At 25.6% G+C, this 127,437-nt stretch overlaps 6 protein-coding genes and 3 long non-coding RNA genes across 18 annotated transcripts; 4 read left to right on the top strand and 5 right to left on the bottom strand.

Annotated features, from left to right (window-relative positions):
• Nucleotides 1-18,054: 18,054 nt before the first annotated feature.
• Nucleotides 18,055-23,587, bottom strand: LOC126895230 (uncharacterized). Of its 2 annotated transcripts, XM_050666857.1 has the most exons (4): nucleotides 23,512-23,587; nucleotides 21,725-21,759; nucleotides 21,596-21,650; nucleotides 18,055-20,367 (listed from the first exon to the last, which is right to left on the bottom strand). In XM_050666857.1, exons 2-4 carry the CDS (start codon nucleotides 21,728-21,730, stop codon nucleotides 18,227-18,229), a joined length of 2,202 nt encoding a protein of 733 aa, XP_050522814.1. In that variant the 5' UTR covers nucleotides 21,731-21,759; nucleotides 23,512-23,587; the 3' UTR covers nucleotides 18,055-18,226. The 2 variants fall into 2 exon arrangements, with proteins under 2 accessions (XP_050522814.1, XP_050522813.1); XM_050666856.1 differs by lacking the exon at nucleotides 23,512-23,587 and having other exon boundaries at nucleotides 21,725-21,770.
• Nucleotides 23,588-32,771: 9,184 nt separating this feature from the next.
• On the bottom strand, nucleotides 32,772-35,302 carry LOC126895233 (sentrin-specific protease 1-like). 2 transcript variants are annotated; one of them, XM_050666865.1, is made up of 6 exons: nucleotides 35,131-35,302; nucleotides 34,813-34,916; nucleotides 34,424-34,573; nucleotides 34,163-34,295; nucleotides 33,963-34,067; nucleotides 32,772-33,690 (listed from the first exon to the last, which is right to left on the bottom strand). In XM_050666865.1, the coding sequence occupies exons 1-6, from the start codon at nucleotides 35,300-35,302 to the stop codon at nucleotides 33,104-33,106; spliced, it is 1,251 nt and encodes a 416-aa protein (XP_050522822.1). In that variant the 3' UTR covers nucleotides 32,772-33,103. The 2 variants fall into 2 exon arrangements, with proteins under 2 accessions (XP_050522822.1, XP_050522823.1); XM_050666866.1 differs by lacking the exon at nucleotides 34,813-34,916 and having other exon boundaries at nucleotides 35,131-35,275.
• Nucleotides 35,303-39,678: 4,376 nt separating this feature from the next.
• On the bottom strand, nucleotides 39,679-42,291 carry LOC126895234 (transmembrane protein 70 homolog, mitochondrial). Its single transcript, XM_050666867.1, has 3 exons — nucleotides 42,086-42,291; nucleotides 41,673-42,023; nucleotides 39,679-40,065 (listed from the first exon to the last, which is right to left on the bottom strand). The coding sequence occupies exons 1-3, from the start codon at nucleotides 42,191-42,193 to the stop codon at nucleotides 39,739-39,741; spliced, it is 786 nt and encodes a 261-aa protein (XP_050522824.1). The 5' UTR covers nucleotides 42,194-42,291; the 3' UTR covers nucleotides 39,679-39,738.
• A 6,525-nt stretch (nucleotides 42,292-48,816) lies between these two features.
• On the top strand, nucleotides 48,817-78,490 carry LOC126895227 (serine-rich adhesin for platelets). Of its 3 annotated transcripts, XM_050666851.1 has the most exons (18): nucleotides 48,817-49,007; nucleotides 67,248-67,305; nucleotides 67,999-68,202; nucleotides 68,260-68,519; nucleotides 68,601-68,725; nucleotides 68,794-68,923; nucleotides 69,000-69,185; nucleotides 69,239-69,367; nucleotides 69,507-69,634; nucleotides 69,698-69,858; nucleotides 71,196-71,579; nucleotides 72,425-72,539; nucleotides 72,615-72,731; nucleotides 72,801-73,130; nucleotides 73,220-74,801; nucleotides 75,201-75,372; nucleotides 75,598-75,888; nucleotides 77,426-78,489. In XM_050666851.1, exons 2-18 carry the CDS (start codon nucleotides 67,248-67,250, stop codon nucleotides 78,172-78,174), a joined length of 5,121 nt encoding a protein of 1,706 aa, XP_050522808.1. In that variant the 5' UTR covers nucleotides 48,817-49,007; the 3' UTR covers nucleotides 78,175-78,489. The 3 variants fall into 3 exon arrangements, with proteins under 3 accessions (XP_050522808.1, XP_050522807.1, XP_050522809.1); XM_050666850.1 differs by having other exon boundaries at nucleotides 69,507-69,858; nucleotides 77,426-78,490; XM_050666852.1 differs by having other exon boundaries at nucleotides 48,821-49,007; nucleotides 69,507-69,858; nucleotides 73,220-73,343; nucleotides 77,426-78,486.
• A 147-nt stretch (nucleotides 78,491-78,637) lies between these two features.
• On the bottom strand, nucleotides 78,638-83,660 carry LOC126895235 (uncharacterized). Its single transcript, XM_050666868.1, has 7 exons — nucleotides 83,618-83,660; nucleotides 83,448-83,502; nucleotides 82,780-82,921; nucleotides 82,077-82,276; nucleotides 81,467-81,578; nucleotides 80,493-80,707; nucleotides 78,638-79,032 (listed from the first exon to the last, which is right to left on the bottom strand). The coding sequence occupies exons 2-7, from the start codon at nucleotides 83,481-83,483 to the stop codon at nucleotides 78,973-78,975; spliced, it is 765 nt and encodes a 254-aa protein (XP_050522825.1). The 5' UTR covers nucleotides 83,484-83,502; nucleotides 83,618-83,660; the 3' UTR covers nucleotides 78,638-78,972.
• A 3,373-nt stretch (nucleotides 83,661-87,033) lies between these two features.
• Nucleotides 87,034-90,095, bottom strand: LOC126895236 (uncharacterized). Its single transcript, XR_007701610.1, has 3 exons — nucleotides 89,373-90,095; nucleotides 88,295-88,379; nucleotides 87,034-88,228 (listed from the first exon to the last, which is right to left on the bottom strand). It is a non-coding gene; the product is annotated as an uncharacterized LOC126895236 (long non-coding RNA).
• A 237-nt stretch (nucleotides 90,096-90,332) lies between these two features.
• LOC126895232 (protein halfway) lies at nucleotides 90,333-95,584 on the top strand. 5 transcript variants are annotated; one of them, XM_050666859.1, is made up of 10 exons: nucleotides 90,592-90,754; nucleotides 90,897-90,937; nucleotides 91,425-91,646; nucleotides 91,704-92,036; nucleotides 92,113-92,291; nucleotides 92,353-92,523; nucleotides 92,940-93,098; nucleotides 93,254-93,364; nucleotides 93,597-93,668; nucleotides 94,744-95,584. In XM_050666859.1, the coding sequence occupies exons 3-10, from the start codon at nucleotides 91,427-91,429 to the stop codon at nucleotides 94,948-94,950; spliced, it is 1,452 nt and encodes a 483-aa protein (XP_050522816.1). In that variant the 5' UTR covers nucleotides 90,592-90,754; nucleotides 90,897-90,937; nucleotides 91,425-91,426; the 3' UTR covers nucleotides 94,951-95,584. The 5 variants fall into 5 exon arrangements, with proteins under 5 accessions (XP_050522817.1, XP_050522821.1, XP_050522816.1 ...); XM_050666860.1 differs by lacking the exons at nucleotides 90,592-90,754; nucleotides 90,897-90,937 and adding an exon at nucleotides 90,333-90,514; XM_050666864.1 differs by lacking the exon at nucleotides 94,744-95,584 and adding an exon at nucleotides 94,257-94,472 and having other exon boundaries at nucleotides 90,588-90,937.
• Nucleotides 95,585-117,131: 21,547 nt separating this feature from the next.
• Nucleotides 117,132-127,286, top strand: LOC126895730 (uncharacterized). Of its 2 annotated transcripts, none has more exons than XR_007701705.1 (4): nucleotides 117,132-117,191; nucleotides 126,447-126,538; nucleotides 126,797-126,814; nucleotides 127,074-127,286. It is a non-coding gene; the product is annotated as an uncharacterized LOC126895730 (long non-coding RNA). The 2 variants fall into 2 exon arrangements; XR_007701706.1 differs by lacking the exon at nucleotides 117,132-117,191 and adding an exon at nucleotides 125,796-125,935.
• LOC126895733 (uncharacterized) lies at nucleotides 117,263-118,484 on the top strand. The gene is made up of 4 exons (XR_007701709.1): nucleotides 117,263-117,425; nucleotides 117,631-117,722; nucleotides 117,995-118,012; nucleotides 118,272-118,484. It is a non-coding gene; the product is annotated as an uncharacterized LOC126895733 (long non-coding RNA).
• Nucleotides 127,287-127,437: the final 151 nt, after the last annotated feature.

The following is a 127,437-nucleotide window of genomic DNA, read 5'->3' as shown; positions in this document are numbered from 1 at the left end:
TTTTTTTTTTTTTTTTTGTGTCTGTTACCACTTTTTCTCAGATCACACCGAACCGATTTCTGCAATGATACGTCAAAAGATCACAAATCATATCTAGTCTAAGACATTACTCTCAAAAATTTTAAAAAAATCCCTCGTTCCCCATAACTAGGAAATTCCAAAAAAATTACAATTTTAAAAATCGGTAATTTTTGACATTTTTAAAAAAATTTTTCTTAAAACTGCCATAACTTTTTAGGTATTTAGCATTTTCTATACTTTTTTTTTTTTTAATTGAACCTTTCACTTCTACAAGGGGGTTTAAAATTTTTACATGCTTTTAGTAACTAGGACATTTCCATTTTAATTTTTGAAAGAGTTTCTGAAATATTGATATTTTTATATATTTCTTAAATTAATGCTTATTTAATATGCTTTAATTTGAAAAAAAAATTGACTTCTACACTTATCTTCACGGTGAATTTATACAAATTTATTAATTTTTTTACTATATTTGTGTGTAATACTAATGATCTATTACGATAAAAATTTAAAAAAATATTGAGCTTTTATGATAAATTTACTGTAAATATTAATTTCCTAACTGCATATTAATCTTAACAATACAATTTATGTTATTCTCAAAATTTTTTCTATTTAATGTTGTCAACTTAAAACTTGCAAGTAGAACTAAAAGTTATGGTAACAAATTCAACTTTAATTTATTATAAACTTTCACAAATTTTGCACTAATTATTTTAAACATGTTAAAAATTAATAATTTAAAAATAAATTTGGTGTTTGTTTTAATTATTATTTTATATGTTACTAATAATAATATCAAAAATTAGAAGTGTTAGAAAAAGTCAATGATGAAAATTCCTTGTAGTCTATTTATTCATAAGTAGTAAGAATGTTTTTTTTTTGTAAAGTAAATATTATAATTTTTATCATTAAAACTGTTATAAAATTATAAAATTTTTTTCTTTTTAGGTCGGGAAAATAAAACAATCGCAATATTGAAATGATTATTTTAAACTTTATTACAATAGGATAATTAGAAATAATTATTTTAATATTTGAAATATTAACTGGTTTGAATAAATAATAAAAGACGAAATAAACTCGTGAAATTAAAAAAATATCACATAATTTGTGGGTTTTTTCGGTTTTTCTTGTTATTTAATCGTTTAAACTAAAAATAAACTATATCACAGGACTCCCAGTAAAATTTCAACACAAATTGATGGGTCACACTAATGTGAAATTTTTTTCCAACTTTGAACCCAAAATTCAGGGGAGGGCGCAAGTTACAAAAAATCGAGTGACCACTCAATTTGTATGAGAATTTTGCGGGAAATATCGTGGTATGATTTATTTTTAATTTTAGAGAAATTCGAGGGGGTTATTCCAAAATTCCTCCAATTTTGGAAAAAAAAAAACGAGATCCTATTTTACACTCCACCAGGATACTCGCCAATATATTACTATGGTTCGAAAGATTTACACCCTGTATAGAACTTACCTTTTTTCATTGATATTCTCTTACCGCATAACCCACCAGAACCTTCTCTCCACTTCATCCACCTGCAATTAAACCAGTGTTCTACATTCTTGTCAATACCACCGTTTTTTTGCATAAATGATTCTGAATACTTAAAACTTTCCATCTCCCTTATCATGTCCACGCTTATTTTCATTGATCTCCTCATTTCACTTACTTCGAGTTCTTCTCGTGTGCCTTTTTCTCATTAATGCCCACTTTAAAACCTCTCTTAGTACTTTATTAGATACTTTCTCCAAATCTATAAATACCATACAAAGCGTTTTCTTCTTTTCTTTATACTTTTCTATTTGTTGTCTTACACAAAAAACTGGTTCCATCATTGACTTTCCAGGCAAAAAACTAAACTGGTTTTTTGTTACTTAAGTGTCTCTTTTATTCTTTTGCTTATTACCTTAGATAAGAGGATAAGAATACTTCCTATTCTTATCATCTTTCAACAGGAAAATTGTTTTTAAATATACTAATTGTTGATTCAATATAATCTTTTTATAATTAACAATGAAGTTTGTTTTATTTAATTTAATAATTATAACATACAAAGCACAAATAAACTAAAAAAATTGCACATAAAAAAAAAAAATTAAAATAATGTGTCTTGAATTGCTTAATCGTACAAAAAAAAAAAATTAGATAATAATGATAACAAATAAATGATACAAGTATACAGTTTCAGTAACTTAAAATAATCATATCTCAACACTCCTCCTTGATTATTTTATTACAAATATTTACAAAAGGTTTAGCAGTCAAAGGTTTGGTCAAAATGTCTGCTAATTGATCACAGCTTCTGACATGTTTCACTTCAATGGTTTGACCAATATGTTGTTGAATAAATTTTCTCTTTATTTGAATATGCTTTTTACCCTTAGTTGATTTTCCTTCATGAACATTCTGTAGCATATGTATCGATGACTTGTTGTCAACAAACAATGTAGTAGACTCCTCTGGATTTACAAAACCTAGTTCATTTCCTATTTTACGAATCCAACAAATGTCATCAATAGACTCGATATTCAGCCTCAGATGTTGACTTGGTTACAAGGCTTTGTTTTTGTGTAAACCAGACAATTGGACCTCCTCTTAAAATGAGTACACCATTGGTTGAAATATGTGTGACAGGTTTACCAGCATAATCAGCATCACTATAAGCAAAAATTTTATCATCACGATTAAAGAAAATTCCATACATAATTGTACCCTTTAGATATTGAAATACACGTTTGACTATTTTCCAATGACTTTGCATAGGTTTGTTGCAATAATGACTCAAATAATTTACAGCAAAACTTATGTCTGGACGAGATATTGTAGATAAGTACAGCAGACTTCCAACGGCTTCACGATAGGGTATGAATTCTGTAAGAGGTTTATCTTTCACAAAATGTTCTTCTTCAGTTTTCATTCCAGGTTCCATAGGAGTAGATACAGGATTAACAGACTCAAAATTGAATCGTTCCAATATCTTCTTAATGTAATTTGGTTGATTTACAAAAATACCATCTTCAATCTCTTAAATTTGCATACTTAAATATGATAGTTTATTTTTGTGTCCATTTTCAAATGTCACTTCAAATCTATTATTCAATTTATTTAAAATATTTGACATTTCATTAAGGTCTTTACCAGCTATTAGACCATCATCAACAAATAACGCAATTATTATACTTCTGTCATTGTTGTAATAAACACATGGATCATCATCAGTATCATTAAACTCAAATGTCTTCAAAAATTTTGTAATTTTCTCATTCCAATTTTTGGGAACTTGTTTCAGGCCATATAAACTTTTGTTCAATTTACAGACACGGTTTGTGTTATCATGAAAACCTTCAGGTTGATACATAAATAAATCTTCTTTTAAGTCACCATGTAAAAAAGCTGTTTTCACATCAAATGTCAATAATTTCATATAATTAGATGCAGCTAGACTTAAAATTAGTCTAATTGATACATAACGAGCTACTGGACTGAAAGTATCAGTATAATTAATACCTTTCTTCTGCTCAAAGTCTGGCTTTGTATCGACCGTCCTGTTTTTGACGTAATACCCAACGACAAGTAAATGGTTTGATGTTACCCGATAGTTCGACTAAATTCCAAGTATTCATTTTGACAAGTGACTTGAATTCTTCTGTCATTGCATTTCTCCATTTTTCATCTTTTAAAGCTTCAGACACAGAAATATCTTTTACCTCACCAATCATAGCCACATCCAACTTTTGTGTTGAACTAAATCCACATTCATAGTCATTTAGTTTTTCCTGATTCTTCAAGGTTCTACGACAACGTAGATTTGAATGATTCAAAATTTTATTATTTTCTTCTGATAACTTTTCTTCACATGAACTCCCTTTATTTTGATTTTCTTCACATTGACTCTCATCATTTGAACTTAATGAATCTGGTACTGCTCCAGAATTAACAATTTGACTTTCATCAAATGTAATTTCCATATTTACTTGATTTTTGTCTGTATTTTCATCCAAAATTACATTGTCTGAACTTGTAATAACCCTTTTTTCTGACAGATAAATTCTATAACAAGGAGTGTCCAAGTCATATCCAACAAGTATTCCTTTTTCTTACCAGTTTTAACTCGTTTATGATCATGAATTAAAACATAACAGTCACATCCAAAAGGTCTCAATTTTGTGATGTCTATTTTCCTTCCAAATCAAAGTTCAGCAAGACTTTTACCTTTCAGAGAACTGGTTCCTGTTTGATTTAAAGTAAATACTGCATAACTTACTACTTCAGGCCATAAATTTTCATTTAACTCTTTTTAGTGTATAACTGACCTGGCTAATTCCACAATAGTGCGCATTTCTCTTTCAACTCTACCATTTTGTTAAGGGGTATAGACATTTGACTTTGAGTGAAAAACTCCAAGTTCATTTGATAAACTTCTTTATATCAGCATTTTTGATTTCTGTTCCATGATCGGATTTTAGACATTTCACTTTCTTGTCAAATTGATTTTCTACCATTTTCATGAAAATTTCAAGTTTTCCCACAGCTCCATCTTTTGTTTTCAAAAATAGACAGTACGATAATATGAGAAATCATCTTTAAATAATAAAAAATATTTAGCTCCTCCTAACGACATGATATCCATTTCACATGAATCAACATGAATCATATCCAAGACATTTTCAGACATTTTTGGATTTATGGGATGAGAAACATGATGTTGCTTACCATAAACACATCCATCACATACATAATTATTCCAATCATCAACATATTTAATACTGTGTTTATTCAAAATATCTCTTACATATTTAATATTTTGATGAGCTAGTCTTTCATGCCAAGTTTTTATAGAAATAGCTGACAAACATTTCTCTTTGTTTACCTGACGAAACATCATCTAAATGAACATCACCCACTTCAATACTTTCAAGTTCTATAGCATCACCTATTACAACGGTTGTTGACTTTTCAAATAATTTAAAATTTGCAAACCAATCCTTTCTAGCAGTCATGTGTTGAGTTACTCCACAGTCTTGATACCATGAACTATTACCATCAAAGTGATTATTTAATTCATTTACATTAGTAGTCGATAAACAAATAGAAATAAGTACTCGATAATTTTGGTTTCTAACTTCATTTCTATCAGACTTACTTTTATAATCATTATTCTGGCAGTCTTTAGCAAAATGACCCTTTTGTTTGCAGTTATTGCACCCATAATTTTTCTTACAATAGTCTATATATTTATCACATGGTTTATTTTGACAATATTTTTTTATATGTCCTTTTTTCCACACTTAAAACATTCAAATGACTTTTGTATTTTTGAATATTTCTTATCATGCTTTGCTATCAAAGCATTTTTGACAGTCGATCTATTCAGTTTGTTTTCTTCAGTCAGTCTATCATCCTCCAGTCACAAACGTTCAAACATTATTTGCAGACATTTTTCAGTACCACTTACATTATCCCAAGCAGTACGAAAATGATGCAGTTTAGGTGGTAATATTCCCAAAATTCTTGTCATAATCCAACTTTCTTTAATTTCTTCACCTTCAACAGCCAATTCTTCAGCATATTGTTGCAGTTTCATACAATTTTCAATTGCTGATTGATTTTCATCATATCTAAAACTGAAAAATTTTCTCTGTAATACCTCAATAGTGAGATCTGANATCATATCTAAAACTGAAAAATTTTCTCTGTAATACCTCAATAGTGAGATCTGATTTTTTACCATATAACATTTCCAATTTATTAAACATTTGATTTGATGTAGTACAATTTGTTATTTTAGTGGCAATATTGCTGCTGACATTCAAACCTATAATAGTTTGTGCTTCAAGGTCTTGCTTGATCCATTTAGCGACTCCAGTAGATGAATTAGAACCTTCTGGCTTTACTTTGATTCCAGATACTACTGAGAATAAGTCTTTTGATTTTAATGTTAAAATTAATTTAAATCTCTACGACACATAATTCACACTTCCCTGTGAATTTTCAGACAATATTTCTAATTGAGATCTGACAATATCCATGATTACTTTTAATTTGACAATTCAAGCACTTTAATTTAACCTTAAAAAAAATTAATTCTGACCACAAAACTTCACTATATTGATTATTCTGACAACGAGACTAGGCCCATAACCTGTTGATTCAATATAATCTTTTTATAATCAACAATGAAGTTTGTTTTATTTAATTTAATAATTATAACATACAAAGCACAAATTACCTAAAAAAATTGCACATAAAAAAAAAAAATTAAAATAATGATAACAAACAAATGATACAAGTATCCAGTTTCAGTAACTTAAAATAATCATATCTCAACACTAATTAATTATCATACTTATTTGGATTGAATGAGTATATTAGGTTTACTTCATTTTATTTCAGACGAATATTTCACTGTTATAATATTTACAAAACTTAATAAGGTTATGCCCTGAATAAAGTCATATAATATAGTGTTTGTTACACTTTTTCAAATAAATAACACTGAAGTAATGCAACGTTTTTTAAAAGAATAATTACGTTTTTCCGAAATTTTTATAAAAATTATAATTACAAATTATCTAAAATTATTAAAATAAAGTAACATGACATCATATCAGCATTAATATTTAAACAGTATCCTAAAAATCTTCTATTTCTAATGGAATCATTTCTTGTCATATAAGTATTTATATTATATTGGCTGAATTAAATGTTATTTCTTTCTTCCTAAAAAGTATTTTAAATAAACAAGTAATTTTTTTGCCATTATGGTTGGTTGTAAACAATACTCATGCATGCATTAATGATTAAATAGTGAATATGTTTAATAAGTTGTTTAGTTAAATAAAATATAAAACTGCTTAATTAAAGTTAATTTATATAATTCTTTTACTTTCGTGCATTATAACATTATTTGTGCAACATTTAAAAGAGGACCACTACCCTTTATAGCTTGTTAAGTTAAGGAAATAGAAGGAAATAAAATTGATTTTTAGCTTCGATGCGAAGCTGAGAAGGTATTAATTTTACTATGATGTGTTTTTTTTTTTATTTTTTTTTTTGTGTCTGTGAACGCTCAATCTCAGCTCTCGCTGGACCGATTTTGATGAACAATATGTCAAAAGATCACAAATCGTATCTAGTCGAAGACATTACCCTCAAAAATTGAAAAAAATTCCCTCGTTCCCCGTAAACGGGGGAAATCCCCCAAAAAATTACAAATTTAAAAATCGCTAATTTTCGATATTTTTTCAATTTTTTTTACTTAAAATTGCCATAACTTTTTTAAAAATGACCGAATCAATATAATTTTTTTTTTTATAGATACCTTAGATAATTACCTATCATTTTATATATTTTTGTGAACATTTGACCCTTTAACAGCCCAAAGGATGGGGTTTCAAAATGGTAACTTTTTTACAAAAAATTAACTTTTTCAACTTAACTTTTGAAAATGTTCCGGAAAGACTGACAATTTTATATATACCTTAAATTAAAGCTAATGTAATATACTTTAATTTGAAAAAAAAAAATTTGACCTCTGGACTTGTCTTCATGGTGAAAATGACTACCGTATGCAAAAATATGCTATTTTTGTGAAAAAATTCTTGATATTATATTTTACATTTTTTAACATTATGTTGCTATAACTTTTTAAAAAATGCATGAATCAACTTTATTCTTTAATGATAAATACTTTATATATACTTCTTTCATTCGACATACTTTTTTTTAAAATCGGACCATTTCCCTTTATACAGGGGGGGTGCAAACCTTTTAAAATGCGTATAGAAAGTAGAACTTTTTCAACTTAACTTTTGAAAATGTTCCGGAAAGACTGACACTTTTATATATATCTTAAATTAAAGCTTATGTAATATACTTTAATTTGAAAAAAAAAAATTTGACCTCTGGACTTGTCTTCGTGGTGAAAACGGACATCAAAGTTAAAGAAAAACGTACGATTTCCGTGAAAAAAATCTCGATTTTATATGTTATATTATTTAATTTATATTTTATATAACTTTTGGAAAAATGTATGGATCAATATTATTATTTTTTTATAATAAATATTTATATACCCCTTTCATCTGGCACGCTTTTTTTGTAAATCGGATCATACCCCTTTAACAAGGGGGGTCAAAACTTTAAACATGCGTATTGTTACTACGATATTTTCAATTTAATTTTTGAAAGTATTCCGGAAATACTGACACTTTTAAATATATCTTAAATTAAAGCTTATGTAATATACTTTAATGTGAAAAAAAAAAATTTGACCTCTGGATTTGTCTTCATGGTAAAAATGACTACCGTATGCAAAAATATGCTATTTTTGTGTTAAAATTCTGGGTTTTGTATTTTATTTTATTTTAAAATACCTGACAAGGGGAGTACAGATTTTCATAAATATTATATAAATTAAAATTGATATAGTATAGATAGTTAAACTTATTTAAATATGTTTGTTTCTTTTAAGTCGAGAAAAATAACTTTGAAATTTGAACTAGCTTAAATAGCCAATTTTTCAACCGCCGGAAGCAACGTACGGTTGCCGAGTTGGTAAAATTTATGTTTTACACGCTTGGGGTACGAGGTTCCAACCCGCATATGGCAATGAATTTTTTGCATTTTTTCTTAATTCTTTTTAAGTTAGTATAAATTTTAACTCGTTTGATTTTTATCACATTTAGATTCAATAACTTCAATAAAGATCAAGGATCCCATCACTTTAGTCGCCCCTTGCAAGAAGAAATTTCTTATTCGTATTAAAATTATTTTACTATATTTTAAGTTTTCGCTTCGATGCAAAGCCGAGAAGATATTTTTTTGTGACTATCATTTATTTTCTCTGCTCTAACTTGACCTACTTTTTTCAACAATACGTCAAATTACTACAATTCGTATCTAGTTGAAGATATTACTCTCAAAAATTGAAAAAAAAATTCTAATTTATCAATTAAACAGTTAGTTATTACATCGTCTCCATAAAGACAATTAAAATCATTAATTTCTAATGTTTTCAAAATATTTATTAACGAATGAAGTTTGATATGATAGGTTTCAACTACAAAATTAAATCATTTTACTTTGTAATTTAATAATTTTATTACTCTGTTTGTGTGTGCTACTATTAGACTATAATATTCAAATTTTTTTCTAACGTGTTGCTATATAAATCATTTCTAAAAAAAATGATTGTTTTTTCTCCTGAATTAACAATTGATTTTTACAAATATAATCAAATTTTATAATAAACTCAATTGAGTAAATCTTTTTAACAACTTTGTTTTGATTGGTACATTTAGTTAAAGTAAATCATTAAAATTAATTAAGTTCTCAATATTTCAATTATAGAATCTTTTCAACAAACAACAAAAGTTCCTAGGAAATTATTACTATTACTTCTATTTAAGTTATCTATTACCATAAAAATGCAAAAAAATATTGAGCTTTTCTGATAAATTTACAATAAATAGTAATTATAAAACTTTCTGACTGCATATTGATCTTAACGATACAATTTTTTTAATTGTCATAAAATTTTCTATTTAATTATGTCAATGTCAAACTTACCAATTGAGCTAAAAGTTATGGTAAAATAAATTTTTTTTTTTTATTATAAACATTTACAACAATCAACTTTAAACGATTAACAAAATTGGTTAAATATGTCATTTTCCTTATTTTTAACTTATTAATAATCAAATTAATATTAAATATTATATCAAATCAGTATTAATTTAAAACAATTTTTTTTGTTCTTAATTATTTTTTTTTATATGTAAAAACTATTTTTTAATAATATTAAAACTTAGAAGTTATAGAAAAAGTCTAATTGCACATTTTAAAACATCGCGAAAAGTTGATTTAGAATAGTATATTTTTGTTTCTGATGGAAGTTCCTTGTAGTCCAGTGTATAAAACTTATAACTTTGTTAATTGTTATAACTTTATCAAAAATGACCAAATCAGTATATTTTTTTTTATTTAGATGCATGTCTTTATCTATCATTTGGTTTTTTTTATAAATCTAACCCTTTACCTGCCCACAAGAGGGATTCAAAATATTAACTTTTTTTTTTTTAGTTAAAGTAAATCATTAAAATTAATTCAGTTCTGGATATTTCAATAGTAGAATCTTTTTAAATATCAAAAATTACTTAGAAATGATTACTATGATTTCTATTTAAGTGTTCTATTACGATAAAAATGCAAAAAATAATGAGTTTTTCTGATAAATTTACAATAAATAATAATTATAAAACTTTCTGACTGCATATTAATCTTAAAAATAACATTGTTTTAATTCTCATAAAATTTTCTATTTAATGATTCATTCTAGTCAACGAAGGAGTAATTTTGCAGAATAGCAGAAAAAATTCCCAACAAACTTTTTTTTTTTTTGTTTTAATTAGGCAATTGGTGGATTATTCCAAAAGCAACATCAACTCTTATTTCTTTAATTATATCATGATTAGTAGTTCTTTGATTTTAAAATATAATATTTGAATATATACTAATTATAATTATTAAATTTAGTATGAAATTGATATTTAATATTGTAATTTAAACGGAGAAATTATAAAAATAATAAAGAAGTTATATTTTGCTTTACTTTTACGTGTATAAAAATTTAAAGGGCTTGATACAATAATTTTCAATAAAAACTGTTTGTTACTATAAAAAAATGCACTGGACTACAAGGAACTTTCATCAGAAGCAAAAATATACTTTTCTAAATCAACTTTTCGCGTTGTTTTCAAATCTGCAAGTAGACTATTTCTATCACTTCTAATTTTTTATATTATTACTAATTATATATATAAAATAATAATTAAAAGAAAAAAAAATTTGTTTTCAAATTATTACTGATTTGATTTTTAATATGTTAAAAATAATCAGTCCAAATTTTCAATTTTAACCTATTTTTTTGGTTCTTTAAAGTTGATGAAAAATTTTTGATAAAGATTTATGAAAGTTTATAGTAAAATAAATTGAATATATTACCATAACTTTTAGCTCAATTACAAGTTTAAAATTGACATCTAGGCCAGTCAACAAAGGAAAAATTGCGGAAAAAATTTTGTTTTTTTAAAAGTTGAATTAAAATATGTATAATGACATACTAATAGTCCTCAAGATTGGAATTGAGCTTTTTTTTTAAATCCTCGCAAAAGTTCAAAAATATGAGCTTTCTTAATTTTCTCAAAAAAAAATATTTAACTTACAAAAAAAAGTTTCGCACAAAAGTTGTTTAAAAGACAATTATAAATAAAAATATAATCTTATATTTTTTCATTTAAACAAATATTTTTCGAGTTACATTACATTTAATATGAGTAATAAAATTTATATTCCATTTTTTTCATTTTACGGTTACTTTTTATCATGTTATACTTACATTAGACACAATGTTATAAATGCATATGTGTGTATGTGTGAGTTTATTTATTTATTGTATCATTAAAGTGTAGTGTATATTGAGATACAACCGATAGAGTAGGTAATTGATTTGACGCTATATTATTTAAACCCAACTAAACGCTAAATTGTACATTCCGAAATAACAATCATATTATGTCAATTGCCACCGGAATATCTGGTAATATTTTTCTTTTTCTTTGCCTTAATCCCAACTACTTGGGGTCGGGCACCCTTATCCTAAGATTCCACTTGACACGATCTCCCACATCTTCTACGCTCACATCAGCTGTCCTCAAATCGCATTCAATAGCATCCCTCCATCTCTTTTTTGGTCTTCCTCTATCTCTTCTTCCTTCAACATTCATTTCTATAACTGTTCTTACAGCTTTCGATTCTTCTTTCCTCATACCATGACTAAACAATCTAAGTCTATTTTCTGTCATCTTATCCACGATTGACGCAACACCTATACTTCCTCTTATATGCTCGTTCCTTATCCTATCTTCTCTAGTCACTCCACTCATCCAACTAAGCATTCTCATCTCTGCTACACTTATTCTCTGCTCTACTTTCTTATCAACCGCCCAACACTATTAACCATACATCATAGCTGGCCTCACAATTTCATACTAAATTTAAAAACTATAATTAGTATTTATTCATATATTATATTTTAAAATCAAAGAACTACTAATCAGGATATAATTAAAGAAATAAGAGTTCATGTTGCTTTTAAAATATTTCACCAATTTCTCTAAAGGAAACACTATCTACAGATTTGCATCGAAGCGTTTCTTATGATAGTGATTTTAATCACTGTCAGATATCATCTATACTTGTCCCATCTATGCCTCGTCCACACTGTGCCTCGACCCCACTGTGCTACCGTTTTTTTTTTCATACATATAAATAAATGTAATACTTATAAATTTCATTATTTATATATAATATAAAATAATAAATTATATTTAATCATTTTTTTTTATTAATTATTTATTCTTGACAATTTATTTATTTCTTTATTAAGATAAGGTAATGTACATATATGCCGTATTCCGAACGTGTTCGCCAGTTCTTATTCGAATTGTCATCATTGGACCGTTGTTCTAAGATCAGATAGCCCGAAACGCAAAATCCAGTTTGTGACAAGCGAAGTAGCGACTATATGAGCAAAGATATTGTACACGGGCCACGCTTCCGGTCAGCGAGTGAAACGGTCTATGCATGTTATGATGTATTTGTTTCTTTTCAAAGGTGACAGGATGTTTAAGTTAATGTGGCCTAAACGCCGATCTGGTAACGCGCAAGGCACTATCGGTGAAATAGTCTGATTACCTATTTTACTGTGTTGGCACCGCATGCACGTCTTTACTCATTTAACTATTTCAGCGTTCATACCTAGCCGAAAATAGCGAGCGCTGACAAACGTTGCAATGCTTTACGTCCACCATTAGCTAAACCGTGGAGCGCTTCGTAGACGGATTGGCGATATTTAGAAGGCACATACGTACGAGGCCTAACTGTCTTGACATCAACATAAATTTTTCCATCCGAAGTGTCATGGGTCTGGACTTGATGAGGAAAGAACGTTGGTTCGGTACTTTTTAACTAGTGGACGACGTCGTGCATGAATTTTTTGGGCACCAGTGACTCGTGAATGACGCTTGAGAAACTAGATAGTAAACCAGTACATTTTTGAGATTGAGTTACAGTGAACAACGGCATGGTAAAATCGCTGACTTTGATTGCTTGAATTGACTTTTTGACGGTCGAGTTAATAATTCTACAGCGTTTGACATCGATCAATAGAGCGCAAAAAGTCGGCTCCTATGATTGGCCGTGCAACGTCCGCTATTTCAAGTGTCCAAAAGAAACGTTGTTGCTAACCAAAGTCAAGTTGTAGCGTTTTGAGGCCATAAGTTTTGATCCGCGTGCCATTTGCTGCAGTGAGAACAATATCCGAGACGGTTCTTGCGTTATGATCCAATGGTAACAAGGAGGTCTTGGCTCTTGAATCGACAAGGAAANATCCAATGGTAACAAGGAGGTCTTGGCTCTTGAATCGACAAGGAAACGCTTTCCAGTATGGGAGTCCGTTTTGAAAGTTCTATATGATGGGAAGGTGACGGAAATAACGGTTTCCGCCGCCGCCGTCAGTTATTTGAACCAAATGTACATGGTAGACAGCATTTGTATGTCAGATTGCCGTAAATGTTATGGCAATAACACCAACTATCATTTCGTGGACGCGACTGTGAACGAGAACGAGACAACAATGAATGACGGCGATTATTGTTGGTGGACGACGTGGATTGTAAAGAGAGGCTGTCAGCATATACGGCAGCTAATGCCAAAATCGAGTTTTCGATGACTCGTAGGCGTTTAGATTCGCCGGATGTAGCACCACTTATGGAAACAGAAGCAATGCCATGAGCCGCACTTGCGTCCATTTACTCGGTTGGTTTTGACGACAAGAGTGTCCAAACTTCCATCCTGGCCTGCGATGACGGTGACAATCGAATATGGTAACTTCTGTAACCAAAATTCTTTCAAAGCTGCATCTCCTATTGATTTGGATAGCACGCTACGCATGTCACGTAACAACTACGACGGGTGGCGATCACCTGTCCCGTCGGATTGAACGATGGAGTGGAAACATGTTGCTTGCAGAACGGCGTTAAAAATAAATAAATAGGATAACATAATAAAAATAAAAATCTCAAGATTCGCATTGAATTTAAATGTATTTCTTTCAATTTTTGAAAATCTACCGGATGTCTCATGTATTGAAACATATATTATACGATTAAAAAATAATAACTTCTGGCAACTTAACTTTTGTGAGTCATTGCCTTTTAAGTTGAAAATGTTTTGATAAATTATTTGTTATAATATATTTTTTAAAAGTTTGTATCTAATTCGCATTGAATTATGACTGTAATTATTATCATTGTCCGATATCAATCTATACTAATCAAATTAAAATGATTTGTATCTGTTTCGGTGGATCCCGACTACACTTACCTTTTAGTATTTCAATTCTTTAAAAATATCTTTATTTAATTTGTAAACAAAAAATGTAGTATTGTTACTATATTTTGAACCTTATTAAAAAAAAAAGTAGTCAGTATAGTAACATTTTTTTTTTAATTAACAGAACGTAGTAATTATTTTCTGAGGAAGACGGTGGTAGCTTGCTCGCAGCCTTTCTTGTATACACGAATCTTTTTTATATTAAACAAACAATGTGTATCAATACTAACACCCGGCGCTGATGCCCAGCATTTCAAATCAACGTCAGCCAACAGCAGTAATGCCAACCAAAAACAGTGCTTTTAAGGACCACTTGATAAGCTAGATAAAAAAGCGTTGGAAAATTTTCAGTAGCAAAGAGCATAAACGATTAATAATAACAGAATTTAGATACCACAGGAAAATGTTAATACCGCACCCAACATCAGACGCTGCTTTCACACAAAATGATGTATGCAACGCAATAAAGAAAACCAAAATAAACAAAGCTGCGGGCTTCGATGGGATACATTCTGAATTTTTTTAATTCGCATGTCCGAGAACTCATACCTGGTTAACTATGCTTTCATAATTATATTATAGATACTCCAAAACTACCAAAGAATTTTAGAAGAGCGAAAAAGATTGTGTTATAAAAACCTGGGAAAGACAGTTACGAAGCCGCAGTTACCGTCGTATATCATTACTAAGCGTTACATATAATATATTAGAAAGAATGATATTAGAATGTATAGAACTATATATCGAAGACGTGATCCCAGTAGAGCAGGCTGTACTTAGGGAATACTGAAGATGTGAGGAGCCAGTGCTAGCATTCACAACCCTAATAGAATCTGGATTCCAAAGGAAATTTAAAACTAGTGAAGCTTTCATCGATTCATATCAGCAGCGTACGACACAGTATGGATCTTCACAGAAACGGTCTTTTGAATAAGTTCACTAAGGTCATCCCATGCAAGAAGCTATTTACACTCCTAAGTAAGATGCTCACGAACCGCCGCATCCAAGTATTTCTGGGTAAAGAATTCAATTGGCGCACAGTACTTAATGGTCTTCCCCAGGGATCGGTACTTGCCCCGACTCTTTTTAACTTATATATTCATGATCTGCCCGATACGAAAAGCTTTAAGTTCCAATACGCGGACGTTTTTTTATTAAAATAAAACATTGAGTCAACCTGCCGTCAACCAGACCGTTCATTTTTTTTTGTTCTCCGTTTTTTTTTGTAAAATAAAACATTGAGATGTCGATGATGATGTGAGGCACAACTATGACCGGTGATAGGCCGTCACTCCTCAAGAAATCAACAACAAGTAAAACATGAAATCCCCTTTTTCTACCCCCTTATTAATGTTATGTATATAGCGCTTCTTTTTTTTCTTTTTTATTCTTTTCTTATGAATATATCTATATTTGAAATAATATAGATATAAATATTAAAAATGTTATTATATTTCTCTTTTTATTAATATTTTTTTTTATTTTAAATCAAAACCTAGTAGCTCCGTCAACAAGTATTATCTCGCTTGGCTCGGTAACTAGGTTACTGTCCAGTATTCCCCCTGGGCAGTGGATTAATAGTAGGCCCTCTGGTTTGGCTGAAACATTATAAACACTATGGACAACAGCACTGGTGATAGAATATAGTGCAGCCAAATACGGTGCCCAAGTGTGGTGCAACAGTGCACATGTAAAGTAAGTCGATACACAATTTCATAGGGCGATGAGAGCGATTAGCGTCAGGGTGAAGTCCACTTAGTTACAGAGGTTACCAGTATTAACCAATATAGTTCTATCAGACCTACAAAGAAAGCTTAAAATGGAGGGATTCACTGCTAGCAGAAGATTAGAAGATGTACCAGCACTTAGACTAAAATCAAGGAAGCAGCCTTGAAAAACAGCCTAATGAGATCAGGATTTAAAACTAAAAAGTGCTGGCGCAATGAAGGACTAACTCTACTATACCATTCAAAAACAAAAACTTGGTGTCTGATCGCAATCAAGGTGTTTTACGTATGGAACTAGCTAGATACGAGTAGTCTGTAAAAAATCTTATTCAAACAGGCCATGGCCGTTGCATTGATATGATGTTTAAATGGCGACTCCGAGTTAACCCAGCATGCGGCAACAACAGACAAATAATAAATCGCATTAAACCGGAATGTCAATTGAAGAAATTCAACCAGGGTATCGAAGGAATCCACGCAATAACACCGGAAGCAGTAAAATGGATAAGGAAACTGGACATGCACCTGTAAACTATTCACACTACATCACATCATATTATATTATACAGTGGATTCCGCCTAATGTGGGCACCGGTTAATATGAGCATCCGCTAAATATGGGCATAATGGTCTGTTCCAATTCCAATGTATACCAACATGGGTAAAAAAAATCGCATAATATGGGCATTTGGTTCGGTTTATGTGGGCAATTTTTATTTTATTATAGAGTTAGAATATACATATATATATATATATATATATATATATATATATATGTTAAAACGACTAATTTAATCCGGTTTCGTCATATCTATGACATTATGTTCATCGAAAGTAATAACCTTAGATATGGGTATTATAAAAAACCTCAAGGTGAAGTATAAAATAAAGCTGGTTAATTTTATTCTTGAAAAGATCGAGGAAAAACTTTTTGATGAACTGCTAATCAAATAAATGGTAAAATAAACATATTGCAAGCCATACAGTTTGTATCCGAGAGTTGTCGAGAAGTCAGCTGCACAACCATTATGAATTATTTCGCTCATTGTGGGTTTTCTAATTTTGTTGGTCAACAACATGAGTTGACTGAATTGAATGAACAATTTTTACTTATTCAAAACCACAGCGAGTTTGAAATCATTGATGAAAATGCTCCTTGTTTTGATAATAATGAAGACATTTGTGATTCATTAGTACAAAATGTTCTTAAAAAAAGAAAGTTTGAAGAAAAAGAAGAAGACGACGACGACGAAGAAGAAGAATACGATACTGAACCACCAGTTACAACTAGAGAGGCTAAAAAATGCATTGTTTTGTTGCAGAAGTTCTTTATTCAAGAGGGTAACGAGGGTACCTTACACACCCAAAAAGTAATTTTATTTAGTAAGATGTATGTATGTATTAAGTTTTTAAAAATAATGTACTTTATATTTAATTTAATTAATATACGTGGTAATTTAACATTTTTTTCAATTGTATGATTAACGTGTATAAAATAAATTTTTTTTGATATCATTAAAATTTTTTTAACTAATTCCGTTTTTATGGGCAACCGCTTAATGTCGGCAAACAATTCTGGTCCCAACGTGCCCATATTAAGCGGAATCCACTGTATTTACATTTAAATATGTTATACATCCTCATAACCTATTAAATTTCATTTTAATTTTATATAATTTTTTCATTATAAATATTCTACAATGTCGATTTGTAAAGCGATACGAATAACAATAATAATAATTCTTATCTTTCAAGTAGGTGAAGAGAGAGTAGGATTTATGTAACATGATAACAATGTGAGCAGAAAAAAAAAATTAAAAATGACATAAAGGAAATTTTCTATATTTTCAAATAAAGTGTATTCTAAGGAGGTAAAATATTTTAATATACTATACTATATAAGAACAATATAATCTTATTTAGGTATAGAAGCTTGTGACAATTTATTTAAATTATAATAAAAATAGTCAACTTAGATGAGTAGATATAAAAAAAAAGATATTACAACAGAAAACTAATCAAGACAGCCATTTTCAGAAGCATATAAGATTATATCAGAATGACCATTTTGAATAGCTTTATAAATGGTGCCTCTACTCCATGGACAATGATTTTCATGGGCATATTTTAAACAACGAAATTGACCATTTGCAGCAGCAATTCTTGTAGTGCCCTCGTCCCATTGACACTTATTTTTGTGAACATATTTTAGGCAGTTTAAGTGACCATTTGCAGCAGCTCCACTCTTTGTTCCTATATCCCATTTACAACCATTTTCATGTGCATATATCAAACAATTAATATGTCCACTAGCAGCAGCTTCCCTTGTTGTTCCTTCGTCCCACTTACAACCATTTTCATAAACATACTCTAGGCAGTCTAAATGTCCATTTGCTGCGGCCCCTCTCGTCGTACCTTCAACCCAACTACATCCATGTTTATGTGCATATTTTAGGCAATCTATATTACCATGCATAGCTGCTGCAGCTATTGTATCTCCATCCCAAGGACATCCATTATCATGAACATATTTTAAAAAGCCAATACCATTTCCTGCAGCAACCACAGTTATGCCTTGTTCCCACTCACACCCATTTTCATGACCATATTTTAAGCAATTTATTTCACCATATTCAATAGAAATACGCATAATGTCTTTACTCCAAACACAATCATTTTCATAGGCATACTTTAAGCAATTTAAATTACCACTAGAAGCTGCTGCTTTTGTTGTTCTTTCATCCCACGGACATCCTTTTTCATGTGCATATTTTAAAATTTCTAAATACCCTTTATATGCAGCTTTTGTTGTTGTTCTTTCATCCCATTTACAACCATTTTCATGAGCATATTTTAAGCAATTTAAATTTCCACTAGAAGCAGCTGCTTCAGTTGTACTTTCATCCCACGGACATCCTTTTTCATGTGCATATTTTAAAATTTCTAAATACCCTTTATATGCAGCTTTTGTTGTAGTACTTTCATCCCAATTACAACCATTTTCATGAGCATATTTTAAGCAATTTAAATTTCCACTAGAAGCAGCTGCTTCAGTTGTACTTTCATCCCACGGACATCCTTTTTCATGTGCATATTTTAAAATTTCTAAATTCCCTTTATATGCAGCTTTTTTTGTAGTTCTTTCATCCCAAGGACAGCCATTTTCATGAGTATATTTTAAGCAGTTTAAATTACCACTAGAAGCAGCTGCTTTTGTTGTTCTTTCATTCCACGGACATCCGTTATCATGTGCATATTTTAAAATTTTTAAATTCCCTTTATATGCAGCTTTTGTTGTTGTACTTTCATCCCAAGGACAGCCATTTTCAAAAGAATATTTTAAGCAATTTAAATTACCACCATAAGCAGCCGCTTCTGTTGTTCTTTCATCCCATGGACATCCATTTTCATATGCATATTTTAAAATTTCTATTTTACCGTTTTGTGCAGCTACTATTGTTGTTGTTTCATCCCATTTACACTTATTTTTATGAGCATATATTAAGCAGTTTAAATGACCACCAGAAGCAGCTGCTTCTGTTGTTCTTTCATCCCACGGACATCCATTTTCATATGCATATTTTAAAATTTCTATTTTACCATTTTGTGCAGCTGCTATTGTTGTTGTTTCATCCCATTTACACTTATTTTTATGAGCATATTTTAAGCAATTTAAATGACCATTAAAAGCAGCTGCTACAGTTGTTTTTTCATTCCAAGGACAGCCATTTTCATGTACATATTTTAAAATTTCTAAATTACCACTAAAAGCCGATGTCTCTGGAATGTTTTCATCCCACGGGCATTCATTTTCATGTGCATATTTTAAGCATTCTAAATGACCATTAGATGCAGCTGCCTCTGTTGTACTTTGATCCCATGGACATTCATTTTCATGAGCATATTTTAAGCAATCTAAATAACCATTAATAGCAGCTGCTTCTGTTGTGGTTTCATCCCATGGACAGTCATTTTCATGTGCATATTTTAAACATTCTAAGAACCCATTAGCAGCAGCTTGTCTTGTTGTATCTTTGTTCAATACGTATCCATTTTCATGACATAATATTAAATATTTCAAATTAGCATCATCAACATGTTTTCTTTTCTTACAGTATTCAAGTCGTATTTCATCGTCATCCGAATGTTCAATTGCTAAATGTGCATATGTTTTTAATTAGTTTATATGCTATTGAAAATAGCATATTACAAAATATTGTATTTATATATAATGTTATTTAAAAAATATTGGTAAATTTTATAATATAAGGTAAAATTGAATGAGTTTTGTATTTAAAAATTAATAAATTACGCATTAAATTTTAATAACAATAAAAAATTTTTGTATTTTTTTGACGTTTTTTAGATCTGTATGACATATTATAATACATTAATCATATATATTTTAATATGAATAATTATAATTATTTTTGAATACTATTTAAATAAGATTGTTTCAAATTTTAATTCAAATAAAAATATAGTTAAATTAAATTGAGGGCGTTCATTATCTTTATTAATTATTTGCTCATATAAATTAGTTTTTTAGATAAATGATGGTAAATAATTAGCAATCTTTTATACATTTTATAAATAATTATAAAATAATTCAATTTATTATTATTTAAATAATTTTTTACTTTCATTATTTGATATTTAAACTTTATAAACCTTTTTTTAAATACATAATTAAGCTTAGTGAAAATATGCTAATGTCAATTTTTCATTTTTTTTTAAGGATTTTTAAGAATAATTGTTAGATTAACTTTTGATAATATGGACAAAACAAAGTCTTAACATTAAAACACGCTGTTTAGAATTAATTTTAAATTATTTATTTTAGATGACAACAATGCAAATTTATTGGTATATATTTTTTTAAATGATATTATTAAACAAAAATTAGAATAAATTAAATGCCTTTTTTTTTTAATAAAATAAAACAAATAATGTGTCCTATTATAAAACACATCGTTATTATATAGTAAAAAATAAATAAAGTTCTTGAAAAGTGTATTCAAAAAAATATTCTTTACAGTTTTCCTATTATTTTTTTACAAGCGACTTGCATTTAAAAAAAGTTTATTTTTTCGTTTTAATATTTTTGTCTTCTTTTAAGGTTAAGAGAGGGGGGTTAATCTTCTTTTTAACCACTCATAAGTACATGTATATACTTTTTGGGTAAGATTAATTTAAAGTGTACCTAAGCATATATTATATTGTTTGAAACAATTGCCTGTTTCCTTACATTTTAAACATTCTGTGTAAAACATACAAGTATTTTACTTTTAAAGATATTACGTAAATCTTTCGAAAAACAAACATGATATAATATGGATAGTTATAAACTTAAGAGGCATGAATAATATAAAATAGAATTTACCTTCAATAAATATCAAACAACAAATTATTAACAAAAAATATGTCAATTGCCAATTCTAGAATAAAATAAATAATGATTTAAGATTTCAATCGAGCATTTCATGTATTTCACTTCAAGTGTATTACTTACCACCATCTTTACTTTAAATGTTGAAATCTGAATAACTAATGACATTCTTTTTATTACATGCGTGTATTTATATATAAAAAATCCACGAAAAAATTTAAAATTTTTTTCATTTTTAAATTTAAAAAGAATATTTTAAGTAAATAAAAAATTATAATAAAAAACCTGTGCGTGTTACGAGTATGCTCTAATGAAGTGAAACTTCTTTCAGAGTACTGATAGAATATTAGGTTTGTGTTGAAATAAAATAAAATAATACACCTTAACATAAAAAAAAAATGTGTCTTTAAAAAATAAGGGATTATTTAAAAAGTAATTAATAGCTGATACATCAAGAATTGATGTATATAACTAAAAAAATCAAATTTCATTTTTCCAATATTGTATTTATTTTGCAAGTAACCTAGCGGATTATAAATTTTATTTAATTATTATTTATTATTAAAAATTTGCTTATTTCATAATTAACAAAAATAAATAACAAATAAATTATTAATATAAATAATAAATAGTATCTAAAATATATTTTTAATAATTATTATAATATAAAGTGCAAATCATATTCATAAATTGTATTTATTTATTTTAATATTTATATAATTTATGAATACTTATTTATTTTAATTAATATAATTATAAAAATAAATAGATTTAATTAAATCTTAATATAAAACATATTTAAAAGCACAGAACAGTGGGTTTGCGGCACATTGGGGACGTGGCATAGTTGGATCCAGTATAGATTTAATCAAACAGTGATTAAAATCACTATCATAAGAAACGCTTTGATGAAAATCTATAGATAGTGTTAAATTATGAGAAATTGGTGGATAATTACAAAAGCAACATCAACTTCTATTTCCTTAATTAAATCCAGATTAGTAATTCTTAGATTCAAAAATATAATTTTTATAATTGTTTTCATATTATTATTGATTTTGATTTTTAATATGTTAAAAGTAATCATTTTTAAAATACTTTTTTTGTGAAAGTTTATAATAAAAAAAAATGAATTTATTGCCATAACTTTTAGCTCAACTTGCAAGTTTTAAATTGACATTATTAAATAGTAAAAAATGGTATTGTTAAGATTAATATGAAGTATGTAAATTTTATAATTACTATTTACGGTAAATTTATCAGAGAAGTTCGATTTTTTTTGCATTTTTATCGAAATAGATCATTTAAATAAAAATCATAGTATTCATTTATTATTAACTTTTGTTGTTTAAAAATATTTTACAATTGAAATATACAGAACTGAATTAATTTTAATGATTTACTTTAACTAAAAAAACCAATTAAAAAAAAATTGTTAAAAAGATCTTTTTTGAATTGAGTGTATTATAAAATTTGATTATAATTGTAAAACTTCATTGTTAATTCAGGAAAAACTAACAATCATTATTTTTAGAAATGATTTATACAGCAACATGTTACCAAAAAAATTGGAATATTATAATCTAGTAGTAGTATACAAATAGAGTAAAAATTATTAAATTACAAAGTAAAATTATTTAATTTTGTAGATGAAAATTTTATCATATCAAATTAATTCGGCAATAAATACTTTAAAAATATTAGAAATTAATGATTTTAATAGTTTGTAAAAGTTAGTTAAGCTACTTTTTATTTAATTAAGGGATTTGTTTTCATTTTTTGAGGGTAATATCTTCAACTAAATACGCATAGTAATCATTTAACGTATCGTTAAAAAAAATAGGTCAAATGAGTGTTGGGAAAATAAATCGCAGCCACAAAAAAAAATCACATAGTAAAATAATATTTACCTGAATAAGAAATTTCTTCTCACAAGGAGAGACTACAGCGATGGGATCCTTAATATTTATTGAAGTTATTGAATCTAATTGAGATAAAAATCAAATGATTTGAACATTTTTTTCTAACTCAAAAAAAATGCAAAATATTAATTGCCACAGGCGGATTCAAACCTCGCACCCTGACCGTGAAAGACAAGTGTTATCGATTCAGTATTTCCGTAACATTTTCAAAAGTTAAATTGAAAAAGTGCTACTTTTTATACGTAAGTTACAGTTTTGAATGCCCCCTGTATAAAGTAAAATTGTCAAATTTAAATAAAAAGTGTGTTAAATAAAAGAAGTATATATATTGAAAAAAAATTTGTGTTAATACAAAATTAATACATTATTCTAAAAGTTATAGGAGTTTAAACTTGAAAATATAAAATCAAAAATTTTAACACAAAAATAGCATATTTATAACTACGGCAGCTATTTTCACATAGAAGATAAGTCGTGGGGACAATTTTTTTTTCAATTTCATACTACATAACATAAGCTTTAATTTAAGATCTTTAATTTAATTTAATTTAATAAAAGTGTCAGTATTTCTGAAACTCTTTCAAAGTTAAGTTGAAAAAGTTAATTTTTTATGAAGTTGTCATTTTGATTCCACTCCTGTGAGTTAAGTGTTAAATATTCAAAAAAATAAAAAGTAAATATTTAAGGTTTCAATAAAAAAAAAATTATTTTGATTTGCTCATTTTTAAAAAAATTATGATAGTTTAAAAAAAAATTAAAAGAATTACTGATTTTTAAAATTGTAATTTTTTTGGAGATTTCCCCTAACGGGGAAATATTAATATTAACGGGGAACGAGGAAAATTTTTTCAACTATTATAGGTAATGTCTTCAACTAGATACGATTTGTGATCTTATGACGTATCATTAAAATAAAATGGTCCAGTGAAAGCTGAGAAAAAATGGCAACAGACACAAAAAAAAATTTTTTTAAAAATAAACACATTATAAAATTAAAGCTGAAAAGGTTTTCAGCTTTGCAACGAAGCTAAAAAATAATGTTGACATCTTTTTATTTACTTTATTAGGAATAATATTAAAAAGTAATTATTAGCTGATAAATCAAGAATTATATGTAACTAAGAGAAATCAAATTTCATTTTTTCAATATTGTATTTATTTTACAAGTAATCGAGTGGTGAACCGATATCGATAATTTTTTTTTTATTTACATTATTATTTAAATTTATTTTATTCATTTTTTATTAAATAATATTAATCTTACAAAGTAGAGGTGATAGAAAAAATTGCAGATTTGAAATCAGCGTGAAATTGAACTAGAAAAGTATATTTTTGACTCTGATGAAAATATCTTGTAGACCAATGTATTCTTTATTAACAAAAAATTATTTTCTGAAAAGTCTATTTATTTATATTAATATAAATTGCAAACAATCGTGTAACATAAACGTTTATTGAACACTTGTGCTCATCAAATGTTTATTAAACTTATACGTTCAAAGGAGGATAAAATTTTAACCGTATACCTAATTGAACAATAGAATCCGTTTAACGAATGTTTATGTTCGCAAAATAATAAAATTTTGACCATATACTTAATAAAACAATAGAATCCGTCTGTGGCAACCAAACGTGACCGACCGTGATCCCCAAACATTTTTTTTTCGACCCTCTGAAAAAATGTTTCACTTCAAAAATAAAACTATTCCAATGAAATAAGATATCGGGTGGCACTACTGGATGTTTTTTCTTCAAACAAGAAGAACGTTTTACCTTTATTCATGTCAATTTAAATAAATTTTTTATAATAATTGCTTATTATATTACAGATGTACAGATTATTATTAAAAATAAAAATTATGGTAAATGGTTTTACATAATTGAATAAATTGATTGTTGTATAATGTGTGCTAAAGGTGTAATTACAGTCAATATCAAGGGGCAAAATCGTATATTATCATTATAAATTTATCTTAAAAAATTTTAATTTAATAAACTTTTAATCTTGTATAACGTACTAATAGCGTCATAACGTAATGAATACTTCATTTCCAATGGATTTCAAAATATTCAAACAAAAAACTTTTAAGTTACTTCAAAAACCATCAAGAATACTGACATTATTTCAAGAAAATAATATGTATAGATTAAATAATTTTTTTCGTTTATGTGAATCACGTATTTTAATCATATTTCTGAAATTTATGAAGTCAATTCTTATTTTTGTAATTTAAAATATACATTTTGAGATTATAAATTCCACAAAAAAAGTTTTTTTTCTTACACATTATTAATTAAACTATTAAAGCTGCATTGTTTTGTTAGAATGGTCTCGCTTACAATATGACTTTAAAAAAAGTAATTTTTGTAGAGACTCTAAGTTANTAAACTATTAAAGCTGCATTGTTTTGTTAGAATGGTCTCGCTTACAATATGACTTTAAAAAAAGTAATTTTTGTAGAGACTCATGATAACTCATGTATATAACTCATGAACTATTAATAAACATAAGATTCGTCCTCATAGCTAATAAATTCATTGTCCAATTTGTACGCTTACTTTGGATATATTAGTCAAGGCCATTACAATGATAACTGTACCTAATGAACAAAGGCTGCCCTTTCTTTTGACATTATCTCCTTAGGAGATCCTATTTTTCGTGTAAAGTATTTTTTAAAATACTCAAACTTTCCCTAATTTGCCTAATGCCTATAAAAATTATGTTATTGAACTCTTGTTTCACTATTTTTCTATATAGTTAAAACAATACTTTTATTACTCACAGTGCATTATGCCACATTTATCTGCTGTAATTTATAATACTATATTTTAATTTTTTTCTATTGTCATATTTATTAATTGTGTATTGCTTAGTAATAAATTATTGTTGAATAAAAATAATTATTTTTATTGATGTATCGACAATATGATTGTTTAAAAACACCTACCATAATAATAGAACAAAAAAAATATGCTTGAACATATAATCTTTACAAATAATTTCTAACAAAACACATTAAAAAAACATATTATTTGACACATAATACTATTTATATTTCTTTTTAAAGTTATGTTATTTAATTTAATTAGTATAATTTTATGTTGAAATTATTTTGTTTATACCACTTATGCGAGTTTCTAAATTCTTGAAGAAATAAACATGTACACACACATGGAGAAAAATATATATATATTTTTTGTTCAAATTTGATGAGATGAAACGATTTATCAGTTAAAATATATAATGACTATTGTCATAATTTTATCTTCTAACCTTGAAGTATAATTGACTGACTTAACTATTTTTAAACATGTCTTATCAAACAATTGCATACAAATTTATTTTATTGCAAAACAGACATAGATTAAATTTCGTAACTCAAATTTGTTTCTTAAAAACATACGGTAGACCATCAGTTTATTTTTTATGTGCTTTGATGTTCTGCGCATGTTTCATAATTTTCCAAAAACAAATAGGTAATTTATATAATAAAATGATAACTTTAAATAATATTTTAAATTGAAATGCATTTTGATGAACATAAAATAAAGTAATATAAAACGTTATTTATAAAGATTTGATTATAGTATACATAATACATATGTTATCAATTTATAATGAGTTTTAAAATAAATAGTATTTATAATTTTGAAATAAATTTAATTTTTTTTTATTAAAGCTTTTAATACGTGTTGTTATTATAGATTAATAATTAACGAGAAATGTTTCAACCAGTGATGGCTCATGGGTGCTGGTGGTGGGGGTGCGACTTTAAATATAATACTACTAGTTCTAGATATAAAAAATTGTCAAATTAAATATAATAAAATAAAACACATATTATTATTTTAAAGGGCGCGGTAGAAAATAGAAATTAAAATAATAATAATAGCGATTATACTATTATATTTACTTGAAACTTTCAAGTAAAATATTTACACTTAAATTAAAATTTAATTTACTTAATATACAGAGTGATCTACTTATCATGAACCACTTAATAAATTTAAAAATAAGAATTATATCAATAATTTTTTTTTCTTATAGTTCAATGTTTCCTTCCACTTTGAAATTATAAAATTTTTTTTGAGTTCATCTCTTTTGTCTTTTAAAGATGTCAACTTTAATTTTTTAAATGGCAACATAATTAACTAGTTTATTTAATAGATAATGATTTAATTAAGAAAATTACTGGTTGATAACAACTTTTTGAGAAGTATTTCGAAAGTTAATGATATTTTTATTTCTAGACCAGAGGAAGAGTGTCCGAGAAATGACTAGTAATTAAAGTAACAAAACCCACGTTTAATTCTAGCCATTACTATAAGATATTAAAAACTTCGAAATACTTGTACAAACATTGTCATTGATCAGTAGTTTGCTTTATTATATTATAAATATACATTATATATTAAATAAAGTAGTTAATTATGTATGTTGCCAATTGAATAAAAAATTAAGTAGACACCTTAATGATATATATAGGTAGAACACAAAAAAATGATTGATAAATTGAGAAAAAATTCTTAATACTATTATTATTACTTTTTATTTATTTAAGCCGTTCGTGATAAATGAATCATCCATATAGTTTTTTGGAAGAGCCTAACATTTTCTCTTATGGGTATAGCCAGTGGGTTTCGACCCTCACACTCCCATGTGTATATTTCTAGGTCAATTTTTATAACCGTTGTTAATTAGGTCTGAGACCATTTCATTTTTATTAATTAAATAGATATATATTTACAACCATCGACAATTTGGTTTACACCGATTGGAGGATTGGTATATCCTGGGGGAATTTTGTGGTTTCTTGTAGCCTGCTGCACGGGAACACAGTGTTTGTTTTGTCATTGTAATAGTGGACGTTTAATCACCCATCCATTTATCAACGGCGGTAGGCATGACGTAATATTAGAGTTTATCAACAACTAATATAACCACCAAGCAACACCTTACTACATATGTATGGACTAGAGCTCTGCATGGTCCGAATTTTCAAGGACAGGACCGTACCATAGAGAAAAACTAAAAAAAAAACCGGACTGAACTATTATATGAAATTTAAATTGGACCAGACCGGATAGAAATTTTAAATGGACCAAACCGAACCGGACTATAAAATAAAAAAACTCTGTCCAGACTAAATTAAACCAGATACGACAAAAATGTTATTTACAAAAATTTCTTCCATACACTACTTTTCCTATCGTGAGGAAACAAAGTATAATCACCAGAATCACTCAATAATATTCTTTTAACAGTATTTTTAGAAACGGTAAATGCTGGATTTTTTTCTAAATTTATTGTTGATTGAGTTGTATTCTCTAAGTTAGAAGGAATAATAGAATTATTTGAAAAGTCATCATCAATAGAGCTCACCGAAGTTGAGTTCAAGAACTCGCGAATTTGTTGAGAATTATTCATGATTCTAAAAAAAAAGAAGACTAAAATGTTTTTTTTTAACTATAATTATTTTTATTTTGTGTGTAATTGAGTTAATGATTTATGATTAATGAATCACTCTGTATAGGCTATAAAGAAATTTTAATAACTCAAAAATATCCTTGAGTAAACTAATAATTTCAAATTCGTGTTGTACAGAATTTAAAATATTTAGTTTATACATACAGAATGATTTCTTAACTATGCCTCACGAAATAGTTTTGAAATTATTATTGTTAATAATTTTTTTTTTTAACATTAACGATTCATTGTTGAGCAATTTAAACGAAAATTTAATTTTGTGCTATCATTTCGAATGTCAAATGGCAACCCCAATTTTTTTCATACCATCAAATTTATTTAATAGAAAAAAATATCGTCTTACATATAGAGTAATTAAATCATGACTGATTGTTAATTATTACGATATATTTAAATAAGCTTTCACTTAAAATATTAAGTAAAAGCCATTAGTTTATTTAGCCTAAGTGAAATTTTTGGTTCAACAAGTTATTATTAGCATATTATTTTACATTGATAAATATTTTACGAGTGACGTTTAATTTTATAACAAAAAATTAACACCTATCAATATAAAGCTGTACAAAACAAAATAATTTTCTATCTCTCCTAAAAAGCATATGTGCTTATTTTTATTGTACTATTTTTTAAATAATTAAAAATTTATTTTATAAGAAAAAATACTTACAGGCAGATTGAAAATAACTGACGTCTTTCGTTGATGATAAAGAAATAAAGCCAGATGATTATATTGGTTGATATTTCCCAATTTTATTTTATCCAACATAATGTACAAAGACTCATAAATGTAATATTGTTATTAATACAAGGGTAATTCTTTAAAAACATGCCTTTAAGTCTTAACTGAATTAAAATAATATTGTATGTTAGATGGACAGTAATAGCCTTTCTATGTCTAGACATAATTATAGTCAATAAAAACGATCAGTTTATTCCAAAGTGTACAGAAAAACTATGAAATAATAGAATACACTTAACGTTTGATAGCGTAAGAAAGCAATACATTATGCACTATGATTTTAAATCATATTTCAGGTTCCTGGAAATTCTATTGGCACGTGGGTCATTATTTGAAAGAAATCAGCTTATTTGTGACATTTATTGTATTAATTTTTAGTGAGTGTTATTATCGTTCACTATAATAAAAACAATTTAAGCCTATTACGATAAAAATTATGATTTTTTTTTATTATATCATGCGAGAGTTTCTACTAAAAACAATAATACAAATATATTTATAATACTATACTGCTATTAAAAGTGGACTATATCTCAATTTGAAGACGGACCGAGACCGGGCCTTGAATTCTTTTAAAGACCAGGTCTGGACCGATGAACTTTTTAAGGGACCGTAAAAAAAGGACCGATAATTTTTAACTACAGACCAACTAGGACCGGACCAATTTATTATTTGAAGTATAAGACCGAACCGTGGTCTAGTCTGGTTCAGTCCGGACCGGTTCAAACCGAACCATGCAGAGCTCTAGTATGGACACAGTATGGACGTGGTATAGTTGGAACAAATATAGACGATATCTGTCAGTGAATCAAATCACTACCCTAAGAAACACTTTGACGCAAATCTGTAGGTAATGTTTGATTTTAAGAAATTGGTAGATGATTAAATCAAAATCAACTCATATTTCCATAATTATAACCTAATTAGTGATTCTTTGATTTAAAAGTATAATATATGAATAAATTCTAATTATAGTAATTAAATTTAGTAAGAAATTGATATTCAATAATTTAATATTGTAATTTATACAGAATAATAAAAAAATATTACCAAAAAATTTGGAATATTATAGAATGTTAGTAATACACACAAATAAAGTTAAAAATTAATATATTACAAAGTAAAATTATTTAATTTTGTAGTTGAAACCTATTATCATATCAAACTTAATTCGCCAATAAAAAAACATTAGAAATGAATGATTTTAATTGTGTATATTGAAAATATGGGCTAGGTTAATTTTTAATTGATGAAGTAGAAATTTTTTCAATTTTTGAGAGTAGTATATATAACTAGATAAAAGTTGTGATCATTTAATGTATCGTTAAAAAAGTTATTGATATTCATTTATTATTGAATCTAGATGAGATAAAAATCAAATTAAAATTTTTTTCATTAAAAAATCATATTTTCATTTGTGTTAACATTTTAACACAAATTATAATAAATGCTTCTACTATATTAACTTAAAAATAATACAAAATTCCAATTAATTAATGATAATTATAACAATATTTTCAACTTTAAGTAACAGAAATATAACTTTTTTAAATGTATAACATAACAAAACATTTAGTTTAGTAACATAATATCACAATATCTAAATAATAAAAATATAATTTTTAAACATACGGATGAATCAACATACTAGATTCTTATTATAATATCACAGAATATTAAATATTATAAATTTTATAATTGTTCATAATATGGTTTATAAAAGTTTGGTATGAAAATTTTCTTAACTAAGTATAGTAAGTCTTCTTTTTTCTTTTCTGAGATCTCTGGTTTTGCAGAAAATTCTTTTTTTAACTCAACAGCTAGTTTTTTTTCTTCTGATCACACCTCTGTGACTATTTGATTCATCCCATATATAGCAATCAGCAATATTTTTCTGCATGTCATAAATAGTGAAATTAAGAACATTTAACTTTGACTTGTAATAAAATGTAGAAACATCTTTTGGCAGTGGCATCACAGCTTGTAAATCATAAACAGCTAAAATTAAATTTGACTTTTCTTTATCAACAAGTTTCTCAATTCTTGACAAATCTTTTTCTACCAAGTGTTCTTCAAATTTATTTTTAAACTCATTTTTGTCTTCACCTATTGAAGTGTAATAAGCTACTCATGTATCACACAAGTGTTTCTTTGGTTGAAAAAATGAAATATTAAATTCTTGAGTGAAAATACAATAAAACATCGTAACACATAGTTGCCAAATGGAACATTTTTTTCCTTACAATCAGCCACATAATCCCTGTGAATATCAGTAATAGACCAACTCCCATCAATAAAATGTTTTGAAGTATCTGCTCTTGCATAGTGACATTCAATTTTTGGTAAGAAATATGTTTCATGTTACCGTCCCTTATGTTATTATCTATATAATCTATATAATAAATCTAACATGTTTTCCCCTTCTATCTCCTTTTAATAGAATATTAGCTATTTTATTTTGTTTTTCTAAAACAGTACGAATAGGTCGATCAATGATAATAAATATGATAACTTAAGAAAAGAAAAATAATTTATAGAAATAAGGCAGTGGCGTATTTTAGGGGGGTGTCCTCTATGTCTGGACACCCCCCGACTTAAAAAAATGCCTAATATATTGGTATTAACTTTTTTTATAATATATTATATTTATTTACTATAAAATAAATGGTATTTTAAACAGATAACAAAATTGAAGATAATTTGATAGGATTCGACGACACGTATTTATCTACATTTTATCAGAGATTTCTAGAAATTATTTGGATTTCATTGGGTCATTTAGATAACAAAAATACCCGTAGCAAAATTATAGTAACAACGGAAATATTCTGAATTGTAGTTCATTTTATAGTTTATCAGTTTAGAGAATTATAAACAAATAAGTTTAGTTACCCCTATTCAATATACCGCATTCATAAAAAATACAGAAAAGAATTTTTTATAATTAAAATAGTATTTAAAAAATAAACAAAAGTTATGAAATTCTTTATGAATCGTCATTTAGTAAAATTAAAATTAAGTTGTTAAGATAGTAGATACGCTTGTTAATTTAAAAATTTATAATTGGCTGACTTTTTAACTTAATTGTATCCATAACTGTATATTATAATATTTGTATATTCACATAACAAGAACATTAAATTATTTCAGTTAAGATAAATTTATATTAAATTTGAATTTCTTAAATGAAATGTTACAAAGAAAAATAAGATTAAAATAAAATAACAAAACAACAATTAAACATAGAAAAAGTAAAAAAATGTTTGGTGGTATACAAATAAAAATTTCAATTTATAGTGAATATTAAGAAAATTGATATAAAATACAAAAATAAAATTTCATTCATAAAAATATTAATTGAATAGCTCGCCAGCAATAATTTCATTTTTGTGTCTTAATCTTATAAAAGGCATAAAATTTGCATTTATTGGTGTTGTATCTCCTCGAGACATTTTTTCTGCCAGCTCAACAGTAAATGGCCCACAATCATGTCCATTGGTTTGGCGAGATGTCTCGCCTATTTGTAATGTCCATGTAGAAGCTTTTCCTTTTTTGTCCATCTCCCATTCAATTAAGAAATTTTTTAATACCATTGGATAGGGACCCTCATACGACTTAAGACTATCATATGATGTCACAGTCTTTTCAGGTATATTAACCACTGTCAATATCCAATGACTCTCATATACATTCATGGGCACAAAAAGTAATTTTATTGTGTGAATATCTTTTTTTATCCATCTTCTTACAGCTGGATAACCTCCTCGAAGATACGCTACAATAAAATCAGTGACAACTGCATAAACTTCACCTTCTGACCGTTTTACTATCATTTTAATGTACTCATTAATTGTGTCTGAAGTATACCATGATGTGGGCGATTTAAATGAAGGTGCATTATACTGATCAAGAGATTTTGTGTTCTGATCTTGCATTACTTCTGCAAGTGTAACCATATTTAAACATTTTTCATAAAATTAATAAAAGACTTTGTTGAACAGTTTACTATTATTTAGGTTTATTTAAGGTTTTGGAATATGAAATTAAACACGTATAATTACTTTTGTTTAAAACGTCCATGGACCCCCTTAATTACACGCCTCTGCAGAAGTTATATTAATTTAACTCGTATTATTATAATTAATTATGTTTAATAAATAATCTTTTTTTATTTAATTTTACATAAAATAAATAGATTAAATAACTAATTACCTTTTTCTTTCTCTGGTACTTTTATTACTTCAATAGTGGACAGAGCAAGTAAATTTACGTCATTCGGCGTATTTAAGGTCAAAGGATTAGAACTAACTTTTGGCTCTAAAATAATTTATGTTTAAAAATATTACATATTTGTTTCAAAAATCAAAACTTCATATTTTTTAAAAATGAATTATATTTTAAAAGTTGTATACTTTTTATGACTTTTTCATCTTCTTCGGATGAATTTCTTTTTAAATTTGGTCGAGCAGTAGTATTAGAAGATATCTCAAAAAGTTGTTTTTTTATTTCGGATTTTTTGCGTTCCAAATTTTTCTTATGAAAACTCTTAACGGATCATAAAAATATATTTAATTATATGATAAATTTATTTAAGAAATCTGCTTTAAGTCCAAAAAATGGTTTAGGGTATACCCTAAAATCTTTTTATTGAAATAAAGCATAATAAAATATACCTTTTCTAACAAATCAGCTGATATTAATAGCGGATTGTCTTTTGAAATTGCTATATTTTTTTTTTCTGTTGAATTTAAAATTTCATTTTTATATTTTTCAGATTTTTCATTCTGAAAAAGTGTTCCGAATTCTCTTTGCTGCATCATATTCTAGGTAACCAAAGAGATATTTAAATAAACAAATAAACTATACTTAATATTATATTATTATCTTCGATAAAAATTGAATTTCCCATAAAAATCTAATAGAAAAAATAGCAGAATAATATTAAACATTATGTTACCGCATTTATATTAAGGGGGTTGATAGTTTATTTTATATTTTTGAATCAGACAAACCCCAATAACATAGCTAAATCGAATAAATATATTAATATAATTATAGTTACCAATTTTTCTGGAATAATTTTATCATTTTTATTCGTTTTTCGATACGTGCGTTTTTTTGGAATAATGGAATTTTTTATAGGATAAATATTTTTATTAATAATTGCTGCAAATTGAATATAATTTTAATAATTATTAATTAAATAATCAATTTCGAAAAAGGTTTTTAATATTAAAATAGTTAAATTAAAGTAAAGCGACTGAATTATTGTTATATATGAATAAGAGAACTTATTATTAATTTTTCTTATATTTTATATTAAAAAACTTTTTCTCTATTCGAAATAGTTAGTTTAATTATTAATCTTAATAGTGTTTACAGATAATTCTTCCATCTTTAGTTGACTTTTTTGATATTTGTCCTTTATTTGTATTATTTAAAACACAATTGGAATGCATGAAACGACGATTCCATATTTCTTCAACTCTGCGTATGACCTTATGTAAGTTTGATTCATTTGTTTGACCAAAAATATTTTTTTCACTTGCCATATCAATAACTAATTAAATAAATCTTAATAATTACACAAGACGATAGTTTATTTTTCACGGGAAAAAACGAAGTGAACTGAAATGTCGATAAAATCAACATTTACATCTAATTGTCAAGGAAACTTAATTGTAAAAATTCATTAAAAAAATGTATAAGCCAATTATAAATAAATTTAGTATAAACAATACTTATTTATTTTAATTGTATTATTGGTCAAAGAATACAATATTTTAAGAATTTATTACAGAGAATTATCAAAATATATATTTTAAAGATATTTTGAAGAAAAACCTTTTGTATTTGTTTGTTTATTTATTACATTAGTTTACAAATGATAGAGATTTTTTTATGATAGTTCAAGTGGAATAAATTTGATATCGGTTAACAGAATATTTATGCATATAAATAGAAAAATATTAAGATACATAGCCCAAGGAGATGACCGTTTAAAATCATTTTTGGAAGCTGAAGAAACAATAAAATATACAAGTGAAACACTTCAAAATGAAATAATTGAATCCTGTAATGAAATTATTTTAAATTAAATCGTAACAAACATAAATGCCCAAAGATGTTTCAAAATACTTACNAAACATAAATGCCCAAAGATGTTTCAAAATACTTGCTGATGAAACGGCCGACATTGGTGGAAGCGAACAAGTAACTTTGTGTGTTCGATATTTAGATGTTGAAAATATGATTATCAAGGAAGAATTCTTCAGTTTGTGCCTACAACAGATACTACTGGAAAAGGTTTATATACTATTATTCAAAATTTACATTCATTTGGTGTAGAAACAAAATACGTTAGAGGACAGTGTTACGATGGATGTGCTTCTATGTCTGGTCAATTTAACGGAGCTCAATCTCTTATTCACCAAAGTTATCCGCTTGCGACGTTTGTTCATTGTGCTGTTCATGTTTTAAACCTTGCTATTTCTTATTCATCTTCTATACAAGATACACGAAATTGATTAGGAACAACATTAAAGTTAGAGATTTTTTCATATACCCAAAGCGAAAAGATGTGTTGAAAAGTCAAATCGAAGAAAGTCAAAAATGTATAACTAAAAAATCATTAAAACAATTATGTGCGACTAAATGAGTTGAACGTTTTTATGCTGTCAATGATTTTCTTGAGCTTTTTGTGTACCTAATTGAATCGTTATTTATAATTTCGAAGTGGAATGACACTGAAACATCATCAAAAGCAAGTAATTTACGAACATCAATACTGAAAGGAGATTTTATTATTTGTTTACTTATTATAAATAAAGTATTTAGTTATGAGTTACTTTGTTTAAAACAACTTCAAAGAAATTAGCAGGTACACAGCATTGTTATTATCAATGGTAGTAAGGCACGTTGTTGTGAGTTTATAAATACACTAACTGACAATACTGAAAGTATATCTATGATAGTCATAATTGATAATAAACAATCCGTAACTGCGACATTGATATCATATAAACCATTTAGCTACCTGTATTTGTAATCATATCATCATGTGTATTATACATGTATATTAACTCAAAAATTTGAAACTTTAAATGTTTATATCTAATAAACTAATAAAGTTATATTAAAAATTCAAATGCCATTTACTATTTAATTAAAAATCCAAACATTTTATTATATTCAAAATATGTGTTCCCATTTAAAAGACAAAAAGACAAAGTTGACACCCTTACAAGGCATAAGGGATGAACATAAAAAGTTTTAAATAGTTAATAATTTAAGAATAATGTGTAACTAAAGAAAACCAAAAATAATATTTAAATTATATTTATTCTACAAGTAAATGAGTGGGTTATGATAAAAAAATCACCCTGTATAAGACGAAATGGAATGAATTGTAGAGGAGAGAGGATCTCAGGAGCACCGAAGGTAATCTCTTTTCGCGTGGTACGTTTATGACATTTTTTTTGTTTTCATTTTGTGTATTGTTTTATTGTGTTTTTAGTGTATATTTATTTTGTATGTTTTGCATTGTTTAATTATATCTATAATAAATACATTTGAGTTATTATTAAACTTTTATTACTTTAATTTAAGACACTAGGGTTGTTTCTTTTAAGATACAACAGTACCAAAATTTCAAATTTCAAATTATTTGTCAATTTCTAAAATAGTAAAAATATATAGAAAAATATCCTTTCAAGGTGCTTTATTTTAGCACCGGGACACATTGGGTCACCACAATTCTGCCTTGATAAATTTTTTACATGGAAAAACAAATTTGTTTTTCCATAATAATGTACAAAGTACATTAACTTTAATTTAAGATATATATAAAAGTGTCAGTATTTCCGGAACACTTTCAAAAGTTAAGTTGAAAAAAATAAATTTTTTGTAAAAAATTTGTCATTTAAAATCCCATCTGAGAGCGAGTAAAGAGTCAGATTTATAAAAAAAAATACACCAAATGATAGGTAAAAACATCAAGCATCTATAAAAAAATATTACATTGATTTGTTCATTTTTAAGAAAGTTATGGCAGTTTTAATTTAAAAAATGTCAAAAATTAGTTATTTTTGAATTTGTAATTTTTTTTTGAGATTTCCCCTATTTATGGGGAACGAGGGAAATTTTCCTATTTTCGAGTTTAATGTCTTCGACTAGATTCGATTTGTGATATTTTGACGTATTGTTGAAAGAAATCGGTTAGGTTAGAGTTGAGAAAAANGTCACCACAATTCTGCCTTGATAAATTTTTTACATGGAAAAACAAATTTGTTTTTCCATAATAATGTACAAAGTACATTAACTTTAATTTAAGATATATATAAAAGTGTCAGTATTTCCGGAACACTTTCAAAAGTTAAGTTGAAAAAAATAAATTTTTTGTAAAAAATTTGTCATTTAAAATCCCATCTGAGAGCGAGTAAAGAGTCAGATTTATAAAAAAAAATACACCAAATGATAGGTAAAAACATCAAGCATCTATAAAAAAATATTACATTGATTTGTTCATTTTTAAGAAAGTTATGGCAGTTTTAATTTAAAAAATGTCAAAAATTAGTTATTTTTGAATTTGTAATTTTTTTTTGAGATTTCCCCTATTTATGGGGAACGAGGGAAATTTTTCCTATTTTCGAGTTTAATGTCTTCGACTAGATTCGATTTGTGATATTTTGACGTATTGTTGAAAGAAATCGATTAGGTTAGAGTTGAGAAAGANTGTTGAAAGAAATCGGTTAGGTTAGAGTTGAGAAAAAGTGGTAACAGACATAAAAAAAAAAAATAAAAAAACATATAGTAAAATTAATACCTTCTCTGCTTCGGATCGAAGCCAAAAATATTTAAATAATCAATAAACATACTTTGTTAGTTAAACAAAATTTAAGAAAGTTAAAAAAATTTAGTGGTAATATGAAATTATTGGAGAGGCTAAGCCCTTTTATTATCTCTAATGTAATACAACATATTTATCTAAATTTTCCCTTAGACTGTATGCATTAAAAACTTCCAACGCATGTATATGAATTTGGATATTTTTTAAAAGTGCATCTAAAAAAATAGTTTACTAAATTTACTAAGTATTCAAGTAGATATCATATTGTGCCAACTGTAATTAATATAATTATTTTTCCATTGTATTCTGATAAGTCCTAGGGGTGAAAAATAGAAGTGAATTTGTTACCTCAGATAATGTTATGTCAGTACAGTAGTTGAATAACATTACTTTTAACAATGATAAATGATATAGTTACAAAATAAAAAATGTATTTTTAGTAATACATTATGATTTTTTTTTTTTTGCACACTTGACCATTGTGATATTGTAATAAAGTAATTTCAGTTACCTACTTATTTTTTTATAATACGTACAGACAATTTTGTATTTTATAATAATAGAAACACATAAGAAAATATTCATTCTATAAAATAATGAACAATCAATATATAATTTAATATATTTTATACGAAGAATAACTTTAAGCACAGATAATTTCCGAAAATTTATTTTGGAAAATAATATTGTACAGTTGAAAATTCTTATTATTATTGTTATTTATTGTATTTATTAATGATTAAAATAAATAGACAAACAAAAGCAACACAATTTAATTTAAACAATTTTTAATAAAATACTGTATGCTTATTTGATTTTAGAGGATATTAAAAGATTTTAATAACGAGTATACAAATTGAGACTTTTGCATAAATAATATAAATTAACAAATGTTTAATGATTATTGTCTCAATATTTATTTGCAGGAATAAAATTTTTCATTGTTCATTTAAAGTTCATTTGTTCTAAACAGTTAACCAAAATTATCTGTTTTCTTAATTTTTTTAAAACAACATTTTTTTAAACAAAACTTATTTATAAAGAATTATATATTAAAATATTTTTTAATAATAAAACAAGTTTTACATTAACATATTATATTTACAAATCTAAATCATAAAGAATGAAAACTATTATTCATTATACAATTGGTTTATTAGCAACTTTAACAACTGGTTTTTTAATTTTCTTTTCTATTCCTAAAATTTTAGCAGCTTTGTCATCAATGATATCTTTTTCTTGTGGTTTTTTATAACTTTTATTTGCAGCCTTAATTACAGGTTTGTTTACTACATTTGTAAACTCTGTGTCCAACTGATAAGGCTTATCATAACCAAGTATACGTTGATAATGCATCATGTCAGTAAATGCTTGAGGGTCAATGAATAATGGAATATTTCTAATGTAAAATGTTATGGTGAGTTTTTGACTCATTGGTAGTCTTACTTCATGAGTTTTAAATAAAACCTAAAGAAAATAATAATTTCAATAATTAAACAAAACAATTTTTTTAAATATGGATTCTATGTACATTTTATTTAAAAAAAGTTATTATTATAAGAAAATTAAAACTTATAGTTCATTAAAAGTAAAAAATTTCAAAATGAGATGGTAAAAAATTTTGAAATATTACTTTCTTTTATCATTCAAAAAGTATACATATATACCATTTTACAGGATTTTAAATACAGATGATAAAATAACATATGAATGATTCATGAAAAGCCTAAAATATTAATTGGTTTTATTTCTCTTTCATTAACATATGATACAATACCTACTTCTTCTTCTTTTTCCTCGCCTTAATCCCAACTCCTTGGAGTCTTATCCTAAACTTTCACTTGACAAAATCTCCCACATCCTCTACGCTCACATCAGTTGTCCTCATATCACATTCAATAATATCTCTTCATCTCTTTTTTGGTCTTTCTCTACCTCTTCTTCCTTCATCATTCATTTCTATAACTGTTCTTACAGATTCCAATTCTTCTCTTCTTATAAAATGACCAAACTAAATCTATTTTCTCTCATCTTATCCAAGATTGACGCTACACCTATAGTCCCTCTTATATACTCATTTCTTATCCTATTTTCTCTAGATACTCCACTCATCCATCTAAGTATTCTCATCTCTGTTACACTCATTTACTGCTTACTTTCTTATCAACCGCCCAATATTCTGAACCATACATCATATCTCACTACAGACTTGTAGAATTTACGTTTCAGCCCCATTGGAATTCTTTTATCGCATAAGATATCAGACGCTTCTCTCCACTTCCACCATCTACATTTTAACCTGTGTTTTACATCCTAGTCAATACCACCGCTCTTTTGCACAACTGATCCTAGATACTTAAAACTTTCCACCTCTCCAATCACGTCCTCGCCAATTATCATAGGTCTCCTTATTTTATCTACCTCGTGTTTTTCTTTATCAAACTCATACTCTATATGTTCTATATGTACTCCTACTTATTCTTAAACCCTTTTCTTCAAGAGCTGATCTCCACACCTCTAGCCTTACAAATTAAATTTGACAATTTATTCATTTTTTATTATTATTCTGTTTATATTTAACACCTTTTTTTAATAATTATGCTTCCATTAATGAGAATAAGAAAATCTTAGGAAAGCCTAGCACAATGGAATCAAACCATAATACCTATTAGTTGAAGCACAATACATTCCTAAATGAGATAAAAAGGGCGCCTAAATAATTTTGTAGTTAAACTATTACCATTATTATTGTACTAGTAAAGATTGTGATGTCATCACTATACACATTTTAAATTTCCAAAAAAATACTTATACAAAATCTAAAAATTTTTCTTCTTAATTGTTCATAATGTATAAATACATATAAATGTTTATAAATATATAAACCATTTCTATTAATTATATTTACATTAAAAAAATATTGTGGAGAATATTATACATTAATAAAGAGGAATTATCTGAAAATAGTACAAGTGAATCCTTTAATTATTTATAGAGTTCACTACAATATTTTACAGTAAATAAATAATATAGTAAAGAATATATGCATATAATAAGATAATCTTAATACTCGCCTTTTTAGGTTTCAAAAAAAATGATATTGTAGTGGCCAAATATTGATCATTTTTGTTATTGTAGTCAACACGTGTAACATATTTACGTGTAACTAAATGGATAAGTATTGGTGTTACAAATGTGAAGAATCCAGCAATTGTACATACGCCAATTGTTGCTGCTAAACTACTACCTACTTCAGCAGCCTTTTGTAGTAATAATGGTTGAACGAATAATCCTGCTCCACTTGTCATAAATGATACAATTTTGAGTTGACGAATTCTAGATTCTAGCATTCCTGAATAAACTTGTTCCCAATCATCAGTCTTACTCATAACACTAATATTTGTATGTTCTGACTTATTAGATTGCTAATTTTAAGGATTTACAATTAATACTAGAACTTAACAGGTTTTTGTTAACAGATACTTACATAAGATCTTTTATTAAGAATAGCAACTATACTATGTTTGGTTTGAAATATATATGAGCCACTTCTAACTAAAGAAAAGGAGCAAGAGCGTAATGCATTAGAATACATATTAGCTTAATAATAAATATTACTAATAACACATTAAAAAATTTAAATGAAAATGTAACCAAGTATGCCGGTAAAATTACTAGCTCTTAAAATATTGTAAATATTGATGATAAATGGTATGATAAGAAGTAAAGGAAAAACAGTGTGTGCAAATAAAAGGTATTAAATAATTTATAAGCCAAAATATGTTGTATGTTTTTTTAAATTAATGTGAAATAAAATATTTTTTTGTAAATTTTATAAACTTTTTGTTTCATCAAATAGAAATTATTTTATAAAGTTTGTATTATGACAAAACACACATAATTTTAATAAAATTTGAATTAATAATTTTTTTTTGTTATGGAAGTACAACAGCTCACGTGTATAAAGACAGTACTAGTTCCTTAAATTTATGTACATCATATGTATAAAACTATTATTTTTGATTATATATTTGTTTTAAAAATTAAAAATTACTAATAATTAAATTTATAAAATATACTATGTAATGAAATAATATATTTTATTAAATATTATTTTTATTTTTAATTTGATACTTGGAAAGAAACTAATTTTAATTAAAATAAAAAATCATTAATGATACATATAAGTATGATATTAATTTTAAGAGAATATATTAAAAAAAAAATACTTTTAAAAATCAAATTACTATCAATTATCAAAATTAAATTAATTTTAAGTGTTTTCTTTTGCTTCCAAACTTATATTACAGACTTTAATTATATTATTATTTTTATTTATGGTCGTATGCGAAAAAATAACCCTTCAACCTTGAAAAATTATTTACTAGTAGATTGATCAACTATAATCTTCCAAATCTGAATAACCCAATATCTAATTAAGTAAATAAGTAAATTTATCACTAGATAAATATAAAATTATAAAATTGAATTGGTCATTATTGATTTAATAAACTTGTAAAAAATCAGAGAGACCATAATATAACATATTATGTTGTCTAATATTTTTGCGATTTCAGGATTGTCTGTAATATGTGGAATTTATAGTCAACATTTTACTGTACTAAAAATGAAACGTATAGATATACTAGTTAATGTATTATGATAGATATAAAACTTTTAACTCTATTTAAGTTTATGATGGATTNATTATGATAGATATAAAACTTTTAACTCTATTTAAGTTTATGATGGATTTTTTTTTTTTAATACTCTTCTTAAAAAATGATTTTTTGTAGAAAAAAGTTTTTGCATTTTTCATTACAGAAATAACTAACAACTAGCTACCTACAAAGGTAATAAATTTAATTCGCTATAGATATAACTAATACAATGTCTTTACGAGAAGAATCTCATCGTAATAAAAAGTCATGTTAAAAAAATTAAAGGCCATTATAAATAATTTATGAAATTCGTTTCAAATAACATGACTCAAATAACAAATAACAATAATTTTTACTCAAAAGATATAAGTATTAAAATAGTAAAGTATTTATCTCAATGTAAATATAAGTGAATTTTAATAATTTAATATAGAGCAATAATTACGCAATAATTTGACCATAAGGTGTTATTCATCTCTTTTTCTAATATGTATTATGATTGAGAAAGTTTATATCGCTAATTACTGACCACACCTATAATTTTTTTGATTTTATTTTTATAAACTACATTGCAATCAAAGTTTTAACTATTTAAAAAAAAAATAGTCTACGTCGATGCTGTTCCCAAGAATACCAATTTTCGCCGAGTTCCATATCCGTCGACTACTGTGATATGAGAAAAGTTTAACCAAATAGTTGATGAAGTAACAAGATCAACTGTATGTGAACTGATCTTTTAATGGGGAACAATTGTTCCATATAATGTAGATGTGTTGTTGGAACATTTATTAACCTAGTTTCTTGAGATTTCTTATTATTATTGTTGTTATACATTTTTTGACAGTGTATTGATGAATCGACGGCGCGGCATAGTAGTCAGAACGCCGTCTATGGTGAAACTATGTGGTAGGTCACTTAATGAATTACACGCAACAGCAAAATACTTCTATTATATATGTATAAAATATGTGTGACTAACAAATAATAAAAAACTGATTCCCAAAGCATACTAACAATACATTATAGTAAACTGTCTAAAACGGACTAGTCAATTGGTGAAGTGTGAAATGGGACCTTTAATAAAACATGCTGTAACCCTTTCATAGTTGACAATATCTAAACCAACAGCATATAGTGGATGAAACATGATATATTTTAAAATATATATATTTTTATTAAAAAAAAAAAAAATATTATAATATTACTACGTATACTATATCTTATAATACAAGTAATATAAAATATTTTTTTAATTTTTATATTTAGTTTTATAAATTGAAATAGTAAATTTTAACTTCAAGTTAAAATAAATAAATTAATGTTAAAAAAATATAAATTATTATTTTAATTTGAATCTAATCTAAAAGGTAAACTTCATTTTATAAGTAAAATTAAAACTATATTAATAATATTTTTAATATAGTTTTAATTTTACTTAATTAATTAGCCACAAGTGATCAATTTTTATTATATTCATTTTATAATTGCATTTGCAGTTTTAATATGGATTTAATCAAATGCATGTTAAAAATATATTTGATTTGAAAAATTTTAATTCATTTATTATAACACAACAAATGTAGATTTTATAAAAAATACAATTTATGATAAGTAATAATTTCAAAGAATACTATTGAAAATGAAAAGAACTTTGTCATCAGTGCTAAAATTAACATTTATATGAATAATCTAAACTATAGAATTTCATTATTTGTATTTGTAAGATAATAAATAACTATGTACTATTTTGTTTAAGATTGTGTCTTGGAGAAATATACAAAAAAAAATTTTGTTTACATATTTTCAGTGGTTATTGTAATGTATCTAAGCGTGGAAGGCACATAATAAAATAACTGGGTTAATTTAGTTTTAGGAATTTTTCAACAAAACTTTTCAGTCAATGGAACAATTTCCATAAAAATCAATGTCTATTTTTAAATAATATTAAAAAATTATTCGAATATATTATATTCGTATATTAACTAAATCTAAATGTATTGAAATTATTTTTATATCGCGTGGTCTTAAAAACGGAAATAGCTAATAATTATTAGAAATGAATTAATAAAAAGTGATGATTTGGAAAAATTGAACTGTAATTAATAGAAATAATTACAATAATAACAACATAATACTGTTTAAAATATCACTATAATTTATAAATAATATTTCACAATAATTTAGTATTGATCAACAATATTTTAGGAACTGATGATGATTTTAAGTAAAAAACCTTAAAAATAACATAACTTTAACTTAAGTTGAATAATTGTTCTAGCTTGTATGATTTGTTCAGTTTTTATGATAAAGTATTGTATAACTTACGACTAGGTAGTACATTTTATAATTTATAATATTGGTTGAACGGCTGACACCAAGTAGTTTATATAAGTAGGGATTAAAGTGAGGAAAAAAACCCAGCACAATGGGGCCACGGCATAGTGTGGATATGGCATAGTTGGGTCAGTATAATAATATCTGACAGTGATTAAAATCACTATCATAAAAAAAGCCACGATGCAAATCTGTAGATAGTGTTTAATTTTAAAAAAATTGGTGGATTATCCAAAAGATACAAGATCTCTTATTTCCTTATTTATATCCTGATTAAGATAAAGTATTTCGAATGAAAAAGGAATATAAATATTATTCTTTCAAAAATGACCAAATCAAATTTTATTCTAAAAGTTATAGCAGTTTAAACATGAAAATATAAAATCGAAAATTAAAAATTTTAACACAAAAATACCATGTTTTTAACTACGGCTGCTATTTTCACAAAGAAGATAAGTCGTCGGGACAATTTTTTTAATTTTATAGTACATTACATTAACTTTAATTTAAGATATATATAAAAGTGTCAAACTTTCTGGAACACTTTCAAAAGTTAAGTTGAAAAAGGTAATTTTTTGTGAAAAAGTTGTCATTTTAAATCCCTCCCTGTGGACAGGTAAAGAGTCTGATTTATAAAAAAATTGAAAAAAATGTCGAAAATTAGCCATTATTACATTTGTAATTTTTTTGTAAATTTCCCCCATTTACGGAGAACGAGGGAAATTTTTTATCTCGTTTTGACATTATTAGTTCTTGACAAAGTTATTTTAAAAATTATTGATACGGGAATTTTTTTACATTAGGCTTCATATTCTGAAGATTATTGAACTGAATTTTATTAAATGTTGAACATTTTTTTTTGGACATAATAATTGAGTAACGCCATAGTAAAACTTTTTTACAGTAAATATTAATTGTAAATTCTGGATTGATCTGGAAAAATAAATTTTAAATAATAATAAAATACAAATTGCAAACATGCTGACTGCAAAAAAAAATATATATAGTTAATTTATTATAAGTTTTTGATTTTGTTCAATATCTAAAGTAAGGTTTATAATTAACGATGGTTTATTCGGCTTATTTTTTATAACTAGTAAATATAAATATATATATATATATATATATATATAGTGTTATACAAAAAGTATCATTAAGCAGATATTGACACTGTTCAATTTGAATACAGTTTCGGTTTTAGAATTTTGTTTTTGGATTGTAGGCGATTTTGGTTAGAAAAACTGAAAAAATCTTTTTTAACCGGTTATCAGAAAACTGGTATCAGTTCCTGAATTTTAAGTTTCTTTCTCTACAAAAAACTTTTTAGTTTTCACATTTAAAAATACAATTTATTTCAAATATATGAATCTTTAAAAACAGGTTTGCATATACATTATAATTTTAATGATTTTTCAGCGTTTAAGATCTATAAAAAAATAAAATAAATAATAAAATATCATATCAAAATTTATTGGTTTATTAGCCCTAAGTATTTGATATGCGTATTACGTGTACGTGCAAAAGCTTATCTTATCGCTTTGAAAGAACGTTTGTAGGTTTTCGTACGCATTCGGCGGTCAGTCAATGATTGGATTTGAGTAGATTATCATGAATTTCTTTTCTCTAGCAGCGAATGCTACAGGAAGAATAATGCAGTAAGTTTATTACAAACTCGTGGCATTTTGTATAATTCGAGATTATGTAAATATAAACATGAAACGGTTTTGAAAAAACAAGTGGTAGTGAATTAACGGAAAAGGTCCAAATAATTTTTAAACTACTATGTCAACATTAATTATTTCATAGTCAGAATTTGAGTCACATATAAAAAGTAGAATTATCTTTTATTTGTGATTCGAGATATGAGTCAACTGTGTTTGTAACGAGTAAAAAGGGTTAATGTGTGATAATTACAGGCTCCTACAAATAAGGACATAATTTTATTGTTTTACTCAAACAATTAAATCTAAAAATTGCACATTGAATGGTAGTTATGTAACACAACAATAATTCACTTGTATTCACTTGTATATATATATATATATTCTATAAAATAATTTTTCTAAGAATTAGAAATGTGTCATTAAAATAATTTTTTAACTTTAAAAATCTCCATGTTTGCATATTGTACTCATTGTAGTATGTGATAGTATGATTATAACCTTAAGCTTTTAATTAATAATTGAAAAAAGAGTTATTGCATTATTAACATTTTAAATGTCGAACCACTCAAGCAACTGTTATTTTGAAAACTTTCTCATAATGCGACCAAATGGAACAATTTCCAGAATTAATTTGATGCATCGTTTAAGAGCATAGACTAGCTATACAACATATAGATTGTTTAAGAAATGTAATTTTATTAGTTTGAGAGTAGCGTCACTCAAGTAGAACCCCTTCATTGTCGTCTTAATATATATTTAATTGTATCTAAATAACTATTTAATTTTTGAAAATTAAACAAAAAATATTGATATTTAATTTTTTAATCTGAAAGAAAAAAGAAAAGTCCATCGACAGACTTACTTAATCATTCTTATTAGTAATAATATGCTTTAAAACGTGTGTCTAATTTTTTATATCAGTATAAGTAAATATCTAGATATAGTTCAATAAGATTTTATTTAAATGTCAACTAGATAAAATGCCATGAAGATTTTTGAAGACATTTATTAAAAATGTATTCATTAGAGTTTTACTTAGCAAGCATACATTTTATATGATGTGATTTAAATAAATTAATATTACATTACAACATTTTTAATTAAATTACAGAATTATTTGTTGAGGTTACTACCAAGACCTCAACAAAAATTTTAAACAAATTAACATTACATCTAATTAAATTCGTTTCAAAATAACTTATTATTTTCTTATTAATTTACATTAATTAACTCATCATATGATAAATGAAAATGAAATCTGAAGTCAAGTAAATCACCTATGTAACATAATTTTATCATAACTTGATCCCCTTGAAAATTCTCTCGGAAATGCAATAAAATAAATGGAAATAATAGAATCTAAGATCAACGAATTTAAATAAGATAAATGAATAATAAATATTATTAAATTAATTGTTGACAAAAATGAGATAAACGTGGAATAAATTATTTCCAGAATGAGACTAATCTGTTTACATTTAGTGGGGTTTACATTAGTTCTCATGGTCTAACCTGATGCCCGTTACCACATGCGAACACCGTCGACTCGCGTCAGTTCGTCGTTTCATTTTTACCTGTGCGGTCGATAGAATATGGTAACATTATTACATTTATAAATTTCAACTCGATCGTCAATTATGAATTTTGTTAATTATATGGTTTTTGAAAATACGAAATCGGAAATCGTTTGTGTATGATTGAGATAATTCTCTAGTTAAGCCTTATTCGTGGATTGTCGAACTATTTCAACGTGAGTATCATATATCTAATTATTAAATTACTATACTATAGTTAAATGGTGTATAAAAGTTATATGAAAATCTAGTACTCTTTTTATTTTTTACTATTGAAGATGTATGTTATTGAATAAAATAAGAATTATATTTCATATTTAAGGTTTCATAAATTTTTTTATTTATTTAAGTGATTTGTAAAGTAATTTACAGCGATGAAAGTTATTTACCTTTTTTTAAATGTAAGGGTGAAATATTTTCATTGAAAGTATTTATATAAAACAAAATAATTTGTTCTACTAATGAATAAACTTATTGCATATGTTTTTATAAATCAATAAATTTATTGATTTGGTATTTAAAATATATGTCAAATAATAATTATTGCTACAAGCAGTATTAAATTTATCGTAAAAGAAGATGGAGCAGAACCTTAAAATTTTTAGATTTTATGGGGTTTAAATTTATTTAATTGTTATGTTTTCATCTATGTATTTCTCTAAAGAAAGGTCTCAATTTATAGTTTGTATCCTAGCGTTTTAAAAAATAGATCCAAAATTGATGGTGATTTGCATTATGTACCAAATTTGTTGGTTTTATGTGTTACTATATTGTACACATGTGATGTACATTATGATTGTTGATTAAAATCGAATATTGTATTGAGTGTTATAATTACATACATATCTGATCTAAAAACTAATGTTTGAATCTCGATTAAAAAAACATCGTGTTTCTATTAAATTTGAGTGCTGTAATATTTCCCGAGCATAACATGCTGCAGAGGGAAAAGAAGGTTTTTGGGGCTAGGCCAGTGATGGAAAACGGGTAAAAATTAATATTATGAAACATGTTTAGATTTAGCATTTATAAATATTTTGATATCATATTTTATATTATATTTTTTATCCTCGCTTTTATACCAACTCTTGGGGTCGGACAAATTTCAATATAATGAATCATATTATAGTAAAATTATTATTTATAATTTAATGATTAATAATACTTTTCATGATATCGTTTTATAATAATGTGGTACATGATGTTTAAATTATTTCCATTTAATATTCTAATTAAAAAATTGTTTGATTAAAAACAGTTTTAATCATTATAGTACATAATACCTAATTAAATTATTATTTTAATGTCGAAATTGCAGTATTTATATTAATAGTGTAATGCATGCAAGTCATTAATTTGTTAAGAAGTTTATTTAACGCTTTAAATTAATTTGAATTATTTAGTTTTACTTAATGTTCAATGTTATTTTACTTTAGATTTTATGTTAGTAATTAATTTTCAATTTATTTATTTTATCTTTCCATTTCATTCTTCCACTACGATTTTAAAAACTATGTTATTTTTTAAGGAAATACCGGAGGGCATTTAAAAATTGTTACATGGCGTATAAAAGTTACAAGCAAATCTAGTACGCTCTTTAATTTTTACTTTTTGAAGATTCTTTATTGATTTAAATGATCAATCTGGCCGTATCATTATGATTTTGTGAACATGTAAACATTGATGTGTGTTGAGAGTGAAAGGTTTATTCAGCAATAAAGTGTCGGCTATAAAAATATTAAATAATGTAATTTTTTATTTATATAGATTGAGTTCTACTAGTTGTAGGTTTTAATACAACGGCTTTGTGACAAACTGCATGACTGTTTCTTTAATGAATTACTATTCTAATGTAATTTATTTATGATATCACTATTGATCATCTAACGTTGATAAAATTTCCGTCATGCTATTAAAACGATACCAAGTTTTTTTATGTATTTATTTTTGATAGTCGTAATGAATTTTTTCTAAGACTCAAATATATGTTACGTAAATTTTAAATAAACAAAGTAATATCACCAGTATCCATTAGGATGATCATACCAAAATGTATAGTTAATGGTCTCTTACTGTCATATTAAAGTAGATAAATTATTCGTTTTATAATAATGTATTTTTTATTTCATTTATCAATATTTAAATCGATCAATAATCTTATTAGAATATGACTGAACTAGAAAGTAATAATAATTGTAATATTATAGCAGCTGTATATAGACAAATATCTTTACATTACAATGGAAATAAATTAATGTCATCTAATCCGTCTGCAGTTCGACCGCACGTATCCGGTTATTAATCCAGCAAAATTAGTTCTGGAAAATAGATTGTGTAACTTTTCGCGGTATTGTAACAATATTAGAGGATTAGATTAACTAAATTCATTGAATATTGTAATTCAAAGCAATTTTAAAAATTAATTTGATCAACGAATCTGAATAATTCGAAAAGACATCATATTACATAACTAAATAGTTTTGTGAATTAAAAGTCAATATTAATATGAAAATAACACTTATGAAATTATAGGATCTATTTTAATACATAATTTCTTTTGTGTTATAAACAGGGTAGGTTAACTTATTTATGCTCTATTTATTGTACTTCTTAGAATTACAGTTTATTGTATATCTTATAAATATAATAAGTGTTCATTTAATGAAATTTTCTATTTTTAATCTATAACTTTGTCCTTCAACCTTTACTTTATTTACAAATTGTGACATAGACCTAAAGAAATTATCCGTCTATAAATATAAATTAGATCATAGTGAAACGTAATAAAGAACTCACGAAGTTTTTAAATTGATAAATGCGCTACATTAAACTATTGCTCAATTTCAATAAATAAATAAATATATTGGGTGCACAACGATTAAATTATTATCAAACAAACTTGAACATCTGTCAAATTGAAAAAAACTTTTATGCGGCGCTATTAAAGTAAACAACTTTTACTTCAGTTATCATACGAATGTTCAAGTTCTTTTAAGTTTTATTTATATATGTTTTATTAAAATACTATAGTAATTTTTAATTTCAATACTTTTGCATACCCTAGGAATTTTTATTAAAACAATATTTTTGAAATTCAAGTCCATAAATTATTTTGTCACAATAAACATGATTTTTGATGTCAAAATTTCTAATTACATTAGTCAAAAATTACACAATAACAAAAACATCATATATATTAATTTGTTTAACTCATTAGTTGTCGTGTCTTGGCTCATGTTAAGAAGACCCTGAGACGATGTTTATAATCTCGATGAGCATAATATAACGCATCTCATGTAGTAAATTACAACTAACACTTATAGTCATTGAAAAGCTCGTGTAACACTGTCAACTTCATGAATACCTACATTATGACAACAGACTTAAATTAATCCAAAAAATTAACATTTATAAAGAGAAACCAAGTGTGACATAATAGAGATGCTTATTACAATAATTGGCCTTGACTTTTTTGATTAACATACAATGCTTTTAAATAACAATATGATCCTTAATTGTATTAATATCTTTTTATTTATTTTTGTATTATTCAAATTACTCTTTGGCTTATACTTAACAGCATGCATTTATTCAAAACTTAATAAATATTTACTTATGCTTTAACAGAATTTTGAATTTATTTAACACAACATGAAATTGTATATCTCGCACGTATTGAAATATGCTATTTGATTTATAAATACTTAAACTATAGTTATAAATAGCTTTTACTTTTTGACATCTAAGCTGATAAGTGTAGAATTGTTTTATAGTATAGATATAATAAAAATTATTTTAAATGTCATTACAATAGTAAACTGGTTCAACATTAATGCAAATAATATTATTAAAAAATATAAATTAGTAAGAAAAAAAAAATCGATTCATTTTGTACATGAAATTTTTTTGAGTTAAGTGAAGAATTTAAGTAGTATCAATTTGAATAATTCTAAAACAATGTTTAGCAATGAGTTACAGAAGTTATGTTGTTTTTTTGTCTTAATAGTATACCATAATTATTTATTATATCACATGAGTCGTAACTTTAGACGGAACCAATGGATTTTAAAAACCATTTATAAACAGCATGAACCGAAGTCAAACAATTTTAGGTTTGTATACTTTAGTGAAATTAAATGTAGTATAACATTAATAGAAGAAGAGTGCACTAATTCTCTAGTAAAATAACGTTGAGAGTTTAATGACACGAAATGGGCTTGGATGCTGATTGTGTATCTATGTTTATATAGGTACGTGATTTTCAAAAGTCACGAACAATACTTCGCTCGATTTTTATGTGGGAAGCTGTCTGATTCGTTAATTTTTTTGGTTATTATTTTTATTATAATCTTTATTATACTGTTATTTTGTTATGATTTTGTTTCAAGTCTCTAACTAAATAATGATAAATAATAATTTGACTGAAAGAGTCACACAGGCTAATTTCGTTTGTTATTTTGAAGGTCTGATTGACTGTTGTTCAATTTGCGAAATAGCAAACGTACGTCTAACAATACTAAAGATTTATTGGCTAGTCATGATTGAAAAACATTAATTTCATTATTTGAATGTATATCGAATTAATTAACAACTGATTTCAATTAAGATAACTAAATTTAGCAAAAAAACCCAAGTGAAATGAACAATTGATTTCAAACGAATGTCAATAAAGCCTGTTATATTAATTGTGAACGTTTTCAGTATAATTTGGGTAAAATTTCTCTTCATAGAAGCTGAATACTGAAGACTTGCCACTAGTAATATTGTTTATTTTTAACGTTTAACTAGAATTTCGATAATGAAACTATGTTGATTAAACTAACATATATTTAAAGAGTTCATAATGAAAACTATTATGAAATATTTATATTCAATACTTAACTCGCATTCTATTGAAAACAAGCTATTATTTTTGAATAAAAAAGAAAAATATTTTAATAAAACTATCGTTGAAAAAATAATAATAAACATATTGCTGCAATTAACACGCATAAAGGAAACCTCTAGGATTTTTAATAAAATGAGTATGTTATTGAAATAATTTATTCATAGTTAAAAATGCTATGTGAACATTTATGTTTAAACGTTTCCTAAAAAACCATTAAGCGACGGAAATGGGAAGTGAAAATGTATTAAAAATCGTGTTGGTATTGTAATCTATTGAGATGTCTTGTTGACGATGAATCCGTTTTGATGAATAGTCACAATTTCTCTGATAATGATAATCGAGTGATAAGCAATTTTACACGACACTCCCTTCAAAAAAAAAAATATATAATAATAATAATAATAATAATAATTGTAAAAATCTTCAAATACATATCCATCAGTTAAGATACATATCTCTTATATTTCGAAAGCATGAGATGGACTGAACACAATTTACATGAGAAAGTGCAAAAATTATATTTTTAAGTTGATTTCATAAATCAGTTAGATACATATATTGCCTCAATTTCTTTTAAGTTCGAATCATTTATAAAATAAATTTATTAAAAACAAAAATAATAACAATAATAGGGACATATAATACAACAATGTCTTATGGTTATAGGTGATGTAACAATGTACAAACGAGGTAATTAGTATGCATGGTTATGTATTTGGATTTTCGATAATTCATAATAATATCACGACTGACTGTCGCGTCGTGATTATAATTAAACAATATTTCTATTGCTATTATTTTACTTTGTGCGTGTCTATTGTGGATGTTTGTTGTTCATCGAACCTTGATCCGAATTTATTTTATTTGTTCTTAGACCATTGTCAATGTCCTCAAATAACTTAAAAAATAATATTTTTCAGTGAAAATATATGGTTAAAATATATGGTTAAAATATATATTTTAATATATATATATATGTCATACTCTATCAAAATAGTGACTATCAATAAAGATGTTTAGTTTTTTAATAACCGGTAAATCATCACAAAAAATTTCTGAAGAATGTGCTAAACAAACAATTATAATTATTGCAATGGAATCGATTAAAACCACTTTCAACCATTCGTTCCTTCGCACGTCCAATATGTGTTACGTTATCCTGTCACAAATATTGTAGAAGCAAAATCAATTCATTCAAATTTTCATAGAATCATATGAGATAGTCAGTAACTACATCTATTTATTAATGTAGTACTTTCTCTTATGCAATATCTTTGTACGGACTCGATGATGACTTCAAGAAGGTATTAATTTAAAATTTAGTTAAGACATACATCATGCAATTGATTTATTTCAATTTTATCTTAACCAAATTGTTTTAATAATTTATATTTTCTTTCAATAAATATATTTCTTAAATAAATTATTACATCGTAAATTTTTGTTATTTTAATTAATTACTCTTATGCATCCATACGAATTAGGTATACCGTTGAAAGATACATAAATTTAATGTATTATTTTAGTTACGACTTCGAAAAAAAAAAAGTATAATAGATGTATCGAGTTAATTTACTGTTTATAATAATAGGTATTCGTAAGCTCATCAAATTTCATACCAGATGGTAAATAGTTTCAGAGACATCTCTCCAAAAGTACTAAATGCATTAGATTAGACAGTGATGTGGTAGTTCTATGATAAATAGACTCTGTTTTTTGTTAGCATACAAAATATTTAATATAAATAATTCATAACCGCTTTATAGTTAAATTGTTTAAAAACAGTTTTTTTGATTAACATTAGAAGCCTGTAACAGCATTTTCATAATTTATTTAGAGAAATATGTCGTTTGATGATCTAACTAATGGATAAATTAGCCATAAAAAATATTTGGAATTAAAAAAAAATAGTCCACGAATAAAATTCTAAGTCAATTATTAATTTTAAATAACTACAGTAAAATCTGTTATAGTTTAAAATTGATTAAGAATTTTAAAGTTATTAGTTTTTCCCGATCATTATTTTTGAACTATGATAAACAGTTATCATTGTATTTGTCTTTAAACAAATACCTGATTCACAAATAATTTCTATTGTTGAAAGTAACGCCAAAAAACTAAGCAAATTTTAAAAATCACTCCGAAGAATATGTAATTAGAAATTAGAAATCTTAGACGAGATTATACGGCAATCAAGATATTTAATGACATTAAACCAAATTTGATTTGGACACGGTCAAAAGATCAACTTGAGGTTATTATTTAATAAAAAAACTCAGTGACAGCGTAAAATTTAATCAATTACTTGTACTAGATTTTTTAATGATATTTGACAAAATCTTTATGTGCCTGTGAGTCTTTTAAGTCGGGTTACTCGACTTTCTCGACAGTTGAATTAATTTATTGTTCCGAGTGAACATATTGCTGAGCACGAGTACATATGAGTCTTAAAAATAAACTCTTACTGGAAATAATATTCATAAAACTTTGAATGACCATACATTAAAACTGTAAAATTATGTAAATAAAAATACGACATAAAAAACTAGGTATGACTTGTGAGGAATTAATTTATGGCCAAATCAAACAAAATTCTCTGAAATTAATAGTGTTACGCAATAAACAAATATTTTCGAACTATGCACAGGTTATATTATAATCAACGAGCTTATGTGCTTATGGTCGACCTTGGCGAACCGTGAATGATGAATGTTTGCATTACGAATCGTCACCGTCGCTGAGTGAAAGGTGATGATGTTGTAAAATTCTTAAATATGGATTGTCTTTGCTGTCATATAACAGGTATGTTATAACGTTTGAAAATCATTTCGATCACGTTGACACCATCTTTGTCGCGCGAACTTCATCAATAGCAATGCGGCTAGAGATTACACACGTATTAACCACCGTCTGTTACGGCTACTATTGTTATTATGTGTATGAAAATAATATAAGCGCACATGCATCGCTTGGATATGGTGAAACTAGCAAACAATTTCGTATGGGAATATTATTTTGTGAACATGCATTACGAAGACCCACAAAACAACAGGGGATACGAGAAGTATACATCAAAAAGTTCTACTTGAAAATAATTTGGGGTTCACACGATTAGCTGCCGATTGCGGCAATCACGCAATGTACTTGTGACGCAACACGTTCCTTGTTTTTATTGGGACGAAAATTCATAAAAAAAATAACCCTGTGCGATGTGGTACACGGTCAATCGACACAAGACGAATGGCAACACGTGTGTGAAAAATTTTAACAACAAAATTATTGGTTATCAAGCGCCGATGAATTAGTACAGCGCAGTTTACGTGTCAGCCGCTCTTGTCATTTATTAGCCTCCCGTGTATGTGTCCGTTGTGGAACCAGCCAAGTAGTGTCGAATGCGATTACACAACGAACTTCACTCCGTAATGGGACGGGTAGACCTTTCAAATGCGTGTACGCATAGCTGGTGTAGTGTAACTGTGATGTACACAAAGATATTGTATCCATAATATATTGCTAATCTATTGATCTCGCGAGAGGACTAGTCGTTTGCGAAATAATAACACGAATGAGTTGATCTAATTTTCGCGACATAAAATTACTAATTATTAGGTAACACACGTGTAATGCGCCACCAAGTCCATCCCATGTTAGACCGACTACACTGGTATGCAAATTTTCTAACCGACTAATGTTTCCCACAATTAATTAAGACGTTTTAGGTTAATGAGGTAGATTTGAAAATGTGTTCACTTTTTTTTTTTTTGGAAAAAAGAGCGCTAGATTTATTTTGGAAAAACTATTTGGTATGCGCGTTTATTTTGATTTCAGTGAAAACAGTTTCGTAAGAATTATTATTTGAATACCTGCGGGCTACACTATGAAATAATATTTAGTTCATAAATTATAATAACCTATTATCATTGTACGGCACGAACTTTTTTTATCACATAATAGACTAAATGGTAACAACACCCGGACAAAAATGTTGTTTAACCAATTGCTATTAGCAATTATGCCATAAAAATTCAATAAGACTCAATTAAGGTATATGCTGCGGGAATTTAGTTAAGTCACGTTGTTTAGAAGTTGAAATAAAGTGACAGTAATTTAGCTAAATCGTGTCGATCAAAAACGCGTAGAACCAAATTACTTCCGAGTAACCAACTAAAACGAATTTTATAATACTAGGACTACATTTAATGGTTTGTCTACATAAAAAGTTTTATCAAGTTATCATTTTCAAAAAACTACTTTAAAATTACTGTCCAATCGAAGATTACGCTACAAATATGCATATCCAGTATGTCTTTAGTACCGCAAATAGTCCCATATAATTCTTTTTATTCTTGTGCTTACGACGTGATACGTTTACCGAATATTCATATGATTTATTACTAATGCTGTTCATCCGTCTGAAGTTTCTTTCTCACTCTTTAATAGTGTCTACCATCGTTTATATTCTTGTGATAAAGTATCCCTACTGTTATTTCGACCTCTGGCACAGTAGTCCCACATAATTTTTTGTTTATACTTATGCAACGGAAGTACTTCGGTGTCGGCCGGCAACAGTGTAGCCAACTGGGAAATGTGAAAGCAGTTTAAACTTTCACTGCACAGGGAACTCCTCGTACAATGTCGAGCGTTAACACCATTATAACAACAGTTAGTAAAATTTAGTCAATGAAATTAACTTATGAGCTTGAGAACTCATTAGTAGGGCATGAAAAATAATGTGAACATAGAAGCTTATACTTATTAGAAAAAATTACTGCGAACAATGTTGTCATTGAATTAAAATTGATTATCATCATTACGAACCGCGTATAAGTACAAAGACACCGACTGACGCTCTTAGGATATCTAATGTGATACAATGCTGGTGTTATGTGATCTAAAGAACGAAGAGATACAAATCAACCGCGAAATTATCATCGACTACAACGCGCGCACACGCTAGAATAATAATCACAATAATTAGATATTTTATTTTCATTGGATTGATATCAACGAAATCGTAGGAGTATAGCAACTATTTTAAATGAATGATATCATATACGAAATCGACGCCCATCATTTGAACCTTCATCAGTTAGGTATTATATTATAAGTTACTTATTGTCAAAATAAATTACTTATTTTTAGTTTATAGAACTCAATATTAATAGAGTCAGTAACATGAATAAGTATGATAAAAAATAGCATTTGTCTTTTGAAAGAGATTGGATGGTTCATTTTATATTTTAGTTATCTATTAATGATATTGTTTGTGATTTAGTAATACTTTATATACAGTCGTAATTATTTTTAATTTAGTAACAAGTAGCTATATTTATGATGTGTAGAAGAGCACCATATCACCTTGAAAATGGCTGTAAAGATAAAATTATTTCGGTGAATAAATTAATTGTCAGTCAATATTTTATTTGACATTTACTTAAGGCGTATTATAGATTAAGCAGTTAAAAATAGTAGGAGTGTTTATTAAGAAAAAAATTATGATTTGTCTAACATGACATTATGATCGACTTAATAATTAAGTAGTGAGAGACTTAAACGACAGGTGCTAATATTGCTAAATTAAAAAAATCTGAATTTACACGTTAGCAGCCTGTATGTTTTTTCATAGTCAATCCTAACTTTCTTCAATGATTATCAGTAATTGTGTTGTTTAATTTATTAATATTAATTTTATTATTGCATAATATTTATGAATAATAAATCACTTTCTTTATTGCCATTTATGCATTTTTTAAGTATTCAAAATATATTTTTAAGATAAGTTAAACGTAATCACATCTAGATATGAAAGTATTTAATTTATCTTGTTTAAATATACAAAGTGATTCCTTAACTAAACCTCATAAAATATCTTCAAAATTTTAGAGATTATCATTATTGTTTTTTTAACGATAATGTATTTTTGTTACGAAAACTAATTTTCTGCTATCACCCCTTGCATCCTAAACTCATATCAACTTTCAATTTTCAAATAATAACATCAATTTTTTTTTATATCATCAGATTTATTCAAAATAAAATGTTGTGATGATGTTGCTATTTTTTTTTTTAAATAGGTACGCTCTTTTTCCTGATCACTCTAAACTTTAAACAGCTGTAACTGGTTGAAAATGGAATAATTTAAACAAATGTTTTTAACAAAAATATCGGTATAGCTTTTCGAAAATCGAATGTTGATATAAGTTTAGGGTATAAAAAATGATAGTGGTAAATTAACTTTTCGTATAAAGTTACTCAGAAAGATTTATTATTATTAAAAAAAAATCAAATAATGATTAACTCTAATATTTTCGAAGATATTTCGTGAGTAGTTATGGAATCTTCTGTATAATGAGTGGATTTAAAATACTTCTATAAAAAAGTTCTTCAAGTAGTACTATTTATACTATTGATAAAAACACTATAACCATACTTGTTCATCATTTGTTTATGGTTTAATTTGTATTTTACAAAAACGAGTTATTTGTTATTATACATATTTGTACGTTTTGACATAAACTCAAGATAAAATTAAACTATTTCTTTAGATTTTTTAAAGAAAATTGTATACATTCACTATTTGGAACTATATGATTTCACTCCTTAATAGTTAATTCAATCTTGTATGATGTATAACACTTGTTATAGAAATTTTAAGTAGGCATAATCTTGGTATGAATTAATAAAAGGGTATTATCTTATTATCAAATAGTATATTTATTTGAGATAAGTGAAACCGTAGCGCCCTTCAGTGATGTATTACCTTTTATTATATAGCAGATAGCCATCAAATTTTTTATCGACCGAAGAACGTCTAGCGTGCGTTCCGCTCTGTTATAATCATCAATATTAAAACTCATATTCTAATTTTATTTGAAAAATAGTGAAAGTGTTCATTCGTATAAGTGTTGTTATTTTTACTGTATGTAATTACCAAATATCAGTAGCTATAATGTGAATTACGTATCATCACATTATATTTACCTAGTAGTAATGTAATCTCCGGTTAAACCACATTCCGTTGTTTTAAACGAGTCTTGTGAGCAATTTTTATTTTTGCCTATGGTTCACTTAGTAAGTGGTTTCTAACCATCAAACACATACAATTTTTGATATTATTATAAATATAAGATGTTTTAAAATGTAAATTTAATGGTTAATGAAATATTGAGATGCTTCTTTATTTAAGATATAATAAATAAGTTTCGTAAAATTTCTTTTTAAATTAATCGATAAAAAAAAATTAAAGACTATATTTATCCAAATTTTGAAAATATGTCATGGTAACCACATAGCAAAGTATTTTACGTTGGTTAACACATGTTAATTTATTAAAATAAATTGGTGTTTACTAAAAAAAAAATTATTACCAAAGTTTACAAATTATCAGTATATAATTAATTATTCTGGATTAGTACATACTTAATATGCTATAGTATGTTTTTATTAATGTTGACGAATAAGTTATAAACAAATCGTATTTAAATGTATTTACGATGTTCAGCAAATTGACTATTTCAAATTCTAATTGTTTTAGAGTAAAATGTTCATAACTAACAAAAACAAAACAGTCTTAAAATAAAATCCGTTAATGTTTCGTGTAAGGAATTCAATACGAACTTATGAAAACGCATTTATCTGTGACAAAAACAGATAACAGCTACACTATTAGTTGTATTAAGTACCTATTTAAATGCACTACAGAGTTAATTTACTCTGTCTACTTAAATGTCGTGTAACTATATTTTCTTTCATTTTATATTTGTATTGTAACGCGATTAATTTGTAATATGAATATACTTAAAGCGTATAATATACAATTATAATATGTAATTATAAGTACGCATGAATGCACTAGTATGTGAATTTTTCAAAGAGTTAGATATAAGATTTATACAAAACAATCCAGTCAGTGACATAACAACTACTAGATTTATTGTTGAATAAGATTCCTAGTACGGCTGAATCATGTGTCGCAATAAAAATTGTTACCTTACAATCGTTCGTAAAGTTATTATTTTTATTTGTTTTAAACTATGTTTTCTTTCTCTATACACTTTTTGAAAACTGCAGTGAGTAATACAATTGGACGTACCATAGCATTAAGACTTATTAGATACAAACGAATAATATAAAAACCTCCACTTTTCTAGTCATCTGCTCTATTTTAATAGTAAACATAATTTTTAAGTATTATGTATATATATATATATATGCAAAATAAATTTTAATAAAATAAGTAATTATAGAATTTCTTAACTATACATTTATTTGATGTCAAGTTGATCTAATAAAATAGTATCATAAAAATTGATAGTTTATAATACTAGTTTTAAATTTTACATGCAATGGGCATTTACACACGATTTTATTAAAAAAAAAAAAATGATATTATAGAAATATTATTGTTAAATAAAATTCAATCATGTATAATTGTAAAACTTAAAATTTTTTTATTATTTCCTCAGAGACTGGTCATTGATTCATACATGCATATTTATTTATAAAATTAAGTATCGGTGTTATAATAATCATGTTACAATTCACAAGAGTTTAACTATTGTTGTAATATTAGCGAACACGATTTAAAAGATAATGCGATTATAATAATAATATGCAGTTATGCTTTACGAAAAAATGAGCCTTAAAATGTACTGTAAAAACTCATGAAACAGTTTAGCGTGCAGTGCGAATATGATATTCATCTGACAGCTAAGAATATAATAATTTTAAGGTGAATTTTCGTATACAGCTAATAAATTATTTTATAACATTTAATTAAATTTTTTCTATAGACCGTGGGCCATTTCTTGTTTCGCATAAAAACAATAATTACTATTTAGTATCAACAAAAAGCGTGCAATTATAACTCTCCAACATTGATGAGTTTATACTTAACGTGGCGTTTTTAATTTGCTAAAACAAACATTGGAGTTCAAGATTTATATTAACCTTTACGAATAGTCTCGGACACAGTGATTTCACGTTGCGTTTATTGCACTTTCACTAGCGTGTGGACGACGTCGAGACGATTACTTTTAATTTAACGCCGCGCCTGTTGTCTCAGACTAAACATTAATAACCCATCACAACACAAGTGTATCAATTATACTGATTAACGAATTTCCTGACAGATTGGTCTCATATGATATTCAATTTATTCCGTTCAATTAATACATTACACTCATTTGAATAATGAACTCGGCTCATTTGACTAAACGAATAATTTAATAATGTTAAACGAGACTCGTTAATTACCATAATCGAAATTTATGGAAATTAAAAATGGAAAATTTTTATGAATCATCAGATTATAAGGGGAATATCACTGAATATTAAGTGTCTCATTATTATTTTTGACATTTTCGTCATGTTAAATTTAATTGAATTAAATTATTGGAATGATCAGTTCAAAAATCTATTATAAATTATCTTTAATGAATTTAATATTAACTGGAATGTGTTTATTTTCCACAAAACTGATACATCGTAAAAACCTATTAGGATATATTTACCTATTTACATGGTCTATAATGAGTATTCAATTAATAGAAAAATTTCAAGCTATGGTTACATTAAAGTTTAATTTTTCCAATTATTAATTTGTCAAAAAACAAAATTAATCCTTTAATCATTCACTTAAGCATATTAAATAGAACCTATAGTATATTTTAACTACCTCCAGGGGATGATGTGTTATGTCATAATTTACCTATTGGAAATTTTACACTTTCGCTTTCTTAAAAATAAAAATCAGACTTTCAAGAAGCTTAACATTTTGTGTTAACTATTCCTTCAGTTAATGGTATGTAAGTTTTTTTTCTCACCAGTCCAGAAATAAACTCACTTTAGACTGAACTCTAATGTCACAGAAAAAATTGAAAAATTTCTCAAATCATTTTATGTGATTGTAAAGATTTGTCATGTTCGACTACATGTATTTGACACCGAATATTTTACTATACTATCTGCTAATTCATACTGGTGTTACTAGTTTAAGTTTCATATTAACAAATGTGCACAGTTTACCATTTATACTAAACGTTAATGTATATTAGGAAATAAGAATAATAAAACATAATTATTTTACGTAATTATACTCTCGTGTATTAATATGGTATAACTTATAGTATCAAAACTACTCTCCTCGCTCGGGGGTTAACGCAGCCCGTAGAAGTGTTAAAGGTTACATCCAAACAGATTTTCTCTTGTAGTGTTCTACCTTGTGTGTGTTGTAAATATATCCACAAAAATAAAAAGTTTAGACTAATATTAAAACAATAGGATTCAAAGTAATACACTATAAGTGCTATAAAATGATCAATTTAATATGTTAGCTATAACCTTTAAAACTACAGCCTAGACGTAATATGAGATCTCATTTTTATTTGAGACACATTTGATATCTTCATGTACATTAGATGATAAATTAGTTTTAATTTTACCAACAAGTAAGACCATTTTAATATTATCAATAAAAATTAGAGAATGAGCGATACACTTTTATATCTTAAAAATTAAAGCCATCAATGACTATGGAAAAAAATGCCGTTATTTTTAATTTGTTAAATACCTAAGTTTTATGTGTCGTTAATTTATTGAAGAACAATATTACATCAATATTAGTACTGTTTAAATGTTAAATGTAATATTTAAAAAAAGTTTTATCATTGTAGTCAAAGTTGGATCATTTTGCAAAAATCTATTTTCAAACTCTTTTAAGGAATGTTTAATTTAAGAGATATATATTATTATAATTATTATGAAAAATTATTATCAATAAGATGTTAATTTTTTTTAAATAGAAAACAAAAGCATTTAGTTGTAATTTGATTTTTTATTAAAAAAAAAAAATTAACTTTGCTCTAAAGTAATTAATATGTTTACATATGACAAATAATTTATTACTATAGATTCTTGTGGTACATAAATGCAAATATATACTCCAAGTATTTTAATTTTAATACTTATTTATGGAATTTTTATTATAAATATTGTCTCAACAATTTTTAATGAAGACCAAACCGTTTTACTATGTATTAATGAAAGTTTATCTTGAAAATGGTTCGTTTTCAAGCTGTTTTAATGTTATTTAAGTTAATTTTTTTTTTACTTTCCCACTAAATCTCTCAAAGTATTCTGTTCAATTTAATATCAGTTGATCTATAAATCGTGAGATCTAAAACAGAAAGTTATTCTGTAATTAAGACAGATACTTATACTTAAGCTGAATTTCTGACGTATAATATATATTATATTACACAAAAAATAATTTAAATACATTAGTGCCTTCTGCTTAACTTACTATAATAATAATCTTAAACTAGTTGTAATGATATTTATACATATATACATGTATTTATATTGTGTGGAAAATGACCATTTGTCTCGCAAACAGTATTATTTTCATCTTACAATTACATAGTCTGTTTTAAGTTAGAAGAAAATAGTATAATCTCCATTATGCGAAATTTCAACCGTGAGAACTAGACTAATCTAGTGAAACGTCTGTTTATAAATGCGAATAATACATAAAACAACTAACTGAATCACACGTATCTACCCATACTAATTTGTAGCTGAACATGAAGTTAGAATAGTGCTGTAAGTGATTTGATATTTATCANTGAACATGAAGTTAGAATAGAGCTGTAAGTGATTTGATATTTATCAACGTGAGCGCAGTGCATATAGAACTAAGATAGACTCAGAAATATTCGTTTGCCCCAACAACAAAAGGAACATTTAAAATTTCTACACATGTCATGTAATTTAAATGTTAATAACCCTTATTGTTATACGTTTATGAATTTAATGAATGCTATAAACAGGGTGTAAGGTCGTCTTTATTTTCTTTTAAAAATTTCTAAACATTCTTCTTATAGCTTTCACTTAGTAAAGCTTCCAATTCCAAGTGAAAACTTACTTATTTTTGCTTCATTTAAATTCTAACGCATTGCTGACAATTAAAATATTGTAACATCCGGCGGCTGTGGATTAAATTAATACAATGCAAAAAAATAATAACCATTATTATTTTGACGTTTACATGTTGTTACTATTCTTAGATAATATACCAATTCTTTAACACTAAAAAAATATTAAAAGCGTCGTACAGATGCCAAGTAATGGCTTATTCACTATCACGACCTTAGTAACAGCGAACATCTTAATTTAATTGAGTTTTAATCTTAGGTTTTTAAGTTTATTTTTCCACTGTGTTATTTTGTAGCAATTTAGTAAAAGATAATCATTAAAATTTAAGTTTGAATTCACAATTGAATTGTGTGATCTTTCTTTAAAGTTATTTTTTGTTGCTTTATTTTTACCAAGTGATATTTATTATATTTTTATCGCCCACACAATAACAAAAAAATTACCCGTAGTGTGTTGATCTATATAAAAATTGTATACTATGTCTATGTCGTAATTATTGTGTAATACTATTAGGATTATTCAGCATATTTGACCACTGATTTTGAACGATTAAAAAAAATATAATTATACTAAATTAAATACTGCACAATGGGAATTTAGTTTACACGCTCTTGAAAACTATAATTTCATAATTTAAAATTAAATGGATCTGTTACGGTTTCGTTTTGGTTTTCCGTGATAATATGTGATTATTAAGATAGGTGAACTATGTACAACTTTTATGCAACTCGTAGTTTGTTTTGAATTTAAACAATGATCAAAGAAATACAAAAAAATAAACGAAATCAACTAGTGGAATCGCGATTTGGTATAGTCAAAATCATTGTTGAAGAAAATTTAATAGTGTTTTAATGACTATTAAAAAAAGGTTTCAATGTTTACTTTTAGACAATGATATCATTTATAAGTTAATTTTTTAACGATTTATATCTTAATCAGTTATACACCAAAAATGGCTTTAAATAATTATTTCAACATTAAGTAAATATACCTTGATTACGAATGTATTCTAGGCAAAAGAAGTTCTTTACTCTTTTTTTATTTGTTTAATTTTTATATTGAATGTTAATGTGGTTATTTTGTATTTAAATTTAGTTCTAATTAACTCTTAAAATTTGGAAAAAATTTTTTAGGGGTCTAACTAGCGGAGAAATATTATTCTTATTTATAACGACAAATATAATTGTTATAAATTAATTAAACAATTTTTCATGTGTCTGTATATAACATCGGTTCTTATTATGCATTATTGAGTGTTTATTCAGTATATTATTCAGTGGCGTATCCAATGAGACCTCCATCGGCTGTGATTACCAGCATTTTAGTTTAAAAAATCTCCTAAAAAAAGCTGCAAAAAATTTTTTTTTAATATAAGATAAATTATTGAAAAATCTTGAGTACATCACTGAGTGAGATTAATAAGATATAATAAAATTTATTTTTTAACGTGTAAGATTTATCAAATATAAATATGCATTTTTTTCAACTTTGCAAAGAAACTTATACAATTTGTAAAAAATATATTTTTCGGCACTTTATAATTTATAATAAATAATATATTAAAACTAAATCGACTATAATTTTTGTATTTCAGATGCAAATCTCGCAATGGCTGTTGATATTCGTATTAATCATTATAACAGATGCTGAACGTAAGTAATATATTCAGGACTATTTTGTGTGTTAAAGTAAAAAAAATATCTTCTTTAAATATCAAGTTCTAGTATAACACATATAATATTGATATAAAAAAGTTATTTTATATTCTAATTGTTACAATATTTTTATTTTATAATTAAATTACATAAAATAAAATAAAACAATATTATAGGTTATTATAAAGAATAAACATTACAACCATAGGTTTTTTATGCTTAAATTTTTCTTTTGTGTAGATATTACTATTCTATTAGGTCTTTAAGGCTTAATTTTTTAATTTAAATGAAACTATTATTATACGTTTATTAATTATTTGACTGCAATAAATTTAAATTTCATTGGAGTTTACGTCAATAGACACTAAGTCGACTTTAATCACGTTCATATTTGATTAATACAACAGTATGCTACTTGGTTACTCACCTGGTAAAATTTATAAATTAACTAGTAAAAATGATCCATGAAAAAATGTGGAAATATTTTGTCAACTATTTAACAATTTACATATAAATTTTTTGTCGGTTGTTCATGATTGTGTTAAGTTTAATAACTATTGATGTTTGTTACAAAATACAACTTGAGTCATATTAACAACGTACACTTCGCTTTAAATGTCAACTAGCAGATATATTTACTGACTATAGTTTATAGATTTGGTTAAAATAATAAATTCTATATTTTTACAGATAATATCCAAAAACGAGACTCATCAAATAAAAAAAAAATAGTTTGTTATTATACTAATTGGAGTGTGTATAGACCGGGAACTGCTAAATTTTCTCCGCAAAATATCAATCCATATTTATGTACTCATTTGATATACGCATTTGGTGGGTTAGACAAAGAAAATGGTCTCAAGCCGTATGACAAGTATCAAGATATAGAACAAGGTAGAATTCAATTATATTTCTAGTTATTGTTTACATTTTTTTATTTAATTTTTTTAGGTGGTTATGCGAAGTTCAATGGATTAAAAACGTATAACAAGAACCTTAAAACTTTGCTTGCTATTGGAGGATGGAATGAAGGATCTACTAGATTTTCAAAACTCGTAGCAGACGAAGACAGACGCAAAGAGTTTGTAAAAAATGTAGTTAAGTTTTTAAGACAAAATAACTTTGATGGATTAGACCTTGATTGGGAATATCCATCATTCAGAGATGGAAGTAATCCTAGTGACAAAGAAAATTATGCATTATTGGTCAAGGTATGACATTCACTTAATTATTAAAAAATATATTATTTTTACTAATATTATCATTATTTGTTACTATAATCTTTTTATAAGGAATTGCGTGAAGAATTTAATAAAGAATCTTCAAAAACTGGCCGTTCTAGACTTCTCCTTACTATGGCTGTTCCAGCTGGCATAGAGTATATTGACAAGGGATATGACATTCCAGAATTAAACAAGTAATTAAATTTTAATCATCACATGTGATACAAATTTTTTTATTTTATTTTTATACGTATATGTTTAGATATTTAGATTTCATGAATTTATTAACATACGACTACCATTCAGCGTATGAACCAGCTGTAAATCATCATTCTCCACTTTATCCACTAGAGGAAGATTCTGAATATAATTTTGATGCTAAACTTAATATTGTAATTTTTAATTCATTAAATTAGGAAATACATTTATAATTAATGAGTTATACTAATATTTATTAAAAAAATATAGGATCATACAATCAAACATTATTTAGACTCTGGTGCAGATAAAGATAAACTAGTGTTAGGTATTCCTACTTATGGAAGATCATACACTTTATTCAATAAAGAGAGTACGGGAATAGGAGCTCCATCTGACGGACCCGGAGAAAAAGGAGAAGCTACTAGAGAAAAAGGATATTTATCCTATTATGAAGTAAGAAATGAAAATTTAAAAATGATCAAGAATAACGAAAATTATTGTTATAGATATGTGGAAGTTTAAAAAAAGATGACAAGTGGACAGTTGAGCAACCTAAACCTAGAGCAATGGGACCATATGCTTATAAAGATAACCAATGGGTTGGTTATGATGACGAAGAATTCGTAAAACTTAAAGTAAGAAAAGAAACTTTAGATTATAACTTATGAATAATATTAATGTACATCAAATCAACATAATACACCATGCTTCTAAACAATAATTTTTAAGAATTTAATTATATATCTATTATTATATATGTTATATAAATTTCAGGCTAAATATGTAAACGAACATGAATTAGGAGGAATTATGTTTTGGTCTATTGACAATGATGATTTTAGAGGAAGTTGTCACAAGCGTCCATATCCTTTAATTGAAGCAGGAAAATCAGCGTTATTAGGGTTTGTTATTATTACTTTAAAAAATGTATTTATTTATTTTTATAAAATATATAATGTTTTTAGAAATTTGAAAGTCGATTCAACGTTAACCAAAGAAACAAAAACTCCTCTTAAGCAAAGACCTAAACAAAGACCAATATCTAGATCAACGACTACTGAAAGTGAAGAAATTTCTTCTGTATCAACAACTCCTGAACCACCAACAACGCCTGATTCTGGAACCGGTAAAATTTATATACAGGTTGATTAATTTATCATGAACTACTTAATTAATAGAAAAATAAATAGTTGATAAAGTGATAACCCTAATAAAAAGATGGAAATAGCTAAATTTAATATTAGGTTAACTGAGTGTTCAGTTATTGTAACTGTCTTAATAATAGTTATTATTATATTGAACATTTAATATTTGTTATTCTAACCGTATTTTTTCGGTGTATTCATGATTTTTAAAAAATATTTTTAGGTACATGCTTTTTTAATTTATTAATCATAAATAATTTTTATGTTATTCTATTGTATCATATTAGGGTGTAAATGTAACTTTTTTTTTAAATATCAACATACATAATTAATGAGTTTATGTAATATATAATGATTTAATAAAGAAAATGACTGGTCGATAACAACTTTTGAATCAGTGTTTTTTATAAAAATGATATTTTTATACTTAAGTGCAATAAAGAATAAAATAACAACACTAAAGTCTAACTTCTAACTAAAATGTTAATAACTTACGAAATACTGATCAAAAAGTTGTTATCAAATCATTATTTTCTTAATTAGATCATTACGTTTTAAACAAATTAAATAATTATTTATGTTGTCATTTAAAAAAATTTAGCTAACATCCTTATAAGGTATAAGGGATGAATATAAAAAATACTTCATGATTGATAAATTGCAAACAGAATGTACCTAAAATAAATAAGTAAAAAAAAATTTCAATATCATTATTATTTTTTTAGTAATTAAGTTGTTCATGATGAATGAATTACTCTGTACACATTTTACTGTATTATATAATTAGGATAAGTCCACTGAAAAATACATTTTTAAACATGCGTAAACTAATAAAATGTTCCAATCGAATAGATAATACCATTACATAATAACATAGTGATAATGTCACTAAGGTTGTATAAATAAGTATTTTTTAGTCGGGGTGTCAATATGTGTTTAGTAATGTAGTGAATAATGTACGGTAACATTTTTCCCGAAGAGCGTATAGGCGAATTTTTAGTATTTTTGGTGGCGTTTAAGTTATAGTTTTAGTTATATTTTTAATATTTTTAGTTTTAAATAAATATATTTAATGTTAATCACATTATATTGTTTAATTTTTTTAAATTAAAATTTAAATCATGTTCATTTAAAATTAAACTTATAATATAAATAAAAAATAAAGTTGATTAACTAAAGATCAAGACTTCTAAGGATCATTCCAGATTTCTAGAAGTAATAATTTATCTTAATAAATAAAATGTATTTAATATTACTTTAGTTATTTTTTTATAACTTTTCACTTACGTAAAGTTAAACAGTATATTCTATTTTTTAGATTTCACATGTAAAGAGGAAGGGTTCTTCCCTCATCCACGTGAATGTAAAAAATATTTTTGGTGTTTAGACAGTGGTCCATCAAATTTAGGAATCGTAGCTCATCAATTTACTTGTCCTTCAGGATTAGTATTTAATAAACTTTCAGACTCATGTGACTATAGCCGAAATGTAATTTGTAAAGATAAAATAACCACGTCCGATGTTACCACTATTACTACAACTACTTCTACCTCAAAACCAATTAAGTCTGGATTAAAAATTACCACAACAACTACAACTACAAGTACTCAAGCTCCTGAAATTGAAGAAGAAGTTGACAGTGAATTTGAAGAAGAAGATCCCAAAGAAATTAAACAATTAATTACTCTTATTAAAAAATTAGGTAAAATACCAATACCGTTTCTATCATTTATAGTTTAATATAATTTTAATTTTTATAAGTAATAACAGTAATTCACATTAATTTTTATTAAACTAATTGCATAAAAATGTATTTATTTTTATAACAGTAGGATCAATAACCATAATTCCCACAATAAAATCATATCATACACGTTTAGTTTTTTTTAATCATCGCTAAGAATAATATGAATATAAAAAAATTTGTTTATAATGAAACTTACTTCCAAAAAACTTAAAAAAATCTTTTAACTCATTTTTAATATAAATTATACCATTTTATAGTATTACGTTATTGTTAATTTGCCATAATTATGTAAAAAAAAATACATAAAATCTGTACAAAAAAATATTTACTAAATATTTTTATCTTTGATATAAAAATGTCGCATTTTTATTGCTGATAAAATAAAAAAATAATAGTATTTTTTGCATGACTTAAGTTAAGCTATAATTTTATAAATGTTTTCTGATTATGAGACTAAACGAGAAAAATACCTTTGTTATAAACCTTAAATATACAAAATGTTTAATCATCCATCCATTCGTTTATGTTTTAATTTATTAGTGGCATAAAGTAAAGATGTCTAATTATTGAGTTACTCTATTTAAACGTAATATTTTTTTAACAATACAATACTTAAGTTTTTATAAGTATAGGTATCAAAACTATTTTTCAATAGCAATTCAAAAATAAAATATTTATACTCGAAAAAAAAATTCACTTATGATAAGAAAATTATTTTATTACTAATTAATTTATAGAAAACAAAACGAATTAACATTAGTTATTACATAACTAATAAAAATAATATTTTTATTTGTTAGGCGGTGTAGCTGAGTTAGAAAAGCAGTTAAACCTTAAAGATGGCGATACAGAAGTTACAACACCCACAATAAGTAAAACTTTATATAATAAGGTTTTAAAGAATCCAGCTAACAGGTGATTTTATATAGCCAAAGAAGATATCATGATGTTAAAATTATAGCATTAATAATAATTTTTATATTTTAATAGATTTCAGTCTCGTTATGTTAATGGTCCTGGTCCCCAAAGTAATGGTTTAGAAGTTAAAGATGATACGCCTGACTACAAAAAGGATAAGCCACAGTATGTGACTATCAGACGACAAAGGTAAAAAAAATTAAGAAAATTGTTTTTATGTTAAAAAACATGCTGAAAAATTTTAATTGGAAAATTTAGGCCATCAAAAGATGTTGAAGAAGAAAACTTAAATGTTGAGGACGCTAATTCTGAACATGATGTAACCACAGAACAAACAAAACTAACATATAAGTCCGTAGACAGAAATAGATATCGTGATTTAGAGGAATCTTCAAATAAAAACGAAGAAAATGATTCCATACCAAAATACATTTCTATAAATCAATCGAGATCTACTGAAAGTGATTCTCAAGATACAACTAGTCCAAAATACGTAACATTACGCAGATCAAGACCAACAACTCAGGCAGAAGAAAGCATTGATGAAGAAACTTCCCTCACTACTTTACCATCCACTTCATCTCCTAAGTATGTTTACCAAAAAAATTCAAACTTTTTTGATTATATTTACGCCGACATAATAGATTAAGTAAAAATTATTGATAAATTTTTTGTAGATATGTTTCATTATTGAGACAAAGAAGTACTACAACACCATCCAAACACGAAGAAAGAGTAATTGAGGTAACAACGATAAAAGAAGAGGACGATGAAATCCGAGACATTATTACAACCCCTAAGGTGAGTGAAGAAACTATTACAAATGAACCTATTTTAACTAGCACAAAATTGCCTATTACAACACTGGATGCCGAAATTGATATTTCGACAGTAAATTATTCCACAACAATATCAAATATATCTGAAACTATTTTTACTACTCAAGCTCCTATTCCAACTACTATGGAACCAATTTCCCTTGAGACTACCATAGCTTCAACAACGTCAACATCTACAATAACTAATGTAATAACATCTATTTACGAAGCTGCAACTGAGAGACAGCGTGTTCGTATTAAAAATATTCCTAACTTTTTATCCGAACATAAAAAATCTGAATTGGATAAGTTTACTATAGAGATGAATAAAATCTCAACAACTACGCCTAAAGTAATAGAAAATAACCTAATGATGGAGGAATCTACACAAAAATCAATTCTTAAGGGTCGATTTAGAAGTCAGACACATCCTCGACCTACATTAAGAAAACCTACAGAGCCCACAATTAAAATTACAACAACGGAAAAAGTTATAGATACAGTTACTGAAAAAAAAAGTCGTTTAAATAAGTACACTAATAGATTCTTTAGACCTAGTCAAAATAATACCGAAGAATCAACTACTACTCCAAAACGATTTATTCGACCCACTACTGAAACATATTCAAGCAATATTACAAAACAGTATGGTAGATTCAGGTCTAATACTGTTAATAATTTAAGTACAAGTACTCCATCAATAAGAAGAGGAGGTTCCAGATTTAGATCCAGTACAACTGAAGCACCGACTTCATCGAATACTGTTGAAGTAAAAAAATCAAGATTTTTTAGATCACGTAAGCCAACTACTGAAGGTTCTACTACTACATATACTACAGAATCTAAAATAATAAATGACGGAGAACTATTAAATACGGGAGAGAACGTTGACAGAGTACGATATGACTCGTCTACTTACGATCAAACAACATATAGATTTACATCGAGAACAGAGAAAAATTTTGAACATTTTTCTTCAGAAAAGAATGAATTTAGAGAGACTACAATAAATGATTATGAATCTTATAAAACAAATCCAGACGACATAACTACCTTATTGCCAAGCACCACCAATAAAATGTACAAAATTGTTTCTAGAGGTTCTGTAAAAGCTGATGATACAGTTAAATATGATATAGAAGAAAAACCTCGACGCACGTCATCAGGACGGCAGAACTCTAGATTTTTAAAAGACGAACAAAAAGTATTTTTCATCAAAATCAAACCAACTGTAGATGGTAGGTCTCAAAATGAATTTATATCAGAAGCTACGAAAAATGTAACTAGAAATCGAGGGCGAGTTAGAGCATTTGATTCGTTGGAACTTTATACCCTATCAGATGGACTAACAAATAAAAATCGACAACAAGAATTATTTAAAGGAAGTGAAACAAAGTTCACTGCTCGCCAATTGTCAGTCACAAACAACTCAACAGAAGAGGTATGAATGAATTAACCATAACCAGTTTAAACGACTAAAAATGATATCGTCGGGCGCATGAACTGCTACTAATAAATATATTACCTACTTCATTAACAGTATATGTTGTCAAAGCAGGCCATTTAAAAGTACTGCATGATAATTATAAGTGTGTCAGAGACACTATAGTTGGATATGAATCCAAAATAAATAAAATATGTCAGTGGAAATTTATTGCATGATTATTCAGTTGTTTTACATAAAAAGTTTGACATGAATGATTTCCGTGCTACGTATCCGCATTGCATCCCAAGCTTCCCATCCACTAATAACTAGATACACTAACATATTAATACTATTAAATTCAATATTTTATTTTATTATTAATGTGTGTTTGTAATTGTTTATTTTGTTTTTAAGATTCGAAGGGATAGAAACCGTTTTAGAGGCACAAGACCTCCTATAAGAACAACAACTGCTGTTGAAGAACCTCAATCATCTACAGAATCATACGTAGCAAAAGTTAATCGAAGAAGAAAATTTAGACCAGAATATACAACTGTTGTGGCTACAACTAAATACAGCCAAGAAGGTAATTTATTAAAAAAAAATATGTATAAATATAAATATTTTACATAGGTATTGACTTTCAAATTATGAATTTATGTAAACGCATATCTCTAAAGAAGTAATATTAACATGAAAAAAATAATTATCACAATATTTTTCTGCCATTTTAAAGTTATTTCTTTAGTAAATAATACTAGAATAGTTGGGGGTATAAACATAAAATATTAAGTTTACTTACTATGTTCAGAGCCCACAACAATACGAAGCAGAAGACCTGAACAACGAAGAATTAAAAATAGGACTACAACACTTAAAAATATTCCAACAACTATAGTAACTCCTGAAACTGTAGCAGAAGACAGCAAACAAATAAATGATTTTTTGGACTCATCTTCTCAGCCATTTTATGACGAAAGTAGTTTTTTCAGCAAGAATAGAGACGATCGAAAAATAGGTGGACCAGTTGAAGACCTTGCAAACACTGCTGTAGCTGCAATACATACATTAGCTACAGCTCCTCCATCTACTACTATATATAGTACGTAGTTACAAATTAATGTATTAATATTGAAATACATATTATATCTCGTAGTTTAATATTTATTAATTAATAAAAACATATAGTGTGATTTATTAAGAATATTAATCCCTTAATTTTTTTGGCAAATAATGAGTTTTTCATAAAAACATAAATAATAATTTTGTTATGAAGTGTATACATTAGAAATTGTAAATTGATGTTTGGTAATATTTAGGATATAAAAAATAGTAGAATAAGATAATAATAATGCATGTAATATTTTGGGTGGATTATATAAATTATTGTGAGCATTACTTTCATTGTAATCAGTTAGCTTATATAAATAATTTAACTATAAACGTACTCCAAAATATACTGGTAATCAGTTTAATAATTAATGTATATTACAAATAATGTTATTAGATAAATTATTCAAAAACTGCATTAACGTAGTTATGAAAATAAAGAAATTAATAAAATGTAGAGAACTAAAAGTTAAAACAAAAAAAGGAGTTACAGAAACTATAAAAATAACAAATTACCACAATTCGAAACGCCCATCTGAACATCCGCGAAAATTTAAAACACTTCTATTGGTTGACGCATATTTCCATTCAGTTATGAGAATTAAATTTTTTTTTGTCTACTGTGTTTATTATAAGTTATATAAAAATAAATTCTATATGTTCTTATTTTACACCCTAAGTGAAAGAGAAAAGATAAAAAAAATTTTTTAAAGGAAAAAATCCCTTATTCAAATCATCACAGAAGTTTTGACAAATAATTTTAAATAAACAAGCAAGGTAAGACAAAAATCATAATTTTATTGGTAACTATGCAAATTTATATGTTCCCTAGAAATATGAGCTTTAACACAATAAAGTATTCTAAATTGAAGACGTAATAAATCTATTTTGAATATGTTCATTTTTAGGAAAAAAATCATTTTCCAATGAAAAAATAGAAATTGTTTTCTTAATAAATCACAGTGTATATTAAATTTATAATTAATCTTGTCGCGATAAGATGGCACACGCGTGTGGGCGAACAAAAAAAGTACACAACACAATGTTTTCCAAGTTGTAGTTGACGTTGAGCCATTTATTACTAGGTTTTTTCAAATAAAGACGAATAAACGACAATTAATAATATACTGAAAGAAATAGCGAATGGTTTTACAGGCGTGTTGAATTACCGCACATAACTGATGATGATAAAACTGGTTGTAGTGTAGATTTACGACAGATATATATGTGGTGGTGTCACGGAGATGACTAGGCATAGTATTATTGCGACGGGTATTTGACGCTAGGCATTTGTTGGACCTTACACCACGACGCTTGTGTGTAACGGTCCGGTTTACAGTGGAGCGGTGGCTGAGAAGGATCTGGCACGACCGCGGGATGTCACACGGGTAGCCGTGTCCATCTTAATTGAATAGCTGAATGTAAAAAATTAACAATTAATTAAAACTGGTTTAATAGTTGATTATTTCCTTTATCTATTCAGTCATTCATTTACGCAATTATTTATTAACATAAATGTAATTTTTTAGGATCATCTACCAGTGTTCCAGAAAAAACTTTCTTCCAAGAACCTCAGCACCAAGAGCTAATTGTGCCTCGTCTTCCTCATTCTAAGGATAATGTATTCAATTTACAAAATGAATTTACAAAATCACTACAACAACAGCCACAGCAACAAACACTCCAACAGCTATCTCCTTCTATTAAGCTATCAGAATCATTACAACAACAACCTCCTAAATCATTTCAGCCAGTTGCTTCGGGCCAGTTTCATCCATCTCCATTCCAATCAGGACCATTTCAACCAATTCCATTTTCCTCTGATGTGTCATTTTCACCACCACCTGTATTTGCCCCTCAACAACCAACAACTCCTCTACCAGCTACTTCCCGACAAACGTTTTTACTAAGACGTGGTCCATCAAGAACTACACCATTGATTAAATTCACACCAACTACAGCCCGTTCATTAGTACCAGTTCAACCCATACAGTTTCTAAATGATGGACCTAACCAAGAGCAGTTTGCCGACTACTCAGAACAGTCTAATTCTGGTGAACAAGTAGCACTCAAAGGCAAAGTTCGAATACATGCGGATGGATATATCGAATGCCTGGACATGGGTAGTTTTCCTCATCCGTTTTCGTGTCAAAAATTCATTTCTTGCTCCAAGACCGAATATGGTTCTTTGATCGGTTGGGAGTATACATGTCCTAAAGGACTATCATTTGATCCAGTCGGTGGTATTTGTAATTGGTCAAATGGATGCAATAATTAATGATCTAATTAACAGAGGAAACCTAAAAGAACTTAATTTATATTCAATAAATAAAACAATTCCTAGTCTTTCTCAAATGACGTAATGAGTTATAATTTTCGTACACTTAACTGAGGCCAATGTGTTAGTGCTTTTCTTGGTTAATTCTTAAGCCAATAACGGATATAGAAAACACTCAACTTGGATGAAATTACAATATCATTTGTCTCCAATGTCAAAATAATAATTTGTAGTTTCATTCGATTTGTTTTATATACGTTTTAGCTTAACGTATTATATTGTTTATGACAGTTAAGGATAACTAGTTTAATTTGTATATTTAATTTGTAATATTTTTATAATTATTTTAATTGTATTTATTATACTATTCTTGTAAGTATATATTATATATGATAAAAATCTCAAACAAATGATGTTATTATTTTTTTAATTATAATATCTAATTTTATAACAATAATCAATGTCAAAAACAAATGATGAAAGTTTATTATATTTTAAAAATTGTGATATCATTGCGTTACATATTGACTGGTAAAACACACAAGAAAAGTACTATGAAGATAACTTTCAATCATACGAACGATATGTTATTCCGGACATAACATGCAATATTATTCAATTTTTAAAAATAAACAAAAAAAAATACTTAGTAATGTAATAAATTATTTAACTATTTTTTTATTATGAACCAACTATTGATTCATAATCAATTATTTTGTAACAAAATAAAATGTATAAGCAATTAAATTAAAGTTTCTTTTTATTTTTATATATTATGTCGGAACTTAGTTTGAAAGTTTAGGAAATAGTGCAACAATTAAGCATTTTCTCGTTAAGTATTGAACCATTGCGAGATATCTGCAAAATATAAATAAATTACTATAAAAGCAATAGTTAAACCCATTTATTTATTATTAGGACAATAATTTCATAATATTTTGCTTCTCCAGTAAAATTTAATTTGTAAAAATATTTCAAACTATTTAAAAAATTACTTATTATTAATATTAAAGTGAAGTAAGGAGTCTTCATTCCAATTAAACATTTTTTAAAAAATTTTTATAAGTATTAAATTTGATAAAAATTGGATTACTACGAAGTTATTGTATTTTAGCTTCGATGCGAAGCTGAGAAGGTATTGGTTTTACTAAGATGCGTTTTTTTTTTTTTTTTTTTTGTCTGTTACCACTTTTTCTCAGCTCTCACCGAACCGATTTCTTTCAATGATACGTCAAAAGATCACAAATTGTATCTAGTCGAAGACATTACCCTCAAAAATTGAAAAAAATTCCCTCNATACGTCAAAAGATCACAAATCGTATCTAGTCGAAGACATTACCCTCAAAAATTGAAAAAAATTCCCTCGTTCCCCGTAAATGGGGGAAACCTCCAAAAAAATTACGAATTTAAAAATCGCTAATTTTCGAAATTTTTTCAATTTTTTTTACTTAAAAGTGCCATAACTTTTTCAAAAATAAACATATAATTCTTTTTTATATACATATAGATGCATAATATCATTACCTTTCATTTGGTATATTTTTTTCATAAATTTAACCCTTAACCTGCCCACAAGGGGGGATTTAAAATGACAACTTTTTCACAAAAAATTTACTTTTTCAACTTAAATTTTGAAACTGTTCCGGAAAGTCTGACACTTTTATTTATATCTTAAATTAAAGTTAATGTAATCTACTTTATTATGCGAAAAAAAAATTTCGGACTTTATTTTATCTTCACGGTGAAAATGGCTACCAAATGCTATTATTATGTGAAAATTCTCGATTTTATTTTTTTATTTTTAACTTTATAATGCTATGACATATTTAAAAGTGTATGGATCAACACAATTTTTTTATAAGAAATAATATTTTTTAATAATCCCTTTTTCATTCGACATACTTTATCTTAATTAGGATATTAATAATGAACTAGCAGATCATGTAGCTTTTGGAATAATCCACCAATTTTTTAAAATTAAACACTATCTAAAGATTTGCATCGAAGCGTTTTTTTTGATAGTGATTTTAATCACTGTCAGATATCATTATACTTGATCCATCTATGCCACGTCACCACTGTGCCGCGACCCCCCTGTGCTGGGTTTTTTTTACTTTGTATTGTTATTTTTTTTTAAGTTGATTTAATATAATTATTTGAAAATATCAAATAATTTGAAACATTTTTTTAATTGTAGATTTTGATAGATATTAAATTTAGTATAAACAGAAATCTTGTATATACTCAAAATGTTTGATAAAAAAAATTAGATTGAAAATATTTACTTATGTTATATAACTAATTGCAAGTATACGTACAGTCTGTAAATCGTCACCAAACAAGCTCACATAAAAAGCTGCTGAACAAAATCTTATATAGTCTGTGCCTTTAGGAAATCGTCTATTCTGATCTGATTTTATATCAAAATAGTTCAAAATATCTTCAGTCATTAACATAGGATATTTTGTTTTGTAGATTAAAGATGGTAGTGAATTTTGTATAACGGTCCAAAATCCATTTTTAAACAAGTTTTCTGTAAACCATTAAAATAATATACTGTTAACTGTACATGATCTATACAAATGAAACCTGCTTATAATCAATGATAAAATACTCTTCATTAATTTCCATAGGAACTAAATTGAAGTAATAAATCAAAATAATTTACTATGTGAATACAAACTTTAAACCACAATAATTAGCCAAAATATAAATATATGGTTGGGAATATTTTTGGGGATTTTTAGTTATAAATATTTCTTAATTTATTAACTTTTTAGGTTTAACACTTATAAATAATCGCACCTTAAAAGGATATCATACTTTTGATTTTAAATGAAACCATACATTTTTAACTAGATTAAAAGTTAAAAAATGATCTAAAAGTTTAAGTTCTACTAATAAGGTTCTAAATATATTTATGTTAAAAGCTTAACTTTTGATGTTAAGTTAATACTTAACGACTACTATTTTTCAGGCATCTGAAAAAATGAGTTTTTTTATTCGAGTTTACCTAAATTATTTTCTTATAATATTGAACTAAAAGTTCTATGAGTATATTAAATATTTAACGTTTGTTTATATTAAATTTTAATTTACGTGTTCAGTTTAAAGTATGATTAACTAAATATATATGATAAACATTTAATTAACTTTCTAAAAGGCGGTTTTTTTATGAACTTTTTGGGTTTTATTATACTACTATGACCATTTGTGTAGTTATTATATATTTTGTTTATTTAATCTTTTACAATAAATCTGTACCTTTCTTACTTTGTTATTTGTAACTTACCTTTGTCAATAACTGTTTGACATACATCATAATTGTTAAAACAATCATGCAAAAATGTTTTTGCTTTAGAGATATGTTTTTTAAATCGATTTTCCATCTCCTCTGAGCTCATCTTAAAAAAAATAAATTTTTTTTTAAATTAATGAAAATAATTACACAGAATAACAAATAATATACAATTTTCTGTTGATTTCGAATCTAATTTTAGATTCTTTCATCACATCTAGTTTTTGAAATAATGACTAATTAGTAATTAAAGGATAATTAAAGGTTTAAATCATTATAAAAAATTGAAAAAAAATCTTTTTCTAAAATAATTTAATAATGTAGAAAGAGTTATACAAAATTTGGGGCTTTTCGTTTAGTTGAACCGTTTTTAAAGACTTTTATGTTTGTGCTTAATATACATATTTCTGAAAAAGAATCTTAACTTTCATAGAATAGCTACAAATAAATAATATTTATGAACTGTGTCATGTTAACATCATTTTAATATTGTAAAGTGTCAATATCTCTGTGTCTAAGCTAATATATTTCATAACGAAAAAAATTGTTCAATATTCCTATAACATTATTTAACATGTTTTAATAATACACTTATTATATATACCTCAAAATCATCTACAAAACATAAATTTCTTATGAAAACAGCAGAGCACACATACATTTCTTGATTATAATCAGAAGTCTTATAAACTTTTTCAAACATTTTGGAAGGCACATCCTCTGGATTAATTGTTTTTTTGACTAAATCTATTCTGATTTGATTTAAAAATCTATCAAATTCTAATACGAACGTTTTATGATGAACTGTTAACAGTTACAGTTAAAATTTGTAAATAAATGAAATAATTAAAAATCCAAGTACAAAACATACAATACGTGTAATTTATCAATAATTTAAAATTATATTTTGATTGTCCTCAAACACCAATTTTATTTATGTACTATGTATATATTTTTTTTGACAAACATTTTAATTTTTAGAGAGTGCCCTGAATAAATGCAGGTAATTATTATTTTTTTCTTAGTATTCCATTTGGTTGTATTTTTTTATGTATATGTTGCGTCCCTTACTAGCATGATTAATAATTTTATAGATAAAATGTTAAAAATGAAATGAAATTAATAATACGTTATATGCGTATTATATTTCATATATGACTTATTGATTAATCTACCTTCAGATTACTTTCATCAAATATTCAACCTTACTCTGTCATTTTAATGATCAGTTTTACTATTTTTATTATATTAATAATTTTTATTTTTTTAATAATTTAATATAAATTTAAAATATATTTAATATTTACCCTCATCCTTTATTGGTACGTTTATATTATTTTTAATAAAACATTCATGTAGATTTTCTTTTGCTTTATGAAGGTTTAATTCAGTTAATTCATTAATAATTGTTTCAATATTACTATAAGCTAATGCGTCAAATACGGAAACCTATGGGAATTAAAAACTAAATATAAAATATATTATTATTAAGTTTCTTCGGGCAAGGATATCCCTAGTAGTACTTATTATAAATACGTGTATACACATTTGTAAAAGTTTAGAAGTATGCCTTTTAAATACCTACTCACAAATATCAAAAGCAATATCATACTAAGTAACTAACTCCCTCAATATAATCAAATTAAATAAATTTATATATTTTGTATCAGACTGGTAATCAATTAAATTTTATTCTCTCGAAAATAAAAAGTTAAACATATTTAAAGTAGTAAAATATTTTAATCATTAATAAATAAATAAAAACTAAATTACTTTTTATATTACAGATTGAAATAAAACATATTATGATATAAAGTTGAAGCTAAAAATTTTTTTTTCGAAAATAAAGCAATAATAATGAGAAACTTTTTGAAATTAAATTCCATCTTCTAAGCTTCTTTGATTTCATAGTTTAAATAAAAATAAAGTAATTACATTATTTTATTTTATATTACGTTTTTTAAATTTTACTTACAAATATAGGAAAAGCCATCAAAACAATAAAATTCATTTTTTTATAATTAATTGACCTAAAGGGAATAATTTTCGAATAAATTATTTATTTTGTAGTCGTTGCATAATATTTCTATTTTTAAAAATAATTCTGTATTGTTTTTATATTATATAAATATTTGAAAAATTTACCTGTATTTAAAAAAGTTCCTATTCTTCAAACGTTTAATAAATGAAACTTAATGCATCATAGCTTATTTTATATAGTAATTATTTTATTATTTGTTTTAACAAATATATATATTTATAAATATTTTTTTTTGAATTAGACAGTTACTATCAGCAAATTATTTATGAGCTCATGACACTTACTTAAATTAAATATATAGGTTTAAACAATTTTTATTAAATTTATAAATATGTTTGTATGTGTATTTAAATAAATTACCCTTGATAGTGAATAGTTATTACTTTGTGTAAAATATAAAATATATATGAAATACTTGTATGTATTTTAATGATTAGTAGTAATATTTTAAATAAATGTTTTTTAAATGATATGAATAAAATTTCAATTACTATAAATAAATTTAATTAAATCTAATAAATAACTCAAAGAATTATTCAGCATATTTTAGGTTAAATTTTTTTTTTTTTATTAAATTATTAAAGTAGACATTAATGTAATTGTTCTTTATTATTTCTTTATATTATTTGCAGTATTTTATGGTGTATGTGGTGTTAAAGGAACTAATATATAAGTAAAATTCTATAAAACATTGTATATAATGTATGTAAAGAATTATATCTTTTGTATATACATTTCAACTAGGTGGGGTATCAAATTTTTTACAAGTACTTTATACAAGTCCCTTTTATTCGACATATTTTTTTAAAATCTAATCATTTTCCATTATACAGAGTGATTCTTTTATTAATAAATATTCTATATTTCTCAAAATAATAATTATTTAAAATTTTTTTTTTTAGTTGCATATAATTCTACTTTAATTAAATATTGGGTAATTTTTAAATCCATCTCTTATGCCTTATAAGACTAAATTTTTTATTTCTTCAAATAGAATCATATATTTTTAATTTGATAAGTTATAATTGTTTTTTATTATTAATATCGCTTGAATTATTTATTTAAATTTATTCGTTTATTTATTATATTACTCTAAATTTTCGATTATTTGAGATTACATGCACGTATAGAATAAGCAGGAAGACAAATAAAGGTAGCTAATTGAACATTTCTGACTTACTACTTACAGATATACTTCGGTTATTGAAAAATTATTACTTTATTGTTAGATAAGGTTAAGGTATGGTGGTATATTTTTGTTTATCACAGATACTAGGCTCCGCCTAGCTGGGGCTCCGCCCCAGACCCGGAGCCCTTCGAGCCTTACGTGCCGAAGGCGCGTAAGACTCTTCGGGCCGTTGTCATAAGTAGGCCACTGATTTCGGTAGGGATACGCCGAGCACGATAAGTGTTTTTCAGAAAAAATATTACATCCGAATCAGTGTAACAAAACTATATATAAAAATGTTATTATTAAAATCAGGAAAATTCAAAAAGAGAATATAGTAAAATGTATTGGATATAAGGTTGACGTTTGTTAATGAGGTATTCCCTTTAGGCCTATTCAAAAATTATTTTAGGAGGGTATTTAATATTATTTACTTTGTTAAACATGTTATAGAAATTTTTTTGCTAAAAATTAAAGTAATGATGAAAAAAAAGGACATTAGGTCCTTATTTATTAGAAGTTGCCTAAAAAAATATTGATAGCGCTGGTTCAAGGGGGGCCCATATCTCTCTTAAATACACCCCCGTTATACACAAAAATGATTAATAATCTAATTATAATAATTGTATTTATATTATAGAATAATTAAAAAAAAATTCTGCAGGTTATTATACGTATATTATACGTGGCACATTGTAAAAAATTTAATTTTGATAAAAATATTGGTAACTGCGATTTAACGTTGGACAGCATAGTTATCATAGATGAATCCCAATTCAAACGATAAACTCATAGTCTCATACATCATATATGAGAAAAAAAAGATTATTAATAATGTACTGTTCTGATAATGAAAGTACAAACTTATATAATTATAACGTCTTGAAATTTATATATAACATATAATATTCCTTGATAAAATATAGTGCAAATGCAAAATAGTGTCCTAATAATAATACATATTACACCATATAATTAAGGTTCATAATAAACGTATGAGCAGAAATGAATCACTGCGCATATTAAAACGATGGCGTTAAACGAAAGCGTTTTTTTCCTTGTTCTATTATATAATAAGATATAATAGGACGCGTACATGTGTTACTGGCATACAGAAAAATCGTTATTTTTTTTTTAAATTTGATGAATTTCAAACGCTCGTAGCGGTCAGATTTTTGGTAGGATCTCGGATTTTTGGCGCTTCCTCGGCACGTACAGAACGCCTTNTGGCGCTTCCTTGGCACGTACAGAACGCCGTGGTATGATTGCGAATCGTAAAAAAAATCGTTTTCATGTCGTAAAGTGTCGCAAGAATTTCGGGCGGCGCGCCCTGGCGTCTCGAGCGCATGAAAAAAAAAACTCGTAAAACGGTGAAAAATGAACGGATTGAATTGATTTTTTTATCATATCTCAGGAATGTCATTGGGCGGGTCTGATGAAAATTTCAAACGTCAACTCGTTTTATTGAACCATTCACCAATCAATCACTTGCGTTAAAAATTCATTAATGTTTTTATTAAAATAAAAAAAATTATGCCAACATTTTCTGACCCATGGTCGACAACCGGCGTAAAATTTTGTAAAAAAATATGAGGGGCCCTGAACAAAACTTAGGCGAATGGTCTCATCTCGGATGTACGCGGGGACAACAGGTAAAAATAAATAAAGTAGTTAGAAACGAAAAAGGCCTAAAGAATAAAGTGTTTGATACCTGCCGGATAACTTGTGTGGTAGCTGTTTCACCAGTCATGTGTACAGGTCTAACCAACGCTAGTAGTGTCAACGGTGTAGGGACATCATCACTCAACTCTAGGCTGGACATGTGTATAAGGGAGAAAGATAGATACAAAGTAAGAATAGGTACGTGGAATGTTGGAACATTAAATGGTAAAAGTAGAGAATTAGTAAAAGTATTAAAAAGGAGAAAAGTTAACATTTGCTGTGTGTGGGAAACTAAGTGGAATGGAGAGAGAGCAAGGAAAATAGGTGAGGGTTATAAAGTAATATAATTAGGTGAATCAAATACCAAGAATGGTGCATGGAAAATAATATATGAGGAAATAAAAAGTACAGTAGTAGAAGCAACTAGGAAAAGTGACAGAATTATAATCATAATATTAATTTTCGAGGAAAAAATTTTAAATATAATAAGTGACTATGCACCACATAGTTTTAGTAAAAAGGATGAAACTAGAGAAAGAATTCTGGGTTTCGCAGTATTGTATGATCTTACTGGGTTCAAAAGTTCAATATTTAAATGAATTTCTATTATTGCAGCTAGATTATTACTAATATTGTTTAATCTCATAGTTTTATTCTAAAATGAAAGATATCACTAATCTACATAAAAAAATCATATTATAATATGAGTTACGGATTTTTTTTAGGTATTGTGCTCTTATATTTAGAGGTTTGAAAATACTCGCGTAAACTAAGAACAATCAAGATAAATTTCTAGATACACTCCTAAGATATAGTAAAATCATTTATGATTTTACAAACATACTTAATTCTTATTCTTTGTTAGAAGTGTAAGTTTAAAATCTGTTAGGAAGTAATATATTTTCCTTATTGTTTTATTATTATTTTATCAATTTTTTAGTTCTATTCCCAAGAGTTACTAAAAAATACTTAGTAAGAAAGGTGAAGAAAAAGATTCAATGAAAATTTACCATAAAAATTGTTAAAAGAATTTTTCACTCATTAAACTGTAGACCGGACGAGATTGAGATCATTACAGGGCGTAAAATATTTGCAAGTAAACCTTGCGAACTAATCTGTAAAAGTTTCGTTCATACTGAAAATGAGCAAAGTTACGCTATACTTTGCTGATAAAACAATAGAGTGTATTTTTGAATGTTATGATGACATGTACCTTAATCAACCACTAATAATCATTAGCAAAATACTTAGCTTCTGTTAATCATAACCGCCGAGTTGATTACTTAATGGTAAAATTACACTTCTTCACTTGTAATTTACTAACATAGTTATTTTTAAAACTGAGTAACCAAGCTGTTAATCGAACTTATGTGGTCTACTTGAGTATGTTTTTAACCATTGATCTTGGGACTGAGCCATTATCACTAGTTTCACAGGGAGCAATCTAAAATTTCAGCTAGCATTTCATATGATAGTTCCATCAACAGAACAGCAGCACAAAATTCAAAGCGAGAAATGGTTATAAGTCACGTGACTTTGAAGTGTATAACATTGTTAACCGTGGAATAGATGTTGCCGCATAAACTAATATAGCCACAAGTGGTGCTACATAATGCTCTTCTTGAAATAGACAATTTTTCAACTACTATAAAATTTGGTCCATCACACTTGAATATCTGATAAGACTGCTATATTCCATTATAATTTTAATGTCCATAAATGTTATAAAAACATTTTTCCTTTAAATTAATTCGTTGAGTTAATAATCCTAGAGAGTCATATTTCTTATGAATATCTGACAATAGTGTCCATTGTTTTGTTTTGAACCTAAATGCACCTTTGTCAAGTCGGCAGATAAATAATAATGTACTAACAGTGTCCTTTTCTGATAAAAACAGTGAATAATTAATATTAGTTGCAGTGGGTAATTGTAATATTAGAAAAATAATACCATTTCCCTAAAGGCATTTGAACTTTTACTAATTCTCATATAAGTTGCTGATAAATTAGGAAACATTTTTTGTCATTTTCTACTCCTGCAAGAAGGTTGTCCACATAAAAATCATTTTGAATGATATTATATACTTTTGGATTTTCACATATTTTGCCTAGCTTAAATAAGCACTAAGTGATCAAGAAAGGAGCTAATTTTGTTCTATATATAACAGTTAATATCTTATATTGCTGAATTAGCAATTATTTATGTTAATACTTTTTATAGATAATTTAATCTAGTTTATTTAATAAGTGATGAGAAAATAATTTAGAAAAAAATTAAATTTTCTTTATTTTCTAAATTCTTTAAATTAAAGAAAATAATTGGTCGATAACAACTTTTGCACTAGTAATTCGGAAGTTATTTGCAATTAAAAATATAGACTGGAGGTGAGACACAGGTTTTGTTATTTTTATTACTAGTAATTTATCAGTTTTTATTAATTACTCTTCCTCTCGCTTAGGTATAAAAATATCAATGAACTCCGAAATACTGATTCTAAAATTATTTTTCCCCAGTAATTTTCTTAAATTACTGGGGCGTGGTGTGGCGCGGTGGTCACACTACTAGTTGTTAACAAAACTCTATTGTTAAGCCGCGCCTACCGCCGTAGGTGAACGGATGGGTGACCATGCGTGCGCTTCTACAGTTGCGAAAAAACACCACGTTCCCAGTGCAGAAGGCAAAGGGAAAACCACTGCACTGAACATTTCCCGAGTATATATATCAATCCAGTTGGTTATACAAGGCTTAGCTTTTAGAAGGAATAAAACATTTTCTTAATTATTACTTATTAATTAAACTAGATAATTTTGCATGCTGCCATGTGAAAAAATAAAGTTGGCACTCTTGTGTAAGAGATTAAAATAAAAAGTACTTCACGATTGATAATTTAAGAAATAATTGTACATAAAAAAAAAAAAAATAAAAAAAATATCAACATAATTTTTATTTTTGGACTAACTAACAAGTTGTATGGGGTTCATGATTAATGAATAAGTAAAATGTACATAAATACTATTTTATTACATACTGTTTTAACAACTGTTGAGCAAATTTTATTTGATCTTGCCTAGTAAATCAAAAATTTAACTTAACACCACAAATAATATTACAACTTTATGATGCTGAACACTCACAAGATGCGTAATAACTACAAATAGTTAATTTTTTTTACTTAGTCATTTTTCTACTCGTAGCTGCAGGCGAAGTTTCTATTGCGATATTAATTTACAGTACCGACCTCGATTTTATGGAGGTATAACAGCAACACAACGAAACGTGTTACAAACAACTTACATACGTTACAGAATCATATAGACAACATAGAAAATAGAAAAAAAAACTACTATTTGCTATAGCCCTGGTCCTTCGATCTGTCCGTGATTAACATTTCTGAGCAATACCGCCAATCGTTAATAACAGAATAATGATATTTATTTGTAAGTCATGTGTAAGTCTAGTGTCCTAAGAAAACGCTTGATACATTTTTTCAGTTTTGTATATTGCCCACATAATCCCCTAGTATTTTCGAATCTTTATACAGCCGTAACCAAGGTAAACACGTGAACACATACGTAATAAAAGATTTATCCTATTGTAATTTCCTAGAGACTGTGTATCCGAATTTATTGAGAAAATTTTAGTCAAATTGATGTATTATGGAAATTGTATATCATATACAAGTTGGAATGAAAACGCGCTAAATCGCTACGACCACGAATGGTCCCGCGGTTGACCATAGCGGTTCGGCGCGATTGCCGGCGACGGTGGAATTGATAGTCGCCTGTAACAGGGCCCTATAAGATAAATATCTCTCTGCTACTTACATCGTTAAAAAAAGATCACGTTTGTGTGCATGTTCCCCTGGTATCAAGCAGTGTCGTTTACGTCATACGCTATTGTTGAGCCATAACCGACTACATAATAGCGCCTGTCATACCAACAGAAACACGACCAACAAGCTCATATGTATTACGGGTGGCAATTTCAACTGAGCGTAGTGTTCGTTAGTTTTTTATTTCATTTTCCTTTATTTTGAAATTAAATTTTTCTTTAAAATGTTAATTTGTAATTGTCTATACTAATTGAATTATTATACACTTTGAAGCCTACGCCATTAGATCATTATACGAAAATATGATTGAACTATTTATTAATGAGACTAACGTACAGGTATGTTTTTGTCAATATTGATAAAAATGCAAGGAGTCATTAATGACAATTGTTGATTTCATAATTCATACTGATAATGATTTGCTTGCTAACCAAAAATTATCATTATCAATGTTTCAAATTGATAAGCCTACTGTGATAAATAATTTTTTACATAATTACTAATTAAAAAGCAAAACAAAACAAAATGCTTAATATAGTTGGCCTTGTAATAATACTGTTAATTAATTTATAGTTAGTGTAAGTATACTAACGCAGTTATTCTTAATAACAATGTTTAAGTTTAAATTTAAAATTAATATTTATTGTTACATTTTTTTGTATAAGTTATTAAATTTTTAAAAAAGTATTTTTATTTATGTTAAATCATAATATTTTTTAGTTGCACAAAGTAATAGTTTGGTTTTATTACAAAATAAAAAGGTAAGCTAAAATTTGCTTTACAAAAATTAAAGAATTATTTTATGAGTTTTTTCAAATGACACGGCTTATTATTATTATTGTGTTTACTTTAAAGAGAATAATGTTAATCTAGAAGACTTTTAATATTGATAGTTTTAAAATAAATTCTTGATACATGTGCTTAAATATTAAAATTATGTAAAATTGTTTCAATTATAATTTTTGTTTTACTGAAAAAACTCTTGATAATATGAAATACATAACAATTATTATTGAAAATGGGTTGTGTAATTAATGACTATGAATCATTAGTAAACACGGAAGTTTTATAAGTGTCCAATTGCTATACCAATACACTAAACAAATAATTAGGGTACACATAGTTTCATAAATTTACATTCAAATGGGGTTAATGTGAAATACACTTTAGCATATTCTTTTAGGGTCAATTGAGAGTTCTTTTATTCTTGAATAATTTATTTTTTAACATTAATAATAATTTTTACAGATATGAATAAAGAAAGAAAATATTTATGCTTGTGGATTTTCTATATTTATGTTACTATAATTCAGTGTGATGAGTTAGCTTCTTGTTATAATCAACCGCCTGAATCATGTCCGAATAATCAATGTAAATGTATACTAACAGATGAATCATCTATATTTTGCTGTCGGACTCGTTCATATGATGATTTATTTAGAAATATTATGTGTTCTGGTAACAATACAAGTAACATATTTTAAATTGATAAATTTTATGAAAATATAATATTTTATAAAATTGTAGGTACTAAATTACCAGCCATTAAAGCGCTACATATTTATAATATGACTGCTGATCGGTTTGATTTTGGTAAATTTTCCAATCAGTTGAATCATTTAATATCTTTATCTATTACAAGTAGTTCTGTTAATCGATTATTTGGTCGACTGGAGCATACCCATCAAATTACTTGCCTTAACTTCTCAAACAATGCTTTTGGTACAGAGTGGCCATTGAATGAACTTCAAGTGTTAGAAAACCTTAAAACTTTGGCCATGTTAGACTTCTCACATACTAATATATCAAAACTGCCAATCATAAAAAATGAAGTGCCAAAATTTTGGATTGATCTATCATGTAAAATTTAATTTTCTATGAAACTAATATTAATTTTTCTAAATCAATATTTTATTTTTTTGAAAATAATTTTTAGATAATAACAACACTCAATGTGATAGCTTACTTGAACTAATGGGAAGTGTTAAAAGTTCTCAAAATAAGCAGCTATTGTTTAAAAATACTAACGATACTTTTTGTAATACAACTTTGTCATTTAATTGGTTTAACTCTACAGAAATACTTGCATTTGACCAAATAAAAATTATTGACAAGGTATGTAAGCTTTAGTATTCAATGATAATAAGTAAAAATTTATAATTTATTCATGTTGTAGTTAAATACACAATGTCCCAGTGGATGTAAATGTAAATGGCATGGTTATGAAATGATATCAGATAAAAATGTATTGAATACTGTGGAAGTAGATTGTTCCAACAATAAACTTTCTTATTTACCAATCAATTTACCAGAGAATACTGTGGTTTTAAACGTAACAAATAATAATGTATGTATTTTTTTTTTTATAATTTAAATTTATATATTTAATTAAAAAAAAAAATTGATATCTATGTGCATCTAAGAGCTTTACATATTAGAAAAGAAGTAAGTAGTTTAGGGTTACAAATTAGGTGTAATTAAATTCAAGTGTTACATCATGAGTAAAAATAAATGTATTAACTTAAAGTTTTATATTTTGATTTATCTTTTCTTAAGCAGTTTTTTTTTCTTTAATTCTTTCGCGATTTTCATACATTTTATTTATTACTATCAGTAGTTTGTAATAATTTTAAACAAAAAAAATTTTTTCACATTAGTTTAAAAAATTATTCTCTAAGAAATTTACTACTGAAAAAAGTCAAATTTTCTTTTTAAAATTTAATTTATTTTTAATAGTATTTTTTTTTATATATATAAATTTAGATAACTAATATTGATGCATTAGTTCTGGTTGATTCGTATAAAGATTTAAGATTTTTCTATGCAGACAAAAATAAAGTGTCATCAATTCTAGCATTGGAAGGCTCACGATTCATGGATAACTATGCTGTATTAAGTTTAAAATCAAATCAATTGAAATCAGTAAATTAATTTTAAATATTTAATACTAACAATTAATTTATCATTCTTTATTTTATTTTTATTTCATTTAAAGCATTGGCTACTAAGCCATTAATACTTTTTATAGAATTTATAATTATCAATTATACTTTAAATTTTAGTAATTTCTATTCTAGATACCAATGTATATACTAGAAAATTCATTTACTAGAAGTTTTGAAGGTCATTTAGTAAATTTGGGTGGTAATCAACTTTATTGTGATTGTAGTACAGCTCAATATTTAAAAGTAAGTTATTAATCTAGAAGTATTCTAGATACTATACATTTTTTTTTATATTAGATTAATATTTAATTGTATAATACATTTTTTCTTTTCATATTTAATTTAAATATTGATAAATATTATTTTTCATGTAAAAAAAAATGTTCATTAAATACCTTGAGAAATACTATCAAAATATATTTTTTGTTGTTGTTCTTGTAAGTAATTTTAATTTATTAAATATATTTTTCTTCAGGTTTGGTTAGAAGCTAATCATAAACATATTCCAGATTACAGGGAAATTCAATGTGAAAATTTACGCTATAAAGTTAGTATGTTTTAATGACATATTTTATCATTTAATATAAAATAAGAATTTAATATACTGTTAGAGAAGTAAATAATTAAAAATATATAGTATTGTAATAAGTAACTGTATAATTACTACATGTCAGGTGTATAAATGCTTAACAACATATAAGTGGCACTAAAATTATGCTGAAGTACAAAAATTAACACTAAGTTACAAAGAACCAACAAAAAAAAACTGATAATTTATTCATAATAATGAAACAATGCTTCCCAAGACGGAATACTCCGTTGGCTGAGAGGCTATCCCGTGAAAAGGATGCTAGCATTATTATGAATATTAATGAAATAATACCTCAAAATAACAAGTGCCCCAAACCAATTATTTTTTCTTTTAAGTATTTAATTCTATACATGATCAAAAAGACTGAAAAATTCTGAACATTTTTGAAAAAATACTAAAAAAAAATGTAATTATATAACAAAAAATACAAGTGGTTTCTGAAGTTATTTTATTTTATTTATTTTTTATTAAGTTATTTTTACTGTTAATTTGTTAACATAAAAAATTGTTTTAGATAATTAATACTGAAGCAATAATTTTTAGGGTTGTCCAAATTCAAATTTATGGAAAAAGTACACTTTAATATTGTTTATGATTAAGAAAAAATAGTTCTTTGGTAATTTAGAATCTTTTACTTAACTTCAAAGGATTTTTATTCATATTCTTATGACATATTTGTCTACCACATATTTTGATAGACTAGTGCACATTTTTTAAAGGTGATTAAAGTAAAAAATGAAAAAAGGTAATAACTGACGTTTACATTGCAATAAAAGATATATAAATTTACTATTCTATAATTATTTTCTGTGAATTTAGATTTTGTAGTACTAAGAAATATTTTTTTGTATTTAAACTTAAACACTTCATATTTTTATTTTTTAAATAAGTATATTTTTATATAGCTTAAAAACCATTTTTTTATGTGGTTATTTAAACACACTTTTAATTATGAATTTATTTGTGTTATCTTTTATTACAAATATTTATTCATTAGGTTATATTTTATCATTCCCTATTTATTTTATAGGTAGTGGATTTGGATTGTGAAATAGTGTGTGTTACTCAAACTGACTGGACAGATTATATGTATTATGTTATTGCAGCAGAAATTTCTGCTTTATTGTTATTAATTGGTAAAGTGTCATATGATTATTATGTATTTAAAACGGCTGGTTACTTACCTTGGCCTGCTTCAAAAATGCCTAAGCTTCCATGCGATTGGGTTTTTGAATAATATATATTTTTAAATCATATAATAATTATTAGATTTTATAGTAATAGTGTTATATTTATCACTATTTAAATTATATGAAGACTGTATTAAAAGCTTGAAATCTAAGCACAAATTACAAAAAACATTTTATTAAGTTTGAATTTTTTTTTAACTTTTGTTTTAACATTCTTGTTGACATAAGAGTCTAAAATAAATTTATGTTAATTTAATTAAAAATTTAATTAAATATTATCTAGTCACATATTTAGAGATAAATGTTTAAAACATCATGGTATATATAAATATTCCATGTCATGGTGTTAACTTATCACTAACTTTATTTTAATGCCTCAACAATGGCTCAAAATAAATCATTAAGAGCTTTAAAATTTATGCTTACATTACCTGTATGCTATAATTATTAAGTTACCATTTGTGCCTCAAGGAACATGCAGACTTTAAATTTTGTTAATAATTTTAAATCAGTTTATACCCAAATATACTAGTGAAATAAGATAAATTAACAATTTTTTTATTTTTATGATGAATTTTTTATATTATTATGTTGTTTATTCTTGAGATCTAATTTTGTTGTATCATTATTATATGTACTGTGATTCTTTCCATTTGTTTTTTTTTTTTTGTATATTTATATATTATTTTATTTGTTTTGCTGTTAATTTTACTTAAGTTTAATGATATTAACAAAAAAATGTTTTATCATAAATATTACTATGTGTGTTTGTTGTTGTATTAAATCATTAAATCAATTATTTAAAATTAAATCAAATTATATTTTATTACTTATTGTATTCCACTTTGAGTTAAGAACTATTACTAAAATGTTTTGATTAAATAACTGAATATATAATTAATGAAATACAATAATAATGCCTTATTTATTCAAATTAATAAACTATTTAATTTTTTTCTTTTTAATGTGCTTTTCAAATTACCTGAATTTCACTAATTAGTTAGTATCATAAATACTAAAATCAATCTGATAATTCTAAAGCCGCTTTTGGAATCAGTGACTAAATTTCATTCAAAATATATGACCATATTATTTAGCACAGAAAATTTTGTGCTGTAAAATTTTTTAATTATAATTTTTAAAAAACTCGTATACATGTGATAAATTAAAAAATTGTATGATTATTTATTGTAGAAATTATTACCTAATCAAAATTTATAATAAAAAAGTAATTGTTTTAATTTTTGATTATTTTTAACTTTTTTCTATGTACAAATGCTTGTCACAAATCATGCTATTTTTGTGTTAAAATGTTCAACTTTAAATTGAAATTACTTTTTGAAAAATTAATGGATCAATACAATTTTTTTTGTAAATACTTCATACATATTTTTTTTGCTGACATACTTTTTTTTTTTAATTGGACCATTTTATTTTATATAGAGGGGTTCAAAACTTAAAACATACAAACAACAACATACATACATGTATAAAAAGTAGAGCTATTGAAAATTTTCAGGTAATACATATATTAATGTAAAATTAATATGTATATTAGAATGAAGGTGGCAGCCCTTTTCAAAAAAAAAAACAAATGTACTATCTACTGAAGGCTTATGACAAATTGAGGTAATTACATAGGATGATTCTTTTAATAGCCACTCTTTCCACTTGATTTCTTCTAAAATAATAATTATGTTTAGAAAATCATTTTTTTCTACTTTTTAGTTTCATATATTTAATTTTTTAATTTATTCATGCTTCATAAGGTGTAAGACATGAATTAAAAAAATTAATAATTAATAAATAAAGAAATATATAAAATAAAAACTACCAAAAAGAATTTTCTTAATATAATTATTATTTTAAGAATAATTGAGTGACTAATATTAAAAGAATCACTCTGTATACAACAACTTCTTATAATTTCTCTGTAAAAATTATAATACTAATTTATTTTAAATCAATTTCATACTGAATTTAATTACCATAATAAATATTTATTCATGTATTACACTTATAAATCATAAAACTTGTAGTTAGGACATAAATAAGAAAATAAAGGTTCATGTTGCTATTGGAATAATTAAATATTACCTTCTAACACTATCTACAGATTTGCAACGAACCATTTTTAGAATATGATTTTTATCGCTGGCAGAGATCATCTATACTTATATCAACTATGCCACGTCCCCATTCTACTGTGACTTCACTGTCCTCGGTTTTTTAATATATTTGTTTACTATAATTTTAAAATGTTAAATATTTATACTAATTAAAATATATATAATTTTTAATTATTACATTTATTTTGGCTTTATTTTTAAAAATTAATCTTTACTTTTAATATACTGAAAAAATAAAAATAATTGTATATTTTAATTTTTGATAAATATTACACTAATCAGTAATAAAGTTTTGATTTTTATTAGATTATATTTATTACTGTAAATAAATTGTTTAAAAATAATTTAAAGCTAGTAAAAAAAGATAATAGACATTATTAAATATGAGTTCATAATCTTTGTTACCATTATTTCTCTTAACTGTAAGAAATGATCCGAAAATTCCCATACATTAGTATAATATTTTTAATATACACACAGGGGCGCCGGAACTACTTTTTACATAGTAGGGGGGCAAAAATTTAATGTGTGAAACTCGGTCTCCTTGATTGTTACTAAGCTAAAAAGCGGGTTAAACTATTTTTTGGTAGATTTTAGTGATCATATAAAAAAAATCCGGTAATTTATAAATTTTACTCTTAATATTACATATTATTTTTATTATACTATTAAGAAATATTGCTAACATAATAAAATATTGTTAATAGATTAATTACAATTTTCTTTTACTTATTACAATAAATAAAAAAAAATTATCAATATCAAATATTTTTAGTAGAATAACTTAAATTAAATTAAAAATTAAAATTTAGATATATATATATATATAAATGAAATAATGAAAAAAGAACAAATTTTATTTTAGTAATAAAATTCTTATAAGATAATATTGGGATATTCATAAAATCTGAAATCGATAAAAAACGATTTCTAGCTTTGATGCGAAGCTGAGAAGGTATTAATTTTACCATTTTTTTTTGTGTCGACTTTTTTTCAGCTTTTACCGAACTGATTTCTTCAACGATACGTCAATATATCACAAATTGTATCTAGTTGAAGACATTGCTCTTAATAATTGAAATAATTTTCCTCGTTTCCTGTAAATGGAGGAAATTTCCCAAAACATTATAATTTTTAAAATCGGTAAATTTTGATATTCTTTCCTCTTAAATCTACCATAACTTTTTAAAAATTAACGTACCAAAATAATTTTTTTTTTGTATAGAAACATTAGGTATTTCCCTTTCATTTGATATAATTTTTTTGAAAATCTACACGAATTTTCGTTAAGAAATATACATATATTGTATTCGTTTATACATATCTCTATCATCCGACATACTTATTTTTTAAATCGGATAATTTCCTCTTATACGGGGACGTTCAAAATTTGAAAAATACATATAAAAAGTACAACTTTTTTAACTTAATTTTTTTTTCGGAAATACTGCATTTTTTAAATATATGTGTAAATTAAAGCTTATGTTACGTTCTGTAAGTTAAAAAAAAAAAATTTTGCCGACGACTTATCTTCTACGTGTAAATGATTGCCATCAATAAAAAAAACATGCTATTTTTGTGTTCAAATTTTATTTTTATTTTGTTTATTTCAAAATAAAGGTTTGCTCTAGTAATTAGTCCACCAATTTTTATAAAATTTACATGAATCACACTTACATTAAATATAAATTTATACTTATTTTGATTATTTTGCCTTTTTAAAGTTAAGAAAATCTGCTTTGAATTTTTATCTTTAATTGTCATTTTTAGCTCATATTGGTGTAATTTTAGAAATTCAGACAAATATCTCAAAATTAGGCTATTGTAAAAAATGGCCGCTTCAAAAATACCTTTTTTTAATTAAAAATCTCCAGATTAATAGGAGTATAAAATTCGTTTTTATACTAAAGTACACAGTAAAATTATATCAGTAGAATAAAATGTATTTTAATAGTTATAGATCAATATATACTTAACCAAATTTTTACACTGATTTCAAGTTAAAAATTGTAATTTTTCAATCACCCATTTTTTGAGATTATTATTCATTTTTAATATGTTAAAAATAATACGTGCAAATTTTCAATTTAAAATGATATATTTAACTTATTTTTTTGTTCCTTTAAAGTTGATTTTTATGAAAGTTTATAACTTAAAATTGTTGAACTTTTACACACAATTTTAAATCAACGAGCAAGTTTAGAATTTATATCATTACATATTATATATTACATAGAAAATTTTATCAGGAATAAAATTTTTTTTTTTTTTGATATGTGATCATTAGTTTATTTAATTGTTATTAACAATAAATTTATGAGGAAAACTCAAAATTTCGTTAAAAATGTTTTATTTTAATAAATTTGTTTAAATAGAAGTCTTACTAAGTATTTCTATGCACTCGTGGTGTTTAAATAATTATTTATATTGATATACTGCATATTATATATTCTGCTTGTTACGTATTTTTTTTAATTAAAATATATTTATAGATTATTCATACGTAACATAATTATCAAAAATAAATACTTGTTATATTAATTAGAAGGATGTTGTTATTATATAGTCCATATGAGAAACTTTAATTGCAGATTTGAAATAGGCGCAAAAATGGGTTTAGAAAAGTATATTTTGGTCTCTGATATAAATTCCTTGTAGACTAATAAATTTATTTATAAGAAACAAATAATTTTTTTTGAGAAGTATTGCATCAAGCCCTTAAACTTTTATACATGTTTGTCATAGATTTAATATATACTAAATAATTTTTTATAATTTCTCCGTAAGAATTACAATACTAAATTATTAAATATCAATTTCATACTATATTTAATTGCTATAATAAATATTTGTTCATATATTATACTTATACATCATAATACTTGTAATAATGATGTATATAAGGAAATAAGATTTCATTTTGTTTTTTAATTAATCCATCAATTTTTTAAACACTATCTACAAATTTGCATCGACGAAGTATCTTATAATAGTGATTTTAATCACTTTCAGATATCATCTATACTTGTCCCAACTATTCCACGTCCACACTGTAATATTGTTTTTTTTAATGAAATTATTAAAAAACATTTTTATAACATAATTGACTTATACAATCCATTTTCACCTTATTGACACAATTATATACTTAATATTTGAATAATTATCATGGTTTTTTCTTCTAAATATTTCATAATTGACCGATAATCTATGAGTCTTTTGACCAAAATTTACAAAGATTTTTAAATTGCTTTTCATTATAATAATTATAAATAATTTTATTTCAGAATAATTTCTTTAAATCGTTAATTTCAATATTATAGCCTTCCAAATCTATGTCTATTTTTGTAGAAAAAAAATATAAAATTAATAAATCAATATGTCTATTAAAATATTAGAAATATATATCGTCAGTTTAATACAAATATTGATTTTTATTGTTGTATTATTATTTTGTTTTAAATTTATTATCATCACCATTTGAAGAATATTTTTTTAAGATGACGTAAAAAATGTAATTTTAAACTGTATAACCGTTTTGTTTAAAAATCGGTCATTCAATTCTACATTAAATGGCTGTTATAATAAATTTAAAAAAAGCTGTTTGTGAAAACGATCAACTGTTTAAATATTGTTAATTATTCATATTATTGTTACTGGAACAAAATATTTGTTTATTTTACCAACAAAAAATTATTGTCTGCAGTATATTATCAATCATTTTTTTGATATTACTAATGTTTTTTTTTTCAGTGTACTATAATTTAACAGCAATATTTCAATATTGATAAGTACATTTTTTATAATAATCTAAAGTTTTGAATAAAAGCTGTGGCTTATGTAGAATATATTTTCAAGGAAGACTGAGAAAAATACAAAAAATGAAATTGTTTTTAATTTTGAGTGATATTTACTGTACATAATACTGTACATAATTATAAATTGTATATATATCTTTAATGCATTATTTGTATTACTTTTTTAATTGTTAATTGCTGATTAATTTTTGTATTTTATAATATTTTGTACATATTATATATTTATAATATTATTTAATATTTAGAAATAATTCCCAGGTGGTTGGGTACAACTCTGTCATAATCCTTCTATTGATATACAACTGAATGAAAATTTTCCTAAAAATTTATTAAGAGATATTATTTTTAATTATAACAATGAAATACATGTATTGTTGTATAGAGGATTTTTTCTTTTGTTATTTGTCTAATATATCACATGAACAGGTGATGTACACTTATAATTGAACTCAAAAGTGTACTTTTGCTCTTTAGTTATAAATCAACAACTTTAAACGTAGAAATGATAATAAAATGTTTTATTTTATTAAGATATATAACTATACATCTATGCATACATTTTATTTTATCCGCCAAAAAATATTTATTAATAACTTTAGCCAAAAGCGATTACCAAAACAGACACGATTCGGTTTAGGACAAAAGTCATATGATTCATATCCTTTTAGATCTTCACTTGAAAATTCCATTAATCAAATATCATTTACAGAATGATAATTTATGATCATTTTATAATTGTATTAATTTTATGCCGTAATAACTTGGTATATTCATTACATAAATAAATAATAATTTTTATAAGTGGTTGAAAGTAGTTTACTCGTAGTGACGCTACCTTTTATCAGGAGGAAACTATATTTTTATAAAAAAAGGCGTTTTTAAAAGCATCAACATGGGCGTCTGCAGAAGTAGCAAAGGGGCAGTTAACCCTTTCTTGAATTTTTGCTTGGTTAATTTTTATAATCGTGTGTATTATAAAATTTTTTTGATTAAAATGATTTATTTTTAAATAAAATAAAATATTAAAAAAATATTTTGCGCCTATTAAAAATTTCTAAAGACGCACTTTAGCGCCCTCAGATTTTTGAAAAGATTTGTATAGTTTTTCAGTAGTAAAAATACTTTGCTACTATCATAATTATTAATATATTATAGGTAAAATTTACAAAAAAAATTGTAAAAGTAACTAAAGTAGTGATAATAAATATTTGCCGGCCATATGTTCTTAAAAATTACTCAATAACTCAGAACTCAATAAGGATAATATTGTCGTTTATACAGCTTCAGAGCATATATTCAGTTTTACAGATATTAGGTTGATCAAAAACCAAATTTAATATAATTTTTACATTTTGTTTTCAGGATTCATGTTTTTATTTTTTATTAGTTTTATGTGACAAAATTTTAATTTTCATTGTATAGCAATAATAAAATTAACATTTTCAAGAGGGTAAGACAAAGTATAATCCTACCCTACTCTGTAGAAATATGAAGTTCCTAAATTTTTAAAAAGTTTTTTTTATACATAATGGTAGCGTAATACTTCAGAAGTAGCTATTTTCAACGATTAGTTTTTACTGTAATTTATATTACATTTTTAAAATATCTTCATTTTGTTATTAGGAATAACTACAACTAAATCAATAAATTATATTTATTTAAGTCAACAGAATTGCACAATAATAACGTCATTATTTTTTAAAATTATATTATTGTACAGTTAGTCAATTAAAAAATGTGTTTATGATTAAAATAATTATTATTACTCATATAAACATGTAGCACTACTAAGGCGAGTTTTAACATTATATCTGTTTGATTATTATATATAAGTGTCTCAGATCTAATTTATAAAATTATAACACTTATAAAATTCGAATTAATTATTATTTCGTTGGAATTTTTTTTTTTTAATAATTATTGCCTTTTAGTCTACGTTCTAAGCATATTTTTATAATTTATCATTAATACGAAAAAACAATTATATTTTTTTCATCAAAATTTTGAAATAATCTTATACGAATCCCGGCGTTTTGTAGTATTCAGAACAATGCTACTCGCACCACCTTTATCAGTTATCGCTCAATTTTTATGAATGAAATTTATTCATAAATACTGTGCAATAAGTAATATCAATTACAGTATGACTGATTATCATTGCTTATCGATAGCCATCCGTTTTGATACTACGCTAAAGTCAACTTCGTGACAAATGAACAACATTCTATCCGAACCACTTTCTTATATATCTTATAGAAAGTCTGTTTTGTTTTAGAAAATGCCCCGACGCACCTTCATTAAGATTGTCATAAAATATTCACTATTACAAAAATATATTTAAATTTTATGTCTTGATATTATGTGGGGTATTATATTTCAAATATAATTAACGGCCTAACACCACGTCGTTGACATAATGTGTCGCTTACACTATAACTTTCATACGAAAATTTTTGCTGGGTCTAAAAGGACAAATACTCATTGAGTGCATTGTACAGCATTTTAATGTATTAAGTATATATGTAGATGTAGATGATATAGTAGATGGATGCCCACCAAAAAAAAAAACTTAATAAAAGAAAATTACTTAAAATATTTAAAAAAATTATTTTGATTCATTCAATTATCAAAAAATTTAAACAGTTTTAAGAGAAAAAGTTTAAAAAATGGTAAAATTCATCGAATTTAATATCGTAATTTTTGAAGGGGATTACCCCCAATTACTGAGAGTGACGGAAATTTTTTCAATTTTTAAGGGTTATGCCTTTAATTAGATACATTTTGTGATTTTTTGACATATAGTTTTAAAAAAAAGCTCTGTTGAGAACTGAGAAAAAGTTGTGACTGACATGAATAAAAAGCACATCATATTAAAATTAATATCTTCTCAGCTTCGCATCAAAGCTAAAAGAATGAAAGTAAGTCACTTCTTTTTTAAGAAGTGACTTACGAAGGCGATTCAGGAGAGTATTTTTATGCTCTCTTGAATTGCCTTTAAAACTAGCTGTCGATAAATAGTTATTTCTATATTCTTGGTAAGTTGATATGTATAAAGTATAAATCAAAGCGCATTCAGCACATCGCTAATAAATCTTTCTTTATAATCGTAAATATAAATAATGTATAAATAATTAATTATACAATTGTTATATGTAAAATATAAATACATCATCGTATTTATAGTTAAAAAATTTACAAGGTCGTATTACATTACTCAATTACTTCAAAAATAATCAATACTGAAAAAAATATGTAAAAACAGTAATTGTCGCAAATTTTCAAGATTTTTCTGTATTTTTTTAATATTAATAGCCATTTATTCTATTTGTATATACTCAAAAGCACAAAGTTTAAATGTTTAAATCTTTATAAAACTATCTATTTGTTGGTTAAATTTTCATAATTTTAAGCTAAACCAAAACAGAGTTATACTCAAAAGTTTAGTTTTTTTTTTAAATAACACTCAAACTCAACAATAAAAATTAAAAAAATTGGTTAAACTTAATATAACAGTCCCACATTTTGTACAATTTGTATATTTTTNTTTTTTAAATAACACTCAAACTCAACAATAAAAATTAAAAAAATTGGTTAAACTTAATATAACAGTCCCACATTTTGTACAACACTTATTAAATATCATGAAATCATTTTAGGAAAGTTACAAAAAAAAATTATACATTTTTTTAAGACAATTTTTAATTAGCGTAGATGATGTGGGATATCGTGTCTAGTGGAAGTTTAGGATAAGGGTGACCGACCACAAGTAGTTCGGATTAAGACGAGGAAAAAGAAAATTTTTTTTATACAATTTTACTGTGTAATTATCATTTGATTACTATTTAGTAATTATCTCAAAAACTAGATCCAATGGGAATCTAGACTATTCATTCATTTAATAGAAACTTGAATCTTTGAAATCGCCATTCCTAAAATAGAAATTATATAAATTCCCATGATAATACACATTTTAATTAATGTCAGATATCATCTACACGAAAAAAAATGATTTTAGTATGGTAAATGGTTAGAAATACTTTGGTTAGGAGAACCATATTATAGTATTTACAACTGTCTTTGTCAATAATTCTACCCAGTAACGTATGGTTGGATCAGCCAAATTAATTTAGTTATTATACATGGTTATTTTTACCCAAGTATTTAGTTAGAGCAACTATATAGTATAGGTAATACAACCATATTATTATGGATAACTGGACAACAAATATAAAATAAAAATGTTATTTAGCGTTTGTTATTGTTTGTAAGTACTGTTATAACTTGTACAATGGTATGTTAATTAATGCGCTATTAAGTTTTGATTGTTTAATAATTGCACAATGAGTTAATTGTTAGTACACAGGAAAAATCTATTCATATATCTTTATAAAACTTTTGTTGTCTGGACCGCGCTTGAATTCATCGATGGAAAAATAGCCTCTTTTTCCAGACAAAGACGTGCCGTCGAGCTTATTGGCCGATGTATATGAACGACTCATCATTCGTTGATTCATTGAGAACGATAGTCGACGAAAACTTAAGCTGATCTATATATCTATATATTTTTTCCTTAATTGTTTAATTTTGATAATTAACATGTATAATAATATAATTTAACAATAAATTATAAAATAATTACAATAATGGATGAATGGACTCAAAATAAGTTGAAAGATTTAAATCTTAAACAGCTAATTCAAACTTTGAAAAGTATATATACTTATGTCAACTATACCGCGTCCCCATTGTGTTGGGGTTTTACTATTAAATAGAAAATGCTCTAAATAAAGTTTTGTCTGGTCAATATTAGTTTTATAATATAATTTTTTGAGTTATTAGCATTTTAATATTTAGAAAAGGTGAGAAGCTGGGTAGTGTCAGTAAATCAATATTTTTGAGAATATTCATTAGGATAAGCATGTATTTTTATCTTATACGTGTATTTCAATCAAGTATGATTATATGTAGTTATTAAAATTTTCTAACATTACGTTTCCGTTTTTGTCAAAGTATTTACTTTTTTTTCATTCTAATATGTTGCATATTAGAATTTGAATTTTAAAATTAAAATTCAATATATATTGTATTTTATATGATTGAAATAATAAAATATTATTTGTTTTATTTTTTAAATAATTATTTTAACTCTTTAAATCTGGTTGTATACTACCAGAACAATATAAATTATGTCATCTGTTTTTCAAAAATTATATAAATATTATAAATAATATTTTTTGTGTAATAATTTTCATAATTTAGTATTGCTAAGATGGTAGAAACAATTAATCATGAAAACATTGAGAGGATATTTTCCACAATTATTTTCATTAAAAAATATGTATTCATATAAATTTTCGCTAAATTATTTTTAAATAATTTTAGTAATATCGACTATTCTAAATATATCAATACAGTCAGTGCAAACTTTGCCATTACTTTTTGTCACAATAATATTATTTTTGGCAATTTATTAGTTTATGGTTCTATCTCTGAACTTCGTCACTTTTTTTACAACTGATCAAATAGTATGTATAAAAATTATAGTTAAATTATTAGAATGATAGTCAACAATTATTATTATTATAGAAATTATATATATCTTATAATGAATATAAAAAATATAAAGAAAATAAAAATAATAAAATACATTTTTGTTTTATTTTTTTAAAGACTACATAAAAATATATAATAAATATAAAATAGAATAAATGGAATAGTGGAGTAAAAACTGGGGTTTGTAGAATCTTAAGGTTTTTTTAACCCTTAAAGGAACATTAAATGTTCTTACAATAATGTAATGAATTTTGTTCCTATGGTCTCACCATTTATATTATACACGATGTGTATTTATTTTTTAATTCGTTAAACATATTAATTAGCACAGAGAGAAATGATGTTGTGACATTTCTATTCATCTGTAGTCCGGAGCTACTGACGTAGAACTAAAATCGGGCAGTTGTATTTTAATGACAGTTATAAGTAGTTTTTGATCTCATCACTTCCGTCATATTCATTTGATTACTTTGTTAATAATTCAACTTAATTTTAAAAACTTCTTGTCTATTGTCATTATTTCATACAGGTAATTAAAAATCATTTAAAGAGATAGAGGCATTTTTATGAGTATACTTTGGGTAGCTTCGATTCTTATTTTTGGCTAAAATGCTTAAATATAAACCGCACCCTAATTACCCAAATAGTTGATAAAAATGTAAAGGCAAAGAAAAACTAAAATATTTAACGTTTTATTTATCTATTATTTCACAAAAATGTATTCATGTCACCTGTCCCTTAAAAAGAAATGATAATGTAGTATTATAAAAATGTTATTATCATTGGACTTCATCAAAAGACATTTTTTTGTTAGTTGTCTCTTATAATTTTTTTTTTTTCAAAATCTTAAGAATTATTGTTAGATCATTTCCTACAAACAATTTTATCGGTCGAAAACAACTTTAAGATAAATACTAAGTATAAGTACTTATTGACTCATAATCATTTTATTCCTTTGTAAGTATATAGTGAGGGCATGTTCATTTCGTGTTCAAATATTTGAAATTTAGTTGAAACATAAATTATACACTATACAATACCACTTGTAAAAATCACAATAAAATAATAACTTCTTAATGGTTTTAAGTGAGCTCAAAAACGCCAATTTTCACAAAAAAAGCGCCATTTTTTGAAAGTCATGAAAGTTTAGAATTTCACATAATTTTTTTTTTTTTTTTTTAATGTAAACTTTAAGTTATAATAGGGTCAAATCTAAAATATTAATTCGATTGAGTTGAAATTGAATAATCTGTGTGTTTTTTAACGATCTAGAAATTTTTAACTTTTTTACATTGAAATAGCCATAAAAATGGGAAGATCATAAAAAAAAAAAAAATTGTTTTTATCTAAATATAGCATAATGAATAAACCCTGAAAATTTCAGAGAAATATGAGGTGGTCGTGCAACCACTTCTGGATGATTTGGCATGGATTGACCCGTATGTAAAATAAAATTATGCGGCTGTTGATGATAAAATTGAATTTATTTAATGAATAAATGGGGGGCGTGGTGTGGCGCGGTGTGGCGCGGTGGTCACACTAGTTGTTGACAAAACTCTAGTGTTAAGCCGCGCCTACCGCCGTAGGTGAACGGATGGGTGACCATACGTGCGCTTCTACGGTGGCGAAAAAGCACCATGTTCCCAGTGCAGAAGGTACTGCACTTAAATTTCCCCAGGATATACCAATCCAATTGGTATTAACCAACCTAACGGTTGAAAAAAAAAAAATGAATAAATGAAATAAATAAAAAACAAATGCCTACATAAAATCTTAAAACAATAAAAGATAATAAAAAATTAAATAGTTAGTGCTTAGGACTTATTGGTTTTTTACACAACTTGGGTCGCAATAAGGACTACTAAACATCAAAATCCATTTTGTTCACTAGTTTTGTTGGAGTAATTTACTAGTTAGTATTACTAGTTATTGGAGTATACATCCAAACGTTGGTCTAAAAACATTTTATGACAATTAGTTGCATTCTTTTCATTTTTAGTTACATATTAATAAAACTTTTATTTTTATAAAAAATATTTTTTGCTCTTGTGAATTAGCCACTATTGAAAAAACTTATGCTTTAAGTACTAAAATACATTGTTTACTGGGAAATATGTCGCGGGGAACCATTGTTCTTAGTTAATCAACTAGTTGATATTGAAATTTAAAATTCGATAAACTATTATACAGTATATAAATTAGTTAAATTTAGAAATTTAAAAAATATGATTTTTTTCTACAAAAGAATATTTCAATCTTATAATTTTTAACAGGAGTAACCATGATTCATTGTCTAAATCAAATAAAAAATAGAATGTACTAGAAACATTAAAACATTAATTGCTAAGGGTAGTGTACTTTTCTTTTCTAAAATAAATAAATTGCATGCACAAACTACAGATGTTTTTTTTATAAGATATGTTTTTATCCCTAAAAAAAAATTTAAATTTAATGCTGAATAATTTAAAAAAATAGTTTATTATTAATAAACAGAAAATTAAAATATAATTTTAATATAAAATTTTAACAAGCACTATTTGTTCTTCTATTTTTATTAAGAAATTAAAAAAAAACTATAATATCAGTTTTTATTTTTTCATATGGTGAGTAATAGACTAGGTTATTTTCAATAAGATCATTTTTATAATGAGAAAAGTTATAATTAAAAGTATAATTTAATCTATAATTACCCCCATACAACGTGAAACTTCTGAATAATTGAATTCACAAAAGTACTACTCAAATATTCAATTACTCATGTATTTTTTATTAAAATGTAAATAAGGTATTTTTTAAATAAAAATTAGTTTTCTTGCGTCATATTGTTTGAAATATTTGTAAAAATATTCATTTGATTTATTTGAATAGCTTTGTAAATAATTGGTTTAAAATGTTATATTCTTAGATCATTTAAAATTATTTCTTCCATATTTATTAAAAATGTTTTAGCTGAATAATTTATGTATTTATTTTTTGTATTACTCATAATGAATAATGATGTTAATAATAATGACTATTGTAACTACTATTATTATTGTCCGTACAAAGTAAAATATCAAAAAATTTTAAACAAAATTTACCAATTCTATAGATATTTTTTAATTTTATCTACTAGGAAGCTAAAAAACGTTATACTTCTCATATAGTTTATTTTATCTTTATTTTTTTTATGTATTTGTTATATTTATCATACTTTTAAGAATTATGAAGAGAAAAATTTATCAAGTGTTAAAATGTCATTTTAACATTTTCAAAAACAGTAACAACTGATTATGAAAAAGAGTAGTCTTATTATTTTCACAGAGCCCAACATCTTTTTTCTAGTTTCCACAATTTAAATACAATTATTGTACTAATTTATTTTAAAGTCGCAGGCTGTAATATACTATTAAAAAAATAAATACGAATTTTTACATACATGTATTGGAATTTTATAACACTACAATAATAAAAATTGTTTATTTGATCATGATAATACACGATGTGAAAGGACAAATGTATTAACTTTAGATGAATTAAATATTTTGAGTTACTTTTTTTTAAAAATAATTTATGCATTCGCGGACTACAATAAAATCATATTTTTATTATTTGTTTTTAAAAATAACAAAAACTTTCATATTATTTTTTCAAAATAACCATTTTTGAGAGCTTCCTTACAAAAAGTTTAATGGTCTAATAACAAATTTTGGACAAGTATTTTTTAATAACTAGTATTCTAATACATAAAGTGATAATGTAGCGAGGATAGGTTGGGTTTAATTAAGTAATAAAAATATCATGTATTTGTATGTATTATGTATGTATTTGTATCATGGTGTACGGATATTTTTTACAATGCGGTTTATTATATAAAGTAGGAAGAGCAAGTTGAAGCAAGGTTGTCTTTGTCTTTGAATTTAAATAATATTTAGTAGTTTTAGCGAATTTTTTATAGAAATATTTTCAAAAATATTGATCAAACAATGACAAATTTTTTAATAATACCTTATAAGAATCATAGATCCTTGCCGTCTGGGAAGTCCGGGGAGGTCGGATTGGCCCCCCGGTCACCAGAGGCAAAGGTACGGGGAGTTTTGGATCTACTTATCATTTCTGGAGTCTCCACTGTAGGCTATTTACCTATCACAACAAGAAAGAGGGCAGCGCGATCTGTTGACGGTTATAACAGGTGACGTCACAGTTTTTCCCCACCCAGTTTAGCAGAAACCTTTCCTAGAATGAGTTCGCAGAGGCCCACCACCAAAACTGCTCTTTAGCCGTAATTTAGGGTGCACGGCAGAGCACTACTATGACTTCCTATTCACAATTGAAAAGGGAGAACCGTAGCTGGGATCAAAATACGCCCAATAAGGGTTATGCGCGCGTGTCGGATGAATCCACACCCATGTGTCCCTTAAGCATTGAAACCAAGGACAACCGAGTCCGACACCATGAATCTGGCACGCTTAACAGACAGCATGGGCTTCCAGATTTCCCGGTTTACCAGTGATGCCAAAGCAACCTTGGACTGGTCACGGCCTACGCAAACGTCTCTCTGTTATATCTGCTACATAAAACCCAACCAGCTTTAGAATGACAAGACTGCTGAAGTCTCCAACCTGTTCAACCAGAATTCTGGAATAGAGATATGAAGTCCCAGATTTAGGGGCTAACTCTAACAGATCGCAAGTTTACCTGCTTAAAAATATTGATCAAACAATGACAAATTTTTTAATAATAATTTAAGTAAACACATATTTTTGTTTTAAGTCGCACTTATATATTTTTTTTTTTTGCAAAAACAATATAATGTAGTTGTTTTACAGCATAAGATTTTAAAATTTAAGCGTGCATAAATAAATACAATTTCTTATTATTACAATATTTAAAAACAAACATCACAAAGAAAAATATGTTACAATTTTGCGGATTTCATTTTTTTTTTTACAGAATGTTATTGTACTAAAAAAAAGGTCAAAACAATCCTGTCGCTCATAGTCAGTGGACTATTTTCGGTGGAAGGAGGGCACTTGTAATAATCCTTATTAGCATATAATGTTTTTACATTATTAAAAAAGAAAGTTAATATGCATTGACTATTGTTAATTTAAAAAAATAAAAATAATTTTTGTTTTTCATTTATTTATTTCTTTTGCTATTCATTTCTATAATTTTAAATAAAATCAAAGTACAATTGTTTTTATTTTAAAGCATAAAAGTAAAAAAATTGTTACCAAATTTTTTAGTATTACTTAAAATATTTTTTATATCTAACTATAAAATGAAGGTTACTTGCAACCTTAATATTCTGGATAACACTACTTTTTATTATAATAGTGTTTGGGCACAACATACAAAATATGTTGTATTTAAAATCAAGTTCCACATTATGGTTCTTCGCATTAAAATGATAAACAGGTGATAATATTAATTAACCCGTATAAAATTTTATACGCATCAATAGTGTCTAATCCATCACCTAAGATTGATTGTGATTTATTTTGGTTATCCCATGACGGTTTTTCGTCATCGAATATATGAGATTTAAGGATGTATTGGATCAATTATTGTATTACTAAATACTTTGTTATTACTTGGTCATTTTGTAAGTTACTTTTCTATGGTTATACAATAATACAAATGAGGATAATCGGATTTTCAAAAAACCACTCAATAACTCACAAGTATAAACACAATTTAAAAAAAATTCCCTTTTTTAGTCACATATATTTTTTGATTTATTAGCTATAAATTACTTTTTAGAATCATCCCTTATAACTTATAGTGGAGTCAACTTTATTTTTTCAAACAGCAACGTACATAATTTTTCTAATTTATATTATAGATAATAATGGAATTTAAAAAAATGTCTGGTCAATATTGGACATATCAATTTTGAACCAGTGCTTAAGAAATTATTCTCATTTTTATACCTAGGTGCAAAGGAGAGTAATAGTTTAAGGAAATTACTAGTGAATAAAATAGCTGCACTAACTCTTAAACTCCAGTAATATCTTTAAATTGTTACGCAGAAAAATGATATAGTTATAACTTTGAACCAGTGACTATCGCTCTAAAGATAAACTCTACAACGAGTTATTTAAGCAGGGTGATTTATTAAGAATAAGATATTTATTTAGTTTTGAACTATTGAAAATTTTAAATTTATGTAAAAGAAAATATTGTTTGATTCAAAAAGCTAATCCAATAATATGTTGTTAAATTATTTTTTCCCATCTTTTCTAAGATAAAAACCTAAAAATTAATTTTTCTTTAATAATCCCTAATTTTAGTTAAATAATATGGTAGAAAAAAATTCAAACAATTTTGTTCTCATAATTTTTTTATTAGATGAATTATTCTTTTGTTATTACTTGTTTAAATTTAGTGTCTTCAAACCAATTTTCTATGGATAAATTGATATTTAGTATACAGTAGTCGTCATTTGTTACAGTTACAACTCGATATTTTCTATCATACAGAAATCTCATTTTTGATAACTTGTGTCTTATAATAGACTCATACTCATATTCAATGCAAGTTTACTATCGCACATTGTTGAATGAATTTTTTTATAACTACCATAAAAATAATTTATGAGTGATTGAAACAGATTACTGTTGTCTCCGGTATTATTAAAACCAAATTAATGATGAATTTTTATTTTTAATACAAATCCTTAAACAATTTTAAAACATAAATGGTTGATCAGATAAAAAAAAATTATAAGAACAAAAACTAAAAGTAGGAGTGGTCATTAAGGAAAACCATTTATTACATTGAATCATACTTAAATTAAATTGCATGATGTTAAAATTTCCCAATTTAGTAATACTTGATGTGATAGTCTATCATTATAAACTATTAAATTGATTGTGTGTAATGTGTGATTAATATGGTAATTAATACTTATAAATTAATTGTATAATATGGATACTTAATTTAATATATTTTGTTCGAACTGAACTTTTGTTAGAAATATAAACATTATTTGACTATTTTAAACTTTTTAATCTTAAATAAGTTTTTTGAAGGTCAACACTATAAAAAAAAACGTTATAACTATATGTATTTTTATTGATCCTATAAATATTTTATCAGCGCAATAAATTTGTAAGAATAATTTTTTCTATAATACTTTGTTTTTGTGTCAAAGAATTTATGACGAAAATCAAGTATAAATTGTATTAAAACAAATAATTTTTTAAGTCAATAATCAATTTTTTATTGTTTTTAATAAATGCAATATCAAATAATTGTAAATATATTATACATTTATGATAAAATAATATTTGTTAGACCAATAATTTCTTTATTATCTTTATTAGCATAATAAAACATTTATTCACGTAATAAATAGTACTAAAAAGTGAAATATTGGAAATTATCTTTATAATGAACTAGATTCAGGTGTGACCGATTCGGTAACACGATAGTGCCTACCAGTGCTCGAATTGGGGGGGTGCGCAGGGGGACGTAGCTCCTCTACTTTTTTTAAAATTTTTTTGCGCACCCCAACTACTTTTTTTTATGAGGACGGTGGAAAATACCACCTCTTTTTTTTTTTTTAAATATTAGTGTGATAATGAAATATAATTTCATATAAAAAAAAAGGTCTTCAAAATGCTAGGGACGCAGTTTTCAAATTGTTTTTGAAGTTGAGCTCCCCTACTTATTTTTGGCCAATACGAGCACTGGTGCCTACTATACGTCGTTCGAGAATAGGTCATGAGCGCTCCGTTGCTGAGCAAAAGATTTATTCATTTGTTGGAGTCACCATTCCTCTCTTTGGTGAAGGACTAACTTATCACGCTGGAGTATAAATAGTTAAGAAACCTCTTTGGTGGAAGTCGCAATGATCTTTTAAGGATCATTGATTGTAAAAAGCGCGAAAACATGAACTGTATTCATTAAATCCAGCTTAATAAATCAGCTTAAGATACTCTAAATCATTTATGTTATTGAATTATTGAAACTAGCTACATTTAATGAGCTACACTCAGAAATTCCAACATAGAATGGGTTAAGGTTTAGATCTCAAAAGTTGTAGCTATACTAAATTTCAAAATTATAAATTGTAGTATAAATTAGTGTTTTTTTAGATTATTTAAAATAAGTCTCATGACAATAAATGTTGTTTAATTAATCAGGTGATGATATAATAATTCCATTTTTTCTAACATTAACTATTATTGTTAATGAATAATATATACATAGAAGTTTCAAGTATGTAGCTCCAAGTTATACCCATAAAATGTAAATTAAGGAGACCAAACTCGCATAGCAGCACACCTGTAATACCATTCTGTATAACATTGCACACTAAATTCACCATTCGTCAGACACATGAGTGGCTAGTTTTTTTATTATTCTAAACTTTAAAATTAGGCCTATTAATTTTTTTAAAATTTTAAATACATGTATCTTACAAAATGTAACAGTTATGAAAATATTGTCAAAATTAACTTATAAACATCATTTAAACTATTAATAAAAGAAAACATTATTGATAAATATTTCATTTATTTCCTATTATTTCTATTGCAAAGTAAAACTATATTTGTTCTTTTGAATTAAAGTGATAGCAATTACTGAAAACAACTATAGGTTTTACAGGACAGTTTTCGATTGTGAAAGTTTGGACTCCTTAATCTATACTTCTTGATTAGAATTAATATAAATAGGTATTTTATGACTCATTTGTAATCGATGACAGATGTGAAAACACTCATTGAGAATATGATAGATAAGGTACTGATATTATGATAACAAACTGTTATTTATTCATAGAATTAGAATAGTAAAAAATATAAGCGAATAAAAAATGATGACAGATCTAATTTTAGTTTTCAAATATTAAACCAGTGTGTACAAATTCTATTTATGTGTGATTAATCTAACGACATCCTCTTCCATTTTTCATAAAATAAAAAAAAGTAGTCTGTAATATATTTCTTTCCAGCAAGCTATTCCAGTAGGTCAATACATGGTTGTTTTCATGCATGTTTGTTCATATTTAGGCATTACTATTTTTTGAAAAATGGGCCACTGTGTGTTAAATCAAAAATTAAAAATTATTATAATCCTGATAACTTTTGATAAATGAACACTGATGTAAAAATTTGTAAAAGTTATTGATATTGTTTGTTACTTTGGTTAAAATATTTATAAGGATAATTTGTAATAAGTCGCTTGGTAATAAGTTTGATAATAAAAGACTACAACACACTATATCAATAATTTAATTATATTATTAATTTAGTATTATCGTACTCATGTGTGACAAGTGACATGCATTCATTAGCAGTGACGTTTTATATAAGGAGGGGCATAGTAAAAAAATCTATCTATTGAACTATTTTTTTGCTCATCACTTCATTTTAGAGATGAATATTATTTTAATGGAGTGCCAAAATCTTTTGACAACCCCACTGTTAATTAGTTACGTTTTTTTTCAAAAAAAAATTAAAAAGTTTTATTATAAGTATATGGTAAAGTTTTCAAGCAATAGAGTTACAAATATGTAAATTATTTTTAAATTCAAGATATTTATGTTAAACCATTTTATGATAGTGATGTTAATCACCATTAGATATCATCTTTACATGTCCCCACTATGCTGGTTTCTATATTCATACTATTGGAAATGTATTTTTTCTTTTTCCAAAATGATTTTATGGTAAATATAATAGTTTAATCAAATATCTTTATAACCTTTATAAACCTAAATTTTCAAGAACTAGTTAATACCGATACTGGTATATATTAGTACATTAATTTTTTTTTTTTTCAAGAACCTGAATCGTTATTTCATTAAAGTACTATTATCTGATACTAACCCTAATTTCCAAGGGTACAAAGATAGACAATTTTATATATTTTTCATAAAATCTTTTAATTGAGATTAAAAAAAACCTATCGAATTTAATTTAAAGAAACTCTGGATGTATATGGTGTATACACATTTTTTTTTTTGAAATGTAAAAGAAGAATTTTTGTTTGGAAAAATTTTAATTCTATGCTTAAATTAATAGGATATAGAATATTTTGGCTAAGATTTTTTGTTCTATTAAGATATAAAGATGTTTTTTTTAGTTTTGCAGATTTTTTTGTGTCTGTTACCAGTTTTTCTCAGCTCTCACCGAACCGATTACTTTCAATGATACGTCAAAAGATCACAAATCGTGTATCTAGTCGAAGACATTACCCTCAAAAAAAAAANGCTCTCACCGAACCGATTACTTTCAATGATACGTCAAAAGATCACAAATCGTGTATCTAGTCGAAGACATTACCCTCAAAAATTGAAAAAATTTCTGTCGTTCCCCGTAAATGGGGGAAACCTCTAAAAAATTACAAATTTAAAAATCGCTAATTTTCGAAATTTTTTAAATTTTTTTCCTTAAAACTGCCATAACTTTTTCAAAAATGAATAAATCAATATAATTTTTTTTTATAGATGTTTGATGTCTTTACCTATCATATGGTATATTTTTGTGAACATTTGACCTTTTAACAGCCCACGGGGGGGATTTAAAATGACAACTTTTTCAACTTTTGAAAGTGTTCCGGAAAGTCTGACACTTTTATATATACCTTAAATTAAAGCTTATGTAATATACTTTATTTTGAAAAAAAAAATGTAACGACGTACGGTTGCCGAGTTGATATAATTTGTGTTTTACGCGATTGGGGTACAAGGTTTCAATGACAAGGAAATTTTTTGCATTTTTTTCTTAATTCTTATNTTTTTATTACAGTTACTTGCGTTTTACTCAATACAGACAATTTAGTAGCCTATACCAAGTAAGTAATTTTTATTATAAATCTTATTTCGATTTCGAAAACACAATTACTAAAATACAATTTGGTTAAATATTACTATTACTAAAATTATTAATTAACCGAATATAACTGAGTAAACAGCAATTTCAAAGTTATGTAGTATTAGTTTTTTAAAGATATTAGCATTAAAAGTTGTTACAAGGTGAGTGACAGGATAGATATATTCACGCTCCAATTGTATTACAGCATGAAAAAGTAAATATCACTAAGTTGCTATTAAGTTATAAGAGATAATTCAAAAAGTAATTTTTAGGTGATATATATAAAATATATTTAGCTAAAAGAAATTAAAATTTATATTAAATATTGTATTTATTTTGACAGAAATAAAATATGATTTATGATAAACTGATTAATTTGTATTTATAATTTAATTTTTTATTTGTGTATAATTTTGCAGAAAATTCAAAATGAAATACTTCAATATCATTTTTGTTTTGTGTTTTGTTATGTGCATCGTTTCCTTTTCGGTTGCCTCAGATTCAACTCTGCGTAAGATTAAAATAATTAAAATAAATTATTAAATTAAAATTATTAATTAAATGTAGTTAGTAATTAACTTTATTCGTACATATGAGTAATAACATATTTTAAGATTTTTTTCCTAATATTGTACAAATATATTATAAGCATTTATATACTATTTTTTTTATAAAATTCTCACAATACAAGAATTTTATAAATTTTTTTATTCTTTAAAAGTTCTCCTCCAAATCTAAGATAAGATGAAAAAGCTAATAATTATATAAATTATATTTTAACAGATGACGACGGTACTAATGGTAACTATTTATTTTAATTCAATCAATTTCAAAAATAGCGTGATTATTATTTTAGCTAAATCTATGAATTCTTTTTCGTTTTTTAAATAAAAAAATGTATTTTTCAAACAAATTTAAACATTATTTTGAAACAATTTTTTGGTCTTATATTTTGCTTCAGAAATAAAAAATTAATTTGTTAAAAAGAAAGAATTGAATTTAAAATATGAAATTAATTTTATTAAAAATTTGTCATATATTTAAACTTTATTTTTTTTAGATGATAAAACTCAACAAGGTTCAGTACCATTGAATTCCGTCAACCTTGATTCAGTTCCTCTTTAAAAATTTTCAAAATATATGATAAAACATTAATTCAACAATATTATAATATTTTCAGTTAAAAAATCAATTTATATAAATTTCATAATAAAAATTGTTATACATTTTATAATGATTTTGTTTCCAAAATAAAATTTCTCATAACAGTTTATCGCATTGGTTTTATTTCAATTATCTGTAAAGTCATGAATAGATAATCCTTACTTGTACTTAGTTAAATAAATTATGTAAAGTTGTTCCTATTAATATGAAGCATAAGAGAGCTTTGAAAAACTCAGTGTGGAAACAATTGAATTGTTTTAGGCTAGTTAATAGGCAAAGGAGTTTTAAACTTATTGCCTTTTTATTGAATTAAAAAAATAAAAATAAATATTATCTTCTATTAATGATACATAAATAAAGCCAATTAAAATCGATTTTTAGGACATTAGTGTCCTTTTAATAATTTTTAGAACATATTCAGGCAAAAGTTACTTTTTTTTTTATTAAAACTTTTAACGTAGCATTTAATTTATATTTTTATTTTAAACTGTATTACTTTTTGTATGTTATGTATATAAAAAAAATTACCTATATTCATTTTTAAAAAATTTAAGAATTAAAAAAACTTAGACTTCCCAAAATTTTGATAAAATGGTATTATATTGATATGTGTTTAAATCACAGAATTTTTAAATTTAAAATGCTTTTTGAACTTTAAATAAATTTTAAATACAAAATCAAACCTATATATATATATATAGGGTGATTTTTTTATCATAACCCACTCAATTACTTGCAGAATAATAATAATTTAAACATTTTTTTTTTCATTATCTTTAGTTACACATTATCCTTGAATTTTTAACTATGTAATACTTTTTAAGTTCATCCCTTATGCCTTGGAAGGGGGTCAACTTTGTTTTTTTAAATGGTAACACATATTTTTAATTTAATAAAATGTTTGAGTTTTTAATTTAATAGTAAATGGCATTTGAATTTTTAATATAACTTAATTCGTTTATTAGATATAATCATTTAAAGTTTCAAATTTTTGAATTAATATACAAGTATAATACACAAGGGATTACAAATACAGGTAGCTAATTGGTTTTTTATAACATCGATATTAGCAGGTACAAAGCATTGTTATTATCAACTGTAGTAAGGCACATTGTTATGAGTATATAAATACACTAACTGACAATACAGAAAATATATCTATTGATAATCATAATTGATAATAAACAATCCGTGACTGAGACAGCAATGTCATAAAAATCCAATTAGCTACCTGTATTTACAATCCCATGTGTATTATACATGTATATTAACTCAAAATTTTGAAACTTTAAATGTTTATATCTAATAAGCTAATAAAGTTATATTAAAAATTCAAATGCCATTTACTATTAAATTAAAAACTCAAACATTTTATTAAATTAAAAATATGTGTTACCATTTAAAAAAACAAAGTGACCCCCTTCCAAGGCATAAGGGATGAACTTAAAAAGTATTGCATACTTAAAAATTCAAGAATAATGTGTAACTAAAGATAATGAAAAAAAAAAAATGTCTAAATTATTATTATTCTGCAAGTAATTGAGTGGGTTATGATAAAAAAATCACCCTGTATATATATATACATTGTAAGGGGTGATCGTTAATTATGAACTTTTAATATTACATAGTGCCACTCCCTAGAATTATTTGAATGCCCAAAAGAATAATTGTGTAAAAATTGGTGATGTTTGTTTAACTCTAAGACGTGCCCCAAGGGGGTTAAAAATGATACCTCAAAGGTAGGTTTTAAGTTTTTTTTGTCTATCTCAAAAAATTAACTTCTATGAAAAAGTTTATAGAAATTCTTTTGTAGATATAATATATTTCTATAAAAAAGATATCTAGTAAACTTTTGGAAAATTGTTATTAAGCCTAATAAAAAATGATAATACAAATGTTCTATTTTTACCGCTGAAACTTGATTTATTTTATAAACCGTCCACTGCAGAAAAAAAATGTTCACATAAAATTTGTTTTAAATTAAATATTCTGTATATTTTTTATATAAAAAATAATCTTAACGTATCATTTTTAACACTCTTCGGACACGCCTTAAAATTAAACAATCATCACCGATTTTTGCACAATTATTTTTTTTGGGCATTCGAATATTTCTAGGGGGTTGCACTTGTTAATATTATTAAAAAAAAAACCTACCAATGTAACTTATGGTTACCTAAAAATTTCATTGTGATATGGCATTTTAATTGGTTTCTTATATAGATGTTTCTTACTAATTTACAAATAAGTTTTTATAAATAATTATTTATAAAAACTTATTTGTAAATTAATGAATTAAACATATTTGTCCAAAAAAAATTTTTATGGTTAAGAACAATTAGAAATTATTAATTTTATTTTATTAATAACTAAAGAGAATAACAATTAATATTTTAAATTAAATATTGAAAAAAAACTAAAAAAAAAAAATGAGTGCTTCAAAGTTTTTTTTAATTGATATTGTGGTTATTTGGGATATCTTTTTAATCTATTACTTAATTCAATGGAAAGCTGAGAATGGATAAATTTTACTAGATTTTGATGTTTTTGTGTGTTTATTATTCTCAGTACCTATTAACTAATATTTTGGGGGGTTAGTAGGTACCCCCCCCCCAACATTAGTTTTTTGGAATCGATAAATTTTCTTGATATCTTTTTTTGCTACTAAGTTATAAATTGTGTAGTGTTTTTCAAAATTTTTTGACTAAATTTGAAACACGATCCGAATTCATCATCAGAGCTGTATTTTACATTTTATAATAATATGTAGAGGACTATAGAAAATATTTTGATAAAAAATATAATATGTTTTGTTGATTACATGTAATATTTGGTGATATGAGACACACAGCCTACATCCCAGTATTTCACACGTAGGATTTCTCAAACTATATCAAAGAATGGAAGATAATATACCATCAAACTTTCGTAATAAATCCAAGTAGTGATAAAATTAGTATAAAATATGTTATATTATTTTAATCTCTAATTGGAACGATGTCGGAATACATATCACATTAATAACAGATAAATGCTTGAGTAATTATGCAATATTTACGAAAGGATATTACTTGTATTTTTGATCTACTCTCATATAAATCGAAATATTAGTTTTTGTTAGTACTATGATTTTATCAATTTTATTAAACATATTTTTTTAAAACTTGATTCTATCATTAGTTGTAGACAAGGAGAATTAAGTTTCAAAATATTGGTCTACTCTATTCATAAATAAGGTGACCAAAATATTATAAGTAATTATCATCTAATATCCATATTAATATAATTATCAAAGTTTTTTGATAAATTAATGGAGCCTAAATTATCAAGTGTTAAAATAATACTTTTATGAATAACCAACATGATTTTTGAGTAAAAAAGTCAACTTCTATTAATTTGTTAACTTTATAACCATATTTACTCTATGTAATAGAAAAAAAGGGCAGGTTGACGGTTTCAAACATTGTAGTTGGAAAGCTTCTTAGATAGTCTTATATCAACTAAAAAAGGTGGAAAGTCAGTATAGATTGAGTTTACAGTGATTAAAAACACTGTCATAAAATACTTTGTATATTTGTGTGCGTTAAGATAGTTCAACTTTTCCTAGTTGAGTACTTTTTATAACTGTAAACAATTTCAGGATAAATTAAAAAAATTATGAGGAGGCTAATTTTAATTTCCCACTGCGTGAATATTTTTTTAACATAATAACGAATGTGTATCAACATTTAACTAGCAAAACACTTATAATTTCACAAACAAAGAGGCCCTTTTTTATTAATTTTTTATTTTTCTAATTTTAGCACTCGATACTTATTAATGTTTAAAGTACCATTGAAAATATTAATTGTTATATTTAATTTTAACAATTTAAGATTAATAAAAACTATTAACAAAATATTGTACACTGATCGAAAATCATAATTAAGGATAAAACATATTTTCCGTAATTTATAATTAACAAATTTATCACTTTTTGAATTTTGACTAATTACCATTTAGCTTCGATGCGAAGCTGAGAAGGTATTGGTTTTACTATGATGTGTTTATTTTTTTTTTTTTTTTTTGTCTGTTACCAGTTTTTCTCAGCTCTCACTGAACCGATTACTTTCAATGATACGTCAAAAGATCACAAATCGTGTATCTAGTCGAAGACATTACCCTCAAAAATTGAAAAAATTTCTGTCGTTCCCCGTAAATGGGGGAAACCTCTAAAAAATTACAAATTTAAAAATCGCTAATTTTCGAAATTTTTTAAATTTTTTTCCTTAAAACTGCCATAACTTTTTCAAAAATGAATAAATCAATATAATTTTTTTTTATAGATGTTTGATGTCTTTACCTATCATATGGTATATTTTTGTGAACATTTGACCTTTTAACAGCCCACGGGGGGGATTTAAAATGACAACTTTTTCAACTTTTGAAAGTGTTCCGGAAAGTCTGACACTTTTATATATACCTTAAATTAAAGCTTATGTAATATACTTTATTTTGAAAAAAAAAATGTAACGACGTACGGTTGCCGAGTTGATATAATTTGTGTTTTACGCGATTGGGGTACAAGGTTTCAATGACAAGGAAATTTTTTGCATTTTTTTCTTAATTCTTATTAAGTTAGAATAAATTTTCAACTCATTTGATTTTTATCTCATTTAGATTCAATAACTTCAATAAAGATCAAGGATCCCATCACTGTAGTCGCCACTCGCGAGAAGAAATTTCTTATTCATTGTTCAAAACAGCACATGTTATCTCCTCATCAGTCGGTATTGATAACGTGTACCGGTTGAACACGGAGGTAGTGGTGGTAATATTTGACCGTGAAGTATATACTGCGGCCTTTGACAACACCGGGCCAAACATTTTTCACGGTCAAGCAGTCTGTCGGCTGATTACCTTTGGTTGACATATGTCAATGTGTCTGTGCGCTATATGGTGTTATAATACCGTTTACGTAATCGACGTATGCGTGTTTTTCCCTTTGTTACAATATTGTTGTTATCCGGCCTATTGAATACAGCCGTGAAAGACTTAGTTAAAAGTTGTAGTCTTATTGAATTTAAAGTTATTAATGAAAACTTGAACACCGGTTTATTCCGTGATTGTTAGACCGTTATTGTCAAAGTTGAAGCTACCACAGTGAAGACATTCAAATCAGTAGATTAAACGAGTTGAATCCTGTGATATTATTGTATGTAAATTTATTTATAGTTTTATTTATTAATTGTAACTACATTTGTACTTGGGGACGCCCATTATATTTATTAATACTTATTTATTATAAACAGAACAAGATACCATATTTTTCTATAATATATACAAATAAAAATTGTACGAATATCAATCTCTTTTATTTTATATTTGGGTATACATTTTTTAAATTCATTTGTTTCTTCTGTGTTGATTATTACCAGTCATACCGTTATCGTAGGAGCCCGTTGGCTAACATTAATATTTTAAATTATAATTAATTATACAAAATTATTTTACTATATTTTAAGTTTTAGCTTCGATGCAAAGTTGAGAAGATATTTTTTTGTGTCTATCATTTATTTTCTCTGCTCTCACTTGACCTACTTTTTTCAACGATACGTCAAATGACTACAAATCGTATCTAGTTGAAGATATTACCTTCAAATATTGAAAAAAAATTCTAATTTATCAATGAAACAGTTACTTATCCCATGTTCTCCATACAGACAATTAAAATCATTCATTTCTAATGTTTTCAAAATATTTATTGACGAATCAAGTTTGTTACGATAATTTGATATGATAGGTTTCAAATACAAAATTAAATCATATTACTTTATAATTTAATAATTTTTTACTCTATTTGTGTGTGCTACTACTAGACTATAATATTCCAAATTTGTTGGTAACAAGTTGCTATATAAATCATTTCTAAAAAAAAATGATTGTTAGTTTTTCCAGAATTAACAATGGATTTTTACAATTATAATCAAACTTTATAATACGCTCAATTAAGTTAATCTTTTTAATAACTTTGTTTTGATTGGTTCATTTAGTTAAAGTAAATCATTAAAATTAATTAAGTTCTGAATATTTCAATTGCAGAATCTTTTTAAACATCAACAGTTATTAGGAAATGATTACTATTACTTCTATTTAAGTTATCTATTACGATAAAAATGCAAAAAAATATTGAGCTATTCTGATAAATTTACTATAAATAGTCTTTATAAAACTTCCTAACTGCATATTAATCTTAACGATACAATTTTTTTAATTCTCATCACATTTTCTATTTAATGATGTCAATTTCAAACTTACCAATTGAGCTAAAAGTTATGATAAAATTAATTTATTTTTTTTTATTATAAACATTCACAAAAATCAACTTAAGGCGATTAAAAAAATAGGTTAAATATGTCATTTTCCTTATTTTTAACATATTAATAATCATAATCAGTATTAATTTAAAACAATTTTTTTTTGTTCTTAATTATTTTTTTTTTAAATGTAAATACTTATTTTTTAATAATAAGTAATAATATTAAAACTTAGAAGTAATAGAAAAAGTGTAATTGCCCATTTGAAAACATCGCGAAAAGTTGATTTAGAAATGTTTATTTTTGTTTCTGATGAAAATTCTTTGTAGTCTAGTGTATTTATTCATAAGTAACAAAAATTTTTTATTAAAAAATATTGCATCAATCCCTTTAAATTTTTGTACGTGTTAAAAGTATATGAATATACAACTACTTTTTATTTTTATAATATCTCCGTAAAAATTACAATATATTATTGAATATCAATTTCATACCACTGTGCCGCGAATCACCTGTGCTGGGATTTTTTAATATGTTTTGGGGGTATTTAACACAATACTGACTGTACATAGTCATTTAAAATTAATTTATTAAAAATTAATTATTATAAATTCTGAAATATTAACACATTGATGGACAAAATCATGTATTACTGTTATAGCAGTAATATTAAAATTTGACTATTCTAAAAGTGTTATTACTGATATAGCAGTAATATATTCAATGATTTCTTATGAAGGAGGAAGTTGTTCTGATCCCATGCATCTCATAAAACCAGTGTTTGTAAAATTACATGTCATTAACTGTCCATCAACGTGTTAAAGAGAAAATTGAGAAGGACACATGTTTTTGTGACCAAATCTAAATCTACTATTCCCTAGATATTTTCATTCATTGATGGTTGTAAATAAAATATCTCAATTTAACAGATTTGTATTATTATTAAAAAAATTTAATCATTTTATTGTTGTAAATATAAATTATTAATTGATTTTAGGTGTACTATCACGTGATAAATGGTAAGGCATTCTTTTAAGATTAAAAGACATATTTTTGTAGTTATTTTGAGTTATATTTAAAGATATGTGATTTTATTGAAAAAATATCATAAAAAATTAATAAAGGATTTAAACAAGTGTTCTTTATGCTATTTTTATAATTAAATATTCTATGAAAATTAATATATAAAGTAGAATATATTTTATAACTTATGATTAAGTAAAGCTCTTTACATTATTTAAAATATTTCAATCGTTTTCAACGAGTAAGTAATATATATTCGAATATATATTTTAGTAGGTAAATTAAGTATTTAAGTACTATCTTTTATCTATTAGATTATTTGTGAGATTATGTTACATTAATAGATCAATTCAATAAACTCCTTTAATTAAATTTTTTATACAAATGCTAAATCTTTTAAAATACAAGTCTAAAAGTATAAATAATAATTTTTAATTTCTTTTAGTTACATACAATTCTTGATTTATCAGCAAATAATTATCTTTTAGAATTATCATTTATAATATTTATTTTTTTTATCTACAACATACATATTATACTAGCTTATAAAATAGGAAATAATCTAATTAAGAAATTGACCACTCAATAAAAAGTAATTTTTAGGTGATATATATATAAAATATATTTAGCTAAAAGAAATTCAATTTTTTTTTAAATATTGTATTTATTTTGACAGAAATAAAATATGATTTATGATAAACTGATTAATTTGTATTTATAATTTAATTTATTATTTGTGTATAATTTTGCAGAAAATTCAAAATGAAATACTTCAACATCATTTTTGTTTTGTGTTTTGTTATGTGCATCGTTTCCTTGTCGGTTGCCTCAGATTCCACTCTGCGTAAGATTAAAATAATTAAAATAAATTATTAATTAAATGTAGTTAGTAATTAACTTTATTCGTGCATATGAGTAATAATATATTTTAAGATTTTTTTCCTAATATTGTACAAATATATTATAAGCATTTATATACTATTTTTTTTATAAAATTCTCACAATACAAGAATTTTATAAATTTTTTTATTCTTTAAAAGTTTTCCTCCAAATCTAAGATAAGATGAAAAAGCTAATAATTATATAAATTATATTTTAACAGATGACGACGGTACTAATGGTAACTATTTATTTTAATTCAATCAATTTCAAAAATAGCGTGATTATTATTTTAGCTAAATCTATGAATTCTTTTTCGTTTTTTAAATAAAAAAATGTATTTTTCAAACAAATTTAAACATTATTTTGAAACAATTTTTTGGTCTTATATTTTGCTTCAGAAATAAAAAATTAATTTGTTAAAAAGAAAGAATTGAATTTAAAATATGAAATTAATTTTATTAAAAATTTGTCATATATTTAAACTTTATTTTTTTTAGATGATAAAACTCAACAAGGTTCAGTACCATTGAATTCCGTCAACCTTGATTCAGTTCCTCTTTAAAAATTTTCAAAATATATGATAAAACATTAATTCAACAATATTATAATATTTTCAGTTAAAAAATCAATTTATATAAATTTCATAATAAAAATTGTTATACATTTTATAATGATTTTGTTTCCAAAATAAAATTTCTCATAACAGTTTATCGCATTGGTTTTATTTCAATTATCTGTAAAGTCATGAATAGATAATCCTTACTTGTACTTAGTTAAATAAATTATGTAAAGTTGTTCCTATTAATATGAAGCATAAGAGAGCTTTGAAAAACTCAGTGTGGAAACAATTGAATTGTTTTA

Source organism: Daktulosphaira vitifoliae, unplaced genomic scaffold (genome assembly GCF_025091365.1).
Source record: "Daktulosphaira vitifoliae isolate Bord-2020 unplaced genomic scaffold, ASM2509136v1 Scaffold_1, whole genome shotgun sequence".
Classification (NCBI taxonomy): Eukaryota; Metazoa; Arthropoda; class Insecta; order Hemiptera; family Phylloxeridae; genus Daktulosphaira; species Daktulosphaira vitifoliae.
The sequence above is the reverse complement of the archived record's forward strand: the minus strand, read 5'-3'. Positions and strand labels throughout refer to the sequence as shown.

Coding starts and splice junctions, on each gene's coding strand:
- LOC126895230 (XM_050666856.1), bottom strand. CDS start 21,769: ATGTCATTAGTTATTCAGATTTCAACATTTAAAGTAAAGATGGTG. Junction 21,651..21,724: donor CATTTAAAGTAAAGATGGTG/GTAAGTAATACA, acceptor ATTTTATTCTAG/AATTGGCAATTGACATATTT. Junction 20,368..21,595: donor TTGTTTGATATTTATTGAAG/GTAAATTCTATT, acceptor ATGCACATTTAG/CAATTGAACATTCGGATGAC.
- LOC126895233 (XM_050666865.1), bottom strand. CDS start 35,302: ATGGCAAGTGAAAAAAATATTTTTGGTCAAACAAATGAATCAAACTTA. Junction 34,296..34,423: donor CAGCTGATTTGTTAGAAAAG/GTATATTTTATT, acceptor TGATCCGTTAAG/AGTTTTCATAAGAAAAATTT. Junction 33,691..33,962: donor AGTACCAGAGAAAGAAAAAG/GTAATTAGTTAT, acceptor TTACACTTGCAG/AAGTAATGCAAGATCAGAAC.
- LOC126895234 (XM_050666867.1), bottom strand. CDS start 42,193: ATGTATTCTAATGCATTACGCTCTTGCTCCTTTTCTTTAGTTAGAAGT. Junction 42,024..42,085: donor TTCTTAATAAAAGATCTTAT/GTAAGTATCTGT, acceptor CCTTAAAATTAG/CAATCTAATAAGTCAGAACA. Junction 40,066..41,672: donor TTTTTTTGAAACCTAAAAAG/GCGAGTATTAAG, acceptor TATTTTCTTTAG/GTTTTATTTAAAACTCATGA.
- LOC126895227 (XM_050666850.1), top strand. CDS start 67,248: ATGCAAATCTCGCAATGGCTGTTGATATTCGTATTAATCATTATAACA. Junction 69,186..69,238: donor GATATTTATCCTATTATGAA/GTAAGAAATGAA, acceptor TTATTGTTATAG/ATATGTGGAAGTTTAAAAAA. Junction 75,889..77,425: donor TCCATCTACTACTATATATA/GTACGTAGTTAC, acceptor GTAATTTTTTAG/GATCATCTACCAGTGTTCCA.
- LOC126895235 (XM_050666868.1), bottom strand. CDS start 83,483: ATGAATTTTATTGTTTTGATGGCTTTTCCTATATTT. Junction 82,277..82,779: donor CGTACCAATAAAGGATGAGG/GTAAATATTAAA, acceptor AACTGTTAACAG/TTCATCATAAAACGTTCGTA. Junction 80,708..81,466: donor TCAAACAGTTATTGACAAAG/GTAAGTTACAAA, acceptor AATGGTTTACAG/AAAACTTGTTTAAAAATGGA.
- LOC126895232 (XM_050666860.1), top strand. CDS start 91,427: ATGAATAAAGAAAGAAAATATTTATGCTTGTGGATTTTCTATATTTAT. Junction 93,099..93,253: donor AATCAAATCAATTGAAATCA/GTAAATTAATTT, acceptor TTTCTATTCTAG/ATACCAATGTATATACTAGA. Junction 93,669..94,743: donor GTGAAAATTTACGCTATAAA/GTTAGTATGTTT, acceptor TTTATTTTATAG/GTAGTGGATTTGGATTGTGA.